The sequence below is a fragment of the Sarcophilus harrisii genome, chromosome 1, assembly GCF_902635505.1.
Source record: "Sarcophilus harrisii chromosome 1, mSarHar1.11, whole genome shotgun sequence".
Lineage (NCBI taxonomy): Eukaryota > Metazoa > Chordata > Mammalia > Dasyuromorphia > Dasyuridae > Sarcophilus > Sarcophilus harrisii.
Window position 1 is genome coordinate 511,953,871 of NC_045426.1, and position 144,179 is coordinate 512,098,049.

Consider the following 144,179-nt stretch of genomic DNA (forward strand, 5'->3'; position numbering starts at 1 on the left):
TCATTGAAGAAAATAATTCATTAAAAAATAGAATTGAGGAAATGGAAGTTAATGATTTATGAGAAATCAAGACACAAAGCAAAACCAAAAAAAAAAATTTTAAAATGTGAAATATCTTATTAGAAAAACCACTGACCTTGAAAATAGATTCAATAGAGATAATTTGAAAATTATTGTTCTACCTGAAAGCCAGGATCAAAAAAAAAAAAAAAAAAAAGAGTCTGGACATCATCTTTCGAGAAATTATCAGGGAAAACTGTCCTGATATTCTAGAACCAGAGAGTAAAATAGAAATTCAAAGAATCCACTGATCACCTCCTGACAGAGACCAAAATAATAACTCTAAGGAATGGTATAGCCAAATTTTGGGACTCCCAGATCTAGGAGAAAATACTGCAAGCATCTGGAAATAAACAATTCTAATAAATGGAGCCACAGTCAGGATAACACAAGATTTAGCAACTTCTACTTTAAAAGACTGGAGGACTTGGAGTATGATATTCTGGAGAACAATGGAGATATGATTGCAACTAAGAATCACCTACCCAGCAAAACTAAATATAACCCTTCAGAGAAAAAGGTAGTCATTCAGTGAAACAGAAGATTTTCAAGTGTTCATGATGAAAAAAAACAGATATGAATGGAAAATTTTATTTTTAAATACAAGACTCTGGAAAAGCATAAGGAGGTAATCAGGAAAATGAAATATTAAAGATCTTATTAACATTAATCTGTTTACATTCCTACATGAGAGGATGACACTTGTAACTCATTAGGATGTTCTCATTATTATGGCAGTGAGAAAGAATATATATAAAAAGAGAATATGGGTTTGAGTTGAATTTGAAGGGATAATATATTTTTAAAAAAATAACAAAATGAAAGGGTGAGAGAGGAGTGTACTGGGAAAAAGGGAAAGGAAGTGGAATGGTGCAAAATATCTTTTATAAAAAAAAGGCAAAGAAGAGGAAGGACAAGAGAGGTAGGAGAGTGAGTGAACCTTGCTCTAATCAGAATTGGCTCAAATAGGAAATAACATACGACTCAATAGGGGTATAGAAATCTGTCTTACCGTGCAGGAAAATAGGAGGGGAATGGGATATGGGAAGGCAGGAAGGGTGATAAGAGAAGGTCCACATTGTGGGAAGGAGTGGTTAGTAGCAAAACATTTTTGAGGAAGGACAGGATGAAAGCAGAGAAAGAATAAATGGGGGAAAATAAGACATCATTCTCATGATGTCATTTCACCCTCTTCAAGAATGTAGTATAATATAAATAATAATTACAAGTATTGCTAAAAGTTAGTCTCACAGAATTTTTGTATTGTCCACATTATAATACAGGATCACAAGAGTGAGTTCAGAGTCTATCTGGTTCATCTCTCTCTCATATAAAAGACAAAATCTTTGGAGCCCAAATTTGCACATGGTAAGTGAACAAATGTCTCCCATCTTGAGAGCTAAGATTCTTTCCATTAGGGGAACATCAATGCAACTTAGACATACAGGGTGCGTGGATAGCAAACTGAACCTCAAAAAGAATGATAGGGTAAGAATAGAATAGATTCTGAGTAATTTTGAAGAAATTTGAGCTATTCCAAGTTTTTTTTTTTCCTTCTTGAAACAAATGCTTCTATATTCTTGAAAGTTAAGTTTCTGGTTGTAGGCCCGGAAGTCATAGATTAAATTGATGTTTTCCTCAAAGCACAAAGCCTATGCTGAGTATAAGGAGGGTGAAAATTTACTAAGGATGACTTGTGCAACTGTAAAGAATTAAGTAAGTACCTTTTTTTTTTTTTAATTGCAGCTACTTTTAAGAGGGGTTATATGAAGATATAAAATATCAGTGAAAATAGATATCTGAGATAATTTTCCTCCCATGGCAGTGTGAAACTCAAGGGCACTTTTAGAAAAAGTTGATCAAATGGGTACCAAAAATGAAAGATGGAAGATACTGGTGGCCAGGTGCCTGCTTTTATATGTAACTTAGAATTGGACTTTAGTTTGATTGCTAATAATTTATTTTTGTTAGTATAGTCTCCTAAATTGTAATGCATTTTACACATTTAGGATCAGTTTCTTTCCCATGCATAAGCCAAAGTACATTTTAAATTTCTTTTTTTTGCCCTTAATATGGTGACTTTATTGATGGTAAAAAAAATATATATATATATATATAGGACTCTAGGCTTCTCCCTCCACTACAAGGGTGGCTATGGGAAAAGATGTGAATGTGGCATGGGATCACCAATATAGAAATATAGGTCAGGGATGTGGGATCCCTAGTGGTGGAACTCTTTTTTTTTTTTTTTTTTTTTTTTTTTGGGATCTGTGATTTTCCACTTTATTCTTTGGAGGTCATGTAGAACATGAGTTCCATTACATGATTGTTATAACCATAGTCATCATTCCAGGAAATGGGCTTGACAGAATGGTCCTTGAGGGCAATATCAGTGCCAACATCAAAGGTATAAGAGTGGGTGTTGCTGTTAAAGTTACAGGATACAAGCTGGTCCTCTGTGTATAACAAGATGCCCTTCAAGAGTCCTTCTACTGCCTCATTCACCACTTTGTGGATGTCATCAAATTTGGCAGGTTTCTCCAGTGGCAGGTCAGATTCACAATGCAGACATTAGAAGTAGGAACATAGAAAGTAATATCTGTGAGCTTTCCATTCAGCTCAGATATGAAATTGCCTACATCAACAGCAATACCAGTGGAAGCAGAGATGATGTTTTGGGTAGCGTCATACCCATCACAGCTTGCCAGAGGAGCAATCTGCTGTCTTCTAAGCAGCAGTGATGGCATGAATTGTATGCATAAGTCCTTCCACAATGCTAAAGTTATCATGAATGACCTTGGCCAAGGGGACCAAGCAGTTGGTAGTACAGAAGGCATTGCTGATAATCTTAAAGGAATTATCACATTTCTCATAGTTTACTCTTTTCAAACATTGGGGCATCAAAAGAAGGGGCAGAGATTATGACATGCTTAGCTACACCCTTCAAGTGAGCCCTACCCTTTTGCATGGTGGTAAAGATGCCAGTGGATTCTACAACATACTTGACTCCAACATTTCCCCATTTGATATTTGTGAGAGCCCACTCCTGGAAGATGATAATGATTTTCCCATTGATCACCAGATTTCCACTCTCAACCTTGACTGTGCCTTTGAACTTGATGTGAGTAGAATCATATTGAAACATATAAACCAGAGAGTTCTGGGGGTAGAGGCAAGATGATAGAGTAAAGTCAGGAAACTGCTTGAGCTCTCCCAGTTTCCCTTGAAAACCACATGAAACCAAACCTCTGAACAGAGTCTGATGGAATGAAACCACTCTCAAGCTCAAGATAGATAGAAAAAACTTCAGGAAAGGTCAGTCTCACTGGAGGGTGTTTAGCCTAGATCAGCCAGACTCTGGGAAAGCTGTTGAGACAGTCTTAATCACAGTAAATCAGCAACTAAGCCCCTCAGTTCTGGATCAGCAGAGGAGCAAATCAGAGGGGCAGCTTCCAGGTCCAGCTCAGAAAGCAAATTCTGGGAAAGCAGGCTATTTCCTGAAAAGAGCAGGCAAAGCTACCCCTCCAAATACAAGGGGGTGCTGTGCTCTAAGTCAAGCCTCAGAACATCACAGGAAGCTTAGGACAATGCCACCTTTACACCAAGAGTAGAGTTCCACCTTAAAATTGAGAGAGAGAGAGAGAGAGAAAGAGAGAGAGAGAGAGAGAGAGAGAGAGAGAGAGAGAGAGAGAGAGAAGAGAAGAGAAGAGAAGAGAAGAGAAGAGAAGAAAATGAAAAAAGAAACAGAAATTAACTTTGACCATAAAAAGTTATTATGGTGACAGGGCAGGCCAAAGCACCAACTCAAAGGAGAACAGAATGTCCACAGGAGAAATCTCAAAGAGTGAAATAAATTGGTCTCAAACACAAAGAAGCTTTTTTAGAAATGTTCATAAAAGACATCAAAAGACAAATAAGAAAGAGAAAAGAAAAAAAAAATGAGAAAAGAAATGAGAGAGTCAACCGTTTGGAAAAGGAAGGAAAAACATTGTTTGAAGGAAACAACTCCTTAAATAGAAAAATAAAGCAAATGGAAAAAGAAGATACAAAAGATAAACTCAAGAAAATCACACATCAAAAATTAGAACTAGGCAAATTGAAGCTAATAACTTTATGACAGCAAAAATCAGTCAAACAAACTGAAAAGAATGAAAAATGGGGAAAATGGGAAATACCTCATTGGCAAAGAAATCCAGAAAATACAATTTTAAAAATTATTGACCTACCTGCAGGCCATGACCAAAAAAATAGCCTGGATAGCATTCTGTAAGAAGTCATTAAGGAAGACTTACCCAATATTCTAGAAAAAGAGGGGGAAATACTCAATGAAATAATCTATAAATCACCTCTGGAAAGAGATCCCACAAGTAGATATGATAGACCTCTGGGGAAATTGAATGGGGACAGAAAGGAGTACACCTTTTTCCTCAGTGATACATGGCACCTACATAAAATTGACGATGTATAAGGGCATAATAACCTCATAATCAAATAAAAAGGCAGAATTAGTAAATGCTTCCTTTTCAGATCAGAATGCAATAAAAATTATATTCAATAAATAGCCAGGGAAAGAGAATCTAGAATGAATTGGGAATTAAATAATCTAATTCTAAAGAATGAGTGGGTCAGAGAACATCACAGAAACAATCCATAATTTCATCCAAAAAATGGCAATAATTAGAAAACACACCAAAATCTATGGGATGTAGCCAAAGCAGTTCTTAGGGGAAATGTTATATCTCTAAATAACTACATAAATAAAATGGAACAAGGGTAGATCAATGAGTTAGGCATGCAACTAAAAAAGCTAGAAAAAGGACAAATTAAAAACTCCCAATTGTATAGCAAATTAGGACATATGAAACTCAAAGGCAATATTATAAAATAAAGACTAGGAAAACTATTGAAACTAATAAAGAAAATTGAGATTTGGTTTTATGGAAACACTAACTAAATAGAAAAAAACCTTTGGTTAATTTAATCAGAAAAAGGAAAAAAAAAAAGTCACCAGCTTCAAAAATGAAAGGGATAAACTTACCAACAATGAAAAAGAAATTAAAATAATAATTAGGAGCTATTTTGTCAAATTCCATGGTGGCAAATATGACAATCTAATGAAAATGGATGGATATTTACAAAATATAAATTACCCAGATTAACAGAAGAAGAAATAAAATACATAAATAATCTCATTTTAAAAAGGAATTGAAAAAGCCATTAAATAACTCCCTAAGAAAAAATCTCCAGGTCCACATGGATTCACAAGTGAATTCTACCAAACATTTAAAGAACACTTAATTCCAATACTATGTAAACTATTTGGAAAAATAGTAAAGAAGGAGTAGCACCGAATTCTTTCTTTGACACAAATATGGCACTGATACCAAAACCAGGAAAGGACAAAAAAGAGAGAGAAAATTATAGACCAATCTCCAGAATGAATATTGATGCAAAAATTTTATTTTTTTAATTTTTTATTATTATTAAAGCTTTTTTATTTTCAAGATATACATGGATAATTTTTTAACAATGACTTTTGCAAAACCTTGTGTTACAAATTTCACCTCCACCCACCTCAGATGGCAAGAAATTCAATATATATTAAACATGTTAAATATATATGTTAAATGCAATATATGTATACATATTTATGCAATTATCATGCAGCACATGAAAAATAAGATCAAAAAGAAAAAAAAAGAGAAAGAAACCAAATGCAAGCATACAATAACAAAAAAATTGAAAATTCTATCTTGTGATCCACACTCAATTCCCAAAGTTCTCTCTCTGGATGTAGATGACTCTCTTCATCACAAGATTATTGGATTTGGCCTTAATCATCTCATTGTTGCAAAGAGCCACCCCCATCAGAATCAATCTTCTTATAATCTTGTTACTGCCATGTACAATGATCTCCTGATTCTGCTGACTTCACTTATGATCAGTTCATGTAAATGTCTCCAAGCCTCTTTGAAATCATGCTGCTAATTTTTTCTATAGAACAATAATATTCCATAATATTCATATACTACAACTTATTCAGCTATTCTCCAACTGATGGGCATTCACTCAATTTCCAATTTATACTATAAAAAAGGCTACCACAAAGATTTTTGCACATGTGGTTCCTTTTCCCTTCTTTGTGATCTCTTTGGGATACAAACCAGTAGAAACATTGCTGGATCAAAGAGTGTGCATCGTTTGATAATCCTTTGGACATAGTTCCAAATTGCTCTCCATATGGTTGGCTAAAGTTCACAACTCCACCAACAATGTATTAGTATCCTAGTTTTCCCACATCCCCTCCAACATTCATCATTTCCTTTTCCTGTCATCTTAGCCAATCTGAGAAGTATATAGTAGTACCTCAGAGTTGTGCTTTTTTCTTTCTTTCTTTTTTTTTTTTTGGTGAGGCAATTGGGATTAAGTGACTATTCCAAGGTCACAAAGCTAGGAAATGTTAAGAGTCTGAGACCAGAATTGAGCTCAGGTCCTCCTGACTTCAGGGCTGGTGCTCTATCCATTGAGACACCTAACTGCTCCTAGATTGTATTAATTTACATTTCTATGATCATTTATTTAGAGCACCTTTTCATATGATAAGAAATGGTTTACATTTCTTCTTCTGAAAAATGTCTGTTCATATCATTTGACCATTTATCAATTGGAGAGTGGCTTGAATTCTTATAAATATGAAACAATTCTCCATATATTTTAGAAATGAAGCCTTTATCAATACCCTTGAATGTAAAAAAATTTCCCAATGTATTGGTTCCCTTCTAAACTTGTCTGCATTAGTTTTGTTTGTACAAAATGTTTTTACTTAATAATCAAAATGATCTCTTTTGTGTTTAGTAATGTACTCCAGTTCTTCTTTGACCAAAAATCCCTACCTTCTACACCAATCTGAGAGATAAACTATCTTTTTTTCTTCTGACTTGCTTTTAATATCCCTCTTTATGTATGAAACTCATTTTGACCTTATTTTATTATAGAATGTTAGGTGTGGGTCAATGCCTAGTTTCTGCCATACTAATTTTCAATTTTCCCAGCAGTTTTTGTCTTTCAATAATTATTTCCCCCTTGTTTTTGAGAATGTTGGGGCAGTTTTTCTTGATGATCTCTTGAAGAATGCTCTCAATACTCTTTTTTGGCCATGACCTTCAGGTAAACCAATAATTTTTAAATTTTCCCTTGTGTATATATTTTCTAGGGTAATTCTTTTTCCAATGAAGCTCTATAGTACCTTCTTTTTATTGTCTTCTGTTATTTTTATTCTCTTTTTTGTCCTATCCTTTGTCAAAAGCCTGATTTGATTATTACTACTACTTCCTTTAATTCACTTTACTTTATTTTTTTTTCCTCCAATGTCTTGTATTTTCCTTTCCACTCCCTATTGGATAAGATAGATTTCTATATCTATCTATCTGTCTGTCTGCCTGCCTTTCTGTCTATCTATCTATCTATTCTCCCCTCTGAACCAATTTTGTTGAGAGTAACATTCAAAGATTGTCTGTCCCCTAATCCTATTTTCTGCTTTACTATAACATCTCTTAATTACAAAATTCTATTATGTAAGAAGTTTTTTTTTTCCCCTTTCTATCCCCCCCTACTTCTCCCTTCTCCCAATGTCTCTCTTTCTTCACCTTCATTTTTTTTTTTTTGGAAATTATCTCAAAGTAATTAATTCTAACTCATGTTTTCTGTCTAAGTAAATTCCTACTGCCCTAATGATAATTAAGTTCTTAGAATGAATGTGTATATGTATGTGTGCATGTGCATACATACATACACATCTTAAGAACTTATATATAAGAATGTAAATAGTTTAACTTTATTGAATCTTTTTAGTTACCTTTATTTACTTTTTAAATGTTTTTCTTGAGCCTTGTGTCTGAATATCAAATTTCCTATTTGGCTCTGGGCTGTTCAACAGAAATGCTTAAAATTGCTATATTTCTTTAAATATTCATTTTTCCTTAAATTTATTTTTCTGTTTTGCTAGTTAGGTTATTATTGCTTATAGTGCTAGTTTTTTTTTTTTTTTTTTTGCCATCCAGAGAATTATATATCAATATAATATGTTATCTTAATATACGATTATATCTTAAGATAAGATATGTAGATATCCTTATATAAGATTGTCACTCCTTTAACATGGAAACTATATAGCCACATTGTGGCTATATAATATTTGAATGATTTCTTACTGTTTGCTTTCAGTATGTTTTTCTTGCACAAAATATTTCTGGAAGTGTTCATTTTGGGATATTTTTCAGAAGATCATCAGTGTATTCTTTCAATTTTTATTTTAATTTCTGGATTTATGATATCTGGGCAGTTTTTCTTTATATTTTATTGAAATATGATGTCTAGGTTTCTTTTTTTAATCATGGTTTTAAATTAATCTAATAGTTTTTTTTTTTTTTAACAATCTTTCTTTAATCTATTTTCTAGGTTAGTTGTTTTTCTGAAGTAATTCCCATTTTCTTCTTTTTTTTTCCCTTCTTCTGATTTTGTTTTATTGTTCTTGCTTTTTTCAGGGAGTTATTAGTTTCCATTTTCCCATTTCTATTTTTTTAATAGATTGTTTTTTTTTTTAGTGAGCTTCCATACCTCTTTTATTTTTTTTTCATTTGGCCAATTATGACTTTTAATTTAACAAATTATTTTTAATTTTTGGGAGGGAGAGGTAAGTTGGTTTTTTGTTCTTTTTGCCAAGTTATAAACTCTATTTTCATAATTTTCTTGTATCATTGTTCTTTCTTTAACTCTTCTAATTCACGGGGAATGGATTCTCATAGCATTTTTCTTATAAAGACTTTGACTGAAGTAATTTTAATATTGTTGTCTTCTAGATTATATCTTGGTCCTCCCTACTACCATAGTAGCATTTTATGGAAAAATTCTTTTTGGTTTTGGTTTTTTTTTGTGTCGTGGTTTGGTTTGTTTTTGCTTGCCTATTTCTGGACTTTGAACTCTCTCTAAAAGCTGGGGTCTCATCATCTTGGGGTTGAGAGATACTATTCTAAGCTTCAGGTTTTTTCATGCTACTGTTTTCAGAGCTAGTTCTGTGGGTCTGAAAGAAGGTGTTTAGTACTTTCAAAATGGTATGATTTAGAGGGAAGCGTTACACACTTTTCTAATTTTTACTCAGGAAAGGCCCTAGTTCCCCCTGTAGCCACAAGTGCAAGTGTTCCTCTGTGCTTCAGAACTGTGTGGAAAAGCTCTTTGCCCTTGTGATCAATAACAAGTACACTTCTCTGCTCTAGAACTAAGGATGAGAATTGCTTAGGGGCAATGAATTTGCCAATAAATGTTAATTAAACTCAGTGCCAGCAATCTTTCTAACCAATTAGTCATCTCCCTTACTCTCTGTGGCTTGAGAGCTTCAAAAGCAGAGTACATATGCAGAGGGTGTACATGCAGAAAACTAGGGGTTGAGGGAAACACACATTCATATGGCTAAAACAAACACATGTCTCTTCTCTTCTCACTTGTGAATAAAAGACAAAAAATAAAAGTAGAGACAATATCAAGGGGTAAAATCATTATTTCCTTCTTCCATATAACATATGCTTTAAACAATATGTACTGCCAACACCAAAATCTCACAAGTAGAGATTTTTGAGTCATGTTGACCCATATATTGAAAACATGACTAACTTGGTCTCACAAATCAAGAACAGATGAATTCCTCAAACAGATGAATTCAAATATATTTTGAAAATGTTATTTTCAAATAATTTGTATTTTTTGTAATCCTATATGTTTTGTTTTATGTATTTAAAAACATTATTTTGAAAAAAAGATGTCATTTTCTGGCAATCTGGCTTGTAAAGCAGTCCATAACACAAACAATCCTATTCTAAATGAAAGCAAAATTAGGCAATGTTACTTTTAGTTTTTAATGCAGTTTATAGACAATAATTAATTACTTCTCAGAGCATTTATGTGAAGAATTTCAAAATTCTAATTTAATTAGTTATAAAAAAGAAATGTGGACATTAAAGTGACATTTTGTGACCATGACGTAGTGATCAGTCATGGATTCTTAACCCTAAATTTGTATTTTGATCATATCAAACATGAGATGATAATACCATTTCAATTAGTTGTTCTTTAAGTTGTATACAAATTGTGATAATATTGGATAACACAACTAGTGATATGGGATAGAATACCATAATGTTCTGTACTCAGTAGGCATTGATTGATGGTTTCTTTAATTTCAATGTTTGTATAAAATATTTGATTGTATGTTTACTAAAAATGACTCTAGAAATATCATGTTAACCTCTGTCTTTTACTTAAGGTTTTTTTCCCCCTCTAGCAGTATGGTATAAACAGAATTCCTACTTGACAGTGGGATAAAAGCTTCCTGTTCTCAATTTCCCTATATTAAATCATGTTTTTACTATAACTTTATTTGGTGCTGAAATGAATATAGATTTGTATCCCTCAACTTTTATTTTTATAAAAGCTCTTAATGAATTATTCATTTTTCATTTACACAGTGAATCAAATAAAGGAGTTAGTTGTTTTTTTCTCAAACATCCAGGACAAAAATAAACTATTTTATGGAACATTTGATGACATCAACTTGTATAGTTGATAAGTATTTTGAAAAAAAATGATCATGAAAATGCACATTGTTTGCCAACATCTCTTGAAGCAAATAATGAGGTAAATTCTGTGAAGAACTCAAGCCCTTGTTGATTTAATAGAATGAGTTATTTCAGTACAAAAGTCAGAAGAATAACTAACAAGGAACAATAGATTGAAATATATGGTTGAACAAGAATTAAGTCAGGTCAAAGCCTTGAACTCTTAGCAGAAACCACACAACTATATATCATAAGTATTTTATTGAAAGAGAACAATTGGGCAATGTTGTGATGTCAAGCAACAGCTAATACAATAAAAAATTATGTTTAAAAACACTAAAGAATTTGTTACCTAAGTCAGCTAGCTATACATGATAAGACTACTGATTACTTAAAGAATTAATACATTGTAAGAGAAAATAAAAATTGGGGGGGGGGAGATGTGATATAAAATTGATAAAGCTCAAAAAATATTTATTTGAATGTAATGAGGTTTTTTAGCATATGTCCAAATCACTTGAGATGGGATTGTGGGGCAGATAGCAGTGATCTACATCTGTATCGGCTTGTGAAAGAGAGATATTCTGCATTTTCCTACTTATTGAATGGCACTCCCTCTTTGCAATGGAATATAGTTGAAAAGTCCTTGTCTTTACAACTACCCAACTGGAAAAGTCTTAGTCTTTTTGGCAGCATTAATGAAGTAAAAGCTATGTTCACCCACAGTTTGGATTCTAATAAGATAAAATGTAAAATTTCATACTGTTGTTTAAGTATTCAAATTACAAGATATGTGGAAGTGTAAGTATACAGCTCTTGATATGAAAAAAAAAATAAGGTTCTCCATCGTACACAAAAATAGCAATATTGTGTGATGATCAACTATGATAGAATTAATTCATCTCTCCAGTACAGTGATCCAAGACAACTCTAATAGACTTGGATGGAAAAAGTCATTTGCAGCCAGAGAAAGAACTATGCAGACTGAATGCAAATGAAAGTATCCTATTTTAACTTTTTTATTTTGTTTTGCTTTTCGTTCTTTGTTTTTTTTTCCTTTTATTTTTCTTTCCTAACATAACTATTATTAAAATATGTTAAGAATTATTATATATATTATATAAAAAAAGAAAAGAAAAACATTCTACATGTTTTAGGGATGGTAACCTGAGTCCATAAAAGTTCAACTGACTTACATTAGCCAAAAGGCTAATGAAATTTGACATTATATCAGGAAAGGCATGGTAGAAGGAAGGTAGGAAGGAAGGAAAATAAAGTTATCAACTGAAATTTAAAAAGAATTTTTCTAGGATGAGCTTTTCTAAACTTTTCCATATTGAAAACAAGTTTGATACAATAAACATTTTCAGTTTTAATTATTCAGCTTACAAATATGTCTTTCTTAATTTTCTCTAAATGGAAGTGGAGAGGTGTAGAGAGCTGAAACTCTGAAAAGGTGTACTTGAATTAGATAGCAGAGCACTTAAGACTATTCGATGTGGGATAATGGTTCTATAAGCATATTCTTAGATGAAATGGTGATGTGATAGCTCTCCTCACAATTGGTGCTTGGTAAATGTATGGTAGTGAGGTAATCGAAGGCAAGGATTGGAGGGCTGAGGGAGAAAAGTCAGGGTCACTTGGCTGCAGAACAAGGAGGAGAGAGGCTGAAGACTCCAGACTCCAAAATCCAGGATAATCTTTGGCAAATTGAGTGGCAGCTTGCTTGCCTCCTTCACTTCTCCCCATAAAGACCAAAACTTTGACTGCTCTGGACTCTGACTGATCCTGAGGCCCTCCAGAGAGTTAGCCCGGATTTTACAGAGAGGAGAAAAAACAATAATAGGACTATGGTAACAAACAATCATATTTAAGAAAAAATTCCAATATTTGTCACATAAAATATATATTTCATTCTGACTTTTTTTAAACAATTCTGTCAATATGTAGAAAGCATCCTCCATTATTTGTTTTCTAAAATTATATTAGTTGTTATATTGATCAGTTCTTGAGACTTTTAAAGTTTTTTGATTTAAAAATGTTATTTCTATTCTATAAATTGTTGTCTTTATTTTATTCAATTTAATCTACATTTGTTATCCCTGGTTATCTTGAATCCATCCTTTTGTCCTATCTTTTGATATGAATGTTCAAGATATTTACTAATGTCCTCAGCAATTTAGTAATTCACAATATATGGATACTCTCATAATTGATAGTTATTTGATAGAGAGATCTACCATAAATATATTTAACATATTCATATTTCTTATTTATCTATGATATAAGTTTAATAATGGTGTTACTGAATTAAACAGTACACAAAATTTCATTGCTTTTAGGACATAGTTTCAATTTGTTTTACTGAAGTTCTGGATGAATTCACAAGCCTACCAATATTGCATTAGTGTAGCTACTTGCCTAGAGTCTTACAATATTTGTGAGCTTCCTTTTTTATCTTACATAAGGTTTAATTACATTTCCTAATTTTTAATTATTTGCAAATTTTCAATGTGTTTTTAAGAGCTTCAATTTCTTTATTTGCAACTTTTTAGTGGAACTAGTTGGTACAATGTGTCAAGCTTTAGAACTAGAAAAGGAAATATTTGAGCTTATATCTAGCTTCAGATCTTTATTATATATGTGATCCTAGCTAAGTCATATGGCTGTTGCCTGCCTCAGTTTTCCTATTTGTAAAATTAGGATAATAATGATACCTACCTTCCAAAATTGTTCTGAAAATGAAATTATACACATATATATGTATATATGACCTTTGCAACTTTAGAGAACTATATAAATTCCAATATAATTATTATTCATATAATTCACAACTTTATCATGTTATAGTGCTTGTTGAAACAAATTTGAATCAATTCCTTATATATCTCAGGAATCAGGGTTTTGCTAGAAAATTCACAGCAAATATTTTTTTCCCCCAATTAAACCTTTTCCTTTACATTTAATTCATTTACACAAAATCTTTCAATTTTAGGTCATCAAAAATTTTTTATTTTACCTTATGTAATCCTATGTTTTCCTTTTTATGGTTGGTCCCTTAATCCAAAAAAAAAGTTACTTAATTTCACTTCTAATTTATTTATGATATGACTTTTACTTTCCATTTTGTTTCCACTATGTCCACTTATACATTTGGAGCTTGTTTTGGTTGTGATTTGTAAGTTTAAACAAAGTTTCTACAAGATGGTTTTCTAAACTTCTGAGTACCTTGAGTTTTTTCTTTAAGGAATTCTAAGGCATTAGATTTTATACCTAATGTTTGAATTATATATATATATTTTACCAAATACTAAACCATATTTAATTTCACAATTTTGTGGTATATTTTGAAATATGGTATTGCTAGGCTTCTTCCCTTTTTACTTATTTTAATTATTGCCCTTGAATTCCTTAGCCTTCTGTTGTTCCAAGTAAATTTAGATATTATTTTAATTATTTGATTTAGATAGTATTATAATTTAAATCATATTGGCGTGGCTTACTCATAAGCAATTAATATTTTTATCATTATTTAGATCTGTTGTTATCTCAAATGGGTATTTTGTAATTATATTTATAGGCTGCCTGTATTTGTTTTAGTAGTTAGGCATTCATATATTTTGCATTTATTTTAAATGAAATTTTTCTTGCATTTTCTTCATGCTAGATTTTGTTAACAGGCAGAAATGTTTATTATTTATATGCATTTATTTTGGCAAATTATTTTAGTTATTAAATTGTTTCAACTAATTTTAGTTGACTTTTGACAATTCTCCAATCAAATCTTTCTGTTATAAGGAAAATGTTATATTACCTCAATTGCCATATGTTAACTTGCTATAATTTGAAGGATAGACAAATATTTTTAAAACACATAGTAGATAGTATGAAAATAAATTCTGGCTACTTAGCTCATTATCTAGTAGTAGAAGTAGTAGTAGTAGTGGTGGTGGTGGTGGTGGTGGTGATGGTGATGGTGACTTGTAGTAATGAGAATGACAATATTTAAATTATCTCTGATTTATTGGAAAGTCTTCTGGTTTATCACAATTATATGTGATATCTCTTGCTTTTTTGTGGTTTCTTTGTTCCAGACACTAATTAGCTAATTAAGAAAGGGTTTTTGTTGCTATGCGTTCTAGTGTTTCTTAACATAAATGGGTTTTATAGTTTCTCAAAAAACTTTTTCTAAGCATGTTAATATACTTATTCAATTATTTAATTGTTATTAATATAGTCTATTATGTTTATATTTTTTCCAGTATTGAATTAACCCTTCCTTTCTGATATAAATTCAACCTAGTCATAGTGTATGACATTTTTGTTAAGTTGTTAGAGCTCATTCTTAAAATGTTTCTGTTAATACTTATTGGAGATATATTGATGTCTACTTTTACTTTTCTCTTTTGATTCTCTCTGGTTTTCATCAAATCTATATTAGAACTAATTTGGTAGAATCACTTATTTTCCTATTTTTGAAAAGTTTTTGCAAAATTGAGATTCATTTTTCAAAGAATGTTTGATATAATGACTTTGTAAATTAAATTAATTTTGGAGGTATTTTCTTTGGGAGGTTACTTACAAATTGTTCATTTTCCAGTTGTAAAGAATAAGTATTGCATAGGATAAAATGTTGATCCTGATATCAGGAAAACCTGAATTCAAAACAAGTTTCGGGTACTTACTACCCATTTGTCATTAGGTAAAGCAAAGAACTTTTCCTACTTCAGTTTCCTCATCTGTAAAAACAGATACTAATAGCAGTTACCTCTTAGAGTTTTTCTAAGAATAAAATTATATATGTAAGTATTAGCAAAGCTTAAAATATCATATAAATGCTATTACACTGAGATTTTTTAAATTATTTATTCTTAAATTAATCTGTAAATCTCATAATTTATATATTCTTTGAAAATATTCATTCATTTGTTTTAAACTATTAGTTTTATCCAAATAATTGAAGATTAGGGTTCCTACAAAATACTTTTATGTGTTCCATATTGGTGAATTGTTTTTCATTTTTTATGTTGGTTATTTGATTTTCCTGGGTTTTTTTCCTTTAAATTAGCTAAGTTTCATATTTTTTTTTCAAAAAGAGAAACCCCCTTTTAATTAATTCAATATTTTTTTCTTTAGGTTTTATTAATTTCTTTTTTGACTTTTAGAATTTTTATTTGGTGTTTAATTGATTTTTTTTTATTTTGATATTCCACTTTTTGCTGTTCATGTCCATTTCACTGACATGCATATGTGATACACAAAATATTCTATATATAGTTGAAAGCACAAAATATGATTAAATGAAAATGGCTCTTCATTTCATATCATTTCTTTTTTTAAAACTATGTAATGAATGTTACATCTTATTTTCAAAACATCCTTGTCTATCCTTTGTTCTGAACTTGGTTTTTATTCTCTTTTGTGTGCTTTCAGAATCATTACAATTGTGGTCTCTTTCAGTATCATTATTGCTAACACTTGTACCAACATAACATTTTTGATAATTTTCCATTCTCTTGAATTTTCTTTTCTCTTTGCCCCCATTCCTTACTTCTTTTCAAATAAGACTAAAGTAGTAATACAGATGGTTTTTGCCTAAAACATGTGATCTATAAATGAAATGGTCACTATTTGCTATACCAGCCATCTTCCCCATCTCTTGCTCAACTCTGATTCTAGGTGTTTCTTATTCTTCTTTTCTTTGTTAAAATATGTCTCTTAAGCTTTCCTACCCCAATATTTGTATTTTTTTTAATATCATGACTCTCCTTAGACTTATCCTATAATACTTTTAATGCTCTTTCTTTCAGAGTGTTAGAGGTATCAGAGGAAAGAAGGTGGTTTATGCAAGAAATATTATGAAAATACAATCAAGAGAACTTACAACTGATTGGAAATGGAGTTGGAGAAAGATAAAGAATCAGGGATTATGCATGAATTATAAGCCTGGATGACTTGTGTGATAATACTCTCTCTTTTTTTTTTTTAAAAATCAAAACTTTTTTTATTTTCAAAACATATATAAGGGTATTTTTTTCTCCATTGACCCTTGCAAAACCTTGTGTTCCAATTTCTTTCCCACACCCTCTCCTAAATGGCAAAAAATCTAGTGTATATTAAACATGGTAATATATATATATAAATCCAATATAGGTATATTTATTTATACAATTATCATGTGGCACAAGAAGAATCAGATCAAAAGGAAAAACTGTGAAAAAAATTCAAACAACAACAAAAGAAGTGAAAATTCTATATTGTGATCCACACTCTATTCCCACAATCCTCTTTTTGGGTGTAGATGGTTCTCATCATCACAAGATTATTGGAACCAGACTCATGTCTCATTGCTGGGAAGAGCCCCATCCACCAGAATTCATGGAACTCTCTCCAGGCCTCTCTAAAATCATTCTGCTCATCATTTCTTCTAGAACAATAATATTCTGTAACAGTCATATACCATAACTTGTTCAGACATTCTCCAACTGATGGGCATACACTCAGTTTCCAGTTTCTTGCCACTACAAAGAGGGCTGCCACAGACATTTTTGCACATATGGGTCACTTTCCCTCCTTTAAGATCTCTTTGGGATAGAAGCCCAGTAGAAACACTGTTGGATCAAAGGGCATGCACAGTTTGATAACCTTTTGAGCATAGTTCCAAATAGCTCTCCAGAATAGTAGCATAAGTTCACAACTCCAGCAACAATGTATTAGTGTCCCAATTTTCCCATATCCCCTCCAACATTCATCATTAACTTTTCTTGTCACCTTAGGCAATCTGAAAGCTATATAGTGCTTTCTCAAAGTTGTCTTGATTTGCATTTCTGTGAAGTGATACTTTCTTTTCTTTTTTTTTTTTTTTATTTAATAGCCTTTTATTTACAGGTTTTTTGCATGGATAACTTTACAGCGTTAACAATTACCAAACCTCTTGTTCCAATTTTTCACCTCTTACCCCCCACCCCCTCCCCCAGATGGCAGGATGACCAGTAGATGTTAAATACATTAAAATATAAATTAGATACACAATAAGTATACATGACCAAAACATTATTTTGCTGTATAAAAAGAATCAGACTCTGAAATATTGTACAATTAGCTTGTAAAGGAAATCAAAAATGCAGGTGGGCATAAATATAGGGATTGGGAATTCAATGTAATGGTTTTTAGTCATCTCCCAAAGTTCTTTCTCTCGGCGTAGTTGGTTCAGTCCATTACTGCTCCATTGGAAATGATTTGGTTGATCTCGTTGCTGAGGATGGCCAGGTCCATCAGAACTGGTCATCATATAGTATTGTTGTTGAAGTATATAATGATCTCCTGGTCCTGCTCATTAGTGATGATACTTTCAAGAGTAATAGGAAAGTGTTGGAAGAATGATGTTGGAGCAAAGATCATGAGTGCAGTTTTGGTCATGTTTGGTTTTGAGATGTCCAATTTTAGAATATTAGACATTGGAGTTGTAAGACTGGAGGACAGGAAAGAGGTAAAAGATAAACAAAGAGATCTATGAATCATTTCCATAGATGTGCTAAATTAGCACTTGTTAATGAATGATAATTTATGAAATTACAAATTGAAATATGATGGAGAGAAAAGAAAAGAAAAAGAAAGGAAAGAAAGGAAAAAAGGGGGGAAAAGAAAAGAAGAGTCAAGACAAGGTCTCAAGGGACACTCATTGTTAGTAGATATGATATGGATGAAGAACCAGCAAAGGAGACAAAGACAGTGAAACCAAAAAGGTTATAAAATCAGGATAGATTAGTGATGTCATGAAAATTTAGATGAAAGAGAATATCAAGAAGAGGATGGTTGACCATATCAAAAGCTAAAGGGAGTAAAGAAGGATAAAGACTGAGAAAAGGTCATTAAATTAAGCATGTAAGAAATTATTGTTAAGTTTGATGGAAGAAGTTTCAGCTAATTATAAATTTAGAAGCCAGAATGATAAAAGGTAAAAAGAGTAAATATAGTGGAGGCAATGATTAAATGAAGTTGAAGGCTAAAGCCTAAAAAAAATTAGAAATAGAATGATAGATAACAGAGATAAAGGTTTAAGTGAAAATATTTTTGAAGATAAGTGTGACTTGATCATGTTTATAAGCAATAAAGGAAACATCCAGTAGACATGGGAAGATTAAATGTAGTTCAGAGAATGGAAACAATAGAAAGGAAAATCTACTGAACATCAATTGGAATAAGATTATTTTTTGCTCTTAAGGTGATTTGCCTTAACAAGGAGAATTAGCCACTCCTACATTTGATATAGAAGTGAAAGAGAAGATAGTAATGGAAAGCATCAGAGATGAAAAAGAGGGGAGAAACAAAGCATTAAGAGAATGGCTTCAATTATTTTTTTCAGTAATATATGAGTGAAACTTTTGATCATAGAAGTAGGGAAAGACAATATCATAAAATTCTGAAAGTTGAAAAGATTTGGAAAATGAGGTGTGATAAGTGGCACTGTGAATTCATTAGAGTAGAGCTCAGAGTATTGACATTGATCTCTGAGAGCCCATATAAAATTACATAAAATATACATGTATGAAATCAAACACTTTTTTCATCATTTTCTCCAGCTGTATTAGCAATACATCAATGAAGGAACAGTAGGTAGATGGTGGCAGTAATTCAAGGTCAACATTTAGCAAAGCAAGATAAGCAATAGGTTAACACAAGAGATTCAAGAAAAGAGGATTTTGTAGAGAGGTTACCAAGAGGTCAGAGTGGGGATTTGAGGAATGTATACACCATCTGTATGTGGGTACAAACACACAGACACACACTCCATATATATTGTATATTGTCCTTATGGTCAGTGTGTTTTGCTTCATAGATGACATGTTTTTTAATGATAATTTTGGTCCTTGTCTTCTAGATTGTCTTTCACCACTATGTATTTGCATTCCCCAACTATTATTTTCTCTTATTTTTTATTGTTTTGGTTTTAGTGAAATTTGCCATCGTAGATTCAAATATATTCTCCACATATTTTTGCTGTTTGGGTCATCAATTCTGTTCTTACAATTCTCATTCCTCTTTTAAATCATTCACAATCATTATGATATGTTTCCATGTTTTGCTCAAATTTCAGAGAGTGCTTTGTTTTCTCAATTCTTGGATCAAATTGCTTTTGTCTTGTAGTACTTATTTACAGATACCTGAATTCTACTCTTTCTCAAGCACTTGGCCATATTTCCTTTTTCTATTAGTTTTCCTTATTGATTTGTCTGTTTACATTCATGATCTTTTAGTCTTCTGAGTTCTTTGGTAATTTCAGCCTTTTTCCCCTTTATTTTCCACTATTGTTCACTTTCTTTCTGAATCTCAAAATGTCTCAGCTCTCTTATCTTATGGGTACTTGCTGTATGGCTTCAAACTAACTCTCCTTGTCTGAAGCAGAATAGAAATTTTCTGTCTATGTGTACTAGCATGAGTAAACTTTCAAAAATTAGCTACAATCTCCATTGCACCAAAAATACAGGTCAGAGATCCAGTTATACAGTTGGGTTTTGTCACAAGTCTGTGTGGGCCAATCAGTGTAGCTTCACTGCCAATATTTTTTTTGGCTCTTATTATTATATTTTTTAGTTAAATTACACACAGAAATTTGCATTGGTTTCTTTTTCCAACTTCTTATGAATTTTCATATTTCCTTTATGCTTTTTTGTAAACTACTTATAGCTAGATTCGCTCTCTAAACCATTTTGTGATTCCTCTTGTTTTATGGATCAGTTAATTCTTGTATAATCATGTACAACTGGGTATATCTTTTTATCTTGTTCTCTTAAATTCCCCACCTTTTCTTCTACCTTCTTGTTACAAAGAAGAGGATGATTAAAGAAGAATATATTGGGGAAAAACAAAGAAGAAGAATATGCTGGTCAATAGTTCATGCTTGAGGAAATAAATTTCCTTCTTCATTATCACTCCTATTTCCTCTGACTGCTCTTTTACCAGCTGAGACAGACTTCAAAGATTCTTACTCTTTTTTTTCCCTGTCCTTTATATATATATATATATATATATTCACTCTCTGATGTTAGATTCATATTGCTATTGTTTATGATTAATTTTTTTCTTTTACTCTCCTTTCCTTCATTTTTGTCCTTCCTGCTCTCCCTATATGTTCTTATTCCCTTATTGACTTGAATGTATTTTTCTTGGCAGTTCAAATAAAAATGAGGTTCAAGTGATGTTTAGTTTTCCCCAAAATTTCTTCTATTTTTGTAATACCTTCTACTTCCCATTCTTTATTAAAGAGATAGAAAATCCTTCCACTCTGTTCTTTCTTTTCTAATATATTGCATTCTCCATAATTTTCTTTTCTTTTACATTTCTCTGTTATTTAACTTGCTCTTTTACCCCCAATAACTTCAATATTTTAAGTACCAGTTGCATCATCTCCATTTATTACAGTGCAAACTCTTCAGTAGTTCCCTCAATTAACTAACATATTAAGAATTTCATTTTTCTCTTGAATCCATTTTTTTGTATTGCAAAATTCCTGTTTAACTCTGTTTTTTTTTTTAATTAGGAGTAATTAGAAGATTTCTGTTTTATTAAATATAATTTTCTCCTGTAAAATTATACTTTGTTTTTGCTAGGCAACTTTATTTTTGTTGTAAAGCTATAGATATTTTTTTCCCTTTGAGGATGTCCCATTCCACTATTTCTTTTTTGTTGGATTTTGCCATACTTGATTAACTATTTCTTTCTGGCACTGTGAAGCACTTTTTTTCTCTATAAAATGGAACCATTTTTTGGCTGTAATGCACTATGAATTTTTATTTTTTTTCTGTCTATATATACATGGACACATATATAATAAGTATATTTCTATATATATATGTATAACTATATGATATATGTATGTGTATTCACTTTTTCTTTTGATAAATTTAAGTAGTTTTTCTTCATAATATGTAGAAATGTCATCCATTTTCTATTTTTTAGCATAGATTTTATGTTGTCAAGTGATTTAAAAACTATCTGTTCTTCATTCTTTCAAGTTGGTTGGTTTTAATATGAGACAACATTTTCTATTTTTGCTAGGATTTTGACTGTTTTAATGTTTCATTCTGATTGCTATCTTCCTATTAACAGCTTCATAGGTATCAGGTTCCTGTTTGGTTCTGAACCAATTATGGACATGGAATTTTGTGCAGCTCCAATACATACTTATCACATTCAGCTCCCTCTAACTGTCTCAATTTTCTATAGTTTCAGACTGGCTAAACTCTCTCTACTGCTTTCCTAGCTCATCCAACAGTTTCTATTCTCTTTACTTGGCTGTGATATAAATCAATGATACACACTTTGCCACAAATCTATAGACCTGCTTCCTTCCCTCTTTCTTTCTTTTCAATTCATGCTCTGATCACTTACCCAATTCATAATCCCATTACTGGGAATGAACAACAAGGTTACCAGTCCATCCTTGATCCATAGTTCCTATCTTAACCTTTTGTTTATAGACTGAACTATTTATCTTGTTATGATGACAAAATGACTCGTAGTTTCTTTTTGGACTTCCTGGTCACTCCTTACTCTGGTGCTTTTTCTAAATTTGTTGTTGTTGTTGAAATAGTTGGTGAGAGACTTTGACTGGGACTGATTCTTCCTGAATAATTATCTTTCCCCATTTTTCAAACAGTTTCCATAGAATTATTAAACTGGTAAAACAAGCCAAAGAATCAACCATTTCAATGTCTGATTTTATTATGGATAAGAAAAATACTCTTGAGTATATTTTCAAAATTCAAATTTAAGCAAACATTTTCCTTATCATGACGATAAGGCAAATTTTATTCTAGGCGCTGGAAATAGAAAAAAATATATTCCTACTGTCAAGGAGCTTGCATACCTATAATTCCTTTAATATGCTTTAATATCCTTATTTTAAATGTATAGTGTTTGTTTCTTTTAGTACTGTTAACATTCCCCAAAGAGGAATTTAGACATGCAACTTATTTTTACCAAAGAAAAGCTACATGTAGAGCACATTCTATATGTAATCTTAAACTGAGAAGTATTAGTAAAAGATTTTAGGTTTATAATTTGGATAATTAAACTGCTGTGTGAAAATGAAGTTTAGTATTAATGCAAGTGTTTAAGATAAACTTCTACCACTGTTACTTGAAATTTAACAAGAAAGTAAAGTTAAGTGAAAGCTTAACTTATATGCTCTGTAGACTTAAGAATTCCAATAGCCACATTGCATGTCCATTTTATATTTTTATGTGCTTCTCTGGTAAAACAAAAGATAGACATGATTTCTCAAGATTCTTGTAGATGGGTAAATCATTTTTACAAAACTGAAATATAGTAATTTTGAAGGCAAAGCACATGTAATATTTGTAAAGTGCTTAACACAAAGATTGATACATATTAGGAACACAATAAATGTTTATTCTCCTTACTGGCTTGAAATAAATCCTTTATTTTCTTTCCTTAATCATAAACACTTGCTCAGATAAGGTTAACATACAATGATAAGTCATACATTTAGATCTGGCACATTTTTATTCAATTAACTGAAACATTCCACCCAGTGTGACCAATTGCATTTTAAGAACTAGAAAATTTTATGAAATATGCATGTTGACATTTACCAAAATTCCAGTATTAAATGCTTAAAAAGTGGGAAATTTTGACAGGAACTATGAAAATATTTACATTGCCCTGAAATTGAATCTTTTATGAATATGAAACAGTTGACTTTGCATTTAATTACTAGTCACATCAAGATAACCAAACAAATCTATATTTTCAAGTTCCTGTTGTAAGTTAGAGAGTATGTTTCTTCATACTTTCCTGAAACAAACTATGTATTTCCTGATTTACCCATACAAATTTACATAATCTGATTGACCTTTTTTTTCAGAAAACATTAGAACTGTCCAAAATGACATGACTTCATTTCTGGATTTGATTACAGGATATTCAATAAATGTCAATAATCCTGCATTTGTATCAGGTCACGTTATTCCCAGGATTTCTCATTATAGCATAGTATAGGGCAGAACACACAAGTTCTCCAAACAACCCAGACTTCTCCTGAAATATACTTTAACTATGACTACTTAATATATAAAATTTTTTAAATTTTATGATTGAATTTATGAAAATGCAATAATTTAGGAATTCATTTCTAAGTGCCAAACACTATGCTATATTGGGAATAAAATGGAAATAAATGAGATAGTTATATATAATTGAGCAAATCAACTAGCATTTATTAAGCATTATGATATGCCAAACATTATGCTAAACATTAGGGAAACAAAAAGTAGATAGAAATTTCCCCTACTCTCAAGGAATTCAGTCTAATGAAGAAGACAACAGGCAAACAAATATGAACAAACAAGTTATATATCTGATAAATTGAAGGTAATCTCAGAGAAAAGGCATCAGAATGAAGGGAGTTGGGAAAATTTTTCCACACAAGGTGAGCCTAGCTGAGATGTGAAAGAAGCCAAGGAAGCTACGAGACAGAGGTAAGAAACAAGTGTTTTGCAGAAATGGGGAAGAGCCACTGAAAAATCTTAATTAGAAGAAAAGTATGGAAGCCAGTATCATTTGATCAAAGAGAAAATATAGGGGAATAAAGTGTAAGATGGCGAGGAAGATAGGAATGGGCTAGATTATGGAGCACTTTGAAAATCAAACAAGATTTTATATTTGACCCTGAAACTAGTAGAGAACTAGGGAGTTAACTCATTGAGTATGAATGTTTGTAGCAGTGTGCCTGTGTATGGGAAATAATCAGTTCAGTAATTTAGGAAGATAAATTTTACAGCTGATTAAAGGATACATTAAAATGATGAGAGACTTGAGACCAGGACACTGACCTAATATAATTGAACCTTCAGACCAATTGTATTAGGACATTTGGGAGATGATGTGGGATTGCAATGGTCTGGTAGAAGTGTCAAAGGAGAGAAGGGATACGTACACAAGATGTTATAAATGGAAAAATGTGACCAGTCCTAAGGAGCCAAAATATAGTTGAAAAAATTAGCACATAAAAGTTCACTTCGGAGAGGAGGCATAGAAAAGCTCAGAAATTAAAAATGAATGGTGGCAGTATATATGGCAAGGTTTATGGATCTTTCAGTTATATCACTAGTTTTGCTAATAGTTCTGGAGATTGTTAGAACATAGAAAGAGCAGATGATAAAGTTTGCTCACTTTTTATCTCATCACATGGAATAAAGTTGGTAACTTCTACATTAAACAAGCTCTATGAGCAGCCCAGTATGTTGGATGTTTTCTGGGTAGGCTGAGCAAACATAAGCAGAAAGGCAAAGGAGCTTAGGTTTATCTGGCGGTAGAGGATCTTCACATAGCTGATGAAAAATGGACCTAACTGGGATCAGAGAAGGGGCAACATAGGAAGTCAACAGGATCAAGTTTATTGTTTCAATTTCATCTTTCTTTCAAAATAATTTGTTCTTCAACAAATCTTTTTCCCCCTTTATATCAATAAATGTTTTCAAATGGCAATGGACAGAAATGTAACTTGGGAATGATCATGGGAAAAATCACATTGCCACTGCACTTGAATTCACTCCTACTGATTTTACAGTTTTTCTATTAGTCATTAATTACCCATGTCACCACTGTTGCAAAAAATCGTTTTTTAAAACAGCAACATCTTAGAGTATGTGCCTTATTAGTGATGTAGTTTCATCTGAAATATGTTATACATATTTAAAACTGTCTCTTTTCATACATATTTAGTGTAATGTATCTTTTTGTATATTACTTGTACTGTTTGTAGTGATTATACTACATAACTTAGAATTTTTTTGGAAAAAAAAAAACCTCTAATTTTTTTTATTTATTTCATTTGCTTTTAATGCTTTGATTTCCTGAATCTCTCCCTTCCTTCCCACCCTTATACTTTTAAAGGCACCTTTAAATGTGAAATTATATAAAACATTTCCATAAAAATCATGTTGTGACAAAAACAAATAGATTCCCCACCCCCCCAAAAAAAAATCTTCAAGAAAAATAAATAAAAACAGAGAAGTCTGTATTCTTTAATCTGAATTCAAACCCAATCAGTACTTTCTCAGGACATGGGCAGCTTTTTTCATCGTAAGTCTTTCAGAGTAGTCATAAATCATTGTATTGGTGAAAATAACAAAGTTATTCACAGTAGATCATGGTAAAACATTATTACATTGTATCAGTACATTTCACTTTCCTTGATTCCTGGAGAACTTTTGAGGTTTTCCTGAAAGTATACTGCTCATTATTTCCCATAGAACAATAATATCATCATCATAATTACATATCACAATTTATTCGTCACTGTCCAATGGATGGGCATCCCTTCAATTTTAAATTCTTTGCCCTGAGAAGAGAGGTGCTATGAAGAATTTTTTAAAGAATATGTCCTTTTATTTGTTTTTAAATTTCTTTTAGGATTCATACCTACTACTGATATTGTTAGGTCAAGGGATATGAATGATTTTTTTAGCCCTTTGGACAGTTTATATGTTTTTATTATCTATCAATTGGGGAATGACATTTTGTTTTTTACAAATTTGCCTCAGTTCTCTTTACATTTGAGAATTAAAGCTTTCATCAAAGAAATTTGCTTCAAAATCCTTTCCCCAGTTACTATCAGCAATTGCCCCCCCATTTATTTTATTCTCTCTCTCTTTACTTCCACACTGAATCTTCTGAAAAGTGTTTTCCTGTTAACCACCTAACCCCCCAACCCCGCCCCGTCCCCCAATTATGTCATTTCTTGTATCACTAGCCCAGCTTCCCATACACCTTTACCCTCCTACTTTCCTGCAGGGTAAGATAGATTTCTATACCCATATTAAGTGTGTATATTGCCTCTTTGAGTCAACTCTGAATAAGGTGTACTCATGCTTCCTGCTATTCTCCCTCCTCCCCTTCATTGCAAAAACTTTTTTCTTGACTCTTTTATGACAAATAACTTACTCTATTCCACTGTTCTTTTCCATTCTTCTTGTATATTCCTCTCTCACCCTTTAATTTTTTTATATTATTCCTTCATATCCAACTCACACCTGTACTCTTTGACTATATATGTTCCTTCTAACTGCCATAATAATGAGAAAGTTCTTATGAGTTACAAGTATCATCCTTCCATGTAGGAATATAAACAAATTAAACCTTATTAAGTTCTTTCTGATATCTCTTTCCTGAAAAACTCCTTATTCTTTTCCAGATTCCTGTGCTTGAAAATCAAATTTTCCATTCAGCTCTAGTCATTTCATCCCTAATGTTTGAAAATTCTCTATTTCACCAAATGACTACCTTTTCCTTTGAAGGATTATACTTAATTTTGCTAGGTGATTCCTGAGTGCAATTTTAGCTAAATTGCTCTCTGGAATATCATATTAAAGGACTCTGGTCTTTTACTGTATAAGCTGCTAAATCTTGAGTTATCCTGACTGTGGCTCCCCTATACTGAAATTATTTCTTTATGGATGCTTGCAATATTTTCTCCTTTACCTAGAAGTCTGGAATTTGGATATAATATTCCTGTGAGTTTTCATTTTGGGATCTCAGGAGGTTATTGGTGGATTCTTTTAAGTTCTATTTTACTCTCTGTTTTTTAGAATATCAGGACAATTTCCTTGATAATTTCTTGAAAGATAATGCCCAGACTATTTTTTTTTATCATTACTTTCAGGCAGACCAATAATTTTTAAATTATCTCTCCTGGATCTATTTTCCAGGTCAGTTGTTTTTCCAAAGTGATATTTCACTTTTTTTCTATTTTTTCCCATTTTTTTTTGTTTTGCTTTTTTGTATATTGAATTTTTATAATTAGCTTTCATTTACTCTATTTTTAAAACAATTATTTTCTTCAGTGAACTTTTGTACCTCTTTTCCCAATTGGCCAATTTTGCTTGTTAAGGCATTCTTCTTTTCATTAGTTTTTTTTTTTTTTTAATTTCTTTTTGCACCACTCTCAATTCTTTTTCTAAGTTTTCCTCTATCTCTCCTGATTTTCAAAGTCCCTTTTGAGCTTTTCCATGACCTGAGCCCAATTGTTATTTTTCTTAGAGGCTTTGGACATAAAAGTTTTGACTTTATCATTTTTTTAATGATAGTGAGTTTGAATCTTTCTTGACATCACAACATCTTTCAATGGTTAGAAAGTTTTCTTTTTTTTTTTTTTTTTTTGGTTTTCTGCTCATTTTCCAAGGCTATTACTCTGATTTTAATTCTTCATTAAAGTTGTGTTCTGTTTCCAGTTTGAAGGGTGTAGTACCCCAAGCTTCAGGGTTTTTTGGCAATTCTTTTCAGAGATGATGTCTAGGCTCTTTTTATGATCATGGCTCTCAGGTGGACCAGTAATTTTAAAATTATCTCTCACAGATTTATTTTCCAAGTCAGTTATTTTTCCAATGAGATATTTTACATTGTTTTCTGATTTTGTCTTTTTTTATTTCTTGATTTCTCATAAAGTCATTAGCTTCTATTTGTTCAATTCTAATTTTCAAAGAATTATTTTCTTCAGTGAACTTTTGTACTTTCTTTTTCATTTGGCCAGTTTTGTTTTTTAAGGTCTTCTTAGCTTTTTTTTCCCATTTCCTTTTGTACTACTTTTAATTATCTTCCCAATTTTCCCTCAGTCTCTCTTACTTAAATTTTTTATTGTAGTAATTTTTTAAAAACACATTGTTTTATGAATCATCTTGGGAGAGAAAAATCATAGCAAAAGTGAAAAATCATAGAAGAAAAAAAAACAGAAAAAAGAAGTGAACATAGCATTTATTAATTTACATTCAGTCTTCTTACGTCTATTTTCTGGATGCCAATGGCATTTTCTGTCCAAAGTCTATTGGGATTGCTTTGGATTACTGACAGTGAGAAAAACCAGGCCTTTCATAATTGATCATCGCACATTCTTGCTGTTACTGTGTACAGTGTATCCCTGGTTCTGCTTGTTTTGCTCAGCATTTGTCTCTTACTTGATTTTCAAAAATTATTTTGAGCTCTTCCTTGACCTGAGAGCATTTTTTTTCTTGGAGGTTTTGGATATTGGAGCTTTGACTTTGTTATCTTCTTCTGAGTGTGTATTTTGATCTTCCTTGTTACCATAGTAAGTTTCTATAGTTAGAATCTTTTCTATTGTCTTCCTGCTCCTTCCCTTAGTTTATTACTTAGGTTTTAACTCTACGTTAAAGTAGGACTCCATTTTGAGAATGGAGGGTGGACTATCCCAGTCTGTTTTCAGAGATCCTAGGGACCTAACCACAAATACTCTTTTATCCTGAAACAATGAGGAATGGAGACACTCCACTGTGACTATAAAGTCTAGTCTACTAAAGCAACAGTGCTAACAGAGAGAGCTAAGCTGAAGCTTCTGGAAGCTGCTATCACCACTACTGCTCACACTCACTCCTGGCTTACTAGTTTCTCAAGGAGAAACTTCTCACCCCACTTTGCCTCTGATCTTCCAAGCTGTGTTTGGTATCACTGGGCTGAAAGAGCTAGAAACTGCCAGTAATGCTGCTGATTCACAGACCAAAGACTCTTTTGTGTTTTGCTGGTGCTGCAGCCAGGCCAGGGCCAGGGCAGAGCACAGCCTGCACTGTCATTGTACATTAAACTTTTCATCCTGGTTCAACAGACTTTTCCTGATGAGTATGTAAGTTTCCTGTGGCTGGAAAATTGTTCTAATTCATCCTTTAATATAGATGGGAGTAGGAGACAGTGTCTGTTTCAAGTTTTTTTTTTTAAGGATGATAGTAAAGTAAGAAATGATAAAGGGGTGGGGATCAGAGACCCATATATAGTTTGATATTCTATGAACAGAGGAAGAAGACAGGTCAATTGCAAGGAATTAGGGGATTGAGAGAGAGAGAATAAAGAACTTTAGAAATAGGCAGATAATGTTAATTTGATAATTAACTTTGTATCAGGAGTTTGTTTAGAGGCTTTTAAGGAATATGCATAAGGATTCCATAGATACATAAAATAGCCAAGTTGAAAGGAAACTTAGAGATCATGTTATCTAATTTCTCAATTTTATAGATGAAGAAAGTCAAGCTCAGGAAAAGGAAAAGACGTCTAAGGTCAGAGATTTGGTTAACTGCAGAAGTAGAACTCAGAACTAACTAGAACTGAGAACTTTCTTGATTCAAACTACATAATGCTCTCCCACTCAGCAAAATGATTTGGGAACTCTCAGAGTAGGAGAAAATAATAGATTCTCAGACTATTTCGCATGTTAATCTCCTAATTCTCTAATATAAGCTTTTTCAAGTTGAATTTTCTCCTCCCAAGTCTGCTTCAGACTTTCATAATTTTCTCAGCATACTTCAGTTTCTATCTTATTTCAGAAATTCTCTCATCACCTTGGGCCTTGTTTCTCTGGAACATATATTTGCCATTCCAGCCCCTTTGTCACATTGCTGAATTTCTTCTGGTCCTCCACTTTCCAGAGCAGTTCAAGCCAGCAGCCTTTATTATTCTAGCACTTTTTTTCTTTGGATTCATTGTATGTCATCACTATGCCCCTACACGTAATCTCCCTCACTTTTAAACTCTTTTCTGTTTGTTGTCTTTTCCATTAGTTTGTGAAGTCTTGAGAATAAGCAATTTTGCTTACTTTGTATTCCAACATTATTATATCATAAGGACTTAGTAAATTCTTGATACATATTTTCTGAACTTTAATATGAGATAAATTGCTTTTGATTTTTTTCAAATATACTTAAGTAATATTTTGACCTATATGTATACATGTATATACATATACACAAATATTCATATCCCATTTTATTATGTACTGTAATGATTAGAAAAAATTTTAATGTATACATGTCCATTCATTTTTTTTTTTTTACATATTTCTATATGTCATCTTGGAAGAAAAAACATCAGAACAAAAGGGAAAAACCATGAGAAAGAAAAAAAAATCAAGGAAAAAAAAGATGAAAACAGTATGCTTTAATCTGCATTAAGTCTCCATAGTTCTCTCTCTGGATGCAGATATTGTTTTCCATCCATAGTATGATAGAATTGACTTCAATCACTGAATTGCTGAGAACAAATATAGTTAATTATTGATATAACAGTTGATTATCACACAATTTTTGCCATTGATGTGTATAATGTTTTCTTGGTTCTGCTTGTTTGATTCACTATCAATTCATGTAAGTCTTTCCAGGTTTTTTTGCAATCAGTCTCTTCATAATTTTTTTTAGCATAATAAAATATCATTACTTTCATTAACCACAATTTATTCAACCATTCTCCAGTTGATGGGCATTTATTCATTTCTGATACTTTGCACTACAAATAGAATTGCCATAAACATTTTGCACATTTTTCCTCCTTTGAGATATCTTTGGGATATAGGCCCAGTAGTAGTATTTCTGGATCAAAGTGTATGCACAGTTTTATAGCCCTTTGAGCATAGATCCAAATTGTTCTTCAGAATGGTTGGATCAGTTCACAACTCCACTAACAATGCATTGGTGTCCTGATTTCCCCACATTCCCTCTAATACTTACATGATTAAGAATTGAATTGGAAACTGGAATAACCTAACATTTAGAATTTCTTTTTAAATTTGAAACCAAGAAATTCAATAATAACATTTTTATTTTATTTTAATTTTGTCATTTTAAGTTGATTTTATGCATCTTGTGAATTTCTTTTTTTGAAAAATTCTATCCAATATTCCAGACAGATGCTAATATGTTTTTTTTTCAGGAAACAGACATGAAAAACTTATTGATATTGGTCAAGTTCATAATACTTATTATCAGAATTAGGAGTACTACTCAGATTAACTCCTTACCAAAATTCCTTTCAATTACTGCATATAAAAATATGGAATATCTGTGATTTCCTTAATGAGGGAACCTTCTAGTGTGGGATCTCCCTTCACTAATACGGATAATCATAACCAGTTATGCAATGTGATCTCTCTATCAACCATTCCATATTGCCTGTATTTCTAATCAATTCAACTCAGCGAATATTTGTTATGTATTTGTTGCGTGTAAAGCACTGTCAGAAGTACTGTTGATATTTATTTTTTCACTTTTTTGTAGCTTTTTATTTACAAGATATATGCATGGGTAATTTTTCAGCATTGACAATTGCAAGACCTTTTGTTCCAAATTTTCCCTTCCTTCCCCCACCCCTTTCTCCAGATGGCAGGTTGACCAATACATGTTAAATGTTAAAGTATAAGTAAAATACAATATATGTATACATGTCCATACAGTTATTTTGCTATACAAAAAGAATTGGACTTTGAAATAGTGTACAATTAGCCTGTGAGAAAATCAAAAATGCAGGTAGACAAAAATAGAGGGATTAGGAATTCTATGTAGTAGTTCATAGTCATCTCCCTGAGTTCTTTCGCTGGGTGTAGCTGGTTCAATTCATTACTGCTCTATTGGGATTGATTTGGTTCATCTCATTGTTGAAGAGGGCCACATCCTTCAGAATTGATGACCATATAGTATTGTTGTTGAAGTATATAATGGACTCCTTGTCCTGCTCATTTCACTCAGCATCAGTTCATGTAAGTCTCTCAGGCCTTTCTGAAATCATCCTGCTGGTCATTTCTTACGGAACAATAATATTCCATAATATTCATATGCAACAATTTATTCAGCCATTCTCCAATTGATGGGCATCTACTCAGTTTCCAGTTTCTGGCCACTACAAAGAAGGCTGCCACAAACATTCTTGCACATACAGACCCCTTACCCTTCTTTAAAATCTCTTAGTACTGTTGATATTTAAAAATAAATTAAACTCCCTCCCCTCAAAGAGTTTACATGACATAGAGATACATAACATGGAGACTGATAATTAAAAACCATGGGTTCTAGGACTACTTTACTACTATAGGAGCTACAACTATTAATTTTATCCATCTGGATGTCATTTTCCACATCTAAAAAAAGTTGGAGATAAACAAGATCAGAAGTATCAAACTTACAGATCAAAATGTAATTGGGATATGTTTAACAAAATAAAAATATAGTGTAATATAGATAACGTTAATTTGTAGTTTTCTAAGTCACTGTGAGCTACAGGGTTCCTTTTCTATTTCCATTTGACCTCAGTGAATTGAATGATATCTAAGTTCATCTGTAGGGCTAACTATCTCTGATATATTATTTCTTATCCCAGCAGAACATATTTTAGGGACATTTATACCATTCTTCAGAAAAGAAAAAAAGAAAACTTTATAATTTTAATTATTGCATAAGCAATACATAATTTACCATGTTATGTCTTTCATTAATCTCTGTTGATAGTTGTCATTCAAAAATATATTCCAGCGTAGACTGGATTCATTTTCCCTTTCATGTTTATATTTGAATTTAGGTCTGTCACAACTGATAAAGGATGATAAATGTGACATTGCTGCATCGAAAGATCATTAAATGTCAGTTTGTGTACTGGCAGGCAAATGGCTGGCAGAAAGTCAATGATTCACAAACTGTATGAAGTATGAAGAGCAGCAATGGAGCTAGGGCAGCATAGAATCCTGCAAGCTGTGAGCAATCAATCAATCATTTTTTAAATTTTTTTTTACTGAGGCAGAAGAAAATTGGGGTAAAAGACATAGTTGCAAGAGAAGGTAGAGAGCGAGACATCTTTTTTCAGGAGGGATTTTTATTTGAATTTGTAACCTTCAAGCCAAAAGAAGTAGTGATAATTGGCTAAGGAATCAGTTCATTGCACATTGGTCAATTTCTTTGAACAGTTTCTCTAACATTACATGTCCTTCATGCACAGATCAGAGAAAAGCCTTTTTTTTCTGGACTGAGCAGATGACATAAGTGTTCAAAGTTTTCTGGTAAACAGCGAAGCTTCTAAGATGAACATTTTGTTCAGCATGACAAATAAAAGTAAATTTATATATATATATATCTTCACTGTCCTTTCTTTAAACTTTATAATTTATTCAGTTTTCCACTTTACTTGATCTTTGTAATTTCTTTGAATTGATTCCCCAAACTTCCTAAAATACAAAGTTTACTTAAAAGGGTATGGAAATGCTTATTCCATATTAATATTTATTTCCCAAAAACCTTTTAAAGGCATCAGCCAGAACACAGAGCACTTAACATCTTTCCTCAGTAATCTAATTCATTTGTGTTTTAAACATAGGCTGGAAAATGAAAAACATTGTTCCTGCTTACCTGCAGGTATCCCTTATATTTATGAATTTGTATAATCTAGTTCACTTTCATTTAATGAAAATGGAGAGAGAGAAAAAGACACAGATTGAGAAGCTAAGCAGCAGATCTGATGACTGCAGAAGTTTGCAATGGTGAGCTTTTCAATGGTCCCTCTATTTGATTCAGAGTATATCTTAGGATGAATTATGAAATCCTAAGTATGAGTATTTCTTCTGAAGACAACACTATTTCAAGTCTGATGCACAGTTAGAAACCTTTAATGTAAGGTACAATCAGCATATCTTTTACAGAATAATTTGATAGACACTTTATGTGAGATAGGAAGAAAAAATGAAATACTTCTGAACACTGTTTTTCCCCATATAATTCCTTCCATTCAACATTGATTTATGAAGGAGGGAACAATGATTTTAGGGATCTATTTGAAGAAATAGTTCACACAATGCTACCCTCACATTGGAAATGTAGTCTGATACTTATCCTCTTCTCAAAAGTGCCATAAAAGCGATATTATCACAAGCAATTTAGGAAAGCCCAAGTAAATTTGGCTCGTATACTTTAAAATACAAAGCTTCTTCTTTATAAGAGAAGGCCAATTTTCTTAAGTACATAAATGTCCTTTAAGAATAGAAAGGGGAAAAATTTAAATTGCGAATCTATGGGAAAAATGTCATCCAGTTTCAGTGTACAAAATGTAAAAAAAGGCTCTTGAAAATAAGAAAACATGTTTATATGTGTTTTATTTAATTTTAAAAATATCTTCATGTATTTCTTCTCCTAGTGCTTTTCATTTGTAATTGTATTTTTTCAGAGATAGATTTCTTCTACTTTTTGGATGAACTTGAATATTGAAGGAAAAGATTTACAAGATATTGGTGAGAAAGGAAACATTATAGAAAACAAATAGCTCTAATCAGTCAAATATTATTGAATGTCTGTTTGTCTAGCATTGAACTAAGCTTTTTAAAATAAATCTTACTTACTGTGACCAAATATTGCATCACTCTCTCATCATTATTAATCTCATTGGGTTCAAAAATCAGCTCACATATTTGGGGGGAAATAGCTAAACAACATAGATACTATCTAGAATTTTTAGTCAACTGAAAACATAATTTGGATCAACAGTGTGACATTAAGGCAAGGACAGCAATGCAATAATAAATAGCATTAAGAAAGATTAATAGCATCTGAAATAAGAAAGTGATCATCTTAATTACGAATGTTGGAGGGGATGCGTGAAAATTGGGATACTGATGCATTATTGGTGGAGTTGTGAATGGATCCAACTATTCTGGAGAATAATTTAAAACTATGCTCAAAAAGTTATCAAACTGTGCATACCCTTTGATCCAGCAGTGTTATTACTGGGCTTATATCCCAAATTGATATTAAAGAAGGAAAAAGGACCTGTATGTGCAAAAATGTTTGTGGCAGCCCTTTTTGTAGTGGCTAGAAACTGGAAATTGAATGGATGCCCATCAGAGAGTGGCTGGGTAAATTGTGGTATATGAATGTTATGGAATATTATTGTTCTGTAAGAAATGACCAGCAGGATAAATACAGAGAGACTTGGAGAGACTTACATGAACTGATGCTAAGTGAAATGAGCAGAACCAGATCATATAGACATCAACAACAGTACTGTATGAAGATCAATTCTGAGACAAGTGGATATCTTTGACAATGAGAGGATCCAATTCATTCCAAATAAACAGTGATTAATAAAACCAGCTACACCCAGTAAAAAACATTGGGAAATGAATATGGACTGCTTGAATTTTTGTTTTTCTTCCCACATTATTTTTACCTTTCAAAATCTGATTTTTCTTGTGCAATAAGAGAACTGTATAAATATGTACACATATGTTGTATTTAAGATATACTTTAACATGTTTAACATGTATGAGACTGCCTGTCATCTAGGGGAGGGGGTTAGAGGGAAGGAAGGGAAAAGTTGGAACAGAAGTGATTGCAAGGGACAATGTTGAAAAACTACCCATGCATGTGTTCTGTCAATAAAAAGCTATAATAATAAAAAAAGAAAGTCATCTTATCATACTCTGCCCCAAACAGACACTAAAGGAAATACTCTGTGCAGATTTGGATACCATGTTTTAAAAAATAAAATTATTTAAATTAAAACATAAATTATAATCAAGCAGCATCCCAATGAGAAAAAAAAACCTTAAGTTCATATTATATAAGGTTAACTTTACTGAACTGCTAATGATATTTAATCTAAAAAAGAGGAGATTTGGATTAGACATAAGAGTAGGCTTCGGAGGTTTAAAGATCTATCCAAATAAAAGTGGGATTTAGCAAGTTGTTTTTAAGCCAGAAAACAACCAGAAATGTATTGAAGTAATAGAGACAAATACAAAGGATTCAGGATGGCAGTGACATCCAATTCAACTACCAGAGTCTATTTAATCAAAGGTTGACCATCAAGTAACTAGCAAAATATCAGGATAGTTGCTTTCTTCCCTCCTGAGAGAAAAATTTCAGTAAAATGGAAATTATCAAATTTGTAATGAATAAAATTAAATGCACAAGTTTTGCACTGAACATAAGGAAACTTAAATATGTATTTCTTAATCTCATTATGTCTACCTACCATGTTCCCTAATTGTTTCATACACATACAGCTCAGTGATCCAAAGCAGCCTTGAAAGACTGAACTTATTGAACACAGCTAGGAGAGATTACATTAATATAAATGGGTAAAAGAAAAAAAAAAGTAGATATAAAACCAAAAACAATGCTGAAAGCCATAACAATCATTTAATTTTAGGGTTAATTTTAGAAACTTTACTTCCTGCTCTTTTTTGAAGAGGTGGGGAATTCTATAGATGTGGAAATTTACCTATCCTGTCAGGGTATCAAGCTGTTGGTAAATTTGTGGAACTGAATGAGGAATAATGGATATATTTGAAAATGAATTATGTAAGAGGGAAAAGGTATAAGTAAAAATATGATTTTTAATAGAAAAACTGTGAATGGCTATAGCACCAAATATGTAGAACTAGGAAAATTATATTCATGATTATTACAAAGTAAAAAGGACTCTTAAAATCATGTCAATTATAATTATCAAGTTTTATGGAAAAGATTAAAAAGTGAAGGGTTTTTTTCTGTTGTAGGAAAATAGGAATATGGTGTGAATAATTACATGTGTTCTTAGATTTATTGATATATTACATATGGCAGTGTGTACAATTTATTTTTTTTCTCCAGAATAAAGATAGAGGCAAGGAGGTATGTCAATATTGAGTGCAGTATTGAGAGCAATCTGACTTCAAATCTGATCTGAGACACTTTTTAGTTGTGTGGCCCTGGAAAAGTCACTTGTCTCTGCCATAATACACTGGAGAGAGAGGTGAGAAACCATTTCTGTGTCCTAAGATCTTTCAACAAGTTGAACAGTACTGGCAAGTTATGGTGTATGAGGTCATGGATAGTTAGATGTAACTGAATAACTAAAGAACAAGAGTAAATATGATTAAGTGACTAGAGATAAAGCAGGGTCACAGAGGAGACATTTTTTTGAACTATGAGGGAATTTAATTTTATTTATTTATTCACTGAAATTCACTATTTTAATTTTTCCAATTACATGTAAAGACAAGTGTAATATTCTTTTTTGAAAAAAAAATGAGTTGCAAATTTTCTCCCTCTTTTATTCCCCTCCCTAATCCCAAAATGTTGAGCAAATTGATAGAGGTTATTTATGTGCCATCATGTAAAATATTTTTCCATATTAGTCATGTTGTGAAAGAAGAAGCAGACTAGAAGAATAAAGCCACAAAAATAAACTGAAATTCAACTATGGGAAACCAGATTGTTTCAAGAAAAGAGCAGGGAACCTTACTGCTAGAAAACACAAGGGGCCCCTATACTCAAAGTTAAGGTTCAGAGCAGCGAAGGAAGCATGGGACAGCTCCTCCTTTACTCCAAATGCAGAGCTTAACCGTAAAAGTTAAAAAAAAAAAAAAGTGGAAATATCAAAAGAAAAGGATAGAAAATGAACAAGAAACGAAAAAGAACCTTTACCATAGAAAATTACTATGGTGACAGAGAAAATCAAAACACTAACTGAGATGAAGACAAAATTTCCATATAGGCAGTCTCAAAGAGTGATGTGAATTGGTCTCAAACCCAAAGAGACTCTTTAGAAGTGATCATAAAAAGATTTTAAAAGGTACATAAGAAAGGTCGAATAAAAAATGACAAAAGGAAAGATATGCATGGGAGAATCAACAGCTTGGAAAAGGAAGGAACAAATTGTCTGAAGAAAGCAATACCTTAAAAACTAGAATTAAGCAAATGGGAAAAGAGATACAAAAGCTAACTAAAGAACATCACATGTTAAAAACAAGAAAAGGGAGAATGGAAATTAATAATTCTGTAAGACAACAAGAATCATTGAAATAAACTAAAAAGAATGAAAAAAAAGAAGAAAATACCTCATTGGAAAAATAACCAATCTGGAAAATAGATCCAGAAGAGAAAATTTTAAAAACTGATTGACTTACCTAAAGTCCATGACCAAAAAAAGAGACTGGATAGCATTCTTCAAGAGCTCATTAAGGAAAACTGCCCCAATATTCTAGAAACAACATTCTAGCAAAATTAGAAAGAATCCATCAATCATCTTCAGAAAGAGATAACACAAAGAAAACTCCCAAGGAACATTACTGCAAAATCCCAGAACTATAATCTCAAGAAAAAAGTGATACAAGTTGCCAAACAAAACTGATTGAAATGTCAAGAACTAACAGTTATAATTACTCTGGATTTGGCAGCTTCTACAATAAAGGATCAGAGGGCCTAGAATATGATGTGTTAGAAGGCAAAGCATGTAGGTTTTCAATAAAAAATTAACTACCCCAAATCTAACTAGAGAGGTTAATAGAATTCTACAAACCTAGATATGAAAGACATCTGGAGAAAAATAAATAGGGACAGAAAGGAAAACAACTTTTTCTTGGCACTACATAGCACCTAGACAAAAATTGACTATGCAGTTTCATAGCCATTTAGATATAGTTCCAGATTGCTCACTAGAATGGTTTAATCATTTACAAGTCTACAAACAATGCATTATTGTCCCAGCTTTCCCACATCACCTTCAACATTTATTATTATCTTTTCTTTTCATCTAAGCTAATCTGAGAGGTGTGAAGTGGTTCTCAGGATTGTTTTATTTTGCATTTCTTTAATCAATAGCGATTTAGAGCATTTTTCATATAACTATAGATAGTTTTAATTTTATTATCTGAAAATTTTCTGTTCATGTCCTTTGATCATTTATCAATTAGGGAATGACTTGTATTCTTACAAATTTAACACAGTTCTTTTTTTCTGGAACAAAATATTTTTTATTGAACTGTTTTCTTTTCCTTTTTTATAGCTTTTTATTGACAGAACATATACATGGATAAATTTTCAACATTATCCCTTGCACTCACTTCTGTTCCAACTTTTCCTTTCCCTCCCTCCATCACTGCCCTTAGATGGCAGGCCATCTCATACATGTTAAACATGTTAAAGTGTATCTTAAATACTATATATGTGTACAGATCCGTACAGTTCTCTTGTTGCACAAGAAAAATCAGATAGCAAAGGTAAAAATAACTTGGGAAGAAAAACAAAAATGCAAGGAGTCCACATTCATTTTCCAGTGTTCTTTCACTGGGTGTAGGTTCTATTCATCACTGTTCAGTTGTAACTGAATTGGATGCTCTCATTGTCAAAGATATCCACGTGTATCAGAATTGATCCTCATATAGTACTGCTGTTGATGTGTATATGATCTAGTTCTGCTCATTTCACTTTGTATCAGTTCATGTAAGTCTCTCCAAGCCTCTCTGTATTTATCCTGCTGGTCATTTCTTACAGAACAATAATATTCCATAACATTCATATACCACAATTTACCCAACCATCCTCCACATCCATTCAATTTCCATTTTCTAGCCACTACAAAAAGGGTTGCCACAAACATTTTGACACATACACGTCCCTTTCCTTTCTTTAATATCTCTTTAGGATATAAGCCCAGTAGTAACACTGATGGATCAAAGGGTATGCACAGTTTGATAACTTTTTGAGCATAGTTTTAAATTGTTCTCCAGAATGGTTGGATATGTTCACAACTCCACCAATAATGCATCAGTTTACCAATTTTCCTGCTTTCCTCCAACATTCATCACTATCTTTTCCTGACATCTTATCCAATTTGACAGGTATATAGTGATATCTCAGAATTGTCTTAATTTCCATTTCTCTGATCAGTAGTGATTTGGAATACCCTTTTATATGAGTAGAAATAGTTTCAATTTCATCATATGAAAATTGTCTGTTCATATCCATTGACCATTTATCAATTGGAGAATGGCTTGATTTCCTATAGAGTCAATTCTCTATATATTTTGGAAATGACACCTTTATCAGAACCTTTAACTGTAAAAATGTTTTCCCAGTTTATCGCTTCCCTTCTAATCTTGTTTGCATTAGTTTTGTTTGTACAAAAGCTTTTTAACTTGATATAATCAAAATTATCTGTTTTGTGATCAGTAATGATAGTAATGATTACTCTTCTTTGGTCACAAATTCCTTCTTTCTCCCCGAGTCTGAGAGGCAGACTATCCTATGTTCTTCTAATTTATTTATAATCATGTTCTTTATGCCTAAATTATGGACCTAAATTTTGATCTTATCTTGGTATACGGTGTTAAGTGTGGGTTGAAGTGTTTTATTTCCAAAACATATGTAAGGATAATTATTCAACATTGACTCTTGAAAAACCTTTTGTTCCAGTCTTTCCCCACTTCTTCCCTCCCCTTCCTCCAGATGAGAGGCTATTCAATATATGTTAAAAATGGTAAAAATATATGTAAATTAAATATAGGCATATATATTTATACAATTATCTTGCTGCACAAGAAAAATCTGATCAAAAAGGAAGAAAAATGAGAAAGAAAATAAAATTCAAGTAAAAACAACAAAAGTAGAAATGCTATGTTGAGATCTACACTTAGCTCCTACAGTTCTCTTTCATAGTGTAGATGCCTCTCATCATCACAAGATCATTTGAAGTGGCCTAAATCATCTCATTGTTGAGAAGAGTCATGTCCATCAGAATTATTCATCTTATAATCTTGCTGTTGCCATGTTGTCCTGGTTTTGCTCATGTCACTTAGCATCAGTTCCTGTAATATTCTCTCTAAAATGTAATGTTCTCTGTTGAGGTTTTCTTGGGGTCTCTGGAGGCAGACTTCGTTTCAGTTCAGTAATCACCACGAGTGCAGCCAGGTGTTAAAAGTCCAAATCATTTATTATCTCTTTCAAAGTCTTGTCTCCTTCACTTGGGGCTCGGCTAGTTTTCTGGAGGCCTTCCAGATCTTGGTTTCAATGGAGAAGCGAAGGAGGAGAGCCTGGCAACAGTTCTCTGTCTTCCCTAGTTCTGATTCTGGCTGAGTTTGTCTGAACTTATATGCTCTCTCATCAAAGGTGTGAATCTTGTAGAACTGTAGTAAGTACTAAGTACATGTACTGAACTAGAGAACTATTATGTACCATACTAAACAATCATTGTCTCTGTCAATTTCACTGACTTAGCACCTTGCTTCAAATTCTGGCCTATATATAACAAGTTTCTGTAAGTCTTTTGGGGCATCTCTGAAATTATTTTGCTGATCATTTCTTATAGAAAAATAATATTCCATAACATTATTACTTATTCAGCCATTCTCTAATTGATGGGCAGTCACTCAGTTTCAAGTTTCTTGCCCCTACAAAAAGGGCTGCCACAAACATTGTTACACATGTGGGTCCCTTTCCTTCCTTTAAGATCTCTTTGCCATATAGGCCTAGTAAAAACACTGTTAGAACAAAGGGTATGCACAGTTTGATAGCCCATTGAGAATAGTTCCAAATTGCTCTTCAGAATAGTTGGATTAGTTCACAATTCCACCAACAATACATTAGTGTCCCAGTTTCCCCAAATCCCCTCCAACATTTATGGTTATCTTTTCCTGTCATTGTAGACAATCTGAGATGTGTATAGTGGTACCTCAAAGGTGTCTTAATTTGCATTGCTCTGATCAATAGTGATTTAGAACACCTTTTTATATAACTCAAGATGGTTACAATTTCTTCATCTGAAAATTGTCTCTTCATTTCATTTGACCATTTATCAATTGGGGAATGGCTCATAATTTTATAAATTTGAATCAAATATTTGTATATTTTAGAAATGAGGTCTTTGTAAGAAACAATGACTGTAAAAAAAATTCCCCAGCTTTCTGCTTCCCTTCTAATCTTGGCTGCATTGGTTTTGGTTGTATAAAAACTTTTTTTTTTTAATTTTAATGTATTCAATGTTGTTCATTTTGCAGTTCATAATGTTTTCCAATTCGTTTTTGGCTATAAATTCCTTCCTTCTCCAAAGATCTGACTAGTCAAATTTCCCTTGCTCTCCAAATTTGCTTATATTATCAACATTTGCACATAAATCGTGTACCCATTTTAACCTTATTTTCACATGGGGTATGTGATACAGGTCAATGCCAAGTTTCTGGCGTATTATTTACCACTTTTCTGAGCATTTTTTTTTGAAACAGTAAATTCTTATCCCAATAGCTGGAGAGTGGGGTTTATCAAACACTAGATTAAAATAGTTATTGATTATTGTGTCATGTGTAGTAACCCATTCCATTGATCTACCACTCAGTTTCTTAGTAAATACCAAATGGTTTTCATGGCTGCTGCTTTATAGTAGTTTTAGGTCTGGTATTGTTAGGCCACTGATATTTTTTTTATTTTTACTTCATCAATTCCCTTGATATTCTTGACCTTTTGTTCTTCCAGATGAATTTTGTTATTATTTTTTCTAGTTCTATATGATTATTTTGGGGCAGTTTGATTGGTATGACACTGAACAAATAAAATAATTGAGGTATAATTATCAATTTTATTACATTATCCTGGTATGAGAAATTGATATTTTTCCAGTTCTTTAGATGTGACTTTATTTGTATGAGAAGTTTTTTTTTAATTGTATTCATTGAGTTACTGACTTTGTCTTGATATGTACACACCCAAATATTTAGTTTTGTCTACAGTTATTTTAAATGGGATTTTTCTTCCTATATCTTGATGCTGAGCTTCATTATGAAAGTATAAAAATTCTGATGATTTAAGTGGGTTCATTTCATATCCTACAACTTTGCTAAAGCTGTTAATTATTTCAAGTAGATTTTTGGATGGTTCTCTAGAATTCTGTAATTATACCACCATATCATCTGCAAAAGTGATTTTTATCTCCTTGTTGTCTACTCTAATTCCTTTAAAGTGTGTTTTTTTTTCTTAATCCTAAAGCCAACATTTCTAGTACAATGCTGAATAATAGGGGTAATAATGGGTATTCTTCTTTCACTCCTGATCTTATTGGGAATGCGTCCAACTTCTCTCCATTACAAATAACGCTATATAAATGCTGCTTATCAGTTTAAGGAAACTCCATTTATTTCTATCTCTGTAATATTTTTAATAAGAATAGATGCTCTATTTTGTCAAAACCTTTTTCTTCATCCATTGAGATAATCATACAATTTCTGTTAGTTTTGTTATTGATATGGGTAATTATGGTAATAGTTTTTCCTTATATTGAATAGCCCTCCATTCCCAATATAAATCTTACTAGGTCATAGTGCATTATCCTGCTGATAAGCTGTTGTAATCTCTTTGCTAATATTTTCTTTGCGGTGAGGTTTGCGGGGAGGAGAAGTCAAGATGGCAGAGTAATGGCTGAAACTCACCCAATCTTTACCCCAAAAAGCTCCAAATTCCTTTAAATAATGACTCTAAATAAATTTTAGAGTATCAAAGAACCACAAATGATGGGTAGAATATTTTTCTAGAAGAAGGCTACTTAGTTGTTCAGCAGAAAAGGTGTCAGACACCATGGTGAGAGTCAAGTGTGAAGTCCCAGTGCAGGCCATGTCAGTGCACCCAGCTCCATCTCCACCTCTTGCCTAAGCCCTAGCTAGCCCCAATGTGACCTCTGAATAAGTGGAAGCACAAGTGGCTTTCAGAACTCAGCCTAGAGACACTAAAATGGACCTGTAAGGTCAACAGAAAAGGTCTGTGGAACCAGGGGAAGAACTCATCACACAATCCCAGCCCAGGCTATGTGAGCACAGCTCTGGTCACAGGCCCCAACCCTGGCTCAAACCCCAGCTTTAGCAAAATGAATACTCTGAATCAACAGGTAGCAGAGTTGGACCTCTCCACCCATGGACACCAGGGAAAATTTGGAAGATCAATGGAAAATCTGTGGTGTTAAGATAGCAGTCTTGTGTGCAGTTCCAGCAAAGGTCTCACAAGCATATCCCCGGGACCAATTTCAGGTGTTATTTTATTTCACTAGATCACATAGCTAAAGTGGAGCTTGAACACTCCCAGTAGCTCTAGAGCAGAAAAAACATACTTGTATTAAGGTTCCTAGTTGAAGCTCTGAAAGCAGCTGCCCAAAATCCCTGAATTTTCAGACAGTACACTCTTTACCCTGGAAACAGAGCCCTACTTTAACAAACAGTTAAAAACAGAGTATAGGATAGGAAATGAGCAGACAAGAAAAAAGTTTCTGACTATTGAAAGTTATTATGGTGACAAGGAAAATCAAAACATACACTGAAAAAAGATGGTAACAAACCCAAAGCTCCTACATCCAAAGCCTGCAAGAAAAAGAAAGATTGGAGGTGCCAAGATGGCAGAATCAAGGCAGGAAGCTGCTCAAGCTCTCCCAATTACCCTCAGAAACCACAGAGACCAAGGCTATGAATAGACTCTGACAGAATGAACCCACTCTCCAGTTCAGAACAGATTGAAAAAACTTCAAGAAAGATTACTCTCACTGATGTGAAAAGGGGTGTTTAGCCCAGTGGAGACAATCAGTGAAAGTAAGTGAGAGAGTCTTAATCACAACAGATCAGCAACTGGAGCCATTGGCTCTGGTTTAATAGTGAGGTAATCCAGTGGGGAAGCCTCTAGTCCCAGCTCAGAGACAAATTCTTGGAAACTAGGCTATTTCCTGAAGAGAAAGGGCAAAGCTACCCCCTGCAAACACAGAGGACTCTTCTGCTAAAAGCAAAGACCCAGAGCTGCATAGGAAATTTAGGACAATGCCCCCTGTAATCCAGAAGCAAATCTGGACCATAAAAGTAAAAAAAGAAAAGTAGAAATATCAAAAAAATAAAATAAAAGAAGCAAGAAACAAATAGAAACTTGATCATAGAAAGCTTCTGTGGTGACAGGGAAGACCAAAATACTAAGACAAAAACAAAATGTCCACAGAAGAAATCCCAGAGTGAAATTCAAGAGAGGCTTTTTGGAGATGCTCATAAAAGACATGAAAGGGCAAATAAGAGAGATAGAAGAAAAAATGAGGAAAGAAATGAGAGGGTATGCAAGACAGAGTCAGCAGCCAGGAAAAGGAAGGCAATTCTTTAAAAAACACAAAATTGGCCAAATGCAAAAAGGAAAATCCACTGAAGAAAATAAGACCTTGAAAAGTAAAATTAATCAAATAGAAAAAGAGAAACAAGAACAAACTGAAGAAAAGCACACATTAAAAGCTAGAAGGGGGCCAATGGAAGCTGATGACTTCAAATATAGTCTAACAAAATAAAAAGACAGAAAAATTCACTCCATACCAAAATAAGGGCAAAATGCATACATGATTTGGGTATAAAAGAAAATACCATAAACAAAAGAGGAGAACAAGAGATATTTATTAGATTCTTGGAGAAGGAAGAATTTATGACTGAATAACTAAAGAACATTATGAAAGGCAAAATGGACAACTTTGATTACATTAAATTCAAAAAGTTTTGCACAAACAAAACCAACAGAAATGAGATGAAAGGGGAAGTACAAAGCTGGGAAAAATCTTTATATTCAGTATTCCTGATAAAGATCTCATTTCTAAAATATATAAAGAACTGTGTCCAATTTATAAGAACAGAAGTCATTTCTCAATTGAAAAATGGTCAAAGGATATGCACAATTTTCAGATGAAGAAATTGCAACTATTTTTATTTATATAAAAAGATGCTCTAAATCACTATTGATCAGAGAAATGGGAATTAAGATAACTCTGAGGTATCACTACACATCTCTCAGATTGCCTACAGTGGCAGGAAAAGATTATGATGAATTTTGGAGGGGATGTGGGAAAACTGGGACATTAAAACATTGTTGGTGAAATTGTGAACTGATTCAACCAATATGGAGAACAATTAGGAACTGTGTCCAAAGGACCATCAAACTGTGGATTTTATACATAACATATACATAACATGTTAAACATTAACTTGCCATCTAGGGGAAGGGGTGGAGAGCAGAACACAAGATTTTGCAAGGGTGAATGTTGAAAATTAGCTATGCACATGTTTTGAAAATAAAAATCTTTAATTAAAAAAATAATAAACAGGGTGATTTCAGAAAAACCTTTAAAGACTTACAATGAATTGAAGATAAATAAAGTAGGCCAAAAAAATGAAGAACAAGCTGATTTTAGAAAGGCCTTGAAAGATTTACATGAAGTAATGTTGAGTGAAATAAGCAGAACCAGAAATACATTATATGCAGTTATAAGATTATGAGATAATCAACTATGAAAGAATTGGTTCTTCTCAGTGATTGAGTGATTGGAAGCAATCCCAAAAACTTTGGATAGAAAATGCCATCCACATGCAGAAAGAGAACTATGGAGATTGAATGTAAATTAATACATGCTATGTTCACCTCTTTTTTCTATTTTTTTCTCTCCTGTATTTTTTCCATTTGCTATGATTTTTCTCTTTCAACATGATTCATAACGAAATATATATTTAAAATTAATTTGCATTTATCAGTAGAAAGAAAATAATATTTAAAAATTAAGAATTGGTTTTAGGCCATGGAAGGGCTCATAAGGAACTTTGAAAATCAAATAAGAAAGATAGAGAAAAAATTAGGGAAAGAACTGAGAGAGATACAATGTGAAATACAAAAATGAAATGAGAATAAGAATGCCTTAAAATGAAAAATTTGGTCAGTTGGGAGAGGAGACACAAAAGCTCACTAAGGAAAATAATTACTTTGAAAATAAAATTAATCAAACATAATCTATTGACTTTATGAGAAATAAGCTACAATAAATCAAAACCAAAAATAATGAAAAAATAGAAAATATATGAAATATCTCATTGAAAAGCAACTCTTCTAAAAAAAACAATAGTAGATATAATTTAACAGTGATTGAACTACCTGAAAGTCATAATAAAAAAAGAGCCCGGATATAATTTTTCAAGAAGTTATCAAGGAAAATTGTCCTGATTTCTAGAAGTAGAGGTTAAAATAGAAAGTGAAAGAATTCATCAATCATCTCCTGAAAGAAATCCAAACAAACAAAACAAATCAAAAAAACAGGAATATTATAGCCAAATTTAAGAAATCCCAAGTTGAGGAGAAAATATTATAAGCATCCCAAAATAAACAATTCAAATATAGTAGAGCTACAGTCAGAATAACAAAAGATTTAGAAGCTTCTACAATGAAGGACCAGAAAGAATACTAAGGATATGATATTCCAGAGAGCAATGGAGCTAAGATTGCAACAAAAAAATCACTTATCCAGCAAAACTGAGTATAATCCTTCAAAGGAAAATATGTTCATTCACTGAAAGAGAGGATTTTAAAAACATTCATGATGAAAAGACCAGAGCTGAATGTAAAATCTGATTTTCAAATACAGCCCTCTGGAGAAACATAAAGAGATAATCAGGAAAGTGATATCATAAAGGACGTAGTAAGGTTATTCTGTTTACATTCCTAAATGGTTTTGATGATTGTAATGGGCTGAAGTTCGAGAGGATGCACTGAGGTCCCAAGCACATGAGGCTAAATAGCAATTGAATCATACTCTATTAATATATATGCTTGGAGAAAGAATGGCCCCTGCCCACTCTTTGTGCAAGTCCCTAATGTGTTGTATAGGAAATGACGATTTTGGTGGGTGGAGGCAGAGGGGCAGGAAGAGAGGCAGAGAGAGACTGCTGGCTGGGGTCTTGTTGCAGCTGCACACATTTCTATTGTGATCCCTCTTCACCTCTGATCCCCCTTCACCTCTGATCCTTCTTCACCTCCTCAAAGAATAAAGATAGAAGATTTTCCCCTAACCTGAATTCCTGACTTTGGCTGATTTTAAATATGAGGTCATCACAGATGATACTTGTAACTCATTAGAACTTTCTCATTATTATGGCAATTTGAAGAAGTATATGTACATATATACATATACATATATATATATATATATATATATATATACACAAGTGTGATTTGAATATGGAGGGATAATATCTTTCTTAATTAAAGGTTTTTATGTTCAAAACATATGCATAGATAATTTTCAACATTCGTCCTTACAAAACATTGTATTCCAAAATTTTTCCCTCTCTTTCCCTCACTTCCTCCCCATGTTAACAAGTAATCCAATATATGTTAAACATGTGCATCTCTTTTATACATATTTCCACAATTATTATGCTGTACAAGAAAAATTAGATCAAGAAGGAAAAAAATCAGAAAGAAAATAAAATGCATGCAAAGAACAACAAAAAAGAGTGAAAAATACTATGTTGTGATCCACACTTAGTCCAACAATCTTCTCTTTCTGTATAGATGGCTCTCTTCATCATAAGACTGTTAAGAACCATGACCACTAAAATTGATCATCGTGTAATCTTGCTGTTGCCATGTACAATGATTTCTTCTGTTCTATTCACTTCACTTATCATTAGTTTGTTAGTCTCTTCAGACCTCTATTAAGACTGGATAATATCTTCTTGAAAAGTTGTAAAATTAAGTGGTGAATGGGAACTGTACTGGGAGAAAGGGAAAGGGAGAAGTGCACTAATCATTTGCCATAAAAAAGAGGCAAAAAAAAGCTTTTACAATGAAGGGGAAGGGGGATAGAGGGTGAGTGAGTGAACATAACTCTCATCAGAATTGGCTCAAAGAGAAAATAACAATCATGGTCTATAAGTATAAAGAAATATATCTTTCCCTGAAGGAAAATAGGAGGGGAAATGTGATATGGGAAGCAGGGAGGGTGATGAAAAAGAGTGCATGTTGAGGGAGGGAGTGGTCAGTGGCAAAACACTTTTGAGTAGGGACAGAGTGAAAGGAGAGAGAAAAAAATGGGAGAAATACAATTAACAATATTAATTGTAAAAATATTTTTAAGGAAGTTTCTCTGATAAGGTCTCATTTCTCAAACATAGGAGGAACTGAATTAAATTTATAAAAAAAAATAACAACCATGCCTCAGTTGATAAATGATCAAAAGATAAAACCTGAGATCTATAAATTCATGCATATAATTTGACATAACACTACTACTAGACATGAATACCAAAACAAATTTGGAAAAAAAAAACAAAAAGGATAACCTATATGCTAAAAAAAAAATAATCATAGCAGCTCTCTTCTCAGGGCAAAAAAAAAAAAAAATTGGAAATTGAAGGAAAGCCCATCAATTGGGGAATGCATCAATAAAATGTGACATGTGTTTGTGATGGAATATTATCATTCTCTGGGAAATGTTGAACAGGATGCTTTTATAAAAGCCAAATAAACAAATAAACAAAAACCCTTGAAAGTCCATGAACAAAGTGAAATGCCCTATATGCAAAGTAATAGCAATGTTCTGGGATGACCAGCTGTGAATGACTGCAATTTCAGTAGTACAATCATCCATGGCTACTCTGAAGGACTTATGATGAAAAATCACATTCCTACCCAGAGAAAAATCTAATTGTATCTCAGTACAGAACAGATGGAAGCATTCCCTCTTTCTCCATATACATATATATATATATATATATCTTTTTAACTTAATTTTTCTTATAGATTTTAATTTTCATTAAGGTGGGAGATCTAAGATTTCTATCACAACTTGACTTTTATGTAAATGTTTTCCCTAACTTCTCATGTGGTTTCTTAAGTGTGGGAGGGAATAAGGGAGAAAATCTAAAACTTCAAAAGACAAATGTTGAAAAATTTTTGTTTTGAATATAACTGGGGGAAAATATTAAATACATTTAAAAATCTAGAACATTTTGCATCAATATTCAGTAGGGTTATAGGTTTGTAATTTTCTTTCTCCGTTTCAGTTTTTTCCTGGTTTAAGTATCAGCACCATATTTATGTCATAGAAGAAATTTGGCAGGACTTTTTTTTTTTTTTTTACCATTTTCCCCAAATACTTTATATTGTATTGGAATTGAGCCTTAAAAGTTTGGTAGAATTCACTTATAAATCCAAATCATTTCTTTTTTTTTTTTTTTTTTAATTTATTTTATTTATTTATTTTTATTTAATAGCTTTTTATTTACAGGATATATACATGGTAACTTTACAGCATTAACAATTGCCAAACCTCTTGTTCCAATTTTTCACCTCTTACCCCCCCCACCCCCTCCCCTAAATGGCAGGATGACCAGTAGATGTTAAATATATTAAAATATAACTTAGATACACAATAAGTATACATGACCAAAACATTATTTTGCTGTACAAAAAGAATCAGACTTTGAATTATTGTACAATTAGCTTGTGAAGGAAATCAAAAATGCAGGTGTGCATAAATATAGGGTTTGGGAATTCAATGTAATGGTTCTTAGTCATCTCCCAGAGTTCTTTTCTGGGTATAGCTAGTTCAGTTCATTACTGCTCATTAGAAATGATTTGGTTGATCTCAGTTGTGAGGATGGCCTGATCCATCAGAACTGGCCATCATCTAGTATTGTTGTTGAAGTATATAATGGTCTCCTGGTCCTGCTCATTTCACTCAGCATCAGTTCGTGTAAGTCTCTCCAGGCCTTTCTGAAATCATCCTGTTGGCTTTCTTACAAGAACAGTAATATTCCATAATTTTCATATACCACAATTTATTCAGCCATTCTCCAACTGATGGACATCCATTCAGTTTCCAGTTTCTAGCCACTACAAAAAGGGCTGCCACAAACATTCGTGCACATACAGGTCCCTTCCCTTCTTTATAAGCTCTTTGGGATATAATCCCAGTAGTAACACTGCTGGATCAAAGGGTATGCACAGTTTGATAACTTTTTGAGCATAGTTCCAAACTACTCTCCAAAATAGTTGGATTCGTTCACAACTCCACCAACAATGAATTAATGTCCCAGTTTTCCCACATCCCTCCAACAATCATCATTATTTTTTCCTGTCATCTTAGCCAATCTGACAGGTGATGTGTATTCTTAGAGTTGTCTTAATTTGCATTTCTCTGATTAATAATGACTTGGAGCATCTTTTCATATGACTAGAAATAGTTTCAATTTCTTCATCTGAGAAATGTCTGTTCATATCCTTGACCATTTTCAATTGGAGAATGGCTTGATTTTTTATAAATTAGAGTTAATTCTCTATATATTTTGGAAATGAGGCTTTATCAGAACCTTTGACTGTAAAATATTTTCCCAGTTTATTGCTTCCCTTCTAATCTTGTCTGCATTAGTTTTGTTTGTACAAAAACTTTTCAGTTTGGTATAATCGAAATTTTCTATTTTGTGATCAGTAATGATCTCTAGTTCTGCTTTGGTCATAAAAACCTTCCCTTCCACAGGTCTGAGAGGTAAACTATCCTATGTTCCTCTAATTTATTAATAATTTCATTCTTTATGCCTAGGTCATGAACCCATTTTGACCTTATCTTGGTGTACGGCGTTAAGTATGGATCAATGCCTAGTTTCTGCCATATTAGTTTCCAATTTTCCCAGCAATTTTTATCAAACAGTAAGTTCTTATCCCAAAAGCTGGGATCTTTGGAGTTTGTCAAAGACTAGGTTGCTATATTTGTTGACTGTTTTATCCCTTGAACCTAATCTATTCCACTGATCAACTAATCTATTCCTTAGCCAATACCAAATAGTTTTGGTAACTGCTGCTCTATAATATAATTTTAGATCTGGTACAGCTAAGCCACCATCATTTGATTTTTTTTCATTAATTCCCTTGAAATTCTTGACCTTTTGTTTTCCATATGAACTTTGTTGTTATTTTTTCTAGGTCATTAAAATAGTTTTTGGGACTCTGATTGGTATAGCGCTAAATAAATAGATTAGTTTAGGTAATATTGTCATCTTTATTATATTTGCTCGCCCTATCCAAGAGCATTTAATATTTTTCCAATTGGTTACATCAGACATAATTTGTGTGAAAAGTGGTCTGTAATTTTGCTCATAAAGTTTCTGATTTTCCCTTGGCAGATAGATTCCTAAATATTTTATATTATCAGTAGTTACTTTAAATGGAATTTCTCTTTGTAACTCTGACTGTTGGATTTTGTTAGTGATATATAAGAATGCTGATGACTTATGTGGGTTTATTTTATAACCAGCAACTTTGCTAAAGTTGTGGATTATTTCTAATAACTTTTAGCTAGAATCTCTGGGGTTCTCTAAGTATACCATCATGTCATCAGCAAAGAGTGATAATTTGGCTTCCTCATTGCCTATTCTTATTCCTTTTATCTCTTTCTCAGCTCTTATTGCTATAGCTAGCGTTTCTAATACAATATTAAATAGTACAGGTGATAGTGGGCAAACCTTGTTTCACTCAGATCTTATTGGGAATGGTTGCAGTTTGTCTCCATGACATATGATGCTTACTGATGGTTTTAAATAGATGCTGCTGATTATTTTAAGGAAAAGTCCATTTATTCCTATACTCTCAAGTGTTTTTAATAGGAATGGATGTTGGATTTTATCAAATGCTTTTCTGCATCTATTGAGGATGATCATATAGGTTTTTGTTAATTTGGTTATTAACATGGCCAATTATATTGATAGTTTTCCTAATATTGAACCAGCCCTGCATTCCTGGTATAAATCCTACTTGATCATAGTGTATTATCCTGAGGATGATTTTCTGTAGTCTTTTTGCTAATATCTTATTTAAGATTTTAGCATCAATATTCATTAGGGAGATTGGTCTATAATTTTCTTTCTCTGTTTCAGCCTACCTGGTTTAGGTATCAGTACCATGTCTGTGTCATAGAAGGAATTTGGTAGGACTCCTTCATTCCCTATTTTATCAAATAATTTATATAGCATTGGCCAATTGTTCTTTAAATGTTTGGTAAAATTCACATATGAAATCCATCTGGTCCTGGGGATTTTTTCTTAGGGAGTTGTTTAATTGCCTGTTCTATTTCTTTTTCTGAAATGGGACTATTCAAGCAATTTACTTCTTCCTCTGTTAGTCTGGAAGTCTGTATTTTGGAGGTAGTCATCCATTTCACTTAGGTTATCAAATTTATTGGCATAAAGTTGAGCAAAATAACTCCTTATTATTTCTCTAATTTCCTCTTCATTGGTGGAAAGAGTTCTCCTTTTCATTTTAAGACTACTAATTTCATTTTCCTCCCTTCTTTTCTAATCAGATTTACCAAAGGCTTATCTATTTTATTGGCTTTTTCATAGAACCAACTCTTAGTTTTATTAATTAGTTCAATGTTTTTTTTACTTTCAATATTTTAATTTCTCCTTTTAATTTTAGAATTTCCAATTTAGTATTTGATTGGGGTTTTTAATTTGGTCTTTTTAGTTTTTTTTAGTTAGCAAGCAATTCATTAATCTTTTCTTTCTCTGTTTTATTCAAGTAAGCCTCTAAGGATTAAAATTCCCTCTTATTACTGACTTTGGCTGCATCCCACAAATTTTGGTATGATGTCTCATCATTGTCATTGTCTTGAGTGAAATTATTAATTGTATCTATAATTTGCTGCTTCACCCAATCATTTTTAACATAGAGATTGTTTAGTTTCAATTACTTTTTGGTCTATTTCCCCTAACTTTTTGTTGAATGTAGTTTTATTGCATCATGATCTGAAAGAAAGCATTTACTATTTCTGCTTTCTTGCATTTTAATTTTGAGGTCTTTATGTCCTAATATATGGTCAATTTTGAATAGGTTCCATGAACTGCTGAGAAGAAAGTATATTCCCTTCTATCTCCATTCAATTTTCTCAAAGATCCAACATACCTAATTTTTCTAATATTCTATTTACTTCTTTAATTTCTTTCTTATTTGTTTGTGGTTTGATTCTCTAATTCTGAGAGTGCAAGGTTGAGGTCTCCTACTATTACAGTTTTGTTGTCTATTTCTTCTTGCATCTCTTTTAACTTCTCCTTTAGGAAGTTGAGTGCCATACCACTTGGTGCATATATGCTTAATATTGATATTGCTTCGTTGTTTATGCTACCCTTTAGCAGGATGTAGTTACCTTCCTTATCTCTTTTAATTAGATCAATTTTACCTTTTGTGATCTGAGATAAGTATGGCTACCCCTGCTTTTTGACTTCACCTGAAGCATAATAGATTTTGCTCCAGCCTTTACTTTTACTCTATATGCATCCCCTCTTTAAATATGTTTCTTGTAAACAACATATTGTAGGGTTCTGACTTTGATCCAGTCTGCTATCTGCCTCCTCTTTATGGGGAGTTCATCCCATTTACATTTATGAGTTAGAATTACTAAATCTGTATTTCTTGCCATCCTAATAACCCCAGATTGTGCTTTACTTATTCTTGCCTCCCCAACCCTCTTTCCCCTTTTTAAACTGTATCCCCTCTTGTGTCACGATACTTATCCTCTTTATAATCCCTCCCTCGCCCCTTTGAGTCTTTCCCCTTCAGCTTCCCTTATTACTCTTTTTCTTTTCCCTTTTCCTCTCCCCCGTTTTTAATGAGGCAAGAGAGAATTTTCTCTAAAACAAATGTCAATTATTTTTTCTTTGAGCCAACTCTGATGAGAGTAAGATTCACACAATGTTCTTCCCCCTCTCTAAATTCCCTCAGATATGATAAGTTTCCTTAGCCTCTTTGTGGGATGTGGTTTCCCTCTTTTATCCCTCCTTCCCACCTTGTTCTGCCATCATCCCTTTTCCATATCTACTTCCCTTTTTTATGTTATATCAGTACAATCAAATTATACATGTATTCTTTTTGTATATCCACAACAGAGATACAATTCTCAAGAGTTGTTTTACCTTTTCTGCATCTCTTGAGTTCTATTCTTGAGATCAAATTTTTTGTTTAGTTCTGGTTTTTCTTCAGAAACAAATGGAATTCATTTGTTTCATTAGAATATCCATCTTCTTCCCTGGAAGAAAATGCTCAGCTTAGCTGGGTAGTTTATTCTTGGCTGCATCTCAAGTTCTTGTGCCTTTCAGGAATATCATATTCAGGCCCTTCTTTCCTTTAATGTAGAGGCAGCCAGATCTTGCGGTGATCCTTATTGTAGGCACCTTGGTATTTAAATGGTTTTTTGGCTGCTTGTAAAATTTTTTCCTTAATCTGATAGTTCTGAAATTTTGCCACAATATTCCTTGGGGTTTTTATTTTAGGGTTTCTTTCAGAAGGTGTTCAATGAATTCTTTCAATGCCTATTTTACCTTCTTATTCTATTACATCTGGACAATTCTCTTTGATGATTTCTTGTAAAATAGTATCTAGGCTCTTTTTTTCATCATAGTTTTCAGAAAGTCCAATAATCCTCAGATTATCTCTCCTAGATCTATTTTCCAAGTCTGTCGTTTTGTAAGTAGAAAATTCGTGGTTTTTCCAGTTTGTCATTTTTTTGTTTTTGCTTGACTGATTCTTGCTGTCTCAATGAATCATTAGTTTCAATTTGTTCAGTTCTAATTTTTTAAAGAATTATTTTTCTTAATAGCTTTTTTTACTTCTTTCTGTATGTGTCCAATTGAGGTTTTTTGAATGTATTGTTTTGGTCTGTGGAATTTTTTCCATTTCACTAATTTTTTTTTAGTGAATTATTTTCTTTTCAATTCACAGGATCCTACTTTCTTGCGTGTTCTTTGTCTTTTTCCAATTCACGGATCCTACTTTCTTGCGAGTTCTTTGTCTTTTCCAATTCACAAATCCTACTTTCTAGTGAATTCTTTATTTTTTCCAATTCACAATTCTTACTTTCCTGAGATTTTTTTTATTTTTTCCAATTCACCAATTTTGTTTCCCTGCACTTCCTGGGAATTTTTAACTTTTCAATTCGTATTTCAGGAAGTTGTTGCTCTCTTATAAGGCTTCTCTTTCCTTTCCCCATTTATCTTCTAACTCTCTTTTGAGACTTTTAATGGTCTCTTCTATGAGAGCATCTTGTAAAGGAGGACAGTCTGATGCATTTTTGCTGTTTGAGGTCTCTTCAGGTTTGCTGACCTGCTCTTTTTCTGCATAGAAGCTGTCGATTATTCTTTTCATCTTTTTATTCATGTTTTAAAGCCTTTAGGGTAGGTCTCCTAGGCAAGGGGGTTACCAGCTTCCTCTGCAGAGCAGGGAAAGATGTAAACCGATTTCTGTATCGGAGGTATGGGAGTGTTCTGGGTGAGAGTTTTCCCTTCCCCCAACAGGAAGTGGATTCAGCACTGGCCCAGCTATCAAACTGCTTAGTAGGGCTGAGTGGATTATCGATTGCCCTTGGCTAGAGACTAAGTGGTGAAAGTGTCACCGCCCCAGGCCGGAGCCTCTTGTGGGACTGTGAGTATTAGCAGCTGACCGCAGAATGCAGACAGCCACAAACTCTGCCTAGCGTCTCTGCCTGATGCAAATCGGCCCTGGAAAAGCTCTATGGCCCCAAGCCAAGCTCCCCACTGAGCAGATTGGAGGCTAACCCGGGCTGTGTCCTCCTGCTGTGCAGGATCACAACTGCCCCAAGGAAAAGCCCCTTACTGCGGGTTGGGGCTGCGCGCTTGTGCTGAGATCTGTGCCTTCACCCATGGTTTGAGACTCTCCTTGGAACCTAATTTCTCTCCCTGTCTGCGCTGATCTCCCCTGGCCCCGAACCAACCTTTTTGGAGACTGCAGATTTTCTTTGGCCGGTGAGTTGTTCTATTTCTTATCTTTACGAATTGTAGCAGTCAAGACTATTTTTGAGGCTCGATATAATATTGATAAAGAGGGTAAGAGAAGAGCTTAGAAAGCCGCGTGTGTCTTCTCCGCCATCTTGGCTCCGCCCCCCCAACCAAATCATTTCTAATGGAGCAGTAATGAACTGAACTAGCTATGCCCAGAAAAAGAACTCTGGGAGATGACTAAAAACCATTACATTGAATTCCCAATCCCTATATTTATGCCCACCTGCATTTTTGATTTCCTTCACAAGCTAATTGTACAATATTTCAGAGTCTGATTCTTTTTCTACAGCAAAATAACATTTTGGTCAGGTATACTTATTGTGTATCTAATTTATATTTTAATATATTTAACATCTACTAGTCATCCCTGCCATCTAGGGGAGTGGGGAGCTGTAAGAGGTGAAAAATTGGAACAAGAGGTTTGGCAATTGTTAATGCTGTAAAGTTACCCATGTATATATCCTGTAAATAAAAGGCTATTAAATAAAAAAAAAAAAAAAAAAAAACTTTAGAATTCACTTAGATTTTCAATCATCAGCTAAAATTAAACATAATTTTCTGTTTAAAAAAAAAAAAAAAGAATTGCTTCCCCTGCTTTTGCTTTCTTTCTTTTTTCTTTTCACTTTAGCTGAACCATAATAATTCTGTTCCAGACTTTTACTCTTTCTCTCTCTATTTGTCTTTGTTTCAAATGTCTTTCTTGTGAACAAAATAATGTAGGATTCTGATTTTTAATTCATTCTTCTATCTGCTTCTGGTTTAATGAAGAATTCATCCTATTTTCATTCACAGCTCTGTATTTCCATCCATCCTGTTTTCTCCCCTATACATATTTTTGTTCTCTTTTTCAATCCTGCCTCTGTTTAATAGTGTTCTTTTTCTGACCCACTTCACTGTCCACCTGCCCTCCCTTTTGTCATCATTCCTCTTTTCTCTTTCCCCTTTCTCTATCCAGTTCCTTTCTTTTCTTTCCCTTTTCTCTTCCTATTTCCTTGTAGGGTAAGAAAAATTTCTGTACCCAATTTAGTGAATATTTCATTTCTTCTTTGAGTCAAAACTAATGAAATTAAGCTTCAAACAATGTTTATCTCCCTCCCTGTTTTCATTCTAGTGCAATAAGTCCTGTGTGCCTCTTCATGTGATCTAGTTTTTATGCCCCTTTACCTCCCCTTTTGTTTTCTCCCAGTACAATTTTTTTCCCCTGAGGCAATTGGGATCACGTGTCTTGCCCAGGGTAACACAGCTAAGAAGGGTTACTAGTCTGAGGTCAGATTTGAACTCAGGTCCTCCTGACTTCTGGGCTGATACTCTATCCACTGCACCACGTAATTACCCCTCCCAGTACAATTCTTAATGATATTTTCTTTAATATCATCACCTCAGTGCCAATTCATTCTGACACCTCTGTCTCTGTATGTTAAGGTCGTGTATTTTAAGATCAGCACGAGACAGGAATTCAGGTTAGGGGAAAATCGTCAGTCTTTATTCTCAGTGAAGAAGGATCGGAGGTGGAAGAGAATCAGCGATAGCAATGTGTGCAGCTGAGTCAAGAAGCTAGCTCGACCAGCAGCCACACAACCAGCAGCTCGGAGTCTCGAACTCAGCCCCATCTCTCCCAGCTTGTCTTCTTCCCTCTAACTTCCCTAATAAAAGATAGAGCACTCAAGAGTTATAAATATCCTTTTCCCATCTAGGGACTTGTAAATAATATGTTTTGTTTTGTTTTGTTTCTTTCCTACTTACCTTTCTATTTTTTTGCTTGACTCCTGTGTTTGAAGATCAAATTTTCTGTTTAGTCTTGGTCTTTTCAATATAAATGACTGGAACCCCTTACTTCATTGATGAAAGGCTGGAAATCTGCCTTTTGTACTGGGACTCGAAGCTCTCCCACTGATCTGCTCTGCTACTGAGCCAAGTTCGAGGGTCTTAGTTGCTGATTTATTGACTTCTCACTGACTTTCTGAAATACCATCTGACCTAGGCTGAATACCACCCCTTTCACCCCAAGGAAACTGACCTTTCTTGAAGTTTTTCTAATCTATCTTGAGCTGGAGAGTGGTTTCACACTGTCAGATTCTGCTCAGAGGCCTTTTCATGTATTTTTTGAGGGAAATTGGGAAAGCACCAGCAGCTTCCTGACTTCACCCTGCTGTTATGCCGAGATACAGATATGAGAAAGAGATTAATATTATATAAAGTGGAGAGATTACTGAAGCCTGAGGCTGCTGGGGGAATACCCATATCAGGCAGTCCAGAATAGTGGGAGGTGGAGATTTTTAAAGGTCACAAGCACTGAGAGGAGGTTCTATAGCATAAGGAGAACAACAAAAGTATAGAGTGAAGATTATATTTCTTAATGTTAAGCATAGACTTAAGAAACAGATAGTGACCATAAGTTTTGTCTAATCTAGGCGAGACATGATGAAATGTCAGGGTGTCCTCAAGGCTGATGAGCAGATGTGTTGTAAGATACCGATTATTTCAGGAAACAGCCTTCCCACAATATTTTCATAACCTTGAAATAAAGGGGATCCAGCTTGCAGGTGTTAGGAATGTTTCAGGGAATTGCATGTTCCAGGAAATATCAATCTTGCAACCAGGTGAAGTTTCAAGGGGCCCCAGCAGTTTCAAGTGCTTCTTCTCTCAGAAGCACAGGGAATCACAAAATTCAGAGTACTTCACTGCCATCTTGGCTCTGTCCCTGGAACCCATTGTAATTATTTTAGAAAGGGAAAATTCTATGAGAACACTATCAGCATAGGATATAGGTTTCTGCTTGAATTTGAATCATATGGAGAAAAAGAAACATTAAATTGGCTACTTTGAGATGTCACAACCTTTAAAATCTGTTCCTTTAAATATATATATATTTTTAAACTTAGTTCCTTTAAACTTTATTTTTTTTAATTTTATGCCTCATATAAAATTTAAGGAAATGTGGTAGTCCAAAAGTCAGAAAGGATCTGGTTTGAAACCCAGCTCTGATAAGGGTTGTGCAACTTTAGACAAGTTATATAACCACTCTAAGCTTCAGTATCTCCTAGAACATGGGAAAGAGGCAACAACAGCTGAAGTACCAATCTGCAAGGGTTGTTCTGGAACTCTAGTGAATTAATAATGAATGTTGAACATATTGCAATTCTTAAAAAGAAAATTTGATGTTAAAGCCTTCTCACTAATTAAAGTACAAGTAAGGAAAAGGAGGTTGTTTTGTTTTAGGGTTTTTGGTAGTTATTATTTGTTTGTTTTTGTTTTGTTTTATTTTTTTTACTTCAGAAAAGCACTGGTGGGAACTTAGCTCACTCAAGCAACTTAGTATTCAAACAAAACACTGTTTATGTAGAGGGGAATAAGTATGTATATAAAGACAAAAATATTTTGATTGGATGTGAATAGAAGGAGGTGGAAATTTAGGCTACTGCCTAAATGTTTCAATTGGTCCAGAATTCTAATAAGATGATGGACTGAGAATGTGTGGCATCTGCTGCTCACAATCATTATGATGAGATGAGAATTGATTTTATTTTAGTTTTTTTTTTTTTTTTTGCAGTAGGTAATAGAAGTTATTCTTTGCCTTATTTCTTTCTTACCTAGCCTTTATAATTGAATAAATGATAAAGATATTAGCTTAAAAAGTCAATGGCCCCCCCCCACACACACACACACACTGCATTCAGGACCATCACACATCATCCTGATGTTGATATAGCCATTGGATCCAAATAGCTTTCTAGGAGAAAGGGAGGCTTGTGACTTTTCATGGCCTTTTTCTCTTAAATTCAATTCACTGGCATTACATGGCATCACTACCCTGATGCCATAGTTGTTTTTGAAAATGAAGAACAAACCTCAAAAACAAGGAGAAAGGATTAGAGCACATGGTGTTTGTCTTTTCCTGTGAGACCAATTTCTCCAAAGTTAAACAGGGATAAGGCATGGAGGTTCTTCATAATAACTATACACTACTACTGATTTTATAAAATATCCAATTTGGTACTAACCATACTCATGGTACAGTACCATAATCATATCTATATCATTTCTCTGCACATAACTGCATCATCCTCATCTTTATTTCTTGTGAAAAATCATTAGTGGCCATAAAGTAGGGGGGAAATTTAAAGCAATAAACAAGTATATCATAATCATTAATATTACCCAGATCATAACCCCATATTTCCTTCAATGTTGTAGACATTGAACAAGTTTAGTCAAGCCCATGGTAAGAACTATACAAATGTTAATAAAGGTAAGTACTCTGTTTTAGTCTTGAATATAATTATTATAGAATGCCAAAAGTGAATATGTAAGAAAATATGAAAATTCACTTTCTTTTCTTTCTTTCTTTTTTCCCCTGAGGCAATTGTGATTAAGTGACTTGCCCAGGGTCATACAGCTAGGAAGTGTCTGAGGCCACATTTGAACTTAGGTCTTCCTGATTTCAGGGCTGGTGTTTTATCACTATACCTTGAAAATTCACTTAACTGAACTAATGTTATCTGGTACATTTATTCAGTCATTTGGTAAGGTATAGTTCCAAATTTCCTTAGAAAATGATTATTGTAATTCACAGCACTAATGTGCCTTCTTTCCTCACAACATTTCTAATATTTGTTATTTTTTTTCCTTTTTCTGAAAACTTCTCTATTAAAAGTGAGTTAAAATATCAAATTATTTTCATCTCTCTGTCTCTGTCTCTGTTTGTCTCTCTGTATCTCTCTCCTTCTCTTTAAATAAGGCTTTTAAATCATTTTTATCCCCATGCCATGGTTTCATATTTGAACTCTCTTCTCCATGTTTACATTCTATTTTCTAAACATACATACTTTTAATGATTTTTTTTTATTTGTGGACTTTTATCATCAGTTGTAAACTATTTTTTCCTCTTTAGTTGCAAACTATATTAATTAGATATTCATTCTATAAAATACATCATTTTCAACCTTTTTAAAGACATATTCAATCCCTCATCAGAAAGTCATCCTTTCAACATTTTAAGTCATAATCTAAACATTTGAATTCAATTCCCAGGAACTCTCTTAATCAAATACCTACTACCTAAATTTGCCCTCTTTTATATGCCCATGACAGATATGTGTGATGCATACACCACCTGTGTCATTAGGGTTTTCTGTTTTTTGCCCAATACTTCATAATATTAGTTATTGTTTTCTGGTTTCCCTCTGGCAAAAGGAATACCCACATGAACCATTAGAAGGATGAAGTACTTTGATAAGGTAGGTTTTCTGTCACATTCTAGATGCATGTCCTACAAATGTCGTACAATACATTTTTGTATTTTTTTTATATTGACAAATAGCTGTTTTAATAATCTTGGATAGGGACTCTCTCACCACCACTACTATTCTTCTATGCATCCTTTGAACTATTTCAATAATATTTCCTTTGATAGCATTGTTTCATTTTACCTTGAAGGACATGAAGATATTTTTTACTTAGAGAAGAATATCCTGAATTGTTTTCCCCCCATTCATTATGATCATTTGGTCAGTCAATTAACATTTAAGAAGTACTTAACATATAGCAGTTCCTCTGATAATTAGAAAGACATTAAAATATCCCCTTTCCCTGATGAACTCATAATCTAAGAAGGGTAGAAAGCACACAATAACTCACATACAAAATGGGAAAAAAGCCAACTAAAGATTAAGTAGAAAATAATAAAAGAGGAAGAGCAAAGGAATGAAAAAAAACTTTAAAATAGCTTTCTTTAGAATGTGAAAGTTTACTAGAACTTAAAGACAGGGAATCCAAGAACCAGAGATGAAGAGAAATGCATTACACACATGAGAGAACAGTCAATGGACATATTTGGGAGTCCAGAAATGAATATCTTTGTCAAAAATCACTAAGGAAGTCAGAGTCACTAGACCAAATTATATTTTTGATAGGAAGCTGTCGAAGGTATCAAAAAGCTCAGAAAGTACGTGAGAAGGTAGAGTTACAAAGGCTTTTGCATGTGAAACAAAGGCTGATATATTTCTGAAGGGGATAGGTAAACACTAATTTTTGCTGAGTAGAGGAGTGATATGATCAGCCCTGGACTTTAGAAATATCTAGTCTGTGAAGTACAGACTAGAGTGATCATAAGATCACTCTAGGAGTTAGGACTTCAGGAGTCCTTAGAAATCATCCAATCCAACCCTTTCATTTTACTCATGATATCACTGAGTATTTGGATGAAGTTTATATTTTAGAAAAGAAATCAGGATCATAAAAACAAGATAAATTTAAAAGGATATAACACTAGTCAATACCAAGAGTAAAGGTAGAACAAAAGTCTTAGAATTTTCAAGTCAATGCTCTTTTCACTACACCATAATGTGTTTATTGTAATTTTGACAGAACACAACATATAAGGAAAGATTTTGCTTTACTTAAATTATGTGATTGTCATTGTTCGACTAAATTGTGTGATAGTCCTATCCTAAAGTGCTAATACAAACTTCAAAGAAAGATAATAAAACTCCCTTTCCTCTGTTTTCCCTCTACTTTCTTTCTTTTTATCATATGTTTATTGATACAATTTGATTTTCTATACTTTCATCTCCAAAGAAATTTCTCCTTTCTGATCTTCAAGAACCAAATGGAAAAGATCTGTCCTAGATAATTTCAACATTTGCCTTCATGCAGGATCAAATCCTTTCTATTCTTATTTTATCCATTGTGAGATTTAATATAGATATGCTATTTACATTATATCAATTGGATTAGAAAAAGCAATTTCAGTTCCAGAAACAGTTTGACATTGTCTAGCTGACTTCCTTAATTTTAGTTAGGTTTCCTCACTACAAAGAGTTTTAAATGATGACAAGGGGAGGGGTGGGAAAGGAAAACTACTTGGAATATAGAATAAGAAAATATATATACATATATATGTATGAATATTGAATATGAGGAACCATAAAAAGAAAAAGAGCGAGAGATCAATCAATCAAATATTGTCTAAATATTTTGTGTCTGGTATCATATAAGGAACTAAGAGACATATAGAATATGCCTGAGGCAGAATGTCTGTCCTCAAGCAATTTAAAATCTCCTTGGGAGAGATGAAATTCAATGAAGTGATCAGGGGAAGGAATGACAAATGGTCTCCCAAATATCTTAGTATATCTATGTATATAAATAGCTTATAAAAAGACAGTGAATAGAAGGGTGGTTTTGGAGAGAGGCAGTCTTGAGGACAATTCTGATCTCAGGAAATTACTAGCTATGTGACTCAGGGTAAGTCATTTTTAATGTCTTTTTTATTCAGCTTGCTCATTTATAAAATGAGAATAATAAAAGCAAACTTGTAGTAAGAATCAGATGAGATAATAATTATAAAAAGCTTTAGCACAGTGACTCACACATAGTAAGAGCTATAAATATATGTTATTTATTATTCATATGTGCTAGGTAGCTAGGGAAACTGAATAAAGTGGTTACCTGATTGAACAGAACAAAAGGCATAGCACAACAAGCAAACTGATGAACAGACAAAAAAATGCAGTTTGTAAAGCAAGCAATAGATATGCTCCAAACACATGTGGCTTTATGCATCTTTTATTTAACAGAGAATCCAAACTTAAAATCAACATTTTGTTTATAGTATCGGTTGTATTTTCTAAAAAAATTTAGGCTACATAAGACTGTGTATAGTGTATATTACACTGAGAAGTAGTAGCCTTATTGCCAAATCTTTTGTGTGATAGAATCTAAAGAGAAATAACACATATATTTTGTCCCGTCAAGAAGCCTAGAACTTAGAATGATAAGAAGTGTTTCCCAGCATGAATAAACCGTGAAGCATATTTGGAAATTGGGGTTTTAATGATAATTGGCGTTAAAAACCTTATTGCAAAGCAGGCACAATTTTCCTTTAATTGTTTCAGAACACCATGTGTGATGAGACCCTGACAGAATGCAAATTATTTCTATGGGATATGAGAAGGAGAAAGGAAAGCTTTCATTTCTGTGTTCTTTATGAAAAAATATTATTGGATGATAGTTTAACAGCAAAAGCGAGCCAGATTGTATTATATTAGTCATTTTTTTTTTTGCAAACCAAATCTTGGATTCTTATAAGCACTTGACAAAGAACTGAAAGTTGACAAACTTGGAAATTAGATTTCTAAGCTCTACAATCATAGAGAATGCCTATACAAAAAATTTGAAAGCAAAGGGTCAGAAGAATCTGGAATCATTGTGGATTATTTGGCATATCTAGAAATGGAATTTGTCTGGATGCTCCCTTTAGTCCTGCTATATCTATTCTAGATGTGTGAGAAGATGGGTCTGAAGATATTGCATATAAGACATTGGGGAATATATAGTAGAACAAAATAATAAGTAGAAGAATAATGATTTAGGTAGGATTTGAAGGCTTACACAATACTTTACAGTCATGATCTCATTTGATCCTCATTGCCACCCCAAAAATTATTATCCCAATTGTGGAGTGAAAAATCTGACTGAGGAGAGATTATGTGACTCATTAGAATCATAATATTAGCAGGCATTTGACTGAGGATATTTTTGGCTTCAAGACTCACTCTCTATCTTCTATGCTTCTAATCTCTAATACTTTAAAAGAGGACATATCAATCATTTGGGACCTGTCCCTACAGACACTTCATAATCATATTAAAGTGAGGAGGAGACTTCGAAGTGGGAAAAGTAAGTCATAACTAGATCAAAAGCTTGCCTCATCAGCTCTCAAGAAAACATTTATTTTTCAAGGCATGTGATATAAGTGCTAGAAAAAAAAAAAATCCATTATTCTCTTGAAATCTCCAGTAAAGTAAACCTTTCCTAAATTAATTCTGCCATAACTCTCTGAACAATCAACCAGTTGGGAGTTAGACATATGGGGAAATTTGTTTTTTTCAGACTTATTTATCATTTAAAAATAATTGCTTTTTAAGAGCATTGTTTTTTCATTAAGCATCAATGAAACCCTTGAATAATAATTACTATCAAGTCTTGGTCAAAATATTCCCAAGTTTCATTTAAGGCTCCCTACCTGCCTTGTCAAGGGACCTTATATGAATGTATTTAATTTTTGCTATGATGCTAAGAGTAAGACTTTTGCAACAGCAGGGATAAGACTAAATCCAACTCACACAGGTGCTGTGAGTTTAATTAATAGTTTAAATTCTTAGGTTTAAAAAAAGTGCATAAGTGAAAGCATTGTTATGATTTCATGGGAATATTATAGAAATCCTTTAGAAGTCTGGCAGAAATTACTAGGATAAATTTATATTCAGTATGCTCCCCAATAGTGCTCATTGATTTCTATTGAGGTGTTTAAAGCATCTTTAATAATCATATATCTTTCCATAGTCCACACAATTGTTCTTGAAGTTTTTTAGTACATAAAGAGAAATACTCTTTAAATGAGAGAACATACTTTTAATATGCAACTTGAAGTAAAGTTTCAATACATTCTATGGTATGACAAGAGTTTCTCATTTGAGTTGAAATAGAGAATGCCATAATATAACATGATAATGCTTTGATAGTATCAATGGTTAATAAATCTTTATTAAACATTTACTCTATGCCAGTCACTGCTCTAGGCATTGGGGGTCACAACTTAGAAAAAGACAGTCCCTTTCATCAAGGAGCTTACAATCTAAAAAGGAAAGACAACACTCTAAAAGAAACTATCAAAGTATGAAGAAAGGTACCAGGTATAGTGGAATATCTGTGGGGTCATGGTAGGAATGTCCCAAAGCAATGCAGCCATCTAGAAATTGAGGAGCCCTTCCTTAAATAGAAGTTTTGGAGTTCATGCCTTTGACCTCCAATTAAAGGGACAGAGGGTAATGATGATTTATGAACATCAAAGCTGATTAAATCTTATAACATCATGAATTTTCCCCATGATGAGTTCATTGGAGAAGTTAGATTTTCCAAAGTAGTACAACCATGTGGAAAATAAAAATGGTACATTAGTATTCTTAAAATAGATATTCAGAGTAAATCAATATAGTTTAATCTGATTTTTATATCTGTAGCTACTCAAAGCAATAATCTGTCTGATTAATATACATTGATACATGATATTTATCTTCTCTCTGTCCCTGTGTGTTTGTTGTCTGTGTCTTTTTCTCTCTCTCTGTCTCAGTCTCTGTCTCTTTCATACTTTCTCTCTCTGTTAATCTCTCTCTCTCTCTCTCTCTCTCTCTCTCTCTCTCAATTTAAGAGTTATGAAACATTCATTTTTTTTTGTCCTATGATGACTGAAGAAATGTTGCTTTCTTCTCTAGAAATCTTTTTTCAAGACTAAATTTAAATGGATCCCAGAACCACCCTCTCAAAATAGAGTCTAATAAGCATGTTATAGAATCTTTTCTACTAAGTCATTAAATTGCTAGCAATCTGTCTAGTTCACGGCAGTTTAGTGATTACTTTGTGCTATACATAGATTTATGGGGTTTAAACAAGGGAGTGTTAGTTCTCTTTATGAGGAAAGAATAGAATATATTTCCTTGGTGCCTGGGCAAAAGGGATAAATAAGAAAGAAACAGATACTGGCACACAAAGCCAACCAACAGTGTGAGGAACATTTCTTATAACCCATGTTCTAATCCTGCCTCACATTCATTAACTTTATGACTCTGGACAAGCCACTTAACTATTCTCTATTTCTGTTTTTTCATCTGTTAAATTTCATAGTCTTATAGAAAATGTTCATTCCTTTGACTTTCTAGAGTAAGCCCCCATAAAGCTTTGGCTCAAAAACTATGTTATCTTAGAAATGGCTATACTGGACCTGATTATGACCAAACTGGAAGGAAGGGGGCAAAACCAAACTAGTAAATATAGACAAAAGAGGAAGCATGTGATGGAGTGATCATATCTGAGAAAGAAGAGGAATTTCAAGAAACTCATCATGTTAGTTATGTATTAAAATAAACTTGAAAGGATTTCAGCAAAGAATAAATATTTTTTGTGTGTTTTAAAAGTGTGTTTGTGTGTTTGTGTGTATTAAAGTTCTTAAGAGAATCCTTGAGAGTGTCCTTGTATGCTTTTTCTATCCAAGATGTGAGTGCTTGCCCTGTGTGCTTCCATAAAATAGTCTTTTTAGCAAGCATTTAGTTCCTCTTCAAGAACAAAGGGTAGCAACTACCACAGAACCTATATCTAAAAATATTTTATTTTTATTTTAAATTTATTTATTTAACATTTTTCTCCATTCAAAATTTTTTTTACATTTGTTTTTAAGATTTTTGAGTTCTTGGTTTTCTCCCTTATCCCTACCCACAATTAAGAAACCACTTGTGAAATTATTCAAAACATTTCCATAAAAGTCAAGTTGTGAAAGAAGACCTAAATCTCCCACCTCAATGAAAATTAAAAATCCTCAAGAAAAATTAAATTTAAAAAAATAGAGAGAGAGAGAGAACAATAGAGAATGTTTTACTCTATATTCAAATTCGATCAGTGCCTTCTCTGGATATGGATAGGATTTTTCAACATAGATCCTTCAGAATAAGTGTGGATGATTGTGCTACTGAGAATAACAAAGTCATTTATAGCCGAATATCCTGAAACATTGCTATTACTTTGTGTGCAGTATATTTTACTTTGTTCATGGAGAACTTTCCGTTTTTTTGGTTGTTGTTGTTTTTGGTTTTTTTGTTTGTTTGTTTTTGTTTTTGTTTTTTATGAGAGCATCCTGCCCATCATTTCCCAGAGAATAATATTATTCCATCAGGAAAACTTGCTTTAATTTTTTTTAACAATTACTATTAGTAATTTTATTTCTCCCCCATTTATTCTCTCTCCTTTTATATTGTCCTTCCTCAAAAGTGTTTTGCTACTGACCACTCCTTTCCCCAATATCCTCTCTCTTTTATCACCCTCTCTTCTTTCCATAGCCTATTCCCCTCCTGTTTTCCTGCAGGTAATATATATTTCAGTTCCCCTATTGAGTTTGTATGTCATTTCCTATGTGAGACAATTCTAATGAGAGTAAGTTGCAATCACTCACCTTTTCCTCCCTTTCTTCCCCTTCATTGTAAAACCTTTTTTCTTACCCTTTTTTCTATGGCAAATAATTTGCACCATTCCACTCCTTTCTTTGCCTTTCTCCAAATACATTCCTGTCTCATTCCTTAATTTATTATCCCTCCATATTCAACTCACATTGTGCCTTTTGTCTATATATATATATGTCTTATAACTGCCATAATAATGGGAATGTTCTAATGAGGTACAGGTATCATCCTCTTAGGTAAGAATGTAAACAGAAAAATTTTATTAAATACCTTATGATATCATTTTCCTGATTATCTTCTTTTGCTTCTCCAGAGTCCTGTATTTGTAAATCAATTGTCCATTCATAGCTTGTCTTTTCATTATGAACACTTGAAAATCTTTTTCATTGAATGACCACTTTTTTGCACTGAAGGATTATACTCAGTTTTGCTGGGTAGGTAATTTTTTGTTGCAATCCTACTTTCACTGCTCTCTGAAATACCATATTCCTAGTGCATCAGTCCTTTAATGTAGAAATTGCTAAATCTTGTATTATCCTGTCTGTGGCTCCACTATACTTGAATTGTTTCTTTCTGGATGTTTGCAATAATTTTTCCTTGATCTGGAATTTCTTGAATTTGGCTATAATATTTCTTGGAATTTTCATTTTGGAATCTCTTTCAGGAGGTGTCAGTAAATTTTTTCAATTTCGATTTTATCCTCTGGCTTTAGAATAGAATAGGACAGGGAAGTTTTCCTTGGTAATTTCTTGACAGATGATGTCCAGCTCTTTAAAATTATCTCTTCTAAATCTAGTTTTCAGGTCATTTATTTTTCCAATGAGATATTCCACATTTTTCCTAATTTTTTTTTGGTTTTGCTTTGTTGTGTCTTGATTTCCCATAAAGTTCTTACCTTCTATTTACCAACTTCTATTTTTTAATGAATTATTTTCCTCAATGAGCTTTTGGACCTCCTTTTCCAATTGACCACTTTTGCTTTTTAAGACATTCTTCTCCTCATTAACTTTTTGTATTTTCTTTTGCACCTCTCTTGCACCCGTGTCCCGAATTCAATTCTTATTTTTCTTGGAGGTTTGGTATGTCGGAGTTTCAACTTTGTTATCTTCCTCTGAGTGTATGTTTTTATCTTCCTTGTCACTAATGGTCAGAAATTTTTTGTTTGTTTGTTTTCTGATCATTTTCCTAGCTTATTACTGGTCTTTTACCTGTTTGCTAATGAATGGCTCTATTTCCAGGGTGGAGTATGCACTAATCCAAGCTTCAGGGGTTTTGTGCAGGTGTTTTCAAAAATCCTTCCAGGAATCTGACTACTAGCACTCTTTTCTGCCATGGAGATGTTGGATGTGTCCCCACTCCACTGTAGCTGTAAGATCTAGTGTGTTGGCCAGGGCTGGGGCTGCTCTGGGGAGAGCTGCACTAGTATTGCACACGAGATCCCACTCAGTTGCCGCAGACCCTCTCCACTGACCTTCTGAGTCCTCCTGGTGTCCCTGGGGCTGAGTCTGGAAGACATCAGCATTGTCTCTGATTCTGAGGTTGGCTTGGCTAGATTAGGGCTGGTTTAAGGGCTTCACCCACATATCCTGCCCTGGGATTCCCACCCTGGTGTCCCAGATCTTTTCTGCAGAGCTGCTATGTTTCTAACAGCTGAAAAATGTTTTACTCCATCTTTTTGAGTGTCCTGGCACTTTAAATTTTGTTTAGAATCATTATTTAAAGGGATTTGAAGCAGTCTGGGCTAGAGGTTGGATGAGTTTCTGCCTTAACTCTGCCATCTTGGCTTCACCTCTAAAAACATTTGAAAAAATAAAGAGATATTTAGGCCAGCAATGATGATTCAAAACTGGTCGGTTTTGACCAAATGCAAATGCAAATTCAAAGAGGAATCAATAAATCAGTACCAACTTGGATATGATTTTCTAGAGAAATGTCATAAGAATCTGATAATAGTCTTTTTCATCATTTTTTTTTTATCAATTACTTGGCTAATGAAATAAATAATATCTTTTTAAAAATTTGTCCATGACATGAACCTATGGGAATTGGTCAATGTTTGTATAGGGGAAACTGAGACACAAAAGGTACAATCATAATCTATTTGTTAGCAAGGCCAGCAGTTGTCAGGAATTAAAGTCAGCATCTCACTCAATGAACAAAGATACAGTAGAAAAAGAGTTGTCTTTTATACAGTTGGTAAATGTGTGTAATGGACTTGCATTTAGCCTGACTTATAACAGGGGATTTTCAATACACATTGTAACAGTGAAAACAAAGAGGTTAACAGCATTCTTTAGAAAGTCCATTGTTAAATAACCTGTGATTTATAGGCAGGCAAATTATCTTATGACCCCAAGGATTCCCCCCACCCAAAAAAAAAGTCCAAGCTATAGCCCAGAAAAATAAGGAAGTTATATATTTATTCAGAAATCAGACTTTCTAATGTTAAGTAGTCAGACTATGCTTTAAATCAAACTAACAAATAAGTACTGATTCCAGTGACAGAATATAATTCTTAATAATGAACACAAAATATGACAATCTCACAATTGTTTGACAAAATGAGGATCACAAAAAAGTTCCTTATTGGCTAGAATAGTGGACTGATGTGTGCATCAGTTACGACAATTAGTAACAACAATAGGAGTAAATGCCAAGTACATAGTTCGATAGATTAGCAATGTGAGTATAAGAAGGAAAATGAGACTAGAAAATAGTTTACGTGTGTGGGACATTATGGGTATAAGAAAACACCAAGCTCAGTATGTTTTGGCAGTATAATATGGGATATCCAGAGGGAAGAAAATCCAATAATAGTAATTATTTTTAAAATGTCTAATATCCATAGTGAATAAATTGATATTCCTAGTATAATCTTCCTCAATCAGAACATATCTGGAGGATAACATTCAGTTTGGCATATTTCATTTTTGAAGAGATGTTGAAAAACTTCATTGCAGTCAGCAAGGATGTCTAGGATGGCCAAGACACATGATTCCATACAAGAATTAAGGGGGAAGTTCTTACGTGGGTATATGGAGATTTAGAATGAGAACTTTATCAGCTATCAGCTCCAGTGCAGGGAATTATCCCCTGTGGGGTTGATTAAATAGAATTTTGTCTGAAAATAGAGTTCAAAGACTGTATCTTGCTTTATTCTCAAGGAAGATGCTTAACTAAAAACTAGTTAGGGAGAACACAAGTTCATGGTCTGAGCATCATTGTTGCTCAGATAACAAAGTGATAAATATATTGCCAATATTAATTACACTTGAAATAAGTGCTCATCTTCATATTTAGCACAACTAAATTTATTTAGAACTCTCAATATTGATAATAAGTATTTCCAACAATTACATGATCTCTATGTTTTGTTAAATTTATCTGTTTCTTGCTGATAGCCTGCATCTTAGACTTGTTTCTTCTTATCTGCCCAAACTAATTCATTATTGTTACAATTCTCAAGCATGGATAAAATTTCAAAATCCAATATACATAATATATCACATTTTATTGATTCTTTTTGTTATCCTTAGAAACATATTGACACTTCCTACATAGAACTTATTTAAGTCATAGTAGCCCAGATATCGATTTCAATTTACTCATTCATAGTTTCCTGATCAATATACAGGGAATGAATTTGTCATTAAAATAGCAAATGTATGTTTTGAAATATTCAAGCAGAGTATACCTGGTGCTTGCCCATTTGGTTTCTAAACATTAATAATCACACGATTGTATTGACACAAAGGGTCCGTAACAACACTGTCTATTTGAATTTGATGACATAAATACTAGATAAGGATTTAAATAGGATGGTTGAAATTGTTTTTCTTGGGGAGGTAATTCTTTTTAAAATCAGACAGCAAATAATGTTTCTTTAGAATTTTCAAATGTTCTGTTTGAAAATGTGTGTATGTGTGTATGTACATTTCTCACAGATATCTCTCTAAGACACAAATAGGTTTCATATTAGCTACCTGCTGTTTACTTCCCCACATGAAATAGAGCATTTGAGAAAAGAGAGAGGGAGGGAGGGATAAAAGAAAGGAGAGAGGGAGGTAGGGAGAGAGAGAGAAAGAAAGAGAGAGACAGAGAAAGAGACAGACACAGGGACAAAGAGAGACACAGAAAGAGGGGAGAAGGGAGGAAGGGAGGAGAGAGAAGGAAGAAGGGAAGAAAAGAGAGAGGAAAGGAGGGAGAGAGAGAGAGAGAGAGAGAGAGAGAGAAAGAGAGAGAGAGAAAAAAAAGAGAGAGAGAGAAAGAGAGAGAGAAAGAGAGAAAGAGAAAGAGAGAGAGAGAAAGAGAGAGAGAGAAAGAGAGAAAGAGAGAGAGAGAGAGAGAGAGAGAGAGAGAGAGAGAAGGGGAGGGAAGGATTTTAAGTACAAATAATTTTCATTTATCCACAAATTGGATTCCCAACAATTTATTGATAATTTCAAGGCTATTTGGTGAATGGAAAAGGACACTTTACTAGAAGATATAAATAATCTGAATTCCAGTGGCAGTTAGGTCACGTAGTAAACAGAGCACCTGATCCTGGAATCAGGAGACACTGAATGAAAATCTAGCCTCAGAAATTTACTAGGTCAATGATCCTGGGCAAGTCATTTAACGCTGTTTGCCTCAGTTCTTCATCTGTAAAATGGGGATAACAATAACACGTAATTGTTTTGAAAAGAGAAAAGAGATAATATTTTAAAATGGCTTTGCAAATCTTAAAGTTTTACATAAATGCTAATAACTTGTAAGAGTGGGGGTGATAATAACAGTAATGTTGCCAGTTTCATCCCTATTAATAACCTTTTAACATTATTAATAACATTTCATTTTTCAAAGAGACAATTTCCTTAGCTACAAAATGATTTTAATAACTGTATTTCTTACCACATAGGTTTATTGTAAAAAAAAAAAGTTATTTTAAATCACACAATATTTTGCAATTATGAACTATTTTGATAATATTTTTGAATTGATATTTATAAAGGGAATAAAGTAAAGCCAACTATCTCTGTCAGAATTGACTACCAAATGAAAGTAGATACTAAGTTATCTTGAGAATATTTACTAAAACAGGCTTCAAGTGAACAACAACATAGAGAGTCAGTAGCTGTGATCTCTTGCCAACCCCTAATTCAAAGGGTGTAAATGATTCAGATAAATCTAGGGATGGGGAATCTTACTTATTTCAAACACATCTTCATATCCTTAGTAAATAAATTGCATTTAAAGAAATCTGATAGATAGATGAATTATTCACTTCTCATATAAATAAATTAAAATATTCAGTGTAAATCAAAAATACATTGAAGAAAAGAATTCACCCCAAGAGACAGTTTAGGACAATTATGAGGCTGCAATTGTATTTAAATTATATTATGATCAGGCATATCTTTTAGATATAAAACATATCTTTTATTTTAAGGATGTGAAGATATTTACAATCATGAAAGCATCACTCAATGTTATCACTAAATTGAAATTAGAAATTTGTTTTGGTTATTTAAAAAAATACACAAAATTCAAAATCCTCCCTGCAATGTGAAGTTATTTTATCAAAAATAAAGCAATCAACAATCGATGACAACTCTGAAGTTCCGAGTTATGAGGAAAGTTCTATTCACATCCAGAGTAATAGCTAATGATGTCTGAATACAGATTGAAGCATCTGTATTTTAAACTTTCTTTTGCTTGAAGTTTTTTTGTTTGCTTGTTTGTTTGTTTAGTGGGTGGAGACCGGTTCATTTTCTGTCACAACATGACTCTTGTGACAATGTTTTACATCCATGACAACAGATTTACAACAACCAGGGAATTACTTGCCTTTTCAATGGTGAAGTGAGGATGGGGAGGGAGGAAGAGGAAAGAACTAGAACTCAAAGTTTTAAAAACAAATGCTGAAAATTGTTTTTATATGTAACTGGAGAAAAATAAAATACTCAATTTAAGAAGTTTAAAAAAAGAAGTAAAGCAATCAACAACATGTGGCTGAAGAAAACAAGGTCATTTTGCTTCATCCACTGCATCGTGTGTGTGTGTATGTGTGTGTGTGTGTGTGTGTGTGTGTGTGTGAGACTGTGTGTGTGTGAGACAAAGGGCTTCTCTGTCAGACATATTTTTTCAAATTAAAGAACAATAATAAATTCTTGGGCCTTGGAGACAGTTATATGAATTTGATAAGACTGTGGAATATTTAGGCTATGTGTTTCACACAAATTCAATATAATCTAGGATAATATAAAATTGCTGGCTTTTTCAATTGACTTCCCTTAATTTAATTTAATTTAATTTAATTTTTTGCCTAATTTTTTCCTACTTTTCATTTACATGAACATTTTTATTTTTCTAACTTCTGAATGAGTCAGTTCATTCTATTAATGATAGTAAAATAAGTACAAAATCATATCTTCCTAGGAAATATTTTGAGCTTAAAAATGTGCTAAGAAAACCAATTACATCAAGATCATTCCTCTTTGAAAGTCAGAAAGCTTTTCTTTCAGTTATAATTCAATTATACCCAATAATTGGGGGTTAACTCTTCTCTAAAAGACCTATAAACAGGATGAGAAAGTTTCAGGAAGAATTTCTTATACTTTATTCTGCCCTCTATCCTCATCACTCTCACCATTTTTGAGCCCAATCAAATGCAATAATGTAACCATAAAATATTTAGAGCAGTGATGCTGAGCAAAGAAGAACTAAATTAGAGCCATATAAAATGTGATGCTTTCAATTTTCAACAATTCTGTTATTTGATAAGCTATATCTCAGCATAGGAAAAATATCTAGCTTATACCTCTATATTTAATGACTCCTAATAAATAAAAATAATTAAGTTGTTAAATAGCTGAACTGCAGAGTGTAGGGAAAAACACATTGGATTAGGGATCCAAAGGTCAAAATTCAAGGACCAGTTTCCCCCACCTAATAATTGTGAGACCTTGAGAAGTATCATCTTCTCTTTGAGGATATGTCTCTCTAGAAATACTCCTTCCACTGCGAGCTTCAGAAGAAGAGCTCTTCTTTCTCTATGAAATGATTGTAAAGACATAGATGTTATCTGTTTTATAGAACTGTAATAATAAAAAAAAAACTATGTATTTATAAACAAAGAAAGAAGGTTGAAATCTTGTCTCTGAATGCATGATTTTATATATCATGTTAACATTCCGGAATTCTAATTAATCATCAACAAAAGAATGGAATAAAAACTGATAATCCCTCATGTCCTTTCCAACTATAACTATGATCCTGTATATATGCAACACATACACATACACCCCCCCCACACACCCCCCCATAGATATATATGTGTATATAGAAATATATTTAGAATAATATACACATGTGCTTGTGTGTATACACCCTTATATATGTGTGTGTATATATGTGTATATATACACACACATACATATATGTGTATGTATATATATATATATGTTAAATGAAAGAGCTTTGAAACTAAGCACTGTGCAAATCTGTCTTTGAACAAGTATTTCATCATTGTTATGTCATTCAAAATAATATAGAATTATTATGTCATTCAAAATAATATAGAAAAAATATTGGTCTGTGTACAATATTCGTTGACTTGACCATTGGCATTGATACTAGCAAAGCTTGATATTAGTGCAGACATAAAAAAATATTGAAAAGTTTTATTTCCTGGAGAAGTTTATCTGTATTGTGTGCCAGTTTCATGATGGAATGCTTAAATGGGTTCTGGATAATAGATAAGACCCTCTCCCTTTCCAGTCACTAATGGAGCAAAGCAATACAAGGACACTCTCAAGGTTTCTCTGAAGAATTTTGGACTTACTTGTGGGCAGGATTCTCCTGCATGTCATGCTCATGTCACTTTTAAGTAAAAGGCATTATCAACTGGTCATTGGGAAAAGTAGTCTGAAGAAGGTAGCATATGAGCTATTTTTAAAGGAAACCAGGGATTTTAAAATAAGGTAGTGTAAATTAAAGATATTCTAGGTACATGGAGCATACTAACCTGCTTATGTGCATAGTAAATGAAAAAACACTGATATGGGAAATGCAATTTCATATGGCAGGAACGACTATAGCAGAATGGCTAGACCAGTGTAGAAAGATAGGAAGGACCACGTTGCAGAGAACATTCATTGTCAAATAAAAGAATTTATACTTCATCATGGGGAGCTTCTGGAGTTTGAATGTGGATGGGGTATGATTGTCAGATGAACATTTTACATGATACTTTAAAGTTACTTCTGTCACGTCTATGCTGATTTGAATGTGCCAAGTAGACATAAATAGATTTTCATTTATAAATTAATGAAACATCTTCACCTCAACCTAGAGAATTCTACTGAGAAGCAATTTCTGCAAATTTAATGTTAGCTTTTGGTCAAAGTCTTATTTTTTTGGTGTTTCTGATATGGTTAGAAAGGAGCTTATGTGACTTCAAACTCATATAATAGTTCTTCAAAGCATAGTTTGCCTACACAAAGTGATTGAAATATTTTGGTCAAACAAAACTTTTTGATATACATCCAAACTGCTATGAAGAAGAGCATTTCATACAAATGAATCAACTAATTTTGTTTAGGATGAATATGCTTAGACATATGTAACATGATTGCCATATTGACATTCCTATATGCATTTTCATGTGTTTTCATAAGCATAACAAGTGACTTAAACCAATAAAAATGCTATAAATTGTTCTTAAATTCTTAAAACTTTGAGATTATTTGCAAGTTAAGAACAGCAAGAACCAAAAAAATACATATTTCATGCACAAAGGGACACTGACAGAGTGAAAGATTGTGAAATAGGAGGGATATTTTTCATTATTCAGAACTTACATTCAGTGATTTTCCTTGCTTTCTTCTCAGAAATCAATTAGGAGTAGGAACACCTTGAAGATAAAGCTCTATCTATATGGCAGTCCCAAAACATTGTGAAAATGGGAAAACTAACTGAATTAGTAATTCAGAAATAATAGCATAGAAGATTAAAATATTCAGTTTAGGCTAAAATGGTCAAAGTTTACTGGTCAGATTTTACTTGCCTCTCTACCTTCCTTTTCTAGATCTGCTTCCTGTATTTCCAAATATTCTGCACTCTTTCCTAAGTTCTTTATACAAAGAATTACTTTTTAAAAATAATGTAAATATACTACTTTTTTAAAGTTTAAGTATCTCTGCACTACACATATCAATTATTCTACCTTTTAGTAATTTGTCTAGGTACAAATTACACTATAGCAGGGTCTTTAATTTTTTTTTTCATGTATTCCTCTAATAATATGATGAAGACTATGCACCCTTTTTCTGGATAATTATTTTATATGCTTAAAATAAAATGCATAGAAATTGAATGGAAACATTAAAAACTTATTAAAAATAAGCTTATGAACCCCTTTATAGACACGAGGAGTGCATCTAGCTGTACACTGAACATAACCTTTCTTAGCATAGAGAAAGACACAAATAACAATGAAGCATTTTCTTGTCCTAGAAAAAAGTTTTGTGTTAAGTGAAAATTTAAAAATACACACACACACACACACACACACACACACACACACACACAAACTCTCATTTTATCTCCCCAAGTGTTCTAGAAAGTGACTGCTACATTTTGCAGGTAAAAACACTGAGATAAATAAAGGCTAAGTGTCTTGTTCAGGGCCGCACAAATAGTAATCATTTGAGACATGGTTTTAACTTATTTCAGTCTTCTTATCTCAAAGCCTGGTGCTTTATGTTATGTTAAGTAACTTCCATAATAACCCTTCATAATAACTCAGTATTAACCCACTAAAGAAATCTCATTTCTCCTAAATTGATGGATTATAGATTTGGAGTCAGAAGGCACTTTATATGTATTCTAGTCAATTTTTTTTTTCATTCTGTCAGGAAGGAACTCTTTGTAACTGAGAAATTAAGGTCACAAAGATCTTAAGTGGAAAAGTCAGGGTTTGAATCCAGGACCTCTGGTCGAAGTCCAGCATTCCTCCCTCTATACACCCAGGCTGAAGAAATGAAAGATCACTAGAAATTTAGAATTATAAAAAACCTTCTTGGTTCATTGATACAACTCTACTTTATGGATGAAGAAACAGAAGCTTGGATGCTCAGTCATCAAATTGTGGATTTCTATTTATATATTGTTAACTTGATTTCAAAGTTCAATAGCCTAACTAATATATCCTGCAAATCATGCATATGGGGGGAGGAAGAGAGAGATGAGTGGGATAGGTGTTTGGGTGGGTGCACAGCAATGTGTACATGTATTTATGGCATATAAATTATTATTTAAAAATGAAGAAGTAATCATTTGTGTCTTTGTATTTCTAAAGTAAATTATGAGGCAAAATATTCAGCAATGGTAGAATTCATGTTACTGTTTTCATATCTCATAATGAATGATAATGTTTCTGGCCTCCTACTACATGATGTTAAATGCAAAATGGGACCTTCCTAGAGAAACACTTAACCTCACCTACATTCAAACACTCCACCATAATTAATGACAATCCCCTTGTCACATTCCCAACTTCTCAAGTTTGCATATTTGTATCTTAAGTCAGCATATGGTTATAGATGGAGATGATCAGTTTATTGTGTTAATATCCTGCTGACTCTTCTGCAAAAATGACATATTCATTACATTGTTATTTTATTGCCTATAAGTGTGAGATAGTTCAGAGAATATAATTAACATAGACTAAAAACATCTTGAAAAATAAGAAATCCTAAGCAGAATAGAAGAGTAGATCCTTCTGAGTGCTTTTGTCTGACATAAAGTATCAGATTAGCCAAAAGAGATGATATATGACTGCTGACTTTGAGAAGGGGCATCTTCAGATTACTTGGGAAGCATTTATCCTCTATTGTTGCCCTTGGTGGTTCCTTAGGGACAAAAAGGATTAATATAAATGTTGAGATTGAGAATAGATTTTATGCTTAGGGCTAAAACTTAGGAGAAAGAGGGACAAGAGGTTTTGTTTTTAAGTTATAACACGAGGTCTTTTTCTTACATAGACAGGAAATAAAGGAGCTACTCTATTCACTGACTAGAAGTAAGAATGATTGAGAAACGTTTTCCATGGAAGATGGGATTTTAGGGAAGATTAAAAAAAAAAAAAAGTTAAGTCAACGGATAGAGATAAAAAGGGAGAACATTTCAAGCATGGGAAATATCCAAAGGACAATATCACTGGATGGAAAATATATAGCAGATAGTAAGGTATAAGAAGACTTGAAAGGTAGGCAGGAACTAATTTATTAAAGGTTTTGAAAGCCAAGCAAAGATTTTTGTATTTGATCCTAGAGGCAATGGGAGGAGGGAGGGCATTAGAATTAAGAGGGTTTAGAAAAGTTTCCTATTGAATAGTGGTGTCAAATTCAAATAGAAATTATTACTAAATCATACATACAAAATCACCCATTATTGCAGCTGATTTCTGGTTTGGGAAATCCCATATCAATGTTCTATTGTATAATTATTTTGTTGTTAAATATTTCCAAATTACATTTTAACTAACATTGAGCTGCACTGGAAAGTATTGTAGGCAACAATACAGTCTGGAGAAGCATGTTTGACATCTCCTATGTGGAAAAAATGGGATTTTAATTGGGACTTAAAAGAAACCAGAAAAGCTAGAAGACAAGTTGGGGAAAGAGAACATTCCAGCTATGAAGAACAGCCAGAGAAAATATTTGGAGTCAAGAAATGAAGCATCTTGTTTGTGGAAAAGAAACGAGTTCAGAATGAAATAAAATTAAATTAAAGAGAAAATGTAAAGGAAGAAAGTAAGATATAAGAAGACTGGAAAGTTAGAAAGGGGCTATATAGTAAAGAGCCTTATATGCCAAATTGAGGGATTTTGTATTGATTTGGGGAGTAATAGTAGTCATTAAAATTTACTAAGTAGGGGCTTTACATAGTCAGAACAGCACTTTTGAAATATCATTGAGTGGAGGATAGATTAAAGTAAGAAGAGATCTGAAGCAAGCAGACTTTTCTAGTAAGTTACTGGAATCTTCCACACATGAGGCAATGAGGCCTTTCCCAGAATGATGGCAACATGAAAGAAAAAAAAAATCTGGCATTTAAGACATGTTTTAAGCATAAAATCAATAGGTCTTTGCAAATGGAGTGTGAGAAAGACTAAAGAGTCAAGATTGATACCTTGGTAGAACGCCTTTAATGGATGGTGATATCTTTAATAGTAATAGGAAAATTTGGAAAGAGTTTGGGGGAGAGGGGATGGTATGATTAGTTAATTTGTGCACATATTAAGGAAGATATCTGCTAGATATTGTTAGTGTGGCATCTTAATTAGCCTAGCCCACTATAAGTCAGAAATCCCGAATTCAATTGATTCTCTATCTTCAACCAAGAATTACAGATATGTGTCACCATAACTACCTTGAAAAATTAGCAGATAGACAACCTTCTCTTCATTTAACTTTCATGACTGGGTTGATATTTTGTGGGCACATGTAGTGAATTCCAATTCACTTCCACAACAATTATTTTATCAAATACTCTTAAAATAACCTTTCCTTGATAAATCATATTCATCCTTATGAGTATGAATACTGTGAGGGAACTAAAATACCTATTTCTGTCATCAAATATAATGACTAGTATGGTTCCCTCAACCATAACCCTTTAATTTCTACAAATCAGTATAATAGAGAGAAATTCCTCCTAGGCCCAGATAGAGTATAATACGGTTTCAGACCACTTTCTGGGGACTCCTGAGTTCTGGACAAGAGTCAACCCTCAGTTAGGGCACTTATGAGAAGGAACAACTTAAATAGAAAAGAATAGTCAGTAATGAACATTTTTCTAGCAAGAACCAATTTTCTTTTTTTAAATAGTATTTTATTTTTACAAATACATGCAATGATAGTTTTCAACTACGAAATTGTGTGTTCCAAATTTTTCTTCTCCTCCCCTTCCTCCCCAAGACAGCAAGCAATCTGATATAGACAATTCTTATAAATATATTTCCATTTTTGTCATGTAAGTTCAAAATGGTTAAAAAACAAGAAAAGAAAAAAAAGAAAAACACCAACAACAAAAGTAAAAATACTGTGCTTTGACCCACTTTCAGTCTCCATAGTTCTCTCTCTGGATATGAATGGTACTTTCAGTGACAAGTTTTTTGGAATTCCCTTGAGTCACCTCATTGTTGAAAAGAGCCAACTCCTTCACAGTTGATCATCATATAATCTTGTTAATGTGTATAAATTTCTTTTGTTTCTGCTCACTTTATTTAGCTGCAAATCATGTAAGTCTTTCCAGGCTTTTCTAAATGATTTGTTCCTTTCTTATAGAACAATAATATTGCATTACATTCATATACCATAACTTATTCAGTTTTTCCCCAGCTGATGGGTATCCACTCAATTTCCAGGTCCTTGTCACCACAAAAAGAAGAATCTTATAATGGGACATTCATTTTTATCTCTTCTTTGTAGATAAAATTATGCTAATTTAATAGAGACTGTTTATTTGGATAATGTCTTTCTGATGGTACTTATCATGGTTGTAAATCTTTCAAACATTATAATCTCTGAAGAATCCACACTGGGATACAATACAATAATATGTCTTGGACACAAGTATGCTTTCACATTTCTTTAACAATGAGCTAAGCCAAATGCATATTTAAGGAAATTAGAAAAAAAGATTATATAATAATTGAAATGTAATAAGAGATGAACAACTAGAGTCTAGTGATATCATTCCCACAAGATGGAAAGTTTATCAACGATCACTGAATTGCCTAAAATAATGGAGCTTTTGTCAGTCCTCATTCCTTTCTGATCTTTCTGTAGCATTTGAAACAGATATTTACCCAAATTACTTGATTTTCTCTTCAATTTATGATTATTCTATCACATTTTTCTATATAATTTTATCTTTCCCCTTCCTATTTTTGAATTAATATGAGCAAGTAAAAAGATGTATTTTTTTTTATATTGAGGATACTATCAATTTTTTTTTTATTTTTTACTTTCTTTTTTTCTGTAATATTAACTTAGAAATTATTTTTTGGTATTTTTTGGTATGATCATTATAAACATTGAAGAATGACTTAACCAAGATCTCCATAAAGTTATAATTTGAGAATATGAAGAAACCAGCTACAACTCCTTAATTATCCTGAGTAAAATTGAACTCTTTCCTATTTATGCATACTCTTTCCATTGATAGTTCAAACATAAATATTAATCTGGCTTATATACTTTGGCGACAAATTCATTCTTTTGGGGGGTTGTTCATATTTGGAATACCATCAGTTAATGTTTTTTAGGTATCTAAAAAACTATATGATATTTTAAACATAATCTACAACCTTTTCTTCAAGGCTAACAATGAAAAGAGGAATATACTGTTTAAAAGCCTTTTTTTTTTTCCTTTATTTCATGGTTGCCAGAGGGAAAAAAATGCTTTGATTTTTTTTTTTTATACTTTCTTACACTACGTCTGAGTTAACTGGTTCAGTCTAGGGTTGATTGCTTTGTCCAATAGAAATGAGAGTAGGCTCATAACCCATTTATCTAATTCCTTTAAGTGATAAACTTTGCAATTTCACAAAGTGAAAGGGATCATATCCTTGTTCTAAATGTCCTAACCTAGGAAACCCATGAACTGACATTAAAAATAAAGAAGCATCCATTGATCACCTTTCAAAACAGATCCCACAAGGAAACCCCCAAGTAACATAGTTGCAAAACTCCAAAACTACAATCTCAAGGAAAAAAATACTGCAAACTTTCAGACAAAAACAATTCAAATATCAGAGAGCAATAGTCAGTATAACCAAGGATCTGGCAGCTTCTACAATAAAGGATTAATGGGCCTGGAATACCATATTATTGAAGGCCAAAGGATCTGGGGTTAAAACCAAAAATTAACTGCTCTGTGAGAATGAGCATCATCTTTCAGGGGAAGAAATTCATCATCAATAAAGTAAAAGACTTTCAGTTATTTCTATTGAAAAAAACAGAACTAAAAAGAAAATTAATCTACACACAGTACTCAAGAGAAGCATAGAAAGATAAACAGGGGGAAAATGTATATTATTTAAAGGTAAAACTGTTTACATTCCTAGAAGGGAAAATAATATCTATTACTCTTGAGAAATGTATCTGTCATTGAAGCAGACAGAGCAGTCATTACATGGATAGAGGGTGTGGTTGTAAGTAGACTCAGATGTGATGATATCAAAGAAAAAGACATTAAGGGATGGGAGAGGTATAATGAAACAAATGAGATTAAATGAAGAGACATAAAAGGCCTATTATAATTATGGGAATGAAGAAAGGGGAGAGCTTGATCTCATCAGTTTTGGCTCTAAGCAGGAATAACTTAATCATTCAATTGGGTATAGAAATTTATTTAATCATATAAATAAGTAGGAGGAGAAAGAGGAAAGAAAAAGGGAGGACAAGATAGAAGGGAGGACAGAAACACTAGGAAAAAAGGTAAAAGAAGGGGAAAGGGTGATATATGACAAGGTAATAGGCAGAGTAGGTTTAAAAACACTATTAAGAAAAAGAGGGAGGGATGATAGGAGATAAGGTTAAAAAAACACAACTAAGGATGAAAAGAGAGAACAAAAGTATATTCAGGGGAGGATATAAGATGAAGGGAAATACTGAGCTAGTAATTATAATGTGAATGAATGTCATTGAGATGAACTCTCCCCAAAACCAGAATCATATAGCAGAGTGAAATAAAAAACAAAACAAAACAAAACAAAACAAACGAACAAAAAAAAAAAAGAAAAACAGAATTCTACAATGTGATGCTTACAAGAAACAAATTTGACACAGATACATACAGAGTAATGATAAAAATCTGGAACAGAATCTATTATTCTTCCGCTGAAATTAAAAAAAGAAAAAAAAACAGCAGTAGCAATTCTGATCTCAAATAAAGCAAAAGTAAAAATAGATCTTATTAAAACAGATAGGGAAGGAGAATATATCTTGATAAAGGGTACTATAAACAATGTAGTTGTAATAGTAAATGTATGTACACTAAATGGTAGAACATATAAATTCTTAGAGAATATATTAAGCCAATTAAAGGAAGAAATAACAAAATTAAAGGAGTGGGAAACCTCAAGCTTCCTCTTTCAGAAATAGACAAATCTAATCATAAAATAAACAAAAAAGAAATTAGGGAAGTAAATAGAATCCTAGAAAACCTAGATATGATAGATTTCTGGGGAAAATTGAATAGGGACAGAAAGGAATTGTATTCCTTTTTAGCAGTATATGGAACTTACACAAAAACTGACCATGTATTAGGGGAAAAAACCTCACAACCAAATGCAGAAAGACCAATATATTAAATATTTCCTTTTCATACCACCTTGCAATAAAACTTTATTCAATAAAGGACTAGAAAGAGACAGACAAAAAAGTAATTGGAAATTAAATAATCTGATTCTAAAAAATGAATGTGTCAAACAACAAATGACAGAAACAATACATAATTTCATTAAGGAGGAAACAATGCATAATATCATTGAGGAGGAAACAATACATAATTTCATTGCTTACATAATTTTGATATGTAAGCAAAGTAGTTCTTTTTCTTTTAAGATTTTCATATTCTATCACTCAGAAGCTGAGATACCTTTTATACTTTTCTTTACAGGAAATCAAAGCCAGTCTTCTATTCAGAACCTTCTAACTACATTCATCAGAAAGCCATGCCTAGAACAAAGGTGTGATTATCTTTTTTGGTAATAGCTGGACATAAACAATATGGTTATATATTTTTTTATCATTTATCAATTGGAAAATGACTTGAATTCTTATAAATTTGAATCAATTCTCTATATATTTTAAAAATGAGGCCTTAAGAATTGTCCACGCATATGTTTTGAAAAATAAAAAGTTTTAATAAAAAATGAAGCCAGTGTCAGAATTCTTAAATGTAAAAATATTCCCCAGTTTATTGCTCCTCTTCTGATATTTTCTGCATTAGTTTTGTTAGTACAAGAATTTTTTAACTTAATATAATCAAAATTATCTATTTGTTGTTCAATTATGAGTTCAAGTTCTTTGTTGCACACAAATTCCTTCCTTCTTCACAGATCTGAGAGGTAAACTATGCTCTATTCTTCTAATTTGCTTATACTACCACTTTTTATGTCTAAGTCATCTACACATTTTGATTTTACCTTGGTCTGTGGTGTTAGGTGTGGGTCAATGCCTAATTTCTTCCATACTAGTTTACAATTTTCCCAGTAGTTTTTGTCAAATAGTGAGGGAGTTCTTATCCTAAAAGCTAGAGTCTTTGGATTTGTCAAACACTAGATTGCTATAGTTATTGACTATTTTGTGCTGTGAGCCTAATTTATTCCACTGATTTACTACTCTATTTCTTAGACAGTAGCAAATGGTTTTGGTGACCACTGCTTTATAATATAGATTTAGAGCTTGCTCAGATAGGCCACCTTCATTGGCATTTTTTTTTTTCATTAATTCCCTTGAAATTCTTGACTATATGTTCTTCCAGATCAACTTTGTTGTTATTTTTTCCAGGTATGTGAAATAATTCCTTGGGAGTTTGATTGGTATGACACTAAATAAAGAGATTAATTTAGGTAAGTATTGTCATTTTTTATTATATTTGCTTGGCCAACCCATAAGCTTTTGATATTTTCCAACTGATTAGATCTGACTTTATTTGTGTGGAAAGTGTTTTGTAGTTGTTTTCATAGAGTTCGTGACTTTCCCTCAGCAGATAGATTCCCAAATATTTTATACTATCGGCAGTTATTTTGAATGGAATTTATTTTTGCATCTCTTTTTGCTGGACTTTGTTGGTAATATAAAAAAATTCTAATGATTTATATGGATTTATTTTGTACTTTGCAACTTTGTTAAAGTTGTGAATTGTTTCTAGCAGTTTATTTTTTTTTTTATTTAATTCTCTAGGGTTCTCTAAGTATACTATCATATCATCTATCATCTGCAAAGAGTCATAATTTGGTTTCCTCATTACCTACTCTAATTCCTTTAACCTCTTTTTCTTCTCATTCCCAAAGCTAACATTTCTAAGGACAGAAGAGTTCACAGAAAGTCACATCTGCCTTTTGGATCCACTCCAATGTCTCTCAAAGTAGTTCTTAGAGTGAATTTTATATCTCGAAATAGCTAAATGAATAAAATAGAAAAAGAAAAGATCGATGAATTGGGTATACAACTAAAAAAAGCTAAAAAAAAAAGAAGAAATTAGTCCCCTAATTAAATACCAAATTAGAAATTTTGAAACTCAAAGGAGTTATTAATAAAATTGAAACTAAGAAAACTATTGAACTAATTAATAAAACTAAAAGTAGGTTTAATGAAAAAAACTAACAAAACATATAAACTGGCTAATTAGACTAGAAAAAGGAAATTTAAAAACCAAATCACCAGCATCAAAAATATAAAGGGTGAATTTACTATCAAGGAAAAATAAATTAAAGCTACAATTAGGAGCTATTTTGCCCAAATCTTTGGCAGCAACTCTGACAATCTGACCAACATGGATAAATATTTACAAAATTATGCATTTCCCAGAATAACAGAAGAGGAAATAAATTACTTTAATAGTACCATTTTGGAAAAAGCAATTGAACAAAATTTAATGAACTCCCAAAGAAAAAAAAATCTCCAGGGCCAGATGCATTCACAAGTGAATTCTACCAACATTTAAAGAACAATTAATTTCAATATTATGTAAACCATTGGGAAAATAGGTAAGGAGTAATGCCAAGTGCCTTCTTTAACAAAAATATGACACTGATACTTAAACCAGGAAAAGCCAAAACAGAAAGAAAATTGCAGACCAATTTTTCTAATGAATGTTGATTTAAAAAATGTAAATAAAATATTAGCAAAAAATTTAAAACAATTTATCATCAGGATAACAAAATATGATCAAGTGGTATTTTTACCAGGAATGCAGGGCTGTTTCAATATGAAGCAAATTATTGCCATGATCAACCACATAAAAAACAAAATCAACAGAAATAATATGATAATCTCAATAGATGCAGAAAAAGCTTTTGACAAAATACAGCATCCATTCCTATTAAAAGCACTCAAGAACAGAGGGATAAAGGGAGCTTTTCTTAAAAATAATAAGCAGTAAATATTTACAAACAACAGCAACCATTATCTGTAATGGAGAGAAGCTGGAAGCATTCCCAATAAGACTGGGATGAAACAAGGATGCCCATTATCACTGCTATTATTTAACATTATATTATAAATGTTGACTTTAGCAATAAGAAAAGAAAAATAATAAAGGAATTAGAATATCAATGAGGAAATTATTTTTTTTTTGCAGGTGATATGATGATATACTGAAAGAATTCTAGCAAATCATTCACAAGCCAATGAGAAACAAATCACAGCTTTAGCAAAGTTGCAGGATATAAAATAAATCTACACAAATCATCAGTATTTCTATATATGTTTACATATATATTTTTCATAAAAAATAGATATTCCATCTATGACAAAATACATCAACAACAAATACAAAAAGAAATTCCAATTAAGTTACAGACAAAATAAAATATCTGAATGTCTTCCCATGAAGACAAACGCAAGAATTATATGTACAAAATTACAAAACACTACTGACACAAATAAAGTCAAATCTAAACAATGGGCAAAATATCAATTGCTCATGGATAGGATGTGTTAATATAATAAAAATGACAATTCTACCTAAATTAATCTACTTGTTCAGTGCCATGTCAATCAAATTGCCAAAAAATTATTTTTAGTTCTAGAAAAATTCATCTGCAAGAGTAAAATGTCAAGAATATCAAGCGAATTAATGAAAAAAGTTACAAAGAATAATGGCTTAATAATACTAAACCTAAAACTGTATTATAAAGCAGCAGTCATACAAAAACATTTGGCACTGGTTAAGAAATAGAATGGTGGATCTGAAGAGTAGATTAGATAAACATAGTTATCTAGTAAACCAGCTTCTAAAATAAGAAATCAGTAATTTACAAAATTTTCTGGGAAAATTGAAAAATGATACGCCACAAACTTGGCATAGATCTCCATGTCCCACTCTATAGAAAAATAAGGTCAAAATGGGTACATGATTTGGGCGTAAAGGATGATACCATAAACAAATATTGGAGAGCAAGGAATAATTTACCTCTCAAAACTTTGGAGAAGGAATATTGCATTAGAAATACTAGCTTCACCAATAATAGTTGAGAAAGAAATTAAAAGAATTAGAGTAAGCAATGAGGAAACCAATTATCACTCTTTGCATATGATATGATGGTATACTTAGAGTACCCCAAAAATTCTACTAAAAAGCTATTAGAAATAATCCACAACTTTAACAAAATTGCAGGATACAAAATAAACCCACATAAATCATCAGCATTTTTATATATCACTAACAAAATCCAACAGTTAGAGATACAAATAGAAATTCCATTGAAAGTAACTGCTCATTGTATAAAATATTTAAGAATCTATCTGCTAAGGGAAAGTCAGGAACTATATGAGCAAAACTACAAAACACTTTCCATAAAAATAAAGTCAGCTCTACTCAATTGGAAAAATATTAAATGCTCTTGGATAGTGCTAGTAAATATAATAAAGATGATATAACTACCTAAGCTATTTATTTAGTGCTATACCAATCAGACTCCCAAAAAACAACTTTAATGGCCTAGAAAAAATAACAACAAAATTCATCTGAAAGAAAAAAAATTCATCATCTCATTCTGGAGAGCAATTTGGAACTATGCTCAAAAAGTTATCAAGATTTTCAAGGGAACTAATTAAAAAAAAAAAAAAATCAAATGAAGGTGGCCTAACTATACCAGATCTAAAACTATATTATAAAGCAGCAGTCACCAAGACCATTTGGTATTGGCTAAGAAATAGACTAGTTGATCAATGGAATATGTTAGGTTCTCAGGACAAAATAGTCAATAACTTTAATAATCTCGTGTTTGCCAAACCCAAAGACCTTTGCTTTTGGGATAAGAATTCACTGTTTGACAAAAACTTCTGGGAAAATTGGAAATTAGTATGGCAGAAACTAGGCATTGACCCACACTTAACACCATACACCAACCTAAGGTCAAAATATGTTAGATATAAAGACTGAGATTATAAATAAATTAGAAGAACATAGAATAATTTACCTCTCGGATCTGTGGAGGAGGATGGAATTTGTAACCAAAGTAAAACTAGAGATCATTATTGATCACAAAATAGAAAATTTTAATAATATCAAATTAAAAGGCTTTTGAACAAATAAAACTAATGCAGACAAGATTAGAAGGAAGCAATAAACTGGAAAATATTTTTACACTCAAAGGTTCTGATAAAGGCCTCACTTTCAAAATATATACAGAATTGACTCTAATTTATGAGAAATCAAGCCATTCTCCATTGATAAATGGTCAAAGGATATGAACAGACAATTTTCTGATGAAGAAATAAAAACTATTTCTAGCCACATAAAAAGATGTTCCAAATCATTATTAATCAGAGAAATGCAAATTAAGACAACTCTGAGATACCACTACACACCTGTCAGATTGGCTAGGATGACAGCAAAAAACAATGCTGAATGTTGGAAGGGATCTGGGAAAACTGGGACATTGATGCATTTTTTGCTGGAATTGTTAATGCATCCAACCATTCTGGAGAGAATTTGGAACTATGCTCAAAAAGTTATCAAACTGTGCATACCCTTTGATTCAGCAGTGTTACAACTGGGTTTATATCCCAAAGAGATCTTAAAGAAGGGAAAGGGACCTGTGTTTGCCAAAATGTTTGTGACAGCCCTTTTTGTAGTGGCTAGAAACTGGAAATTGAATGGATGCCCATCAATTGAAGAATGGCTGAATAAATTGGGGTATATGAATGTTAGGGAATATTATTGTTCTATAAGAAATTATCAGCAGAATGATTTCAGAAAGGCCTGGAGAAACTTAACATGTAATGTTAAGTGATGCTGAGTGAAATGAACAGGATCAGGAGATCATTTTATACTTCAACAACAATACTTTATGATGATCAATTCTGATGGACGTGGCTCTCTTCAACAATGAGATGAACCAAATCAGTCCCAACTGTTCAATAATGAAGACAACCAGCTACACCCAGTGAAAGAACTATGGGAAATGAGTGTGAACTACAATATAGCATTTCCTCTCCCTCTGTTTTTGTCTGCTTGCATTTTTGAGTTCCTTTTCAGGTTATTTTTACCCTATTTTTAAGTCTGATTTTTCTTGTGCAGCAAAAGAATTGTATGAATATGTATTCATATATTGTATTTAACATATACTTTAGCATATTTAACATGTATTGGTCTACCTGCCATCTAGGGGAGAAGTGGGGGGAAGGAAGGGAATAATTGAAACAGAAGGTTTTGCAAGGGTCAATGATGAAAAATTACCCATGGATATATGTTGTAAATACATTTTTTAAAAAGGTATAATAAAAATAAATAAATAAAAATTTTAAACATTAAAAAAAACAAAACTTTGGAGAAGGAAGGAATTTATGACCAAAGAAGAACTAGAGAACATTATGAAAGGCAAAATGAACAACTTTGATTGCATTAAATTAAAAAGCTTTTGCACAAACAAAACCAACAGAAATAAGATTAAAAGAGAAGTACAAAGCTGAGGAAAGTCTCTTTTCTAAAATATATAAGGAACTATGTCAAATGCATAAGAATACAAGTCATTCCCTAATTGATAAATGGTCAAAGGATATGAACAATTTTCAAATGATGAAATTAAATCCATCTATAGTTATGTGAAAATAATTCCCTAAATAACTATTGATTAGAGAAATGCAAATTAAAATAATTGAAGTGCCACCTCACATCTCTAAGATTGCTAAGATGACAGGAAAAGGTAATGATAAACATATGGTAGAATATGGGAAAACTGGAGCACTAATGCTTTGTTGGTGAAGCTTGTGAAATTATGCAACCATTCTGCAGAACAATCTGAAACTATGCCCAAAGGACTATAAAACTGTGCCTATTCTTTGATCCAGCAATACCATCATTTATATCCCAAGGAAATCATAAAGAAGGAAAAGGACCAACCTATGCAAAAATATTTGTGGGCAGCTTTTTTAGTGGTAACAAAAAATTTAAAAATGAATAGATGCCCATAAATTGTGGAAAGGCTGAATGAGTTGTGGTATATGAAAGTAATAGAATATTATTTTTCTATAAATAATGGTGAACAAGATGATTTTGGAAAGGCCTAGAAAGATTTACGTGAACTGATGCTAAGTGAAAGAAGCAGAACCAGGAATACATTGTACACAATAATACCATGAATATATGATGATCAACTATGAAAGACTTGATTCTTCTCAGAAATTCAGTGATCCAAGGAATCCTAATTGATTTTGGGTAGAAAATGTCATCCACAACCAGAAAAAGAAGTATGGAAATTGAATGTAAAACAATAAATGCGATGTTTACTTCTTTTCTCTGATTTTTTTTCCTACCATGGATTTTCCCTTTTGCTCTAATGTTTCTCTTCCAACATAATTCATAAAGTAATGTGTATTAAATAAATAAATAATTTTTAAGAATGACATCAGCTTAAAAAATGGTTGAGTGAAGGGACAAAAGAAGAGAGATAATCACCTAACAATAATATCAAAGATTAACTTTTAGTATTGTAAAAAGAATTTAAAAATAAAGAAGCTCCATCAATGCCAAACAACTAGCTCATTCCCAATAAATATATTCATTTTTAATTTTATATTTTATTTAGTTAAGTATTTACCAATTACTTATAAATTTTTTAACATTCATTTTCTCAAAATTTTGTATTTCATTTTTTCTTTTTCCCTCCCTCACACCTTGACAAAGGGAAGCATTATTTTGATCATATGTAGGAAATCTTGCAAAACACATTTTCACATTAATTTTTTTTGCAAAAGAAAGCACACTAATGTATCCCCAAGAAAAAATCTATACACTCAAATATGAGGTTTTTTTTTTTAAATCATGAATTCCTTAGAATTTTTTAGATCATTGTCTTGTTCAAAATAGCTAAATCTTTCAGAGTTGAATGTTGTAACAATACTGCTATTACTATGTACAATATTCTCTTGGTTCTACTTAATTAATGTGGCATCAATTTATATATATTTTTTGAGGATTTTTTTTAAGACTTCCTGCTTATCATTTGTTATAATACACAATAGTGTTCCATCACAATTATACACTACAACTTGTTCATGTACTCTACTTTGTTCAATTTTTCTCTAGTTGATGACTGTTACCTCAATTTCTTATTCTTCACCACTGGAAGAACTGCTATAAATAATTTGCACAAATATGTTCTTTTCCCTTTTCTTTGAAATACTTAGTAGAACCTAGTAGAAACACATTTAGTGTAAAAATAAAAATAAAACCCATTAAATGTAATTAATCTATTTGCTTGTTGATGATAAAATCTCCCAGATTGGTTCACTGACACCTCTATTGTAGGTATTCATATAGAAAAAAAGTGAAAAATGAAATCCATTATTCCAATGATCTATGGGTTAAGTTGTGATAAAATCCACCAAATTAGCTTATGTATATAATATATCAAAAAAAATATTTTACTAGGATTCAACATCTATGTTTAGTCTGCCCAGCAGTTTGGAGATGCTATGTAATAGAGGGGCCATTTTTTTTTCATTTTTTGGAGGATTGCAAATAGTACAGAAAAAAAAAGTGAAATAAATTTGTAATCAAAATTTCAGATGAACTATATGAGAAGACTATGGAGCTGATATTTGGGGAAATAGCCATTACAGATATAGGTAGGAGACCACAAAGCACAAAATGAGTCATCATCATGACAATAATGATCTGCCCCTGTAGTAGCAGTAAGTCAGAACTAAAATCTAGTTATGTCTCTCTATACCTGTTAGATTATGTAATTCTGAAACTTTTCTCTTGGAACTTTGGTTTTATATACTCCTATACACTTACCGATAAGATTACTCAATTTCAAATACTGGTTCTGATTTCTACAAATGTCATCACCATTATCATTTAAACTTTCTCACTGGCAAAAAAACAAACCCAAACATTCATATAATAAATTTACAATATTCTGTCAGGCATTGGGAATGTACTGCATTATAATTCAGTGGTGGCTTCAGAAGCTAATCATATTAACAAATTGATGGTTAAAGATGAAAACTATACTTTTAGGAATTTGAATCCACAACATATTTTGAAATATCTTGAATCTATGATCATCTTTCCCTGAAGGAATCAAATTAAAGGTGTTGAAGATAGATCAGTCAGGGTATAAAGCATTTTTTATTATTACTTTGAAAGGTAAATCAAGGAATCTCCTGATACATATGAATTGATCTCTTTTTCTGATTAGTAATAGATATTTTTGTTTAATAATTCATCTTTTATCTTTGAAGACAGTTTTTTATTTCCTGCAATATAGTTTAAATGATCAACTATATACTATCTTGTAATAGATACTGTAAACTATATAGTTTAAAACCTAAAATGCCATGAACCAAACTAAACCTAAAAGTTGTTTTTTTCACTCTTTATTGATGAAAAACAAAAGGAAACTAAAACGCCAACTGTTTCTGGTGTACTTGTTATAAAATGTAGCTAAATTAACATAATTTGTACAGTACTTAAAAATCAATACTGAATTGCATTAATGCACAGGTTCACTATTTAATTCCTGAAAATTAATTCTAAATATAACAATATTAGACATTTTACTAATAATCTTGACCAATACAGCCTTTGGATAAGGGGAAGATGAATACTGAATATGCTCTACAATTCTTTGCAATGGCAAATCTTTCACTGACTTAACAATGGAATAAGTTTGTATAGGCTTGGAAGTATTTAGGCCACAAGAAACTTACATAAAGCAACTATTTTTGTTTCCTCTTTTTATTTTCATTTTGACAAAAAGTCAAAATTTTAAATTCTCTTAAACCTTAAAGTTTTAAAATATCATTAAAATATGTGCATTTTACTAAATAAAATGTTTCCTTGTTAACACAGTTTTAAATTCCATAGCTGAATATTAAAAACCTTTTTATACAAATCAAATATTAATACTTCATAGAAGATACAAACATGAAAGTTGCAAAGTTTAATTTTTTAAAAAAATATTAAATGTTGAAACTTAAGTGTTATTAAATATTTATGCTTAAATTATTAATAAAACATTAAAAACAGAATATCTAAGTCATCATTTTCTGGTGCTAGTGTTAGGCGGATACTTATAAAGCCCACATGATCTTTTATGGGAATATATCCAGGCAGAGATTTTCAGATTTTTTTTCCTCTTTGTCTCTGGTTCAAGTTAATCTCTCTGGTACTTACTTGGAGTCATCTGCAAGGATAGTTTACCTTGACTGGCAATCACAGTTTTGTGGAATTTGGAGAAAAAGAGACAGAGAGAGAGAGAGTGAGAGAGAGACAGAAGAAGGGAGGGAGGAAAGAGGGAGAAAGATTTTTTCTTTCACCCAGAGTTAAATGAGTCCTCCTTTAATAGTGCCATCCCTAAAGAAAATTATTTTAGTAACTTCCTACTTTATGTAATGCAAGCACTTTAGTTAAAGAATATGGATCAAGATTCCAATGTGATATGCTGAGATCTTTTCTTGAATTGTCTAGTCATTATGAAGACACAGTTGTAGACAATATAATATTTCTCTTGTTCCTGTTGTATGACAGAGAGAAGTCTCAGGAGTAAACCAAATAATTCTCAGAAGCTTCAGAAAGTTTAAAAGACTGATCCTGTTAGAGAGGATGGATTTTCCTTCTCCTTTTTTTCCTTACCAAATTATGATAAAGTTTAAGTGAGATTATGCATGTGAAAATAATTTTCAAATTATTTAACCTCTGATTGTTGAACCTAACTCATTAGATTTGTGTTGTTAGATTTGGGAAACTGTGTTAGCCTTCTTGATTTGTTGTCTCTTCAGTAATTTTTCTGGAATTAAGTTACTGGACCATTTGATAGACCAGTGATCAGAGTCTAGCACAAATTAGACATCATACTTCAGGCTATAAGTTTACAAAGTAAAGTATGCCTTAAAATCTATTTTGTAGCAATGAGTTCTAGAACAATGGCAACATCAATGCTTTACACAAGTTTTATTAGCCATTCACAGGCAGCATTGTTGATGTCACATAACTGGATTGAAGGCAATAACATGGTAGAATGTTATTGTCTCAGATCTAAAAATGTAATGCTCATCATAGTTCAGCTCCAGGGAAAAAAGAAAAAGAAAAAAAAACACATAATTCAAAATGATGACATGCCAGGACTGATAGCTGAGGAGGGAAAGCAGCACTTACACTCCTGGCTTGACAAAAATAAAAGATCAGGTGTTACCACCGGGGACAAAAATGTCACACTAGAAATGACACAGAGATACACAGCTGAAAACAATAGACCATCTCAACCATAGACACATTTTCCAAAGATAGCCTCTGTATTTTATCATGGCTTGCCAGATATATTTTTATCTTTCTCAACCATTTATGAGTCTGCAGAATTCCCAAAAAAGCTTTCTGTGCAGCTTCAATTTGTCAAATTCTATGGAAATGAGGGTTTGGGAAATTTTATAGCCACCATTTTCATAGACATCTAAGTCTCCCCATTCTGTGATCCAGCAAAGAACATGAAGCTTTCTAGATGAGCCTTACAGACAAGAATTTTCCTTTAAAGCACATTTTTTTTTTTTTGGAAATCCATTCTTCGTTGGAAAAATTTCAAAATATAATTTTCAACAAAAGACCAAAAAAAAAAAACAGTACAAATAAGTAAGGTATCTTTGAACTGTGACATTATTTATCTATGTTATGATAGAATAGGATCTATTTATTTTATATGACTACCATATTATTAACATCAATAATTTTCTGGTGTGGAAAAGAAAATCAATGAGCTCATTTAATGTGAAGAAAAGTGTAAAGGAACTTTGGAGTATATATCGATCTTGTAAAATGGAGGTACCCTTAAAGAAGCTTGACCAGGTTTCTTCATATCTCCCCAATATGAAGAGTCCCTTCATCTCTTTTCATATGGATGAGGTTAGTCTTTAGTGATTTATTAGTTAATGGGAACAGGCTACCTAACTGATAAGACAGAGAATTATTCTCATTCTGGCTCATGCTTTTTCTTTTTCTCCTTCCTGATGTGTTCAAAGTGTGGTATAGTCTAGTCACCTTGAATAGACCTTATAAGAAGCTAATAACTTCCTTTACCTCCTCTTCTTTCTACCCCAGCTCTGAGAAATGGATTGTATGGTGTTTATTTCAGAACTATTTTATTTGTCCTTATTAGTTTCTAGATGTAGACAGTAATCTGTAATGTTCAGGCTAACTTGCTGGAGGGCCTTGGGACCAACCTTGGTTTCAGCAGAATAATCACCACAAGAATAGTCAGGAATAAAGTCCAAATTCTTTATTGTACCCTTCACAATCTGTGTCTGTCACAATCTGACCCAATCTCCTCCACCAGTCTGTAGGTCTGCCACTCCTGAATCTTTGTCCCCAATTTAAATACCCCTATTACAATTACAGCAACTGTAGAACAATATTACATCACCATGCTAAGTATAAGTATATATAAACTAGAGAACCATTATCTCATCAATTCCACTGAATTAACATCTTGTTTCAAGTATACTTCTCCAGAGATCTGCCCTCTACATCTCCAACTTTCTTTTGTTGTAGAGTTTATTATTTATATATCCTCCTTCTAGGACTCAAGGACATGTATATTTATATTTTTTGGTTAAATCATCAGATTGATTTATGTTGTTTGCTACATTACTACTAGCCTGAGTATTACTATGTGCTTGTGTAATAACCTCCCATGCTGATGGATTTATGTATACCTGTTTCAATTTCAGCACAGAGGCAACCCACCAACAATATCTGGTTTGACTCCCCATTTCCATTTGCTGTTGTCACCTTCCTTCCTGAGAAGTCAGGGAGGGCATGATCACTCTTTTTTTTTGTTGTTGTTGTTGTTTTTTGGTGTTATCACCTCTCTTCCTGAGAAGTCAGGAAGGGTGTGATTACCTGTGTTCTAAAACAAAACAAAAAAAAAAGCAAAAGATGTAAAGGGCTTTGGAAAAGTATACTTGAAAGAAGTATACTTGAAACAAGGTCTTAATTTACTGGAATTGATGAGATAATAGTTCTCTAGTTTACATATACTTAGTACTTAGCATGGTGATGTAATAGTTCCACAGTTGATGTAATTGTAATAGGGTATTTAAACTGGGGACAAAGTCAGACTCAGTAGTAAGACTGGTGGATCAGCAGAGTACTGGCAGAGGAGACTGGGTCAGACTATGGAAGACACATATTGTGAAGGGGACAATAAAGACTTTGGACTCTATTCTTGTCCATTCTCTTGGTGATTATTCTGTTGAGTATGGTCTCAAGGCCCTCCAGAAAACTAACCCTGACATTACAGTAATCTTTACTGAACCTTGACAACTTTAGAGGAAAGTTTGCAGGAAAAATATTATCAGGCAGAATACTGAGACTGGGAAGCCTAGAAAAACTAGATGTTTGAGCCTTGAATACAAAAAAATGATATTTAGCAATTGAAATTGGAACTGTGCTTTAAACTATGGCTATATTCCACTTATGTTCCCCAGAGACTGGGAATGTGGGATGGAAAAGAGGAAATATTATGAGGAAATAAATTTATATATTTATGATTATATCTTTTGAAGCAAATAAGTGTTTGTAAGGAATAATTTATTATTGGTTACATGGAGTTGAGGTTCAGGAGTGCCCCACACTCATAAATTTGAGGGAACACCATGACTGGAGATAGAGCCATTTGCAGAAATACTAGACAAAATTCATTAAGATTATCCAAGAATTTTGGAGAAGAGGTATAACATACCTTGCCTTTCAGACAGTAAGAGCTGGGGGAGATAAGTCTCATGAAAAAAAAACTTAAAATGACTTCTACAACATCATTAAGATAGCACTCAAACACACTACTTAGTAGTCTGTTTCATATTAGCACAAAGTAGCACCTGTGATTTTTCTATATTGTATTCATTAACCTTCAAAGAAACCCTTAGTGTAAAAGTTCCAACCAAGTATATTCCCATGACAAATAGGAGATTTGCTAATTTTACACATTTAATAGTGCATAAAGCTTGAAAGCATAAACATTCTTTTAAGTTAAAAAGGTACAACATAAATGATTCTTATACACAAATCATTTCATTCTTTAATTTGGCAGATATAATGTCAATTTAGCAGAAATCTAATTTGATTATTATTGGATTATGCAGTTAAATGTTTGCATTCTATCAATTTGGCAGTCCTATATATCATACTCTCAATAGTTGTGTGACTCCAATTAATTGCTTGGCAATTTAGTTTGTACATCTGCAAAATGAAATGGTTTGATTTGATGGTCCCAAAGATTCATTTCAGCTCAAAATCTAGTGACCTATGATGTTATGCTCTAAGGTTTATTCAGTAGACTGCAAGTAGGTGGGTCAAAGAAACTCTTGGAATAAATACATGTAATTTCTTTGTATTCTACTTTACCTCCAGATGTGTTATGAGGTGGCTCTATAACTTCTCTTATTCTTAAATAAATTAAATTAACCAAATGTTGCCAAGTTGATCTATTAATGAATATTTAATAATGATTTTAGTTATCATGTCAATTGTCTGAAAGTGAGTACTACAAGCAGTTCTTATTTAGTAGATAGATCATCACTAATTCAGTTAAATTATGATTATTATCTATAATGTGAAAGATTCCATGCTAAAAATTTGGGTTAATATAAATATAAGTAAAAACTAAGTCTAGACTTCAACAATTTTTTAGGAAATGTTCATTATAAATGTTGTTAGTAAATCCTTTAAAAGGTAAATTTCAGCTCAAACTCTGTTATAATTTTCAAATTAGAGTATTTCCACCCTGAATAAGGGTTTAGTATATCTTCTTTCTTTGTGAAGCAGGACTTAATGACACTTTGTAAATTTCCAAACATGTATAGATATTATTTATTAATAAGTGATTTGTCTCACTTTCCTTCTTGAGTGACAAAATGCTTACCTCAGATTTGATTTTATAAAGGGATATAGTAGGCTGATTGTTTGTGGAAACTGCAGTGCTTTTTGTATAATAGCCAATTATTTTTCAAAACAGATGGAAAGATAGTTTTCAACATTCACTTTGCAAAATCTTGTGTTCCAAATTTTTCTCCCTCTCTCTCCTGCCCCTCCCCTAGACAGCAAGTAGTCCAATATAGGTTAAACATTTGCATTCCTTTTAAATATATTTCCACATGTATTGTAGTCTACCAAAAAAAAAAAAATCAGATTAAAAAGAAAAAATGAGAAAGCAACAACAACAACAACAATAAAATGAAAATGTTAGGCTGCAATACACATTCAGTCCCCATAGTCCTCCCTCTGGATACAGAGGGCTTTCTCCATCACAAATATATTGGAATTGTCCAGAATTATCTCATTGTTGAAAAGAGGCAAGTCCACAACAGTTGATTATTACATAATCTTATTGTTGCTGTGTGCAATGTTCTTTTGGTTCTACTCACTTCACTTAGTTTCAGTTTATCTAAGTCTCTCCAGGCCTTTTTGAAATCATCCTGGTGATAGTTTCAAAAAAGGGCAATAATATTCCATGACATTCATATACCATAACTTATTCAGCCAACTGATGGCCATCCAGTCACTTTCCAGTTCCTTGCCACTACAAAAAAGGCTGCTATTAACATTTTTGCATATGTGTCCTTTTCCCTTTTTTATATTTCTTTGTGATACAGATCCAGTAGAAACACTACTGGATCAAAGGGTATTTGTGATGTTTTTAGACTCCAAATTTCTCTTTGAAACAAAGGTTTATTTGTTTTTCATATCAATATTTTCAGTTCTATTCCATGGTTCTATTCTGTAAAACCAATTTCTCTAAATAATTAAAGTTAAGAATCACCCAAAGGGAAATAGAAAATCATTTGGTGAGTGTGACAGTGTAAGGATGTGAGAAAATGCTAGCAAAGAGAATTGAATAAGTGGCACAAAAGATATCTGACAAATGGATAAAAGTTGAGTTGATCATACAATTAGAACATTAAGAGGGACATGTTTGTGTTTCTATTGGGCCTATATCCCAAAGAGATATTAAAAGAAGGAAAGGGACCCACATGTGCAAAAATGTTTGTGGCAACCCTTTTGGTAGTGGCAAGAAACTGGAAACCGAGTGGATGCCCATCAGTTGGAGAATGGCTGAATAAATTATAATATATAAATGTTATGGGATATTATTGTTCTATAAGAAATGATCAGGAGGATAATGTCAGAGAGACCTGGAGAAACTTACATGAACTGATGCTAAGTAAAATGAGCAAAACCAGGAAATCGTTGTACATAGCAATATCAACATTACACAACAATCAATTCTGATAAAAATGACTCTTTCCAACAATGAGATGATTCAGGCCAGTTCCAATAATCTTGTCATGAAGAGAGCCATCTACACCAATACAGAGGATTGTGGGAACTAAATGTGGATCACAACATAACATTCTCACTCTTTTTTGTTGTTGTTCACTTGCATTTTGGTATCTTACTTATTTTCTTTACTTTTTGATCTGTTTTTTTTTTTTCTTATGCAGCAACAAAATTGTACAAATATGTTTACACATATTGGATTTAACATATATTTGAACATCTATAACATATATTGGATAGCTTGCCATCTAGGGGAAGAGGTCAGGGAAGGAGGGGAAAATCTGAAACACAAGGCTACGTAAGGATCAATGTAGTCAAATTATCCGTGCATATGTTTTGAAAATAAAAAGCTTGAAAAAAAAGGATATGCTTTATTGGGATCCATATAGCTGCCAAGAAATCCAGAATATATATTATAATCCTTTGGGTGAGGCCCCACAGAAGATCTTTTTATCTTTTAAAACTTAGGTAGGCTACTCAATTGAACAGCATTTGGATATAAGATTTCCTGACTGAAATGTTATAATTTCATTATTAAAACTAGCATCAAGTAAAGAATTTTCTGAAAGAGATACACTTTTACAGTGGCTGTGATTTTCTGATTCATGCCTTAATAAAGGTGTATTAGGTGGTTATGATGTCACTGAAAACAAAGATGATTTCTCAGTGACCACCCATAATGCACCATTACAGCATTTGAAATTTGCTAATGCCCTCACTTTGAATTCTAAATTCAAATTTATTATCTAGAAAGATCTTATGTAATAGATGCATAAACAAGTTATGAGTTAACTTAATCTGCCCAACACAATTGGTAGCTGGCATTTTTTAATCCCATAAAATTTCTCTGTGACACTGGAACTATACTTGGGGAGTAAGTATATTGATAGGTTTAAGAAAACAGATGAAGAAGCATTATAAAGCAATAATCTCACCAACAATCATGTTAAATATTGCATGATTGTTAATTACCATGCCAAAGGTCTTTTTGTGATAAACTGATGGACTCAACATGTGCTTCACTAGAGTTCTGTTTCTTTTCTTTCTTTCTCTTTTTTTCCTTTCTTTCTCTTTTTTTTCCTTTCTTTCTCTTTTTTTTCCTTTCTTTCCTTCCTTTCTTTTTTTCTTTCTTTCTTTCTTGGCATCAGAGGGGACAGCAAAGTGGCAAAGTGGATAGAACACCAGCCCTGAAGTCAGGAGGACCTGAGTTCAAATTGGTCTCAGACACTTATTGCTTCCTAGCTGTGTGACCCTGGGCAAGTCACTTAACACCAATTGCCTCAGCAAAAAAAAAAAAAAAAAAAAAAAAAGGCATCAGAGGTTTTATGTCCCTCAGCAAATATTTGTCATTCTCCTTACCACCTTCCTGACATACCATGGACATTCCTATCTCTGCATTTATTTAGAAGGCTGTGCTTTCTACTTGGAATGTACTCTGCTTTATCATTATTCAACATTTATAAAGTTTATCCATGCTGCAAGGTCATTCTGAGCTATCTTCTTCATGATTATGATCTAACCTATTCTAGCTTAAACTTAATTTTCTTTCAGTTGGATTCCTAGGAACTTGAACTACAAATAGGATTTGACTTATTACATTTTCTAATTCCATAAATGATTCTTATACACAAATCATTTCATTCTTCAAACTGCTTGAATGGGTTCTTAAAGTCAGGGAATATATTTTGTACTTCTTTTGTATCTTCCATAGCACTTGGTAAGTGCAAATTATATATATATATATATATAATCTTTTTTTTTCTTGGATCTAGAATCAGGAATACATAATTTCAAAATCAGACTTATTTACAAATTCTGTGACCTTAGGCAAGTTATATAATCTTTTTCAGCCCCAATTCCCTAATCTGTAAAGTGGTGATAAAATAGCACCTTTTCTACAGGGTCTTTGTGAGTATTAAATAAGATAATGCATGTAAAAATAACTATGGGCATGTATACATATATTGTATTTAACTTATACTTTAACATATTTAACATATATTGGTCAACCTGCCCTCTTGGGGAGAGGGTGGGGAGAAGGAGGGGAAAAGTTGGAACAAAAGGTTTTGCAACTGTCAAGGCTGAAAAATTACCCATGCATATATCTTGTAATTAAAAAGCTATAATAATTAAAAAAAAGAAATAAAAAGAATTGAGAAAAGTCATATCTATTACCTCTCTACATTAAAAAAAAAAAGATAATGCAAGTCAACATTCTTATAACCTTAAAACACTTTTTAAAGACTATCTTGTCTGTTGCTAGACTTTTATTCAAAGAGTCATCAAGTGTACAGGAATTATTAAGAACTGTAGTGTGCCAGGAACTGGGCTAAACATTAAAAGACCAAAGTTTGAATCTCACCTCACATTTTTTATTAGCTGTGTTACCATAAGCAAATCACTTATTTCCTTCAAAGTTCTTGTGTACATATGGATATTATTTGTATGTATGTATATACATACATGTACATATATACACATATACATATACATAATATGTATATATTATATATGTATATGCATATATATATATATATGCATTGTGTATATGTGTATATATATGGATATATGTGTGTCTATCATATCTATCTATGGGACAGGGATAGTTTTCCTTTTTTCTCCTAAAGCCAAGAACATTGTCTGACACATAGATGACATTTAATAAATGCTTTTAGAATGATTGTCTTACAACCTCTGACCTTCAGTTTCCTTATCTGTACAGTGAAAAGAATAGAACTTTCCTCACAAATTTGCTGGGATAAACACATGAGACAAAGTGTGTAAAATGTTTCACAAACCTTAAAGTATTACATGCATGCCAATTATTATTATTTTGTTGAAAAATTATTAGGTTCTAAAATTTTAGTATTCAGATAATTTGTGAAAAAATTAAAATCATTTCCACTGATAACAGATATTTTCAAACCCAAAGCTGACTACCAAAGAAGTAGAAATCAAGGTGTCAGATTTATTAGAGACAATTTTCTTACTCAATATATAGCATTGAAGAGATCAGCTAATATCATATGGAGGTTTAGTTTCCTCATCCTGAGTTTCTGACATACTAAGGTTTTTTTGTTTGTTTGTTTGTTTTTTGGTTTTTGGTTTTGTGTGTGTGTGTGTGTGTGTGTGTGTGTGTTTATCAAAAAGTGATATCTATGACAGTTCTACAAAAATATCAAATATTACACTTTCCATTTGAGGAAATTTCCATTAAATGCCTTGACTTTTTAGCATGCATATAATTATGTTCACAAAACGAATCATAGGGACTTTAGAAACATTTAATATAACATATGTGAACATGGCAACATCAGATAAAATCCTAACCAAGAATTATGCAATCTTTGTTTGGAAAATTATAAGGTAATCTACTATTTCCCTGTTCAGAACCTTGCTGTGACACTTTGGAGGTTCCTTTAATTCAAAGTTAATTTATCCTCAAAGTGAATTGAAATCTATGACTTCTATTAATTTCTCCTAGTTCTGTCATCCACGGGAAGAAGAAAAAATACAATTTATATTCCATAGCACAAACCTTAAAATTTTAAATACAGCTATTATGTGACTCATATCCAGCGTTCTTTCACTCTCCTAGTTGCCCTCAAGCATATACTCTCTAAATTATAATGTCCTTCCTAAAGTGTGATGTACAATATTTCAAATGATGTCTTACAGAACAGAGGGCAAAAGATTTATCACCTCCCAAGTTATGTACATTATGATAACATAATTGAAGCCTAATATCTCATTTTTTACTTCTATATTGTAACATAGACCAAATTTCCATTTAAAAAATAATTACAAAATCTAGATGTATCACTGCTATCATGTAGTCATGAAGTTGAATATTCAAACTTAACTGCAGTATTTGACATAAATCAAAACTTTATCCTATTATGATCTCTTTGGATCCTCACTTTGTCATACAATATGTATATTTGGAGTAGTTTTGTGGAATTAAAGTAAGTCATTTATGAATCTCTTAAAACAAAACAGAGTCAAACATACAACACAGTAACATTCTCTCTCCTTTCAAGTTAATACTGAGTAATCAATAAAATTTGGATTGTGCTATTCAATCAGTAGATGACCAATCATCTAAAAATATTTCATCAAAAAATATTCACAATTCTTTATATTATCCCCCAAATTAATGTTTTGTCTCTTTTTCTTAAAATCTAAGCAAGGTATAGATATGGAATTTCTCCTGATATCTAACGTATATCCATGTTAAAAAATGAAGTTAGTTTTACAAGACTAATTCTTCAGGAAGGCATCCTGTCTCCTTGTGACAGTCCCCCCCTCCTTTTTTAGATGTTTACCAATCATAACTTTAAATGTTAATGGTAATCAAAATTAAGTTTCTATGCAGTAGTACACATATTCTATTTACTTCCCCTTTCTGGAAGAAGAATATTGGTATTCTCCAGTTGTGGAACCTCACTCTTTCTGATTTTTCTTGGAAGCTTTTGGAGTTTTGACTTAGTTAATATGTTCTGAGTGTGTTTTGATCTTCCTCGGCTCCATAACAACTTTCAATAATGCAAAACATTTTTTGTTGTCTGTTCATTTTCTTAGCTTATTATTCTGCTTTTAACTCTTTCTTAAAGTAGATCTCTGCTTCCAGGGTAGAGGGGGCAGTGTCCCAAACCTCAGGGGTTTTGTGCAGCTGTTTTCAGAGATCTTTTTGGGAACCCGACCTCAAGCACTCCTTTCTGCCCTGAAGCTGTTAGAAATGTCCCTGATCCACTGTAGCAGTAAGATCTAGCCTGCTGGCCAGGGCTGAGGCTGGGGCTGTGCTGAGAAGCCTGTGGTGGGACTGCATGGTAGGACTCCCACTCTGGTGCCATAGATCCTCTCAGCTGATCTACCCAATCCTCTCCAGTTTTCTTGGATGGAGAGGTCCACAAGCCTTCAGCACTGCTGCTGATTCAAAAGTTCTGCCTCACAGAAGCTGGGATCCCAGATGGGCTGGGGCTGTGCTGGCATAGCCTGGGCTGGGATTACACACTGGGCCCCCAAGCTGGTTCCACAAACCTTTTGTGCTGACCTTTCAGGTCATCTTTGGTGTCTGTGGGCTGAGAGATCGAGAAGTTACCAGTATTGCTCCTGATTTAGAGGTCAACTGAGTCCAGGCTTGGGGCCATGAATGAGCTGGCACAGTCTGCTCCATGACTGCATGCTGGACTCTCACTCTGCTGATCTTCTAGGTTGCCTTCTACTTGAAAATGTCCTACTCCAGCTTTCAGGATATTTATCCTCTAACATTTGTATAGCGTCATTATTTAAGGAATTTGGAATGGGGGAGTTCTAGCCTTTACTCAGCCATTTTGGCTCTGCCTCCTCATTTTTCTTTATGAAAAATATAATCATTTTATACTTTTATAATTTGTTTAATCTTTTTACTGGCAAAAAATTTTAAACTATGCTTAATCCCTTTAAGAACCAGTTTAAACTGAGTCAAACTACAAATAGCTTCATTTAGAGCTTATTACATAAAGCATATATAGAAAGGGTCCTGAACTCACTGTCAAAAACTGTGATTTCTAGTCCTAGCACTGTCACTAACTAATTTTTTTTTTTTAATTTAGGTAAATTCCATAACTTCTCTTGGCCTCAGTATCCTCATCTGTAAAATTAGAGATTAGACCAGATGATTCATTATAGTAATTAAATGCTATTCAATTTTTTTCAAATTTTATTTTTTCTGAAGTTAAGAAATAAAACAATAATTTCTATAGCACAATAGAATTTGGGGGGGGGAGAAAGATAACTGTGCATAAAATAGCAATTAAACTTTATGTATCAATGAAGGAGGAAGGAATAGAATGAGTTACCATTGCTGTGTGATTGCCAGGAGTAATTTAGTTACTTTGGGAAGATTGAGATGAAAATCATGGGGTAAATATAGTCCATTGCTAAAAGTTCTTTTTTTTTTTTTTAATTAAAATTCAGGTCATGAGAAAAAAAATTCAGAGATTGTTTTCTATTCTGTTTCAGATTAAACAGAAACAGATTCAGGCTTTCTGAGGACACACTAGCCTTCTTTCTTTCTACATAATTTTAATTACTGTACCCAAAGCAACTGAAAGAAATAGAACTTCCAGTGTGAATTGTGGTTAGATTAAATCAAAAAATTTTCCATAATTTTAAACCAATTATATAATAAGGATAGAAGTTAACACTTATATTATATTTTGTTTATAAAATGTGTTCCTCTGGGCCACATGTGGAAAAATTGTAGTTTTTTTTTTTTTTTAATGAACCTAAATTTCTCATTGACAGACCAATTTTTTTTTTAAAATACCTAGAATCTTCTAATGATGTTATATAATTATATGTAATAAAACTATACTTTATTAAGAATAAAAGTTCAATTTAACAGAAGCAGAGCAAATAATGCAATCAGAGAAATATATAGCTTTAAAAAAAAGAAATGAGACAGTCATGTAGCAAGAGCAAAGGATAGGTAATAAACAACTTATGTACCCTGTCAGTATCCATATAATGCAAAAAAGAACTGAAGAAATCATAAGATGAATACATTGGATGAACTCCCTATTCTGGATTTCTCTTCAGGCATGGAGAAGAGTTTCATTATATGAATAGGTAGTCATTATTACCGAAAGAAATCACAGATTTTTTATTTATCTATTTATTTTAAACTTAAATGCAAAATAAAAGGAAATAAAAAACATTGCTCTGAGCACAACAGAACATGAGAGGATTCAAAACATAAAGCAATAAATTTCAATTTCAAGAAAGCTTACATGATAAATGCTACACATTGTCTAGAGATGACGTTTTTGCTTTCTTGAAGGTTTTGCTTTGTTCTCTGCTGTACTTGTAAACTTTATTTTTCCCTTTCTCCCCTAAAAAGGCTACATTTATACATATACACATGTATAAATACATATATGTGCATATTATATGCCTATATTGATATATTTAATATATACACATATACATTCATACATATATGTAATTATACACATATACATCTATATGAATATTTGTATGACCATACTTTGCCTTTTTACATTTTGTCTCTGTTTCTCTGAAGTTGGATAATATCATCATCCTTCATAAGTTCAAGTATTTCTATGCCTTTCTAAATCCACCAGATCTTCATTTCTATACAATAGCAATATTCCACTCTTATACTATCTAATTATTTTAAATATTCTAAAACAATATTGAATGATATTGAATGAAAGATAGTGTAGTTTAAATATTTTTTCTCTTTTGTTTAACTCCATTTTAGCTTTAACTTTGAGATTATGATTGTTTTCCCACCTTTTGCATAATATTTTCTACTTCTGATCTTTATTTTATGCATGAGTATATCCCTCATTTTATAACATATGTCCATATGTAAAAGGTAAACAATTTTTCCTTATTGAGCCCCTTGTAATTAGTTTTTGATCCTAACCTTATATATTCCTCATGGATCTTACATGTCAAATTTTTTCTTAAGTTCAGATCATTTCCCAAGAAAATCCTGAAAATTAGATAATTCATTGAATATCCTTTTTTTTTGTTTGTTTCTTTTTTTGTTTTTGATCAGTATTGAGCTTAATTTTGAAGGGTATGGTGTTTTCCACCATAATCCCTTATCTTCAGGTGTTCCAAGACCCGCAGTTTTTTAGTGTACCTGCTTCTATGTTTTTTTGTAATTCTAATTGTGACTTTGCCACATTTTATTTTATTGTTGTTGTTGCTCATAATGTTTTCTTCTTAACCTGGGATTTCTGTAATTTGTCTATGACATTCCTTTAGATTTCCCTCCTAGGGTTTCTTTCAAGTGATGAACAGTGGATATTTCTATTTCTCTGTCCCCCACTTATTAGAACATTCCAGGAAAATTCAATTTAATTACTTCTCAGATTACTGTATTGTATGTAAACATAGCTTTCCAATAATCTGATTATCCTTAACTTTTTCTCTTCTTAGTCTGTTTTTCATAGCAATTATTTTTCTTATGAGACATTTCCAATTTTCTTCTATTTCTCTCATTCTTTACATTTTGTTTTATTATTTCTTGATCTCATAACTTGTCTGGTTTCCCTTGGCCCAATTTTAGCTTTCATGAAGTCATTTTCTTTTTTAACATTCTAAATTTTCTTTTCCAGTTGGTTGAAGATTCTTTTTCAATAATCTTTTTTGTTGGTGTGTTCTTTTAATTTTTTTTTTAAATTCCTAAAACTTTATTTGATGTTTAAAGTCTTTTTTGAGCTCTTCTATGAATTTTTGAGGGGCAGGTGACATTGCATTACTCTTTTAAATAGGAGAAGGTTTCTTGTGCATTTCTTGTTTCAGTATCCTCTTTTGAAGATAAACTTTAATCTTTTCCATTCCCATAGTAACTGTGTAAGGTTGGGTTCTTTCTCCTTTGCTACTCTTTTTTTTTTTTTTTTAATTTTTTCCATTATTGCAGCTTGCTATTATACTCACCTCTAGTTCTGGGGTATAAGGAGTGGTGACTCTGACTTCAGGTTCTTCTTACTGTTATTTTTGATTTGTCCTTGGCCTAATATCTGCACTCCTTTCCTCACCTAAAGAACAACTGCCCCTGCCTCCTGGCACACTATGCTGGAAATGCTCTTGCTCCCTAAGAATCATCCAGTGGTTATAATCTTAAATTTTCCTCTCTGGCCTGTAACCCAAAATCAAGAAACTCAGATCTTCTGTTAGTATACAGCTGTGTCCCTCCCCATAGCTTTGGTACTCCCAGGCTATGTGCTGATTTCTTCTCACCCAGGGACATGTCTTGTTAACCTGCTTGGACTTAGTGTCCCTTCTTAACAGAGATTTCTTCATTCTTCCCTGAGTCAGACTACCAACTTCCATTGTCTGAAAGGTGAAATTTTATATGGCTGAGACTCAGGCTACTTCCCAATCCATATTCCTTTAGGACCTGCTGCTTCTTGTTTCAGAGGACCTATCCTGGAGGTGTTAATACTTTACTGGAGGAAAACCTCCAATAAGATATCTTTCTTTGGATCTTCTCTGGATGTCTCAAGACATTGTTCTGTCCACTATTCTTGTTTATTTTTTCCATTCTACATTCACCATGAAATGCTATTTTGTCTTGTTTGTGGAAGAAATTTGGAAAACTTGGAATTTTCTAAATTACTTCATCAACTTCTCAGTATACTCTCACAGATTTTTTAAAATATTGAATACATTGTTTTCAATGATTTTTTAAAAAGTATACCAGTTTTTTTTAAGTATTCTTTTAATTTAGAAAAGGTAAAATCACAAAGATTGTTCTAGGATTCGACTAAAGAAATCCTAAAATAATTCTCTAAGGAGGATCTGAATATTTAATAAATATTTTTACATCATCCAAGTAGACATAAGACCTATACCTTATCTATCTATTAATATCTATCTATAAATAGAGCTTATATGTTATATAATAAGGTCTCTTAAGAAAACTACTGTGGTGATAAAGCATGATAATAAACCAGCCAAATGATCCTTCTTATTCATGTAATGGAAGATAATCATCTTCTTAATGATTAAGCATACAGGTAGATAGCAGTAGCATTGGTACTGAAAGTACTTAGCCAGTAGAACTCAAGATTTTGAACAACTTTAGAATTCATTGAATAATAAAAAATGACATTTTTTACATTTATAGTGGTCTATAAAAAAGGGTAAGGAGGAATCACATTTCTATAATTACTCACAGTAATATGCATCTTTACAAATACACATACACATTTTAGTGTTCAGAAGAACCTCATCAAACATATAAACATATTTATTATCAAAAAAAGATTATCCAACTTTTGTTTGAAGGCTTTCATTGATGGGAAATCACAATTTCCTCAAATAGCTCATTTCACTTTAGAATATATATAATTAATTGCAAATGTTTTGATACCAATCCTAAATTATTTGATTTTTCTCAATTAATTTTCATTCATTGAATTTTCATTCATTTTGTCTTCTGTGCTGTCTGTATCTCTGTCTTTCTCTCTCTGTCTCTGACTTTCTCTGTCTCTCTTTTCTCTGTGTTTTTTCTCTGCCTATTTCTGTCTTTATTTGTATGTCTCTCTTTTTTCTCTGTTTTTCTCTCTCTGTCTCTCTCACTGTCTCTATTTCTCTCTGTTTCTCTGTCTCTCTAGCTCTATCTCTCTTTGTATCTCTATCTGTCCCTCTCTCTCTCTCTTTCTCTCTCTCTCTCTCTCTCTCTCTCTCTCTCTCTCTCTCTCTCTCTCTCTCTCTCACACACACACACACACACACACACACACACACACACACATACCCTACCCCTCTTTTGACCATAAGGAAACATGAACATAAGACAAAGTAAAGGATCGATAACAGAGATGTGGTATAAAACATGAGCATGTGGATCAATTTACAAAGAAGCAAACTACATCATGGGAATTAAGCAGCAATGGGAACAAAATATGTTTTTTGCCCGAATTTCCCACAGCAACTGACCATATTGACCACATTGAGGAGGGGGTAAATGGATGAAACAATTTAAATATGTGAATGCAGAAGATTTATTGACTTTATAGGTAAGAGTAGTTTAAAATTTACCGTTTCTGGAACTATGTCTGCTTGCATTATACAAAGAGAAGTATTTTTATGCTATAGTTAATATTCTCTTCCCTAGCTTTAAAATGTACAGGAAAATGTGTTTCTTGACAGGTTTGTAATGAATATAGTTGTGAAAATACAATGATATCAGGGGGTGGAGCCAAGATGGAAAAGTGAAAACTGAAAGCTGCACAAGCTATCCCAGTTTCCCTCAAAAACCACATAAACCCAAGTCTCTAAACAGTCTGATGGAATGAAACCCCACTCCAGCTCAAGATAATTTGGAAAAATTTCAAGAAAGGTCAGTCTTAACTGAGGTAAAAGGTATACTCAGCCCAGCTCAGACAGAGTCTGGGAAAGACAGTGAAAGGTCTTAATCACAGCAAATTAACAATTGAAACCCTCCATTGTGGCTCAGTAGAGGAATAGACCAATGGGGCAGCTTCCAGTTTCAGCTCAAAAGCCAAACTTTGGGAACCGAACCTGTTTCCTGGAAAGAACATAGAAAGTTACCCCACTCTGCAAAGAGAAAGGGTCACTATGCAAAAAGCCAAGACTTAGAGCTGCACAGGAAGCTTTGGACAATGCCCCCTTTACCCAAGGGGCAGAGCTTGACTACAAAAGTTAAAAAGTATAAATACCAAAAGCAAAGGAAAGAAAATGATCAAGAAAGAAAAGAACTTGCATCATAAAAATTACTATGGTCAAAGGGAAGATTAAAACACCAATTCAGGTGAGTACAAAATGTGCATAGAAGAAATATCAAACAGTGCAATGAATTGATTTCAAGCCCAAAGAGGCTTCTTGGAATGCTCATAAGACTTTAAAAGGCAAATAAGAGGGATAAAAGGAAAAAAATGAGGAAAAAGAAAAATATGCAAGAAAGTCAACAGTTTGGAAAAGGAAAGCAATTCCTTAAAAGATACAATTGGACATTGTTGGTGGAACTGTGAATACATCCAACCATTTTGGAGAGCAATTTGGAACTATGCTCAAAAAGTTATCAAACTGTGCATACCCTTTGATCCAGCAGTGTTATTACTGGGTTATATCCCAAAGAGATCATAAAGAAGGGAAAGGGTCCTGTATGTGCATGAATGTTTGTGGCAGCCCTCTTTGTAGTGGCCAGAAACTGGAAATTGAGTGGATGCCCATCAATTGGAGAATGATTGGGTAAATTGTGGTATATGAATATTATGGAATATTATTGTTCTGTAAGAAATGACCAACAGGATGATTTCAGAAAGGCCTGGAGAGACTTACACGAACTGATGCTGAGTGAAATGAGCAGGACCAGGAGATCATTATATACTTCAACAACAATATATATGATGACGAATTCTGATGGACCTGGCCATCCTCAGCAATGAGATGAACCAAATCATTTCCAATGGAGCAGTAATGAACTGAAGCAGCCATGCCCAGCGAAAGAATTCTGGGAGATGACTAAAAACCATTACATTGAATTCCCAATCCCTATATTTTTGCCCACCTGCACTTTTGATTTCCTTCACAGGCTAATTGTACAATATTTCAGAGTCCGATTCTTTCGGATTCTTTCAGAACAACAAAATAATGGTTTGGTCATGTATACTTATTGTGTATCTAATTTATATTTTAATATATTTAACATCTACTGGTCATCCTGCTATCTGGGGGAGGGAATGGGGGGAAGGAGGGGAAAAATTGTAATAAGAGGTTTGGCAATTATCAATGCTGTAAAGTTACCCATACATATAACCTATAAATAAAAGGCTATTAAATAAAAAAAAAAGAAAAAGAAAAAGAAAAAAAATACAATTGAACAATGAAAAAAAATCCACTGAAGAAAACAACACCTTCAAAAGTAGAATTAATCAAATGGAAAAAGAGATACAAAAACTATTTGATGAAAACCACACATTAAAAACTAGAACTGGACAAATGGAAATTAATGATTCTATGAGACATCAAGTATCAGTGGAAAAAATTTTAAAAGACTGAAAAATGGAAGAAAATGTAAAATATCTCATTGGAAAAATAGCCAATTGGAAAACAGATCACTAAGAGACAATTAAAAAATTATTCATCTACCTGAAGGCCATGACCAAAAAAAAAAAAAAAATTGGATAGCATTCTTCAAGAAATCATCTATTCTAGAAATAGAGGGAGAAATCATCATTGAAAGAATCCGTTGATTTCATTTGGAAATAGATCTCAAAAGAACTATCAAAAGGAACAGTGTTGCAAAACTCCAGAACTACAATCTTAAGGGAAAAAAAATTACTGTAAGTTGCCAGATAAAAGCAATTCAAATATCAAGAAGCAACAATCAGGATTACCCCGGATCTGGCAGCTTCATCAATAAAGGATTGGAGGGCCTATTCCAGAGGGCAAAGGTTGCAATCAGGAATTAACTACCCAGAAATACTCAGCATCATTTTTCAGGGGTGGCAATAGATCTTCAAAAAAAGTAAGAGACTTTCAATGATTTATATTGATTAAAAAAAATTAATCTTCAAACCCAGGACTCAAGAGAATCATATAAAGGTAAAAAATGGTAAGAATCTATATTATTTAAAGTGCAAACTATTTATAAACCTAAAGGGAAAATGATACCTGTAACTCTTGAGAACTCTATCTGTTCTTGGGGTAGATAGTGTGAATAAACTCTGATGTGATGATATCAAAGAAAAAGATATTGAGGGATGGAAAAATGATTGTACTGGTAGAAGATGAAAGGGGAGGTATGATACAACAATTTAGATCATATGAAGATGTACAAAAGACCTATTTTAATTGAGATGAAAAGGGAGGGGGATGAGCATTTTCTGTAGCTTGATCTCATCAGTTTGGGATCAAAGAGGGAATAACTTAATCATTCAGGTGGATACAGAAATTTATCTAAATCTGTAAAGAATTAGAATAAAGAGGAAAAGAAAAGGGAGGGCCATGATAGAAGGGAGAAGAGAAATAATAAGAGGAAAAGATAAGAGAAGAAGATAGAGGTGATAGAAGATAGGAAAAGTAGAGAGAGAGGGTAGAAAGAGAATAAAATTATATAGTGGGGAGAAAATAGTGGAGGAAAATACAGAGCTGGTAATCATAACTCTGGTAATCATAAATCATGACCTCTCCCAAAAAATGACATCATATAGCAGAGTGGATTAAAAAACAATCCTACAACATGATGTTTATAAGAAACAATGCACACAGAGAGATACTAACTCAGTAAAGGTAAAAGGCTGAATATGAATATATTATGCTTCAGCTGAAATTTTTAAAAAAGTACAACTAGACACTCTGATATCGGAAAAAGCAAAAGCAAAAATAGGTTTAATTAAAAGAAATAAGGATGAAAATGCATCTTGTTAAAGGGTGCCATAAACACTGAAGTAGTAATGATATTAAATGTATACACACCAAAGTGATAGAGTTATACAAATTCTTAGAGAAAATATTAAGCAAGGTACAAGAAGAAATAGAAAGCAAAATTGTATTAATAAAGACTCTAACCTTCCCCTCTTAGAATCAGACAAATCTATCTACAAAATAAACATGAAAGAAACTAGGGAGTTTAATAGAATCCTAGAAAACTTAGATATGATAGCTCTCTGGATAAAATTGAATAAGGACAGAAAAGAATACACTTTTTCTCAATAGTACATGACACCTACACAAAAACTGATCAGGTATTAGGTCACAAAAACCTCAAAATCAAATGCAGAAAGGCAGATATAATAAATGCTTCCTTTTCACACCATGATGCAATAAAAATTATATTTAATAAAGGGCCAAGGAGAGACAGATTAAAAACCTAGAGGAAATTATGTAATCTAATTCTAAAGAATGAGTGGGTTAAACAACAAATCACAGCACAATACATAATTTCATTCAAGAGAATGACATCAACAAAACTACATATCGAAATTTTGGGATGCAACCAAAGCAGTTCTTACAGGAAAGTTTATATCTATAAGTAGTTACATAAATACAACAGAGAAAGAGGAGATCAATGAATTGAGCATGCAACTAAAAAGGCCAGAAAAAGACCATATAAACCCCCCCCAATTAAATAACCACTTAGAAATTCTGAAACTCTAGAGAGAGATTAATAAAATTGAAACTAAGAAAACTATTGAACTAATTAATAAAAATAAGAGTTGATTTTAATGAAAAAAGAAACTAACAAAATAGATTAACTTTTGGTTAATTTTATTAGAAAAAGGAAAGAAAAAAATAACTAGCATCAAAAATGAGAAGGGTGAACTTAGCAGTAATAAATAAGAAATTAAAGTGATAATTAGGAATGATTATCTCAAATAGATGGCAATAAATTTGACAACCTAACCGATATGGAAAAATGTTTACAAAAAATATATAAATTGCCACATTAATAGAAGAGGAAATAACTGGAATAATCCCATTTTAGAAAAAGAATTTAAACAAACCATTAATGAACTGCCTAAGAAAAATTCACAAGTGAATTCTACCAAGCATTTAAAGAATTATTAATTCTAAAACTATGTAAACTATTTGGGAAAACAGATAAAACAGGATTCCTGCCAAATTCTATGACACAAATGTGGACCTGATACCTAAACCAGGAAGAGCTAAAATACAGGAAAAAAATTAGAGTCCAATCTCCCTAATGAATATTGATGCAAAATTTTAAAATAAAATATTAGCAAAGAGATTCCAGAAACTTATGAGCAGGATAATAAAAGTACAAGTGGAATTTATACCAGGAATTCAGGGTTGGTTCAATATCAGGAAAATTATTGCCAGAATCATCTACATCAATAACAAAAGAAATAGAAATCATATGATGATCTCAATAGATGCAAAAAAAGCTTTTGACAAAATACAGCACCCATGCCTATTAAACACACTAGAGAGCATAGGGATGAAGGGAGTTTTCCTTAAAAATATTAGCGGTATCTATTTAAAACCAACAGCAATCATTATCTGTAATGGATAGAAACTGGACCCATTCCAAGTAAAATCAGGGGTGAAACAATGATGCCCATTGTCACCATTATTATTCAACACTGCGCTATAATTCTTGGCCTTAGCAATAAGAAAAAAAAATAACTTAAAGGAATTAGAATAGGCTATGAGGAGATACAACTATCACTCTTTGCAAATGATAGGATGATATACTTAGAGAAACCTAGAAAATCATCCAGAGAACCAAAGAACAATTTGCAAGGAAATAAATTTTAAAAATGGACATTTGTGAATACAAGTTTTTCTACTAATATATATATATGTATATATATATATATATATATATATATATATATATATATATATACTTTATTGATCTGGTAATTTGTTGTTACATACTTTGAATCCTCCCTAATGTTCTGCTGGGCATATGACAATGTTTTCTTTTCTTTTGTTTCCTTTTGTTTTCTTTTGTTTTGCATTCCTTTATTCTTTTTTCTTTTTTTTCCTTACTGTTTTTTAAAATAAAATAAATTAAATTTTATATATATATATATATATATATATATATATATATATATATACACATATATTCTATCTATAAATATTTTTCTTAAAAAGTGGAGGACAAGCAATTATATAACTCCAGGGCCATGAGTTCAGCACTCCTTTATTTCTGTCCAATTGTTTAAATAACTCCATACTCAAGTGATATTGCCTTTGATCAAATAGTAGAAAGTTCAATCTTAAGATGATCAACACCAAGAAGAGATTCTGATACTGTGGCTATATTTGTAAGTGTGTGTGTATGTGTGTGTATGTGTGTGTGTGCCTATGTTTGTGTGTGTGTGAGTATGCATATATATACACATATATGTGGATATATACATATATGTATATATGTGTATATATTTTTATATATAAATATATATCATATAGCCTTTACAGCATTAGCAGTAGGATTGAATATGATATAAATTTCACAGGCACTTTTGTATGAACTATTTAAAAAAAACAATTTAGAAACTATTTCACAGAAACTATTGACATAATTAGATTCTGAACTTCTAACTTGTACTGTTTTTTTGCACAATAGAAATTAAATAAAAAGGTCCTTGGTATGTATACTGTTCACAACACTCTTTAGTTCAGATTCAACCATATTAAAATGTAATTTGGAAGTATTTAACAAAACAAATGAAAATACAATAAAATGATTAATATTACATTTTAAAACTAAGTTGATATGGATCCTAGAGAAATCATAATGAAAATTTTAGTAGCCTTTGTTTCATTTCAAGTCAAGCTCCGATAGAAAGTGATTTCTGGGAGCAATGGATATAGGATTAAGAGAACTATTAAGGAGCATTTTTAATTTTTATTTATTTATTTATTTTTATTTATTTTGTTAAACATTTCCCAATTACATTTTAATCTGGTTCCTGGTTTAGTAGTTTTTCTGGCTGCTTATGTCTCCTGGCCTATGAGTGTGACTTCTCGGTCCTAGATTCTTGCCTTATTATAAGAGATTTGGTACCTCTGCTTCCTATATATATATAAGCCCAGGACAGGAAACATCCTCTTTCTATACACCCACAGTCCAAGTGAACTGATAGTCACCACATCAAACAGTCTAACCTTATTTTGCAAAGTTAACAAGTTAGAGACTTCAGAGTCAAGAGGCTAAATGATTTACCTAAAGACACATGAGTAGTACTAAGCAAAGGTATGATATGAAATCACATACTCTGATTCAAGAGCTAGAACTGTTTTTTACAGTGACACATGCTACATCGTGTTCTTCCTGGATTATAAGACTCTAATTCACAGATAATAAATTTCTTGGCTTGCAGTTCTAGTGCTAGCTATTCTAGTCAATAAATGCAAATTATTTAACATAGAGAGATTTCCTTTTTCATCACCTATAAAATGAAAGGATCATAAACATGACGACCTATTAGTTGCAACAATTTATGTTTCTGTGACTTTTGGTTAGGCTGAAAATTTATTTCAGAATTTGGAAGGAGGCAAAAAAAAAAAATCAAGGAAGCACAAATCTGAAAAATAAACTCAATTGCTTCAGCCTCTTTGTTTTCTGTTTACCATAAATTCATTCTTCATATTTCACTGAGTCAAATAAAGCATGTGTTCTCCCCAAGGGGAAAATAATATATTTCCAACATCTCTATTAAAAATACTCCAAATTTCTCACAAACATGAATCTTTATTCATTTATCAAACCATAGACATTGTACTGTTTCAGTCAGTCTCCAGATTTTTTTTGAGAGTTGCTGATATTAAATATTCAAAAAAGTTTACATCAGTACCTCTATAAATTATAATATGTTGATCAACAAAATCAGCTTCTATTTTTTGGGTTATCACAGACCTTTATTTTCTTCCTATTTGGAAGCTCAAAGAAAGCATATTTCCATAATATGGCATCACTAGTGAAGAAGAAAGAAATTGAAGGCTTTTTTTGTTTGATTGTTTATGTTATCTAGTAGGAATCTGGGTCATTGGAAGACTGAGAAAACGAAGAATTTGAAAGAGTAGAAGAAAATTATCAGTCAACGATCATGTAAGTCACCAAATGATCTTTGATCCTAACAAAAGTCTTTGGAGTGTTTGTGGTGTTATCTATACGGATGATATTTTATGAAATGATATGGCATATTTGAACAGCCCACTAATTTATCTTAAATATCACAGATGGAATAGAAAGAAACTTTTAGGGTTAAGAAAAGCATTTTACATATATATTGCCTAATGTGAACTTTGTGAAATAAGCTACACAAATATTATCCATATTTTCCAGATGAACAAACTGAAGCAGAAAATTGTTAAATGAGTTACTCAGGGCTTATAAATGGACATTCATATTAAAAATGAAGTCTCCTGATTCTAAACACTATGCTTTTATAATTACAACAGATTATTGCACATCCATTAGGTTAAAGCTATCAAGAACAATAACAGTATTTAGGCAACAAGTTAAGGATAAACCATCTCCAACACCATCTGCGATTTTCTAATCAAGTCTCTTTAAACTTTAATATGCAGAACTATAGGAAATACAATAACAACAACAACAACAACAAACCACAATAAGAAAGTGAAGAACAAGAACAAAAATGAGAATAAAAAGATTTTTATTTCCTAGAACTATACCTAATCTAAGTTGTTTGCTGTACATAGTTTTTTCATACTTTATAGAAATAGGACTGGTAAAAAAGTTTTGGGAAATTCTCTAGGAAGGCTTGGCCCAATAATAATGATAAACTAAGAAACAGAGAATACCATAATGTATTCCACTTATCATTCATTTACAATACAATTTTTTGCATGTCTTACAAAGGAACTAAGTTAGATGACAATTATTCCATCTCTCCTTAAATAGCACTACCACTTAGTATTTAATGGTGAATTTCCCAAAGGATTTTGTCCATTTCCCAACAATCAATCAGGTAACTAATAAGGCTGAACAAACACTTCTCAACACTTCATATTTTCTAACTGGACACTTATACATTTGAATCATTTTCATAACTACTGTTGAAACCTGGAGAGTCCATTTGGAAATCCTGCAATTACATGCAAATGTTTGAACAAATACAAATGTGGTTCTCTCCTCTTTACTAGATTTTGAGGTCAAAAACCCTACTGAGCAGGCTTTGAAGCTTGTCATGGTAAAGCTTGCAATGTGAATAAAGCCTGACTTTTTTTCCAAAGGTATGATTTATTAGATGTCAAACATGTATTATTATAATAATGTTAATATAAGCTCTTTAATTTCCATTTCACATAATGGACAAGCCCAGGATGATTCCTATGAGATGAAGAAAGAACTGTTATAAAAAGTACTTGAACAAAATGAAGAATAACTTTCTCAATCCTAAGAATACAGAATAACTGACTTCATTTGGGGGAAAGTAAAATATATTCATTGAAACTTATTCTATCTACCTATCCAGTATTTGGCATTTGTGGGAGGAAGTATTTGATTGGGATGATTTCTATTTTCTAATATTTTTTTTCTTTTCACTGGCAACATTTTTCATCTGGGGCCAATGTTATAGCCTGTCATTAAGATGTCATCATTGCAACTAAACTGGGTTTCTGAAATTGGACATGTTGTAAACACTGTCTTCTATCAACTGGAGTTCACTGAAACCTGCAGGTAATATCAACTCTGTGGGGGAAAGGGATGAATAAGGCTTGTAGATTTATTTTCCTTCTCATCTTGGAAGTCAATAGCAGCTATGTTCATGATATGAATGATATGCAGCTAGAGAATTACAGAGAGCAGTAAATTTTTTTTTATATATAGCATCACTGAGCTTTTTCCTATGGAGAGAGTAAAACTTTAAAGGGCACAATTCCGTTATACAATAGTCTGGTAATGTAGTTAGAGGCTCTGGACTGTGATCTTACTCTAGCAGAGAATGGGCAGTAAGTCAGATTGAGCAATGGAAGAGGTTTTATGCAATCCACTATCAAAGCTATTTCCATGATAGCAGTATCATTCTCCCATTCCACAAGCTGACTGTCAACTAGAAGCTCAAGTACATAAAAAGACAGAGAAGATTAAAAGTAAAAAATAGACAAGACAATGGATGGCTCTCTGATAGACAAGATCTGCTAATGTATATGTTAGTTGGATCATAAATTAAACTATAACTTGAAAACACAAATCAATAATACAGATTTAGCAACACAGAAGTGGTTTTCACAGTGTAAAACTCATCATTATCTTTTCTGTTTAATAGTCAAGTAACTAGAATCTATAGTAGACTGTTCAAACCAATACTGTGAAAATTCCATTTTTCACCAAAAAATGGCCCTTTATATATAAAGGCAATTGATTGAATTAATATTTTGTTTGTTGTCCCATTAATCATTCCATATTTAAGCCTTAGAACATTTTCATTATAGATATGTGGATCAATAAGCTGAAAAACAGTAAATCTAAAAGTGACTTTCCTGACTCAAAGAATATACATGACATGGACAATTCAAGGAGTGAGGACTACATCTCTTGAACCAAGTATTAAGCTGTTCAGGTAAAGATAAGGTAAGCATTATTCATCCATTTTTTTTTTTCTAAAACAATGTGGGAAGGGGAGAAGGAAAAGGGGAAGACAAATATAAGATGAGATAAAAAAGGAGATTGGGAAGAGAAAGAAAAGGGAAAAGGTAGAAAAAAGAAGGAAATGAAAGTAAAGAAAAAAGTAATACAGAGGTACAAGAAAGAAGAAAATAAAAGAAAAACAGGAATAGGGCAAATATGGTGAAAAAGAAATAGTGGAGGACATTGTAACGGAAGGCAAGGGATGTGAGAGTTATGTGCCAAAGCATTACATAAATAAGTTCCATGATGTTTGCTAGAAGAAACAAATGAAGAAAGAAGAAGAAGAAGAGGAATGTAGAAGAAAAATATGAAAGAAGAGGAGGAAGAAGAAGTGGAAGAAGAAGAAAAAATTCACACGATGTTTAAAATACATAGAAGAAACCAAGAGGATTCATTTTCCAGGGGAAAAAAATCCTTATCAGTTATAAAATTAGTTCCCAATTAAGCCATGCAACTATGATAAATAAATAGTATGTCAACACTTCATATTTGCTTTGGAAAATAGAACTTATTTGATCTAGAGTTAACATTTCACAAAGGTAGAAAAAAGTCATTGGGTTTTTAAAGTATATAAAACATAATTTTTTTAAGTGCTGAAATAGGTTTTCAGAATCCTAGAATATAGCAAGCCATTAGTATTTTCTGAGGCTTCATTTCAATTAACCAGCTAAGTCTATTATTACTGTTCTTTACTAATTAAAAAGGGAACCATGGAAGGAATACATGAGAATAGAAGGTTTGACCTTCTTTATATATCACTCCCTATGTCAAAACTAAGGAAAAAAAAAAACAAAAAGGCAAATATAAATTATGAAAAATGAGTTCCCAGGTGTTATTAACTACTATTATTGTGATATCATGCAGGAGTAGATTCTATTTTCGGATTATTCACAGAAAGCTCCTATTGCATTAAAAAAAATTAAATAGCATTTTATTTTACTAGTTACATGTCAAGAAAAAAATTTAGCATTCATTTTTTTATACTATTTTAAGATCCAAATTCTTTTCCCTCCTTCCCTCTGTTACCCTCTTTCAAAGGTGGTGGGCAGTTTGATAAAGTTTATATAAGTATATCATATAAAACATTTCTATAATTAATCACAGTTGTGAAATAAGAAACAGATCAAAAGAAAAATAACAACAATTTAAAAAACCTTGAGGAAGAACAAAGTATGTGGAAAAAATAGACTTTAATCGGCCTTCAAAGTCCATTAGTTCTTTATCTGATTGTGAATAGCATTTTTCTTCATGAGTTATTGATATTCATTTTGGATCATTGTTTCTTCAAAGAGTTGAGTCAATGTTTCTTATACTATGTACAATGTTTTGTTGGTTCTAGCTCATTTCACTTTGCAGCAGTTCATATAATTCTGTCCAGGTTTTTTCTGAAATCTGCTTGTTCATCATTTCTTAATGCATAATACTATTCCATTACATTGATATAACACAGTGCAACCATTCAACAATTGATACACATCCCTTCATTTTCCAATATTTGGTCATGACAAAAAGGATTCCTACAAATAGTTTTGCCCCATAGGTCCTTTTCTCTTTCTTCATCACTTTAACATAGAAACCTAGTGGTATTGTTGGAACAAAGGTATTCACAGTTTGGTTGCCATTTGGGCACTTTTACAAATTGCTTTGCAGAATGATTGGAACAATTTTCTCACATTCTCTCCAACATTAATCACTTCCTTTTTTCACACACTGTTCAATTTGATAGATGTGAGTTGACATCTTGGAGTTATTTTAATTTGAATTTCTCTCTTCAAAAGTTATTTGTTGAACTTCTTCATATGCTGGTAGATAACTTTGATTTCTTTATCTGAAAACTACCTATTCATATTCTTTAACCATTATCAATTGGGGAATGGCCTGTATTCTTACAAATTTTGACTCAGTTCTCTAGAAATGAAGCCTTTATCAGAAATATTTATTCTAAACTTTTTTCCAGGTTCCTGCTTTCCTTCTAATATTGATTGCATTGGTTTTATTTGTGCCCAAACTTTTTTAAACTTAATATAATAAAAATTAACTATTTTTCTATTTTGTAATGCCTTGATCCTCTTGTTTGGTTATGATTTTTTTCCCATTCCCATAGAACTGACTGGTGGAATACTTCTTATGCTTCTAATTTGAGTATGGTGTCAGCCTTTATGTCTACATTTTGAAATTATCTTGGTATACAGTAGTAGATCTTGATCTATACATGGTTTGTGTCCTTTTGTTTTATTTTTTCTCAGAAGATTTTGTCAAATAGTGAATTCATATTCAAAAAACTGGAATATTTAGGTTTAACCAAAACTCATTTGCTATGGTCAGTGACTTATCATGTCTATTCCAAAGATCCACCACTCTATTTCTTAGCCAGAATCAGATAATTACAATAAAAACTGTTTTCAAATATACTTGGAGATATTGTATTGCTTTTTTACCTACATTTATTTTTAGAAATGAAGTCTTTGTCAAAAATATTGGATGCAAATTTTTTCCCTAATTTTCTACTTCCCCTCCAATTTATTGACTTCACTAGCTTTGTTTGTACAAAAGCTTTTTAATGTAATATAATCAAAATTTTTCATTTTATATTTCATAATGTTCTCTACTTTTTCTTTGGCTATAAATTTCTTACTTCTCCACAGATCTTAGAAATAGACTATGCCTTGCTTTCCCAACTTGTTTATGGTATCACTCTTTATGTCTTTTCAAGATATCTTGTGCTGGAAAATTATTAAATTTTGAATATTTGTTGGTTCTGTGACTCCAAAATCCATTCAGAGGCTTGATCTACTGTTGATTTTAAGGGAATCCAGGAAGAGCTCATGCAAAGCTTTGTCTAGTTACCATCATTTTAGCTCAATAATCCAGATAAGTTTTTTTTTTTTTTTTTGGTTGTTTGATTGCTACGGCACCAAATAAGTAAGTTGACTAAATCATTTTAATATAATAATAGGCCTATCCATGAGTAATTGGTATTTCTCCAATTGTTTGGATCTGACTTCATTTGTATGAAAAATGCTTTGTAATTTTTATCATGTAGCACCTGGGTTTGTTTTGGCAGGTGGACTCCTAATGCTTTATATTGCTTAGAGTTATTTTAAATAGGATTTCTCTTTCTATCTCTTACTACTCAGCTTTATTGATCACATAAAATGCTAATAATTTATGTGAGTTTATCTTATATCCCACAACTTTGTTAAAGTTGTTAATTATTTCAAGTAATTTTTAGTTGCCGTTCTAGGATTCTATGAGTATATTATCATATTATTGATATTGAGATTGACATATACATTGTTAGAGCTAGCTCAGTGTTTAAGAGACTAGAGTGGTAGAGGAGAAGTATTAGACTGAAGGTTATTTGGAAGGATAAGATACGAGATACTGAGGATAAGATACAAGATACAGAGGTCCTATCTGGAATCAAACTAGTAAGCATTCAAACTCTGCTACAGAGAGCACAATTTCATTGGGCTGGCAACATTGTTTAAATGCCAAATGAATGCTTGCCAAAAAAATACATACATACATATATATATATAAGAGTTTACCCATGGCAAGAACTCACAAGATGATTTAAAAAAATACAAAGATACTCTCAAGATCTCTCTTAAGAACTTTAGAATTGATTGCATGGCATAGGAGATGTTGGTACAAGACTGTACAGAATACTATGCCCTTATCAGATAAGGTGCTATGTTCAATCAACAAAGCAGAATTGAATTAGTTCTGAAGAAATACAAGATGCACAGTTAGAGAAGCATAAGAACTACTTGTATCCAAGCTGTGGCATTCCAAGATGATATTGGGCAGACAGAGTAAACACATTGTAATTTGACTCTAATAGTGATATCATTTTGGTCCTCTTTGAGAACAAAAGACAAGAACCTATCATCATATCTTTAAGATGTAGCTTTGCTCAATTAACTTTTGCATTTTCTTATCCATTTGGCCCATGATACTTTTTAATGAGTTGTTTTTATTGGTTTTTTGCAACTCCATTTCCATTTTTAAGCAATTGTCCAAGCTGTTGATTATTTTTTCATAATTCTCTTGTACTATAGTCATTTCTTTCCAACTTTTATAATCTTTCTTATATGATTTTTAATCTCCTTTTGAGCTTTCCCATAACTTATTTCTGGTTTTGAAACCACTTCTTATGTATCTTTGGGGTTTTGCCCAAAGGTGTTTTGACATTGTTCTCCTCTTCTGAGTTTATGTTTTGTTCTCTCTATCATCATAATCACTCTGTGATCATATTCTTTTGGGGGGGGGCGAGGAGGGGAGGAGGCTTGCTTTTTCATTTCTTTTAAGTTTGTACTCTGCTCTCTGGTAGAGGAAGTACTGCCTCAGGCTTCTTGGACCAGTAGCTTTCCTGGTCCTGACTGCTTACTTGGGTGCTACACTAATGTTTCCCTGAGCCCCAGAGGAGACTTTGCCTCTGTTGGTGGCTGAGGTGCTGCTTTGTGAAATAGCTGCCATTTCTGGAGGATGTAGCTATTTGCTAACTTACCTAGTACTGAGCTATAGTGGAGTCTGGCATATGCTGATTTCAGCTGAGGTGTTTCTGTGTTTCCCTGGGGGACACTGAATCATGAAGTGTCTGAAGGCTACCTGTTTGCCCAGGCCTTTGCTGAGCCATGTGGAAGACCCAGCCTCTAAGAGGATCCTTGTTTGGCCAGAGATGAGCTTAGGCAAATAGATAGACATCTATTTGCCTGCTTGACTGAGGCTACACCAAAGCCTATGGTGTCTGCTAGCTCCCCTAGTTTTGCCAAGGTGCATGGGGTATCCTGACATTATCCTGTTGCATCACCTTGGTATTTGGGATCTTCTACTGGTTTGCTGAAATAGGGTTTGCTATCAGTTCAAGGGGAGCATCCTAATGGATCCCATCTGTCAATCTTCCTTTTTTTTTTTTTTTTTTTAGGGTACAAGAGTGTTTCACTATGCCTCCTTGCTGGTTAAACTGTTCCAGGAGCTGTCTTTGGTTTTATGATTTCCCAGATATAAACATGCTCCTTTTGCATTTTAAAAGAACTTCCTAACTCTTCTGGGTAAAGTCATTTCTACAATTATTCTAAGCAAAATATTATAGAAGTTTAATGGGGGAAAGATGAACATTCATTTCTTTTTCTTTTCTGTCAAAATGCAAAGCAACTGATTTATACCATTTAAAAATAAAGATACATGTTTTGCTTTTATTCAGCATATATATATATATATATATTTTTTTTTTTTTAATTTGAGCTCTGTTCCTGGAAGGACTACATATTTATCATTACATATTTAAATTCTCAGCCAGTGTTTCCCATTCATCACTTATACCTGCCATTGCGATTACCTAATCTATTACAATTTCAAGAAAAACAAGAAACATTATAGTATGTACTATTATGTCAGGTAAAAAAAAATAAATGGTAGTTGATGATGATGAATTTGAAAGCAGCAATTTTAAGATGTGGGCCTCTACTTCCTAGAGTAGTAAGCATGTGGGTGGTTCAACTGGCATGAACTCACTCAGAGAAAAAATAACAAGATGCAGATACTTCTTTCTTCTTCACTGACAATTGCTAAGGAGTTGGAAAGGGGTGAATTAGATGGCTCAGACATAGATGGGAACCATTGACCTCACTTACATGAACTTCACTGGAACCTAGACTATTCAACTTTAATCTCAAATAAGAAAAGCAGATTTCTTTTTCTCCATCTGAAATCTCAATGAAATTTCCTATAGGAGGTATATAAAACCACTGTACATGCAAATTTAGGGCACATTAGGAATGGATTTCATTTCCAGATGTCATAATAAGTCACTGGAACAAGAATCTTCATATAAGAAAAAGTGATATGAATATAAGATATGACTGCAAGATTTTCATCTCTATACTATGAATTGTTTTCCATTAATGAACTCAACTTTCTAACCTTTAAAGTTTCTGTTTTATCAAATTATATTTTCCCCTTTACATTTGTTAATGAATCAAAGTACTGGATTGGGGAAATATAACAATGTAAGTAAGTGAGGAGGTCAGGAATGATGAGTTTTAATCCAAAGATTAATACTAAGTAGAAACAGGAAAATAAACCACTTAAAATCTTTGAGCTTATTCTTTTCTCTTGCTATACCAAAACACCAGCATATATCCTAAAAATAAATTCTGCTTCACATCCAGAGATTAAAACATTGTAGTGATAGGAATGATCTATGATATAATAATTAATTTTACATTCATTGTACTGATTCATACAGATTGGGGCTAATCTTTTTTATTGTTTCATATTTATCTGGGGATACATGTATGTTATCATTTTTAATATACATTTCCTTATGCATTATGTTGGGAGTGAAAAATCAGAACAAAGGGGAAAACCACAAGAAAGAAAATAAAAACAAAGAAAAAAAAGTGAACATACAATGTATTGATTTATATGCAATCTTCACTGTTCTTTTACTGGATGCAGATAGCATTGTTTTATCCAAAGTATATTGAGATTGCCTTCAATCACTGAACTGCTGAGAAGAACCAAGTCTTTCATTCATTTGATCATTTCACATTCTTGCTGTTACTGTATATGACATATTTCTGCTTCTGCTTGTTTGATGCATCATCAGTTCATGTAAATCTCTCTAAGCTTGTTCATCATTGTCAGTCTCAAAAATGAAAAGGGGAGAACTACCCACCAATGAAGAGGAAACTAGAGCAATTATCAAGAGTTATTTTGCCCAACTTTATGCCAATAAATTTGACAACCTTATTGAAATGGAAGAAAACCTACAAAAATATAGGTTGCCCTGATTAATGGAAGAGGAAATAAATTACTTAAATAGTCCCATTTTAGAAAAAGAAATAGAACAAGCTATTAATCAACTCCCTAAGAAAAAATCCCCAGGACCAGAAGGATTTACATGTGAATTTCACCAAACATTTAAAGAACAATTAACTCCAATACTATTTAAACTATCTGAAAAATAGGGATTGAAGGACTCCTACCAAATTCCTTTTATGACACAGACATGGTATTGATGCCTAAACTAGGTAGGGTGAAAACAGAGAAATAGAATTATAGACCAATCTCCTTAATGAATACTGATGCAAAAAATCTGAAATAAAATATTAGGAAAGAGATTTCAGATAATCTCTTATCTGTAATACAGGATAATACATCATAATCAAGTAGAATTTATACCAGAAATGCAAAGCTGATTCAATTAGCAAAACTATTACTGTAATTGACAATATCAATAACCAAATTAACAAAAAAACATATGATTATTTTAATAGATGTAGAAAAAGCATTTGATAAAATCCATCATCCATTCCTATTAAAAACACTAGAGAGTATAGAGAGTATATAGTATATTAGAGTAACAGCAAGAGATACGAAGAGAAATTCCATTTAAAATAACTAAAATAAATTTGATATAAAATATTTGGGAGTTATTCTGCCAAGGGAAATTCAGGAATTATATAAGCAAAACCACAAAACACTTTCCACACAAATAAAGTCATATCTAAGCATTTGGAAAAATATCAAGTGCTTGTGGATAGGTTGAGCGAATGTAATAAAGAAGACAATACTCCTTAAACTAATCTGTTTATTTAGTGCTATACCAATCAAACTCACAAGAAACTATCTTACTGAACTAGAAAAAATAACAATAAAATTCATCTACCAGAACAAAAGGCCAAAAATTTCAAAGAAATTAATGAGAGAAAAGCAAATGAAGCCTAGCTATACCAGATCTAAAACTATAACCAGATATAAAACTAAAACTATATTACAAAACTGCAGTCATCAAAACCATTTGGTACTGGCTAAGAAATAGAGAAGTTGAACAGTGGAATGCATTAGGTTCACAGAACAAAATAGCCAATGACTATAGCAATCTAGTATTTGTCAAACACAAAGACCCCAGCTTTTGGGATAAGAATTCACTATTTGACAAAAACTGCTTGGAAAATTTGAAACTAATATGGCAGAAAGTAGGCATAAACCCAAATCTAACACCACAAACCAAGATAAGGTCGAAATGGGTTCATAATCTAGAAATAAGGAATGATATAATATATAAATCAGAAGAACAAAGGATAGTTTATCTCTCAGATTTGTGGAAGAGGATGAAATTTGTGACCAAATAAGAACTGGAGACCATGATTGATCATAAAATAGATAAGTTTAATTATATTAAGTTAAAAGGTATTTGTACAAACAAAACTAATGCAGACAAAATTAGAAGGGAAGCAATAAATTGGAAAAACATTTTTCATCTAAAGGATCTGATAAAAGCCTAATTTCTAAAATATATAGAGAATTAACTCAAATTTATAATTGTTCAAGCTATTTTCCAATTGATAAATGATCAAAGGATATGAACAGACAATGATCAGATGAAGAAATGAAAACTATTTGTAGCCACATGAAAAGGGCTCCAAATCTCTCTTGAACAGAGAAATGCAAATTAAGACAACTCTGAGATACCACTACAACCTCTTGGATTGGCTAAGATGACAGGAAAAGATAATGATGAATGCTGGAGTTGCTTTGAGAACTGGGACACTGATACATTGTTGGTGGAACAGTGAATGGATCCAACCATTCTGGAAAGCAGTTTGGAACTATGCTCAAAAAGTTATAATGTGCATGCCCTTTGATCCAGCCATGTTTCTACTAGGATTATATCTCAAAAAGATCCTAAAGGATAGAAATGGCATCACATGTGCAAATATGTTGTTTTGCAGCTCTCTTTGTAATGGTAAGAAACTGGAAAATGAGTGGATGATCATCAATTGGAGTATGGCTGAATAAATTATGGTATATGAATGTTATGGAATATTATTGTTCTATAAGAAATGATCAGGAGGATGATTTTAGAGACCCTGGACAGACTTACATGAATTGATGCTAAGTGAAATGAGCAGAACCAGGAGATCATTATATACAGCAACAACAAGACTTTACAATGATTAATTATGATGGACATGGCTCTCTTCAACATTGAGATGATTCAAAGCAGTTCCACATGTGCAGTGATGAAAAGAGCCATCTACATCCAGAGAGAAAGCCGTGGGAACAGAGTGTGAACACAACATAGCTTTCTCACTTTCTCTGCTGTTATTTCCTTGCATTTTGTATTCTTTCTGAGAAAGATCCTTCTTGATCTGATTTTTCTTGTGAAGCAAGATGACTGTAGAAATATATATATATATATTGGATCTAACATGTATTTCAACATATTTAACATATATTGGACTACCTGACAGCTAGGGGAGGAGGTGGGGAAAGGAGGAGAAAATTTGGAACAAAAGGTTATGCAATGGCCAGTGTTGGAAAAATTACCCAGCAATATGTAAATATGTAAATAAATGTAAATAAAAAGCTTTAATCAAAAAAAGACAGAAAGAAGAAAGAAAGAAAGAAAGAAAGAAAGAAAGAAAGAAAGAAAGAAAGAAAGAAAGAAAGGGAAAGAAAAGCTAGAAAGTAGATATTATCTGGGAGAAATAGGTGCCTAACCATTGTTTACTCTGTTTTCTAGCCTACTTGGTTGACTGTGGATTTTACATTAATATTGGTTGGACTCTTTTCCCTTCTGGTACCAGGTCAAAGAAGGAAGCTGTCTGGCTTTTTTTTAAATATACTTGGTGCTGCTTTTACAAGTCATTCTTTACGTTTTTGGTACTTCCAAAGACATGTGATCCAGGTAGAAGACTGTTCATTGCCTTTCATGTCTACACTCTGCAAATTCCTAATGTAGTTTGGTATATTTGCTTGTGTATAATAACATTTCCAGACTGCTGCTGGACTCATCACAATTAGTCCACTGGTTACTTTTACAAATTCAGAGTTACTGAACTATTGGCTTCCCCTTGGTTTTGGCCTCTTGTTTTTGTTTATTTCACTGTACGTCTTAATGTAGACTAAAGGTTAAAACTGAGTTCCAAGTCTGCTTTTAGACTCAAAGCTACACATCCATGTCACTGGAACTTTTTCCTTGTTCTTTATACAGATAACCACTCATGACTACTCCACTCTACCCTGAAACTATGACCTGGAACTGGGTAATGTTCAACAGAGATGTCAGATGGCACCCATTCCTGCTTCCATTGTTATTATAAAGGTCCCTTAAGATATTTTTCTGCCTGAGAATTCATTCCCCTTTTTATATGCTTCTGCTCCTCTCCCAGCCTACTACATTTCCACTTGACAGCTGCTGCTCTGTGACACTGGCCAGTCCCAACCCATTGTCTATAACTCTGTTTTTCCAAGCTATCCTTGGCCGGATAAATGATCACTATAACTTTTTCTAGCCTTTCCAATCAGAATTCAGTTAGCCTTGCTTTCTAGATTGTTTTGGCAGAGCTAAGGCAAAAAATGCTACTTCTCATTCACCCATTTTGACTCAAAATTAAAAGGAAAAAAATTGAGAAATTATTTTACAAAATAATTTCATTATTCTATAATAATGATCTCTTTCATTATGGTCTAAAATTTGAAAAAGTCTTCAAAATATGATGTCATCTAAGTCTCATATCAACCCAGTGACATAGATATCTCATTACTCCCATTTTAAAGGTGAAGAAATTAAGACTCAAGAGTAGTTAACAACTTGACAAGCCCAGTGTCTAATCAATTCTCACACCACATCTCAAAATGGTGCTTCACTACATAATTGTTCAAGGTTAATAAAAATTTTATTCTTCCTCAAACTAGAACATGTTTTTATATTCACTTATTCCTTTGGAATGTATGCAACCTTGTTCCATATGCCATTGATACTTCATCTTAGCAAAACAGTTTTGCTGAGCTTGCAAGATGCTTTAAGGCACTAATCTTTTTTTTCCCTTCTGTCTATTTATCTCTGTAGATGTCTTATATGGCTATAGCTTTTGATTTTTTTTTTCCTCTTCTAGTCCAAAGGTGGTAAAATAACATTTTCTCACTGAAATACTAGCTTATTTCTGAAACTCATTTAAAGGGTCAGGGATGAGAGAACTAATGACTCAAATATTAAATTCCCTTGTCATGTTTTATGTGGTTTTAGGTAAGGGTATTTAGTGATTTGCATCTAGTCTTAGAACTTCAGGTAATAGGAGATTAGCAAAGCTTCACCATCTGTAGTTCATTTAATTTTCCTTTGAGAGAAAGTTTCATCACTCAGCATTTTCTGCATTGTAATTCTGATTCTCTAACTGAATGAACCATACTGCAATTACAAAGCAAATGGACATATGTAGGTGATTTCGGAAAGAAATTGGCATACCATCCTCCTCCACATTACTGGCTTTCCTGAACCTGCTGTACATTGTCCTCATTCCTGATCCACTTCAGTTTGGGAGCCAACCTTCACTCCCATATATAGGCTACATTTGGCAGCCAGAAAGCTCAAAAGAACCATGGCTAGGGTATGCTATTTCCATAGCAGATGTTTGGGAAGTAGAGTTTATGAAATTTATATACTCAATAGTATAGATGAAAAACCTCCCAAAAATACTTTGATATGCATTATTCTTTGACTTGCTTTCATAGATTTTGTATAGATAAGTCACTGGGAAAAAGCAGAAAAAAAAAAAAAACTCTCCTAGCTATTTTACTTGGATTTGTATTTTTGTCATTTCATATTGATGTGCCATCAATATAGGGAGTTTCCAAGGACTACCTACATAGAATGAAAATAACCTCAGGGTAGAAGAAAGTTTATTGGAATTTTTTTTTTGAGGGGGGGAAGATTGATATTATTTCTGCTGTTTTTGTTTCATTCAAATTTTGCTTGTTTTTATGCAAATCATTTCACAAAAGAAAACAAGTTTGCAAAACCAATTAATAATGCAACAATATATGACAAAGTTTGTCACCTTCTGCATCTATAGTTCCCAAGTCTGTACTGAGGCAACAAAAATAAACCTACTTTCTGGAAAAAAAAAGATTGCTGTTTTCATTTAATCTGATAATCAATCCCATTATATCAGTGTAAGTCTGCTTATGGACCACAGCTTAAGAGAAACATTAATAATTTGGAAAGTGATCAGAAGCAGTACACCAAAATATTAAAGTACTTTGAGTCAACTTCATATGAGATTGTAATAGTTTAGGCTGAGGAAGAGAAGACTCAGGTAGGGCATGTTACCTGTTTTCAAATATTTGAAGAGTTGTATATAATAAAGAGATAAAACTTATTTCCTTTGTTTTGAGAGCAACAATGGGTAGAGTGAGAAAAGGTAATGTAATAGTTGATATCAGGAAAAAAATTTCTTAACAAGGTGAGTTGACTGAAAGAGGAATGAGTTATCTTGGAAGGTAGTTGGCTCTCCTCATTTTAGGTCTCTAAACTGAGACAGGCTGACCACTTCCCTGGAAGTTTTTATTAGGGATTTTGTTTTTCATTTCTATTGTTTTGGGCAAGTCTCAAATGTTATGGGACCCAATTTCCTCATCGATATATTTAGTTGATGGAGATGACCTCTAAGATTGCTTTTTTTGTTTTGTTTTGATTGTTACTCTTGTTACTGTTGTTTTTAATGTGATATATATTCCTATTATTCTAAGATTAATTACAGCAGATGGTTGTTGAGATAACTTTCAATTCTAAAATTTTTATGATTGTATTGTGTATGTATTAAAGAATAACACCCAGAAATGTTCTTAATAATACACCATCTTTTTTTTTTTTTTTTTTTTTTTTTTGCTTGGTTGTTCAAGAAAGAAGGAATTTTTTGGTTATAGAAGGAAAACAATGCAAAACAGTTTAAAAGAATAATGATTGATAAGAATTAAGGATAATCTTCCTTCTGCTTCTCTTCTCCTTCACCACTGTGCTTCTTCCTCCTTTTCTTTTAGTTAAACTAAAACGGTGTTCTTTTGTGAAACAGAAGTGAAGTTTCCTAGACTTACCCTAACCCTAAATTCGCGCCTAAGCAAGGAGTCAAGACTAAAAACAAAAAGCACATTAATTTTGAAAATGGAAGAGGAAGATCTTCAGTAGTATAGTTAAAGATTAAAAGACGCACTTAGTAAACTAATTAAAGCTTATTGTCAATGAGATAAACCATAACCTGTTTTGATGGGTACTCAATCAATAAAATAGTTGGAAAATGACAGAACTGAAAATTGAGAGTTTAGATAAAACTGATATTCCAGCAACATACAAGAGACATTTACTAAAAAGAAAACCTTCAACTCTACTCAAAATTGTGCTCATGGAAATCAATATATTCACAATTAGAAAGTCAAGATTTGGTTCATTCATATCTTGACTACTGCAGTAAAGTTTCCTCTCTTCCTGGATTTCCTTCCCCTCCCTTTTTTTACTGTACACAAAGTAATTAATATAAATTCACAGTTATAATATATATTTTATTTTTAACCAAATGATTGATACTATGCTTTGATCAATATCAAATGGAGATGGAAAAGAAAAAAAGCAAATTGGATCTGTGCAAAATATTCATTTTTTCCACTACTAACATGCTTCTTCAACTTTTATCTTTATATTCTAGTAAACTATTTTAAGCTCAAAGTTTAAAAAAAAAACAGCAAAATGTTTATATATCTTCTTTGATTAGGTAACTTTATTTTTTTCCTTTTAAAACCAAGAAAGATATTATAACTTTTTGTACATAGCTATTATATGAAGGGCAATCTCTGTCTTTCAGTTGAGATAAATTACTATAAAGAAAGTAATGCTAGATAATTTTCCCTTCAAGTCAAATATCTTGTTGTTTAAATAAACTTGTTTAAAACAGGAAACAGCGGTACTTATATAAAATGAATTATTCTCATACCAGAAGTGAATGCTTTCACTTAGTGCTTGGACAGATTCAGACCCTAATACACACACACACACACACACACACACACACATATTTCTACTTAACACATGAAAAGCCAAGAAAAAGAAATCAGTCTGATACATAGCATATAGCTCCTGTAAGTAGAATTCAACAAACACACAAACAAATAAAAATATAGCAACCAATTTGCATTTTAAAGTACCAAAAACATTTGAGGTTTCCATTTGTGGTTATAATTAAAGAATGATTTTAATATTACATGAGTAACTCTGGGCTACGCTTAGGGAATTATCCACATTACCATTAGTGCTCATATGCCACTAATTCCCCCAAGAGTTATACCAAAAAAATGTGCTGCCTAATTTCTGCCTCAACCATAACCATCAGTTATGAAATAGTTCAAAATTTCAGAAGAACTTGAAAATACTTTAGCCCTTAAACCTTGGACCTATTTTGTTACTCTAAAAAAAAAAATTTTTTTTTTCAAAAAATATAATTTCACAGACAGTCTAGACCTTATCAATAAAAACAATAATGGTCAAATAGAATTTACTGTTAATACAATTTTTAACATCAAAACTGATCAGTAAATTCAATAGAACGTTGAAAGAGATAGAGCGTGAATTGAATTTCCTTGGTATAGGGAATTTCCAAATAGGAAAATAATCTTCATTATCAATAGAGATCTCTGAAACTTAGCATCTTGGAAGGTTTTCTAGAACACTGAAAAGTTGAGTAAAATCTCCAAGATCACATAACCAGTTCCTGTCAAAAAATAAAACTTGACCTGAGGTTTTCCTGCCATGGTTGTTTTAAGCCTCAGGGATTAGTTATTTTACTTATGCCAAAATTCTTTTCTGTCTAGTTTGTCAGGAAACTACTGCCATCCAATAACAGTGAGTTTCCTATAGGGCTCTGTCCTGAGCCCTTATCTCTTCTGCCCATATTATTTTGCTTGGTGATCTCTTTAATCCAATGCAGCTAAGTAGAACAGTACTTAGAACACTGGGGTTGGAATTAGAAAGATACAAACTCAAATATAAGTTTAGACATTTACTAGATATATGATCCCAGAACAGTCACACACATATATACTTTCTCTCTCCCCCACCTCTGTCTTTGTCTCTGTCTCTGTGTCTGTCTCTCTCTCTCTCTCTTTTTCTGTCTCTAAACTCTATAGAACTCAGTTTCCTGTAAAATAGTACTTTAAGAATTGTTTTCATATCTTAAATAAAATAATATTTGTAAAGCACTTAGCTCAATGCCTAAAAACATAGTAGTTGCTTAATAAATGCTTATTACTTCTATTTCTCCCACAATTCAATTATTATCTGTATGCTAATGATTCTCAAATCTATCTATACAATCATAACTTTTCTTTTGCCTGCCAATTTTACTTCTTCAGAATTTTTTTTCTATTTGGCCAATTCTATTTTTAAGAAGTTTTTTTCAGACAATTTTTATGTTTACTTTTCCTAATTATTGACTCTTTTCCCCAAAAAATATTCTCCTACATAACTCTCATTTCTATTTCCAGTTTGTCTTCTATCTCTCTTGCTTGATTTCTAAAATCCTTTTTGAGCTTTTCCAAGAGGACTTTTTGGGTTTGAGATTAACTTTGAGGCTGACATGAAGACATTTCAACAGTGTTGTCTTCTTCTGAGTTTGTGTTTTAATCTCCCCAGTCAACTAAGGCACTTTCTATAGTCAAGACTATTTTTCTATTTGCTACTCCATTTTTAGACTATTTCATGGCATTAAAGTTGAGCTCTGTTTCTGAGGCACAGAGGAACATTGTTTCAAGCTTCTTGTCCTGGTGGATAGAGGCCTACACATTGGTTTTCTATGTCATGGCTTCAAGTGCTTGTGACTTGCTCACTGCCCTGTGGTGACTCTGCCTTCAAGTTCATTGGGCCAAGTTCTGGGATTTGCCATTTGCCTTCTGCACTAGAGCTTGAGGACTCACAAGCTTGATTTAGCATGGTGGTTTCCAAAGGAAACTGGGGACAGCTCTGGCAACTTCCTGACTTCTTTCCTCCATCATGGCTTCTCCCTCAGTCTTGCATGTTTAACTGTTTATTAGATAACTTACATTTGGTGTTCCATAATCATTTAAAAATAAATATGTCCAAAAAAGAATTCATTGTCTTTCCTTCTAAACTCTTCTCCTTTTTCTGATTTCCCCATTATTTTTGAGTGTATCACTATCCCATAAATTTGACATTTAGGGGGTTACGTTTAATTCCTTAATCTCCCTTCTCATATCCAATCTACTGCTGAGGTCTGTTTATTTTACTTTTATAGAATTTTTCACATATGTTCTTTTTTTCTCCTCTGACACTGCTATAGCCATGGTGCAGACTCTTATCCACTCTTGTCTGAACTATAGGAATAGTCTTCTGTTATAGGGAATCCTAGTGAGGTGTCTCAGTGACCTCAGGCATGCCTTTTATTAACTTATTTGCTGAGAACTTTAGAACATGCTCCCAGTTATCTAACAGATCTCAGCAAGTTCAGGAAGCTTGGGCATTTTCCTGGTGCTGTTGTGCCACAGTTCCCTTTTAATGTCCTGACCCAGTTTCTCAAACTGTCCTACTTTGTTACTCTGCCTCAGGTTATAACCTTTCCCCCTTAATGTTTGATAAGATAAAGGTTTTATATCTTTAGGCTATAATCATTCCTTCTTAATGTTTGACAGAATAAAGGTCTATCCATTTTAGACATCATTAGAATATCAGTAACCTCTCCAGTACCTCCCTCCATTGTGTCATCCTAGGTACCTCCCCCCATTAGGTTATCCCCATCCAGATACCTCCCCCATTATGTCATTGTTCTTGTTATCCTATAAAAAAAATTCTTGCTGTCCCTATACTCAGGGCTGGATTCTTTGAGAAGATAGTCTTGTTCAGCCCTGAGACCAAACATGGATCATTTGGTCCCAGTAAATCTCTCCATTTAATAAACTATTAAATTGTTCTCTAATCTCTGTCTTTCTCAGTTTCTCTGGCATTACAGTGCCTTGATTAATGAATATCCTTTATGGTAGTCTTGTCTTTACCTCAGAAACCTGGAGTAAATATGCAGTCCTTCTAAAGGAACATCCTTACGCCTGAGGCAATGGTCATACCTCAAGGTCACATGTAGTGGGAATATTTAGCATAATGCCTCCTTTGTTTTCTACCTATAAAAACCCCTTAATGGAAAGGGAATTTGAGTACTCAATAAGGAGGATTGTTACCATTTGCCTAATATTGTTTCCCACACTGGACTCTGGATATCTGTGACTGGGGTTCTTCAAGCTGTTAGAATTTAAATATTAGAGATTTCTCCTGGTGATGATGATATATGCTGCATGTTGTTTTGATGATCATTGAATTTATTAATTGCACATTACTTTTATGCTATGTTTCTTCTTTTCTTATATCTTGTTTAAATCAAGGTTATGAGTAGTAATAAAAAGTACCCACCCTCTTTAAGACTGTGCCTGTGAATGCAAATTCCATACTTGGAATAATCAGTTTATTTACCACAAGTCTTTCCCATTCCATTTCATTGTCCACAAAGCTATCCTAGTGAACTTCTCACAAAACAGACATGACTGCTATCCCCTACCTCCATATTAAATAAACTCCAGTGATTCCCTATCATTTCATGGACCAAATATAAAATAATCTATGTGGCAATCCTAGTCTTTCACAACATTCTTCCTCTATTTTTCTAGTTTTCTTACTCTTTACATCCCCATGCCCTCCTCATACTCTGATTCAATAACACTGATCACTTTGCTTATCTCATGCAAGATAGTTCATTTCCATTGACATTCTCCTTTACCTGAACCATTCACCTTCTTTCTAACTAAGACAGTCAGGTGGTGTAATGGGCAGACCACTGGGCTTGGAATGAGGAAGGCTTGAGCTATAATTGTACCTTGAGTATAATTGTACCTGGGCAAATCACATATCCTTAACATCATCTATCTCAAAAAGTTATTATAAGACACAAAGGAATTTTTTTTAAAGTGTTTTGCACAGTATTTGACATATAATAGGTACTATATAAATGTCATTCCCTTTCCTTTCTCCGCTCTTTCTCTTGACTGCCTTCACAGCTAAAATCCCATCTGTTTAATAAAATCTTTCCTATTGTCCTTTAATTCTAGTGACTTTGTGGCTTTGTTAATTATTACCAATTTGTTCTATGTATAGTTTTTCTTCACATAGCTGTTTGCATGTTTCTCCTCAATAAATTGTGAGCGTCTTGAGATCAAAGTTTACCCTTTTCATTTTTTTTGTTTTTGTGTCATGAAATCTTAGTACAATTGCTGGCGCATAACAGTGTTTAAAAATATTTATTGACTGACTGACTGATTTAATTTATTTCAAGGATAAAATGAATTCAGTATGAAATAGGTATACAACTAAGGGCAAGGATGTTACTGTGATTTGGACTCCTACTTATGGACAACAACTCTATTATGTAAATATGCCTCTTCTATGAATAATTTGAATTCACAAAATTATTGACAATATGGAGTTTTTATACTTCACATTCCTTCATTGTACTTCCCTTGTTTCTTTGTCAGATTCAGATTCAATAGGTAGCTAATTATTATTAGAATTCTTTCAATCTTTATGTCACAGTCCCTTGAAGTAATTTTATATATATATATATATATGTATATACATGTATATATATATATATATATATATATATATGCAGAGAGAGAGAGAGACAATAAACTATCCAGAGTTAAGCATGTCTCTTGTCAGTGCAAAGATAACAATGTCCAAAGTAAAAAAATCAAATATAATTGTGGTAAATGAATATAGGAAAAATGTTCTGATAGTCTAATAGTTCATTTATTAACAAATATGATATATTCCTAGGGAGCAAAGAAATAAATGTAAATGAAAATCAATAGTGGATGGTTTTTTTTTTGTTTTGTTTTGTTTTGTTTTGTTTTGTTTTGTTTTGTTTTGTTTTGTTTTTTGGTAGCTATGTGTTTCTCTGGTTCTGGAATCAGCAAGAGCTGAAGAGCTGAATATAAATCTGGACTAAGGCATTTATTAGTTGTATATTCTTAGACATATCATTTAAACTATGCCTTGGTTTTCTCATTTTTAATTAGGGATAATAATAGCATCTACCTCTCAGGGTTGTTGTGAGTATATGATCTCAGGATCAAATAAAATAAAAATTATAAAGTACTTAGCATAGTTTCTAGTGCATAATAAGCATTATATAAATGATAGCTACTATTTTTTTGACATTTAAATGAACTATCAGTAATTCAGTCATAGATATAATCACTAGTAATCTATAAACATAGTTTAACTTCATAAATCTATGTGGATTCTCCTTAGAGTTCAATACACATCTTTAACTTCCTGTCCTATAAAACTTTTGCCCATATCTTCCCATAAATGACAAATAGACTCTACTTCATATGATGGAGTCATTCTTCTAAATCTTTTAGCATTCTTCAAATATGAATATAATAGATGGTTCATATATTTTCCCTGTTATTCTCATTAAATTCTTTACTCAACACTTTTCCTAATGATGCCTCTTCTGATTAAAATTATTTCAACCAATCATTCATTCAAGAAGAATTTCTTAAAAACCTTTTATGGGCCAGTTATGTATTTGTGAAATAAATACAAAGATAATATTGTTCCCTGCACTCAAAAAGCTAATATCCTACTAGAGATATACAACATATAAATGAAGAATATATACACACAATGAGCTTCAAATATTAATTGTGTATTTCCACATAGGTGTACTAAATGCAACTTGTGGGGATTCAAAAATAAATCACTTGCATCTTGCCTATTCTTTTCCAAGAATGATTTCTATTGATGTCTAAAGGAGAGCAGGTAAACAGAAAAGCCATTAGCTGCTCTGTTCTTTTCTGAAAGGGGTAATTCAAATGGAAATCTATATGTCCTCCTCATAGTACTGCTGTACATTTATTAACTCTGGAGTACAATTATTAGGTTCAAGCCACTTCCTTGGCCACTAGCTGTTTTTTGTTTGTTTGTTTGGTCAGGAGCTCTTAAAAAAAAGAAGGGTCTTCCAAACTTATATCCATTGATTTGACCTTTTTTCTATCAAGTACTAGTTATACAAAAGATAATCAAAAACTATAACTAGTGAGTAAACTCCATTATCAAAGTAGATAGTAATAATTAGGAGAATCTTATTAAAAATGCTCTAGGCTTAAAATCTGTGTGACATACAAAAAATGTTGGGAGACAAATGAACAAGACAATTCTGTTGATGAAGGTGGCCCTTTAGCTGAGTTTTGAGGTATATTTTCTCAACTGGTGTTGCCCTTCATTTCAGTGTCTTTCCATTCCAGAAAGAAAACAAGTATTTGCTGTACAAAATGGTTTCAACAATTCATTTTCAATACAATCAAGAATCCAATGGTGCTATGCAATATAGAAGAAAAACAAAACAAAACAGAATTTGGTCTCAAGGAATTTTTTCAGTTATTGGGCATTTTTTGATCATTCAAAAAGCCAAAATTATATGTGTTAAACTTCATTAAGTGTGACTGATTAGAATCAATATATTTTCAGTTGATCAGCATCAAAAACTTCTAAATAGATAAGGATAAAGCTGTAATTTCACATAGTATCTTCTTATTTTCACTCTTTCTTTTTAATTATTAATTTTGACCTTTGTTCCAAACAAAAGATTTTCTGACAACAAAAATGCAGCCGATTCAGAAATGACTTCCACATCAGTAACCAGATGTTCCATGTCTAAGATATAGTCAATTTTGCATTTTGTGATACTATTCAGTATTTGCCATGTGCTATGCCTTCTGATTCTTTTCTCCAAAAAAATATTAACTATAAATAGATATGAGATTCTTTTTGGTAGTTGTATTTTGATCTCTTTCAATTATTCATACAAAAATTTTTTTTTCTATTTTTTTTTTTCCTTTTTGGGAGTCTACCTTCTCTAAAGCTACCAAGTTTTATTTTGGACGCTCATTTACTTTGAAATATCTTATCAAATTCTTAAACTTTCTGTACCTTTTCATCCTCTGCAACAGATGTTTGCATATAAATTATCATTATCTTTGTTATTTTTTTGGTAAATTTTGTAAAATCATAATGAGAATTACAAGATGCAAGGCAAAAATATGTTTCTTAACTCTATTAAAATACCAGTCATGGGATTATACCACAAAAGTCTTAAAAATCCTTAATCTTCTGTAAAAATCAATTCTTGGGGATAGCTTCTCTGTTTTCAAGGAAAAAGACTTGTTCAACATGCATTTCAAAGCCCCTGACAAATATTGCTCCCTAGTACTTCATCACATAAAATAAAACAAAAAAGTATTTTTCAGCTCCCATAAAAATACTTAGGCTAAGAAATTACCAAATAGGGGACAGGGTTTTATTTTACTTACCTCTACCCCATTCTTCCAAAAAAAAAAATCTTAAAAAAGATTAACACCTGAGACCATAATCAGTCATAACTCTTTTCCCTACTACAACTTCCTATAAAATCTATTTCATTTTATAAGTAGAGGAATTCACATAAATTGGTTTCTTCCTGCCACAGGAAAACATTCAAAATTGCTAATAATTAAAGAACTTAAACTTTCTTAAAGTTTTAACATCCAGGGACCTAAACAGTCCTCCACATCTATTACTCTACTGAAAGAAATTATTTCTTAATTTAGAAAGACTAGCATCACTTACAACATCTCAGACCATGGCCAATCATTTTAACTTTTTTATTTACCATTACACTTTGAAGACTGAAGGGGGGAAATGAGACCCAGGACTGTACAGTTCTGCCTCAATTACATTGAATTCATGAGCAAATCAAAACTTCACTCTTATAATATTATTAGTACTCTTTGAGAAAGAAAAAGTGAAAAACACTACCTCTAGAAACCACTTTTCCATTGTAAAATTTCTTCTTCTCTTCGGGTGGTCCAAGTTTCTTTAGCTCCTGGTTTGATCCAATACTTCCTCACTAATACTTTTTTCATTAGGTACTCCACTATCACAATGGAACCTATGATTGCTTAAAGTAAATAATTTCTTGACAATACAAGGTTCTTTTCATGTTTTTGTGTGCCCTACTTACTTTTCTCCGTAGAGTTTTCCACTCAAGTTCTCTTTATTTTATATATAAAAGTCCTGCCAAAAGACGTACCTCAGTTGTGTGAATATGATCAATTATCACTGATGCAATTTCATTGAGAATCAGGTCTCAAGACTACACATAGAATTTATGTTCTTGGAAAACAGTTAACTTTTTTTTTTAAAAGAAATCTCAAACTTTTTAAATTCCATAATCAGG

At 32.5% G+C, this 144,179-nt stretch overlaps 1 pseudogene; it reads right to left on the reverse strand.

Moving 5' to 3' along the window:
• Positions 1-2,343: 2,343 nt before the first annotated feature.
• LOC100916173 lies at positions 2,344-106,605 on the reverse strand (annotated as a pseudogene).
• Positions 106,606-144,179: the final 37,574 nt, after the last annotated feature.